The 140,763-nt window shown below is 52.8% G+C and overlaps 1 protein-coding gene and 1 long non-coding RNA gene across 2 annotated transcripts in view; both read left to right on the plus strand.

The window, feature by feature from the left end:
* LOC133275639 (uncharacterized) overlaps positions 1–2,943 on the plus strand; it is a 5,278-nt gene extending 2,335 nt beyond the window's left edge. Inside the window, exon 3 of the long non-coding RNA XR_009745646.1 lies at positions 2,829–2,943. This is a non-coding gene — a long non-coding RNA (uncharacterized LOC133275639). The remainder of the gene's footprint in view (positions 1–2,828) is intronic.
* A 20,969-nt stretch (positions 2,944–23,912) lies between these two features.
* Positions 23,913–83,539, plus strand: RBM19 (RNA binding motif protein 19). Its single transcript, XM_061465793.1, has 24 exons — positions 23,913–24,042; positions 25,023–25,205; positions 25,716–25,847; positions 26,085–26,123; positions 26,699–26,906; positions 27,978–28,249; positions 28,733–28,807; positions 29,077–29,155; positions 29,881–29,949; positions 30,597–30,797; positions 31,790–31,920; positions 32,295–32,416; positions 32,929–33,025; positions 33,401–33,511; positions 34,029–34,229; positions 34,721–34,838; positions 35,965–36,104; positions 37,339–37,399; positions 38,637–38,716; positions 39,777–39,832; positions 41,280–41,396; positions 67,666–67,771; positions 74,618–74,738; positions 83,441–83,539. The coding sequence occupies exons 1-24, from the start codon at positions 24,007–24,009 to the stop codon at positions 83,530–83,532; spliced, it is 2,847 nt and encodes a 948-aa protein (XP_061321777.1). The 5' UTR covers positions 23,913–24,006; the 3' UTR covers positions 83,533–83,539.
* The last annotated feature ends 57,224 nt before the right edge of the window (positions 83,540–140,763 follow it).

The following is a 140,763-nucleotide window of genomic DNA, read 5'->3' on the forward strand; positions in this document are numbered from 1 at the left end:
GCATACTGGCACTTCCAGCATCTCTTCCAGACCTCTATAAGAAGTGCTACCTGCCCAGCTGTGCTGGGTCTGCAGCCCACCATTACCATGTGAAATGGGCCACATTCATCTTCCCTTTGCTGTTTCATTGCCAAAGGCTGTTTGGTCAAAACTTATTTAGCACCAAATTCCACTTAAAAGTGGCTTCAATGTTTTCTTAGCCTCTGAAGACCAAGAAAAGCGTGCCAGGGGCTCTTACACCATCTGGACAAGGCCTTACAGGTGAGCTTAGAGCAGCTGAGAGCTTAAAATTAGCATGTCTCAAAACATCATCTTTCATCATGTGGTTGTGTTGGGCAACCCAAAACAAAGCAGAAAGTATGAGGCAAGGAAGTGAATGGTGGAAGGAGATGGTGGGGTGGATGGGGAAGGAGGGAACCACTGGCGCTGGGTGGCCATGGACCATCTTCGTCTCCAGAAAGATAAGATTCATCCGAGGAAACCCCAGACTGAGGGTTGTTCCCATGGTGTGAGGGTCTGAGAACAGGAGCTCTGTGGTGACTCCAAGCTCTCCAGCTGCTACCGACATGCGATAGCGAACTGGCTGCGCTGACGTGGTCCTCCATGGCTTGGTCCTCCCGCGGACACCCATCTGCTGCTGCCAGAGGTGATGGAGATGGAAGGAGACAGCTTTAAAAGCAGAGTATGAGGCAGGCAGAGCTGGGGATAAGCTCCAGCGGGTCCCCCTTGACCACGCAGACACCCACCGCTATCAGGGGTGCTTTTGAGGGGCACCACCAGCGGTAGCAACAGGCTCAGGCTGGATCTGAGCCTGTGAACTGAGAGATGAAAAGCTGCATTACAGGTCCAGGGAGCCCACCCAGGGCCCTACAGCCGGCCAAGCGCCAGGCGTGAGGATGGATATGCGGGCCATTGAAAGACCTCATCCAGAGTATATTTGGTTTGTCTTGTGTGACACAGAGAACCTGAGTTATTATTTGATCCTGCTCTGAGTAATAACCAGATAAATGGGCCTGCGGATTTCCAAATAAACATTTTAATAAATGATGGGTGAATTAAAGGAGAGCTGCTCCCCCCTTCCCCTGCTCCCAGTATTAATGTTCAAATGAAGGCAGGCAGTGTCTAACAGAGCCCCGTATACTGTAAATACATTTCTTGCACTGTCACATATAAACACTGGAGAGACGGAGATCAAAAGGTCTCGCTGTGCAGAGCAGAGCCGCGTGATGAAGTGAGCATGTTGCTTTGTGGCTGCGGTGGGGGTGATGGGACGCCTGAGAATAACAGACTGGCTGGAGACGTAGGAGCCCAGAAGGCCTGGGGGGCCTCAAAGGGGGGAAAGGAGAGAAAAAAAATCCCCGCTAGCAGCAGGAAAAATAAATAATTCCGTTATCTCTGATGAATTTCTGCCTTTGATCTGGTTTTTCCTCTCCCTCGCGCTGCCTTTTCGGTCCCTCTTCTCCCCCCTCTCGCAGCTCCCCCCTCAAACCATCCCCATCGGACACTTCTCTCCCCCCCCCCCCTTGCCTCCCTTCCCCTCTTGCGGTTTGATTTATCCCACGGCCGGCTCGGGAAGCCTGACGGGTGCTGATGAATGGGCAGAGCTCGTCTGCCCATAGCCCTGCCCCGGCGTCTGCCAGGACATCCCCAGCTTCTTTTCATTCCTGGAAACCCGGCGTCCCGCCGGGCAGCCTGGTGCAATAGATCTGCTTCACGGGTTGTGCTTTCCTCAGCTGCCTCAGGGAAGATGCTTTTTGGCCTCTCCGGCTCATAGACACAAAGCCCAACCTTCCCCATCCCGGGGTTATTTAGCTTAACCTTGACAGCCGCTAAATAATTGGGTGTTTCTTCCCCAGCCGGTACCTCCTTTCCGAGCCAGGGGAGGCCACATGGGTGCCTCTGATATTTCCCTGCAGCGTTGCCATCAGAACATGAAAAAGGTGGGGGTTTGGAAAGAGAGCAGAGCAGAGTGGAAGTGGTCCGAGATGGGACGAGGGATCAGCCTGCTGGGGGGGATGAATAGGATGCTGTGATGGGAGGTGGTGGGGTTCCTCCTCTTTGGGGCTTGCAGAGCCGCTGGGCTGACCCTTGGCAAGGAGAAGAGAGGGGAGGAACACCAAAAGGTTTCTTCCCTGCAGCTTATGCTCAGGTCAGCTCTGAAACGTGGGTCCTAAAAAGGGCCGCAAGTCATGGCAAAGGGCAGCCCTTTGGGGCACTTCTGTTTCAATGCCTGAATAATGTCTTTAGAAAACCTCTTCTTTTTTGCCTCTGCATGCTTAGTAACACTGTGAAAATCCATTCAAACCACACCACAGACCTTTTGTAGACCACTATGAAGTCTACAAAGTGTTGTAGCTCAAGCTGGAAGAAGACACAAGCAAGATGCTGTGTAACACCCTTCCCAGAAACAACCCTTCCAGCTCCACTGCTCCATTCCTGCTTCTCTATGATGTTTAATATTATTGATTTCCATAAAAATCACTGTGAAATTTGTGGCTTTCCTGTTGGATTCATGCCCACAGATCCAACTCAGCTCCTTGGTCAGCTATTTCCCCCGTGTTTCATTGTGCCTGTTCTGGTTGGGCATTCCTGATTTTCCATCTTCTGGAGATGCCTCAGTAATGGCAACTTTTGCCCTTGGGCTTCTTGTCCCTGACTGAACTCATCCTTCTCCCAGAGGTTAGCTTAAAAATTCATGCTCTACCCTTGGTGATATGTGTTTGAAGCTGTTTGTACAGTGATACAAAGGTCTGGTTTCTCCCATAGCTGTTTCTGGATTGAGTTCCTTCTCCAAAGTCCCCTATTGTCATTTCCTATGTTTATTCCAGATGAAAATAAGCTTTTGCATGGAAGAATTTGAAGAGGTTTTGGACGGTCAATACGTTCATGGAGCCTGTTGGCAACGAAATACCTCCAGACCTCTCATCCTCACCAAAAGGTATGTAACCCTTGAAAATTCATATACAAATGATGTCTTAAAGCCCTGAAATCACGCTCACCCACCACACTGAGCATGACAGAGCCCTTCATGGAAGGCATTCCTGCCCTGAAGACACAGGAAGGATGAAAACCTGCCTCTGATAGTTATACATTGGACAATCAGCAGCTTATACACATGCAAGAAGTGGGTTTTTTTGGGAGGGTTGAAAGGTGAACGGTAGCAATCCCAGTGCAGTGAGCACCACATCCAGCCCCTGGGCTGGGTTTCAGGACAGGGCTCCCAGGGAGCATCCAGCTGCTGTTTGAAGACATCCAGAGATGGTGAATCCATCACTTCCCATGGTGGGCTGTGCCAGCTGTTAATCACCCTCACTTAAATATGCGTGCCTCGCTTCCCGCTGGAATTTGCAAGGCTTCAGCTTCTGAGCTGGTTTTTGCTTTGCCTTGCTGAGGCTCAGAGCCTTCCATGGCCAGCGCATGGCTCAGCACCCTGGTGAAGGACTCAGTTTCTCTGCGGTGCTGCATTAATTCCCTTTATTTCTATAGCTCAATACCGAGCTCTGTCCTCCCATCATGATCTCTTTATATTAATAAGGAATAAATGACTTTTTTTTTCCATTATAAATAAATAAACCCTCATCCACAGGTAGAATTTTTTACATAGAAACCAGCGTTCTGACTGAAGATGGATTTTTTTTCCCCCATTATATTTCCCTAAAATTAGCACTTGCAGGAAAAAAAACAGTCAAAAGGCTGTACAATAAGTAAGGTGCCTTGTGTGTTCCTACAGCATCTTTTTGGTTCTTTGTATTTCATTCGCTTATGCTATTTAAATGTGATATGCTATTTAAGTGTGATATGCTATTTAAGTATAAAATGCCATACTATGGATGCTAAATACTATAATATATATAAATATATATATAAATATGATACCATATAAGAAAATACATTATAAGTCATTTTATTTCCAGCCCTGCACTGCAGATCAGTGGCTCCACACAGCAAAGCCACAACTAAGACGACCTCTGCTCTGATTTGAACAGAGAATGGGATGAGCTCTGGCCAGCACAGCTGGTAAAGGAGTGAAGGAAATCAGGTTAATCAGCTGAACAAGCTGCTGCTAGTTACAGGAAGGGCAGGACTTCCCCTCCTTGGGGTGGTAAATCTTATAGAAGCCCTAGTATTGGAGTAGCTGCCGTGATGCTGGTGGTGTTTGGGTAGCACCAAGGTGTGTTTTCAGCAAGGTATGTGGGGTTTCTGAGCTGGGGAGAAGGGGATGTACAGTGGGATGATGTTTTCTTGCCTGTTTGTGCTATTATAGGATTAGATATGTTCTGTCCTGGGTGCTGCTGGGGTTCATGGAGCAGTGTTTGGAGGGGATGTCCCGCTGTGAAGATGCAATGGCTGCAGGTGAATGGTCTGGTGGGAAGCCCTCAGTGACCAAGGGACCGGATTAAGTCATTCCCTGTCTTCTAGAGGTGATTGTATTGGGTATTTTCACCAGAGGGAGTCTCTTCCATGGTCTTGAAAGGGAAGAGCTCCAGTTCCTGCTGGAGCAGTTTTGGAGCTAACAGAGTAAATCAGGTGGATAATGTCTATAAATATGAAGAGCCTCCAGCCTGGGTTTTGACTGGTTGTGTTGAGTTCTGGATTTGTTTTCTTCATATTTTGTTTTTCTCCTAAAATGAGATGGATAGACAGCTTTTAGGTGGCTTTACTGTAGAAGTGAGAGGTGAGGCACCTTCTCTGTTGGAGAGGTGTTAAATAAGGAGAGGTGAGGCTCAAATGAACCTGGTGTGGGTCATGCTCTGGTCACTGGGTGCCTTGTGCCCTGGCTGGGAAGAGGAGGTGAGGGACACCGGAGTAAAGGCTTGTACCTCCCCTCCTGACCTCCAGAGGGGTATTGGTCTGGGGGAAGTCTTTCATATGCTTTAGATGGAGGAGAGCACTTAGAGTGAGGAGCAGGAGTGGAAGCTGCTATAAACGGTAGCTCTGTAAGTCCTTGATTGTAGATTTCTTGGGGAGTGACTCAAAACACATGAAGCTTTAACTGTGTAAAGGTTTTCTCTCTGCTCCAACTCTGTTTTGAATCCAAAGGCTTGTTTCCTCCAATCTTGCCTACTCGGCCTCCATCCTTTGCTGCCCAGCTCTGTGTGTGGGGTGCAGATGGAGGGCGAAAGCTCCTGGAGATGTTGGGGACCATCTGAGCAGGCTGGAGCTCACCTCCCAGCACAGGGTGACTTGCTTGTAGCAGCTCGAAGATGAGGAGGAGGCCATTGATCAAACACTGCTGGGGGACCAGGTCTGTGTGTGCTTTGAGTGACTGGCAGAAATAGCCCAGGCTGCCGCCCCTGCCGTCGCCTTATCTCTCCCCCAAACATCAGAGAACTCATCTTGCTGCGGAGGCTGGGACCTGACAGCCCTGTACATTAGCACTTTCTGCAAGTGATGTCCACTTTTGAAATAGTACCTGTCCCGAGAGTGGTCACTTCATTTGACAAATGCCAGTGATGACAGCGGGATGCTGCTTTACAAACTCCAGCCTTCTGCTCGCCCGCCCCAGGAGAGACAAAGGGAGGAGAGCTGAGTTCCCCTTTGCCTTGTGGTGTTTGTACTTGGTGCTCTCCCTGAGCCCACAGCCACGGGGCAAGGTCTCTTTGGACCTTGGATGTGGGTTGTTCCTCCCCAGGACCCTCCGGCAGCGCTGTGAATGGAGCATCACCAAACAGGCTGATAAGGGTTGTCCCAAAAGGACAGCGAGGTTTTGTCACCCACTGGCAGACCCCAGTGCAAGAAGTGAAGCCAGGCAGAGGAACCAGTCATCTCCTCACTGTGCAGGGAGGTTTGGGGCTGGAAACTTCTGGCTGAGCCTCCTGGACTCTTTGTGCCAGTGCTTGGCTCAAAATCTGTGCCTAGATGTGTGTTTTGCTCTGGAGAGATCTTGTGCTGGTGCCCAAAGGGATTTGTCTGATGTGATGGAGTTGCTCCAGGCTCTGTGCTGAAGAGCTGGGGCAGCCTGGGCAAGAGGAAGAGGCAGGGCTGAGGCTCCTGGTGACCACGCAGCTGGGCAGAGGTAGAAGAGAATTCACCTCCTCCTTTAAGCCCAAGCAGGGTTGCTCTGCAGTGTGCAAGTCACCCCTAAACTGCATTGAAACAACATTATTGAAGGGACAAATGAAGCTGGGAAACACCCTGATTCACTTTCTGCATTTGATTTAAGTAGGAGGCTAAATGCACCCGTTCCTTAGGAATGGGGTGATCAACATGTGGATGTGGGCAGCACAGCGAATCCACTCTGAATGCTTTGCTGCCCATGCCCAAAGTGGTTCAGCTTCACGTGTCTTGCATCAGTGTGTTTGGGTCACTGCTGCCAGCAGTGCCGTGGTTCACAAGCAGTGCCCATGTTACCATTAGAGACACTGGGGCAGCCAGAAATCCCTGAGCTTGGTCAAATTTTCAGGCAGAGGAAATGTGTTTGGAAAACCCTGGCATAGGTGGAATCTTCTGCTGAGGTATAGAGGAAAATGCTTGAAGTGCTCCTCAGGTATCTCCTTGGCCACTCTCATTGCTCTACAGGTTAGTGAATGTTGGGTTTCTTCTCTTGCTTGACTATGCTGCTCTCCATCCTTTGGTCCCACCTCTCTGTGTGCTTCTACACCTCTTCCCCTACAGAAAATCCCTTCTCCCTGCCCTTATGTCCTGGCTAGATCGGGTTTGTGGAGAGCTGGTACCTTGCAGAAGGATGCTTGTCTCTGCTCCTTGATGGCCTTGGGAAGTGCCCCAGGCTCATTCATGCCCCTGGTAAATAGGGATTCTCAGCAACTTGTTCCCAACTCATCAGCTTCCTGGCAGTTGTGGGGTGGGCAATGGAAACGGGATGAATTCCTTTTCTCCCTTGACTGGCTCTTAGATGTTTTCCCCAAACACCAACTGATGGCCATCCCGCTGAGCCATCTCTTGATGCCCACCTCTTGATGGGAGTGACTTTCCCATGCAGCTGCCATCTGTCCCCATGGATATCTCCCTCCACAACTCCACCGAGACCCAAGTTACGATGTGAAACCTGAGCACACGGGGACAACTGGCACGGCCTAAGCTGAGCCTCCAATTTCCTGGCTCATAAAAACCTGAGCTTCCTTCAGGCCCGGGTCTCTGCCAGGTTGCACTGAGTTGGGTCTCACACCTCCTTCCCAAGGCTCCCCCCTTACCCCCAAGATATTCCATGACACCAGCTACGAGCTAGATTGCTTTATGGCTCCATATGTTGGAGCCACATGGAATAATGCAGAGAAATCCCTTTAGCAAGGGAGTGAAAAGCCACCGAGTTTACGGGGTGTTGCAAATAATCTGAGGCAAAACAAATGTTTAAGCTTGACTTGGCTGCCAATTCTGAGCACATTGTTTTTAAGCTGGAAAAAAACCCCAGGCCAAGGGGCAGTTGTTAATGGGCCAGTCATTTTCTTCCTTTCTAGACACCCCAGAGCAACGAATATCAACTGTTCCTTGGGAAAGAACTCGAGTGTGGGGGGCTTTTTATTGTACATATCAAAAGGCATCATTGACTGGCCCTCGTAGAGTGCTGCTCCTTCCAGCAAGGGGCTTTTACAAGTAATAACCTGTTTGTGAAGCAGAGCAGCGAAGCCCCAGAGCTGAGCTTGCGGCTTATTGTTGGGGCTGACTTTTATAAGACACTGCAGGGGCTTACAACAGACTGAGTTTTGTAAAGCAGTCCATTAAACACCACAACCTGAGCTAAAGAGCAGTGGGGGACGGAGCCTCCAGGGATGGAGCCGAGCCCTCTGCTTCTGTAATAAACACAGCAGCATCCCACTTATGGCTCGGGCAGCAAAGAGCCTGGACACAGAGGCTAATGTATTGCTGCAGAGAAGGTCAAGTGTGAAAAGACGCAGGGCTTTTTCCATCGGGTTTGGTTGTTGCTGTAAGATCAGTTGGGCAAAATGCTGCTGGTTCACGTGGTTTTATTGCTGGTGGTGCTTTGAGCCCTGGGTTTGGGATTTTTGGAGCCTTGTTGAGGTTTCTTACACCAAGAGTTGGTTGGGTCTTGTGGGTATCGCGTTGGCGTGCAGTGATACCCACATGATGCTGAGCAACGGTCCCCAGTCTATCAGGGGCTGTGGACCACTTGCTGTAGTTTCATGTTCCCATCTCATAGAGCATGGTGTGATTGTGGCGGCTCTGGGGACTCAAGGGAGCTGCATTGCAACTTATCCAGCTGCCATATAGAGACAGGAGCAATTCCTGGGAGCAGCCTCAGGCAGAGCCAGCGTGATGATCAGTTACTTATCTCTTGGGCTGTGAGGGAAGAAGAGCCTCTTGCCTTCCAGCACCGAGTGCAGCACTCACACTGCTCTGCACTGGCTGCATGCAGTGGTGGCACAGGAGCTCTGGCATCAAGGTGGGGTTAGGAGCAGGGACCATCAGGATCTCTGCTGGCACAGGGGAGGTTTCTGGATGCTGATTCTAAGAGCATGGGTGAGAGTAGGAGTTAGCACAGCGAAGCTGCAAGTCTTGGATGAAAAAATCAGTTCTCTCCAATATCCAAGCCAAAAGTCTCCATGGTCTCCTTTGGGCCAAAGAAACTGAGAAGCCCCAAAGCTTGCTTCTCTTTGGGTGTTGTAGCAGTCAGTGGGTCCTGAGCAGAAGGGGAAAGGGACAGGGAGAATGTTTCATGTGTCACTTGTAATTGGCACTACTGAGCTCACCCCTGAGTGCAGCCCTTCCAGACGTTGTGTGGGTCGTGCTCCCTGGCTCTTCCCTTTGGAAGAGCAGTGGCTGCTGTGGGAAAGCTGCAGCTCCATGGGGCACAGCGGGAGGTGGGTTTTGGAAGGGATCAGGGATGAGGAAGGGAAACCAGTTTCCTTGGGATGGGGGTCATGGAAAGGGATCGGGTTGCTGTCTGAGCAGGGATGGTACCAGCAATATAAGAGGCCTCTGTGTCCAGTCTCTGCAGTCCTGGTAGCACGTGCTCAGGGACATTGGCTGAAGGATGTCCCAAGCTGGAGAGAGCAGCCAGTCCTTTTAACTTCTGGGCATTCCTGAGCTCTCAGTGGGTCCCCATGCCTTGTGGCAGGCTGTTCTCCAACTGGATTACAGGTTTAAAGGGAAGAATCTCTCCTGTTCCAACCCTGCCACCTGATCAGCACCCCTAGGTCCTTTTCTTGTGCTGTGCGAAAGGATGAGCGCTGTGCTCACTGCCCACACCATCACCAGGCACCCTGAAGCCTGGAGACCCAAGGAAGGATTGAGTTACTCATTTGGATGCTGAGCTGCAAAACCAGGCTCGATGGGCTGTGAGGTGGGAAATACCCACCCAGCATCCCTGCCCCATTTGCCTTCCCTTGTCCACCTGGTTCTCCTATGGGCAAAGGGAGAAGATGGGATTAAGCACTTGGTTTTTAGGGCAGCCAGGAGAAGCTGGTGCTGGGAGCACAGCCCCCAGTTGCCCTGCCTGCGAGCTCACTGTCTTATTCCCTTTGAGTCTGCTACTGTGTTCTCAAGGAAAAAGCCATCCCGAGCACTTAAATTCTTCCCTCACTTCCAGCCCTTCCCCTTGGAGAAAGCAGGATGGAAATCCTGCAGTGCTCAGAGATCACCCAAACCTCGCAGGGGGCTTAAAGTGGGGAGTGGAAATAAGAAGCAAACTGGTAATTTTGACATTAAATATGGCCTGATTGAACCCCAGAGGTGTCATTTCTCTGCAATGGATGCCCTTAGTCCTCCACTGTTATCACTTGCTGTGGTTCGAGTACAGCTTTGTGCTGGCCATGGAGGCTGTGAGCATCCTTCCCTGGGTGCCTTTAGCATTTCACTTTGAGGCTGTTACCTGGTGCCAGGTCTTCTGCTCCCAGCCAGGGCTTGGGGAGGAAGTGGGATCATTGAAGAGCACTCGAGGTTAACACTGAAGCTGGCACTGCTTGGGTTCGTTTTCTTGTGCAGATACCTCCTATTGCACCCCTGAGCTGAAAGCTGATGATTCTGAGTTTGAAATTAACTTATTCTGCCCAATTTTAACCTAAAAAGCACGGGTTGCAGGTCGTTGGGTGGTTACAAACCTGAAGGACAAACGATTCCAGCCTACGAGGGGCTTCAGGACTGAGGATGCTGTGTTGAGCACCCCGTGGTCCAGCGCCGGCCACTGCTGCATCCAGGGCGTTTCCATGGAAACGGGAAGATGCTGAGTCCCAGATGCACTTTGGTCCCCCTCGATGTCGCAGCTGGGGATGGGCCGGAGCACCCCGAGAAGCCGGGGGATGGCCGGGAAGGACCCCCCAAGCCCCGCGGGGGCTTTCGGGGGGCTCCGGTCGAAGGGCACGGGTGACATCTTGTGGCGACGGCTCCTCTCTGGGGCTGTGCGGTGTTGGGCTGCAGGGGCAGCTCCTGCCCGGCTCGGAGGAGCATCCCTTATCCCAGGCTCCGGGATCCGAGCAGCGCTCGGATCCCGGAGCCTGGGATAAGGGATGCTCCTCCGAGCCGGGAATTACCGGGATCGGGATTGATGCGCGGACACGGGGTGCTCGGTTTAGCCCGTTCTGATGCTCTGCAGCAAGACGTTGGACATAAAGCCTAGTGGAGGGTGTGTAATCAATGGGAACTCCCTTCTGTGGAAGCCAGAAACGTCAGTAGGTTCCAAAGGGGCTGGAAACCTGCTGGAAGCAGAGGGTGTCTCTCCGGGTATGTTCAACACTGCGGTTTGGAGATCCCTTGGGATGTGCCCAGACCACTGACAGGAGTAACTCCGTGTGTGTGTGTTGCTTCCTTGCCTGAGTGCCCAATGCTGGCTGGTGTGAGGAGGAGGATGCTGAGCCCATCCGGGTGTTTGGACTGGGTCTTTATGGACTCTGTCTTTTGGGAATCTGGTTTGAGGTAGAACATCAGGGCAGAGCTCTGGAAACTCATCGCACCACATTACAGCCAACGCCTGGCTTTGTACTCTGCATGCAGAGGAGGGGCAAGCGCATTCTTATCTTGGGAGATGGAGAGGGTTTACAAGTGTCTGGCTCTTTAGGGCTTTGCTGCTTGTTCTGTGGAGGAAAAGGTTCCCCTGTGGGCATGGGGATGGCTGGGACTGTGTTACTGCAGAGCAGCTCAGGGGTATCTCATTCCCCTCGAGTGTGGTTTGTCCCCTGGTTCCCAGCATCCTCCTGTCACCATCCGCATCCCCATGAGTGGCAGGGACCTGCCTCCTCCTCATCCTTTGCAGCCAGCAATGCCCAGCATCCATGCCTGCAGGCAGCCAGCACTGCAAAGCAGCTCCTGCAGCAAGGAGGGGATGAATGAAGTGACCCTGTGGGTTTTGGTACCTGCTCTTTGGCTTGAACATCCCTCCTCTGACTGCTAGCAGCATGAAGCAGGGTTCATCTGCCCTGTGTGTGTATTTTTGATGGCATAAGGTTCCTGTTACGAGTCCCTATAGCTTTTTGGGGTGGGACCTTCTTGGTTCATACAGCTCTGAATGGAAGCAGGACTGGGAGCACAGCTGGGACTCTGTATGATGGGGGGGGGGGTGTGTGTAGGTACTTCAATGCTGTAGTGAATCACATAGGTTTTGTAATGTTGTAGGGAAGAAGACATGGGATAAGCCCCTATTTTGGGGGTCGCAGCCCTCCTCCACCCCACAGGCGCTTGTGGAGGGCAGGTACCTGCGTAGTGATGTTTGAGAGCATCTCTTTGGGCAGCTGAGTTGGCAGAGGGTTAATGAGTTGAAAAGGCCTCCCAAAGGCCTCCTGCTTGCTGGGTGGATGGAAAGGCTTAACTCTACCCCTCCTCAGCCTCCATTTTTCTGGGTGGGTGGGCAGGAGGCTTAAAATGCCACTTTGGCTGGCAGAGAGATGGGGGCCAGGGCAAAGGTGGGGGGAAAAAGCTTTTACTTCCAAAAATAACTCTGGAACAAAACGAAGGGGTCGGAGGGTGAGCAGAGAAACAGAGAAGCATCTTCCCCAGGGGCCAGCACTGATGCTCACATCCTCTGAGTACAGAGAGAGGGAAAGCTTGGCTGTATTAAAGACCATCCCCAGTGCTGGAGCTAAACCAAGCCATGGCACAGTGCGAGCAGCCGGGTGGTTGTGGCACAGAGCATCCTCCTGCCCTTCCTCCTGTTAGCAGCTGAGCATTCCCCAGCCTTTGCTCTAACCCAGTTTTCTCCTCAGTGTCCAGAGCTGGGACACGGCCAGGCAGGACAGCAGGGACGTTGTGGTCTAACACCTCTGCTGGTGGGAGCTCTCATTGCCTGGGTCTCCGGCTTTTACAGGGTGATGCTGTAGATGCTTCCCAATCCCAGGACTCCTGTGACTGTGCCACGGGGCAGGAGAAGGGAGCTAAGGATGCTGCTGGTCCCATACCCACGTGTGTGATGGTCTGAGCCCAGGCACAGGGATGTCCTCCTTGGGGATGAAGGTGGGACAGGATGGGGTTGCCCAGAGGGTGGAAATGGTGATGTTTAACCACCAAGCTCTGCCTGCACCAGATGGGACATCAACAGAGAGGAAAAACTGGGGTCTGCTGGGCATGAGCCCAAGCAGAGGTGTGAGGACACCCGACATCCCCTTAGCTGGGATGTCCAGCTCCTCCTGTCTTGGTTCAGGCAGTGCGAGGCGCTGGTCCCACATCTCTGCTGGCCTTGAGGGAGCTCTGCCTGGAGATGCGGTGGAAGGAGGAACTTGCTGCCCTGATGGCTTTGCTTTCTCCCCCTATCTTAATCTAAACACCAGCTTCCCACCTTGCACCGAGCTCAGGGCTTCATGGAGAAGCTGCTCCTCCAGGCTGATGCTGAGCCTGTCAGAGGGAGCAGCTCTGCCAGCAATCCCCAAGCTGTGAGAGCCAGGAGCTGGCACAGCCCTAGAGCATAGAGTCATGAAATCCCAGCCTGGTTTGGGTTGGAAGGGACCTTAAAGCTCATCCAGCTCCAACCCCTGCCATGGACAGGGACACCTTCCACTAGAGCAGCTTGCTCCAAGCCCCTGTGTCCAACCTGGCCTTGAACACTGCCAGGGATGGGGCAGCCACAGCTTCTCTGGGCACCCTGTGCCAGCGCCTCAGCACCCTCACAGGGAAGAGCTTCTGCCTAAGAGCTCATCTCAGTCTCCCCTCTGGCAGGTTAAAGCCATTCCCCTTTGTCCTGTCCCTGCAGGCCCTTGTAAGCACAGGGACAGCCCTTGCTCCCAGCCCTGGCTCTATGAGAGGCTCACTGTGGGTACCACTGCCTGATGCTGTTGAAAGCCACCTCCCCTGCATGGGGCCTTCCCCCAAAGAGAGAGTTGTACCAAAGAAGATGCAGAGGGTATTTCCCACATGGAGTGATGTTTGGGCATGTTATCACTGGTGGTGGCCAGCACACCAGGAAACTCTGTTACTCCCTCCCTTCCCAAGGCTGGGAGATGATAAACACCGGGGTCTGCCTCCATTCAGCTGTGATCCATCAAGGCAGGGGAGGGGACTCACACCAGAGAGCGGGCGAAGGGAGGTCAGTGATTGTGTAAACAGGCACTTTAGAGTTCACCCCGAGCTGGTATTACTGTAATTCATTAGAGGTGTCAGCCCGCTTTGTAGTTCCTCCCTCAAAGAGCCCTGTGCCTGGCAGCTTCCAACATCCAGCCTTGGCAGCAGGAAAACAAACTGCACAGGCTGTGTTAGCAGCAGACCAAGCTGCAGTCGCAGCATCACCCTGCAAAATCAAAGTGAGCTTTAGCATCTCTGCGTGTTCCCAGGCTGCTCCAACCAAGGCTCCCCCTCCACTGGTACGGGGGAAGCCCTGTTTGCTCCTGCCAAGCTGATGCTGAGGGAGATGCAGCGTGGTGCCTGACCACACACTGGCTGCTGAAATGACTGAATTTGCTGAAGGAAGAAGCATGAGGGCACTGAATGCGCTGTGATTCAACAGGTCTGCTTTGGGGGACCCTTAACCCCTTCCAGGCAGGATGCTGGGGAGCACAGGGCCTCTCCCTGCACACAGTGCTGAGGTGCTTGTATAGAGCATCCTCTCCAGCTCAGCTCAAACCTCTTCCACCAGGCCCCATTAAATAGATATCCTGGTTGTGCCCACTGTTGTGTGAGGTTTGGAGAGCCTGTGGTTTCCCCTGCATCCCTCTCTGTGCTTGATGTGAAGCTGGGTACCACTTGTCAGCACCTGGGTGCTGGAGGAGGGCTCCAGTGCTCTCCCCCCTGGGAACAGCTTGTTCCCATCCTCTCCCCAGCTTGCTCTGCTGAAACATTTCACCCCACTTAAAAGGGCACTGAAATCCCCCCTCCCACGGGTGGGGAAGCCCAGCACGGTGTATAAACTGCTGGAGGTGTCTGGTGAGGGGTTCACGTGGTGTAAACACCAGGGAGGATGTGCCCTTGGGCTGCAGCAGCTCGGATGGGTGCTCTGGCACAGGGGTGGTGATGCTGAAGACCAAGCAGCAGGGAAAGGAGGGAGCTGAGTGGTTTTGCTGTGCCCAGAGGGTATTTACATCCCCCAGGCAGGATGAAGCTGCTCCTTGCAGCTGAAGTGTGCTCTGTAAAGCGGACAGAAGCATTGGATGAAGCTGCTCCTGCACGTTGCTGCACCCAGGGGATGCAACAGGCTCTCCTAAGAAGAGTTATGGCCTCCGTTGTGTGTGGGTGGGAGATGGGCTGAAGACTGTGAGTCCTCTGCAGGCAGGACCCTGTGGCACTCTCCAGTGTGGAGCTGGGGGTGGCTATCTCTAGGACCACAGCATCCCAGTCAAGTCCAAGGTCACTTCCCAGTGCTGGGAGCACTGTCTCTATTGATGTGAGAGAAACGGGAGAATAGATGCAGTGAACTCAAATCTGCTTCCAGATGAGGGTCTGGTGAAGCCCTCTAAGGAGCTGGACTGGTTCACCATCAGCCTGTGAACCCTGATATGAAAGCTGGAGTTTCTGGTGTTCTTGTCATCCAAGGCTTGGCATGAACTCTCCTGTTTGTAAGGAATGAGGGGATGGATGCCCATGGTGGGAGCATTTGGAGCTATACAAAAGCTGTGTAGAGGAGTGAAATCCCTGGCAAAAAGAGATCTCACATCTCTATGAAGAGATGGCTCAGACCAGCAGGTCTGATGCTGGTGCAGGGATGGGGACACAAGAGAATGGCTTTAAGTGTGCAAAAGCCCCTAAATGGTTTTATACTCAGAGTGAAAACCTCATAGGATTCCCATGTTTAATGCTTCAGATTGGCTTGGTTCAGGTGTGGGCTCCTCCTTCACTGGAGCATCTGCTCTTGAAGTCCTCCTAAACCCATCCTAAGTGAGATGCAGTGCGGGGCCTGACCACACTGGCCTGGTCAAAGAAGGCAGAGCCCACCCATTGCTGATTTGGCTTAGAAAAGAGTGTGAGGGCCCTGAATGCACTTTGGGCTTTGTGAGGGCTTTGCCACGAGCCTATTGAGAAGCCAGGTTGGGAGCATCATGCCAGGATGCTGGAGTGAAGCTGACTCCCTAGGGAGGCATCACTTATGGTCTTTGCATCACGCTCTGATGCTCTGCTGGGTGAGGAGGGTGAGTGGTGGGGCTTGGACCATGGCACTGCATCTTGTTTGGCCTTTCGTGCTCCAAAGAGCTATAAACCCAGGTGACAGCACCGATTTCTCCCTTATTTGCCACAACCTAATCTAATCCCATCTCTCCATGCTCTGAACTCATCCTTGTGCCACGTTCCCAAATAAATCCAACCTCTCCTGCCCTGTTCCAGTGTGCTGCCAGGGAAAACATGTCTGTGATAGACCCACTCCTGATGCCTTCACACTGGAACCAAGTGTCAGCCCCAGCTCCGTGGCTAATAAACCATCTGGTATCGCTTATTCTAATTGCACTGTGCTCTGATGAAGGTTGCTGAGGAGAAGAGGGTGGTTTGCATCCTTACAGGCAGCATTTGGTTGGGAATGATTGTGCAGGATCCCAGTGCTGGGGCCTTTGATTCTCAGCCAAGGGATGCAGGTGCTTTCAATGCTCACCCTGCTAAGCCTCTCTGATAAGGAGATTGCAAGCTGCATGTAGTGGTGAGAGGGGCTGGGGAGGGAGGTCAGCCTGGGTAGGTAGCAGGTCCTTGGCTGGGGATGCCCCATGGCCTCTTGTCACCGCTGTCCCTTGTCGCATCTTGTCCTTCCCGTGCTGCCTGTCCATGTGTTTGCTGCGTGTGGCTCTCCTGAGGTGTCACCCAAACTGCCTCAGAGCAGAGTGAGTGGTGCCTGATGCTTTCCCTTCTCTTGCTGTTGCCTCTCTGCTCTCCTAAATCTTCCCTCCATTCCTGCCCAGGCATTGGCTTTGGTTTGCCCACCAGGGACAGGATGGAGCAGCTGCATCCCTGCATCAAGGGCTGTTTCTGCAGCTCGGGATGCCTCCAGCCACCTCTATAACCCATTAAAAGTGAGCATCTTGGTGTGGCCATTGGGTTGCTCCTAGTGTTGGAGTGAAAATAGGCTAGGTATGGCAAGGGGAGGCTGCGGTTGTGTCTCAGGCTCTCCCTTCCCTGTGCCTCAGTTTCCCTTTCTGCTCTTTGGTTTTCATGCTCAGCTGTAGGCATAGCTGTGGATGGAGGCTGGTTTGGGGGGAAAAGCACTTTGTGGCCTGTGGGATGGGTAAATCCTTGGGCTGGGATTTGTATGGCATGACTATGTCTATGGGGACACGGCAGTGCTGATGAGGACAGTCATCCTGCCTTACTGGGAGCTCATTCTTCTTCCAAGGCTTTCCTATGGGTCAAGTTTCACTCATTCCCCAGGGAGACCTGGCACCTTCCAACCCCATGTTGTGCCTGCACCAACAGGGAGAATAAACACACAGGCACAGGGGATGGCATCACCTTGTCCCACCAGTGCCGAACTGGGGCTTCCCTTTCCCAGGCTGGTCTCAAATGGGACATCTCGGCCATTCCCACTTGGTGCGGCAGCCGCTTCGGGTTGCTATGGAGCACAGAGCATCACCACTCTGGAGTAAGCTGGGAGCCCAACCCTTGAGCTGCTGCTCTGCTCCCACCTCTGTTTGTTCCCAAGTCCCCCCCTACCTTCCATCAGTTCTTAAGCTCTCCACCCACACACAAACAAGGCTCGCCCCTGCCAGGCCCTGGTGTGTGAGCGGACGCTTCCATGTCTTGGTTTTCCCAGGCTTTGCTGATAAATCCTGTCTCCATAACCACGGCACGGATTGACTCGCTATCAGGCGATGTGTGGGGAGGAAGGGACCTGTGACCTGCCTGGGGAGATGGGGTGACCCTGCAGGAGGAGCCCTTACGGGCCCTTCTTCAAAGCTTCCCTTTTTAACATGATAGAGCCAAGCGATACCTAAACAGTGATGGGGCGGAGGAAGGTGTGGGAGGTGAGGACAAGGGGATGCAGAAAGCATTGGGCACATGGGGTGGGATCATTTTTGCTGGCAGAGCACGAGGGTTGAAACTGCTGGGGTGAAACATCAGCGTGGTTCCCAATGGAGCTGAGCATCGTGGTGGGGCAGAGCTGGCTGCACATCAGCGGGGCTGAGCTTGGCTCACATGATGCTTTGCCTCAGTCCACCTGCTCCATATGGATGGGCTTCCCAGCTTCCCACCGGGGTTATCAGGAGAAAGCCAACTGGGAGATAAGAGCACCCATGGAGGGGAGGGTGGCATTGGACAGGCTTGGTGTTGGGACCCATCCCACAACTGGGGCTGCCCATGCTGCCATCCATGCGCTGGGGATGGAGGGGAGGCTGCAAACTGTGTCCTTGCTGTCCCCAAACCCTGGGTGTGTATCAAGAGGGGGAAAATTTGTGGTCCCTTTTCCTCCCAGCTGCTTTTAGAGCAAGGGACCTTTCAAACCTCACCTCGTCTTTATAGTGGGGGCAAAAGCGTTAAGGCATCACTGACTTGCTTCCCTTTGGGCATCCTCTCCAAGGGAACTGCAGGGTTTGGCGTGTGCTGAGCTGTTGGAGATGCTGGCAGGGGCAAGCAGGGTTTCTTGGCGTGTAGGAGCAGGGGTGGAAATCCTGTTGCTTGCCTTATTGCAGAGAGGATAACGCCTGGATCAGGACAGAGCCCTGTGGGACAGATGGGAGCTACCCTCCTGCCCCTCACCCTGCGTCAGGGCTTGAACTGATCCCATCAATGCCAAGGGCCAGCCTGCCTGTGTGGGTCTCTGATCCAGCTCCCCAGCAGGGATTAGCAAGGGCGGGCCTTTGCCAAGTCCTGGCTGTCACTGTGTTCCCACCTTTGATCGGGAGGCGGCATTCCTGAAGTGCTCCATCTCCCCCATGTTGCACTGATCAAAGGCAGCTGTTGCCTGGACCTTCCCCTGAGTCCATTTACACACACCCAAAAGTACAGAGAGGCTGAGGAAACTGAAGCGATGGATGGATGGACGGACGGGTGGATGAGTGGATGAGTGGATGGATGGATGGATGGAGGATGGATGGAGGGGTGAATGGATGAATAGATAGATGGATGGAGGGAGGGAGGGAGGGATGGGTGAGTGGATGGATGGATGGATGGAGGGGTGGAGGGATGGATGGAGGGAGGGAGGGATGAGTGGATGGACGGATGAGTGGGTGGATGGATGGATGAGTGGATGGAGGGAGGGATGGATGGATGGAGGGAGGGAGGGATGAGTGGATGGATGGATGAGTGGATGGATGGATGGAGGGGTGGAGGGATGGATGGATGAATAGATGGAGGGAGGGAGGGATGAGTGGATGGATGGATGGATGGATGGATGGATGGATGGATGGATGGATGAGTGGGTGGATGGATGGGTGGATGAGTGGATGGATGGATGAATAGATGGATGGATGGAGGGATGGATGGAGGGAGTGAGGGAGGGATGGGTGAGTGGATGGATGGGTGGATGAGTGGATGGATGGGTGGATGAGTGGATGGATGGATGGAGGGGTGGAGGGATGGATGGATGAATAGATGGAGGGAGGGAGGGATGAGTGGATGGATGGATGGATGGATGGATGGGTGGATGGAGGGAGGGATGAGTGGATGGATGGGTGGATAGAGGGAGGGATGAGTGGGTGGATGGATGGGTAGATGAGTGGATGGATGGATGGAGGGGTAGAGGGATGGATGGATGAATAGATGGATGGAGGGAGGGAGGGATGGATGGATGAGTGGGTGGATGAGTGGATGGATGGATGGATGGATGGATGGATGGAGGATGGATGGAGGGGTGGAGGGATGGATGGAGGGAGGGAGGGATGAGTGGATGGATGGATGGATGAGTGGGTGGATGGATGAGTGGGTGGACGAGTGGATGGATGGATGAGTGGACGGATGGATGGGTGGATGGATGGATGAGTGGATGGACAGGCAAGGGGCAGCAGTAGGCAGAGCACAACCAACATCTCCCATGGCTTTAGGTGGGCTTTATGTTTCCTTTAAACCCACTCCCACGTCAGCACTTGGTGTGTGCTCAGGACCAAAGGCCATGCAGTCCCCTCTGGAGCCCCATGGATGTGTCTGCTAGGGAGAGATGTTGCTGGAGATGGTGATGTTCCTCATCAGCCCATGGGCAGAGGGGTTGACTCAGGACCATCTCCTCCAGGTCTGCCAGCATCAGCTGCTTCAAAGGGAGAGGAAGGAGGTCTGAGACCTTCTCTGATGGTGGCTCCTGTCCAGTATGACTGGTCCCATCAACTGTGTCTTGGAGGATGCTTTATTGTTTGTGCACATGATTTACCTCTGCTCCTCACCTCCTGTGATGCAAAGGACTTGGGCTATCCAGGTTCCCAAGTCCTTTCTGAATGCTTCTCTGTGGCAAGCCTACCTGGTGCCGGTATATGAGGATATGATGAGGAAAAGCTCTCCTCCCTCTTTCCATCCTCAGACCTACCTCTCATTACTCAGCATTAGTTTAGCTGTAAGGCTTTGAAAGGACATGATCTCCACCCCAGAACTGCAGACACACAGAGAGCAGAGCCACAGACACGCTTGCAGGGCAGTTCCTCAGCTAAGGCAGCAGGTTCAGGGGAGGGTTTAGCTGGTTGAAAGCCCTGTTCTGCTGCCCATAGACACACCACAGCCATTGCATCCCCCAGGCAAGGATGAAAGCAGATCCCAGCTTCCCAGGGATGGAGCCCTTCAGAAGGATGCTTTGTCCTGCTCCTCCCTTGGCCCCATCTTGGGTACCAGGCAGGTGAATCAGGCACTGCATTTCCAAGCATCAACTGTATCATTAAAGGCAGCCTCTTATTTCCTTCCTCCAGGACTGGGCAGGACAATCTGCTCACGGGAGATGGATCCAGGCATCTCTGCTCCCCAAACCTAACATCTCCAGCAGCAAAACCCAGAAGGTTCAGGCAACGTTTCCAATGGTGCTGTTAATATAACACTATCCATGTAAGCAGAGTGACTTGGTGGGATGCCAGCACACCAAAACCTGGCAGTGAGTGGTGCTGGGTCACATTCATCCCTGTCCCTGCTGGTGTCTGTGGGTTAATTTAATCAGCTGAAGAAGGTCCTCAGCTGGGCTACATCCTCTGTGGTAGTCCCTGAGGCTGAATATTGTTCATTATCCACATCTAAAAGGTGATAAGGTCTAGGGAGGGGATTCTCCCCCTCTACTCTGCTCTATGATGGGTATGCTCAGGACCCCCTATAACCTTCAGACCTGCTCAGCACCATCCCGCAAGCACCTGAATGGCTTCCTGACATAGGGGATGCCAGCCAGGGTGACCTTGGTTCAGATGGATCCTACCTTCCCTGTTCACCTTCAGTGTCCATTGGTGACCAAGGCACTCCTGATCAGACAGGCATGAAGGGCTCCTCGGGGCTGTCCTTGCCCTTCTCAGGCAGGGCTGGCAGTGCTTGCCTCCAGCCCAGGGCAGTCACAGCAAGGATCCTCACTTGGAGTCACAGCTCTTCCTTGGGATGGCAGGAATGACAGGCTGTGCACGTGGGGGAATCAGGGAGAAACCTCCGGTGTCCCTTTGGACACTGTAGGGGCTACAGGCCAAGAAGGATCTCTCCGAAGACAGCAGAAGGACTTTGCATCTGGCCTCTCCCTTATCATCCCTAGGGATACAAAGGATCTGTGGCAGCTTCTTTCCTTCTCTCCATCTCCATAGCACTTCACCCCTGGTGCATCCAGCCCCTGGAGCACAATGTCGGGCACCCTTTGCCCCTCACCTCTACCTGCCTCTCCCCATAGAGCGATGCCCCTTACACCGTGGTCCCTTGCCCTAACCCTGCTTTGCAAAGTTCAGCTGCTTGGCTGCAGGCAGCCCATAATACCCTTTTACAGCAAGGTGACCCCTGCTCTTTGATGCTGTGCAAGCCCCTGTCCCGCTGGCTGCTGAGCTGGCCAGCTAATGTGTTGTGACAGGTTGACTGGATGGAGCTTGTGGAGGGACAATGTCTTCCCCCTCCTCTCTGTGCAGGGGATGACAGAGACTTGGGTCCCCCTTCTGCAAGGCAATGGGGGGATTTGGAGGCTGAAGGTGAAGTCACATCACCCTGACCCTGAAGCCATCATCCTGACCCTGCCACCAGACCAATGTGGAGCCAACTGGGGGGGACAGGAGGGCAGATCATGGTGGCTGTGGGTTGGTGCTGTGTCACCTTTGCTGGGCCCATCACCTCCCAGTTACTTTCTGCCCCTTGCTGCTCTCACCCAGTTTAAAACCTGGGAGCAATTGCTTTTCCTTTCCCTTCCTCACCCAGCTCCTGGCACTGCTGCTGCATCCATACCATCCTCGGCTGGGGACACCTCACCAGGAGCAGGTCTGGTATTGCCACAGGGACAGGAGGATTCACACTGGCATCATCAGAGACAACAGTTTCCATGGGGAGAGGGGGGAAACCCAACAAGCCCCATTTATCCAGCCTCTTTGCCAGTCTCTGCACAGTTCCCAGTCTATCCCCTCCCCATGCTGTGTGCCAGCAGCAGAAGGGTTAGGGATGATGTTCAGGGCTGATGTTCAAGCGCTGGGAACTGCTTTCCAAGACCTCCCTTGAGCCTTCTCAAGACAGGGCCCCAGTTTCCCTCTACCCAGGGCTGGGATCTCTGATCAGAAATGCCCTTCCACAGTGCAGCAGAACCACCTGCTGAAGGAGCAACTCTCTTGTCCTCATGATACCCCCAAAATCTCCAGTTTTCCAGAATAAAGGATGCTGATCCAGCTCTTAACCTCTGTAAACTTTGACTCATCCTGGGGAGCAGAAACCACAAAGGAAATCAAATCTAAAGTCAGTATTTGTAAAGCTTGTGCTTCTGTATTGAATCTTTGCATCAGGGGAGGGCTAAAATCTGTTGTTTTCAAAGAAGTGGGGTTAGCAAAGCTGAGCATTGCAAAAGCCACGTCCCCACATGGACACTGGGGCTTCTTTGCTTGGGCACCTGGCTCGGTTAAACTTCTTTCTCCTAAGCTTCGGTGGAGAATTGGCTCTTTCTGGTCCCAGGCACTCTCAGAGGACACATCCTCAGCTGGGGAAGATCAACCCCAGTGGCAGGAGAGGTTGGTAGCAGGGGAATTGCAGTCCCATGTGTGGCTGGAGGTGAGGACCTGTTGAGAGCAGGACGTCTGGCTAAGTCCAGGGCATGTCTGTCCCAGCAGTGCTGGGTTAGGAGGCAGGAGCAGGCAAGGACAGTGCTGTCCTACCAGTGTGGGCAGGAGAGGGAGCTGCTGCTGGCTGTGAGCAGAAGGTGAGGAGGAGATGGGGAAGGAGAGAGGATGGGAGTGACAAGGGCAAGGGCTGGATGTGTTAGTGATGGTGTAAGCACAGCCCTGTCAGTGCTATCCCGAGTAACATCCTGACAGCCTGGACAAGGACAAGGCAGGAGCAGAGGGCAAGGAGGGGAGGGAGATGGGTCCCTGGTACTGTTACACCTCCTGGATACCTCTTTGAAGGGCGGCAGGAGCATCACCTCCTGGGTACCCCAGTTGGGGCTGTGGGGTGACGGCTTTATGCTGGGTGTTTTCCCTTTGAGCAGTCCCAGCAGCATCCCCCCCCCCCCCATCCTGTTTCCTGTGCACTGGGCCTGGCCATTGCCACAGATCTCCTTCCCTGGAAAACTCAAGTGTTTCCATTGCTGCTGACCTGATGGGGGGCAGGAGGATGGGCTCAGGCTGGGCTGTCCAGTTAACAAGCCTCCATCCCCGTCCTGCCAGGACACTGGGATGTAGCAGTGGTGTGGCTGGGTTTCCTGTTCACCCCAAATTACCTGAAAACACTGGGGAAGACTGAGATGGGGCTTGGAGCAACCTGCTCTAGGGGAAGGTGTCCCTGCCCGTAGCAAGGGGCTGTAACTGGGTGAGTTTTAAGGTCCCTTCCAACCCAAGCCAGTCTGGGATGTGCTCCCTGCTGCTTTGACCCTTTAGGAAGAGCACAGCCAGCTGGGCTTGCCTCAAAAGGAGCAACAGGAGATGATGGAAGACCCCTGTGCCGGGGTAGCTTGCTCTGGACAGAGACAGCTTCCATCCTTGTGGTAAATCCGCTGTGGAGCCAAACTGGTGGGTGAAAAACTAGAGAGCGCTGTGCCGAGGTTGAGCTCTGTCAGGAGTCTCTTCCCATAGGAATGGCAGTGTAGCCAGGTTTTGGGCTCAGCTCACTGCCCCTTGCTCAAGACAGACAGAGCTGGACTGAAGGGCTGTAAAGAGGAGATGCTTGAAGGAGAATGGTCCCACTCCCCCAACACTCTCTCACCCTGCAGATGCTCAGGTAGGAGAGGACCCTCAGTGTTTAATAACCCACGGGGGGTGTTTCTTCCACGATTTCAGCCTCTCTTGTCCATGGGAGCTTCTGCAATACAGCCCCCACTGGCTGTGCTGATACTTAGCTGCGTCCCCCCTGCCTCCCCTTCCCCGTTCCCCCATGCCCGGCCGGCCCCTGATCCCTTCTGTGCTCCCGGATGCTCCCCGTTATCCCCCCGGCGCCTCCGTTGCTAGGAGCCCGTTGCCAAGGCTGTTGCTAGGGTCCGTTGCCAAGGACCCGTTGCCAACATCCGGGTCCCGCCCCTGGCGCCCGCGCGCTGCTATCCCCTCTCCCACGTGACTCAGCGGGAAGATGGCGGCGCCCGGAGAGCGGCGTGTGCGGCGCTGAGGGGGTTTTTCCTTGTGGCGACCGGGTCCTGTCGCTGCCATGTCGCGACTTATCGTGAAGAACCTCCCCAGTGGGGTGAGCCTGCTCACGGCTGCGGGGAGGAGGGGCTCTTCCGGGTGTAGAGATGGGTCTGGGGGGACACGGGGAGGGAGAGGGCCTGGGCAAGGGGCTGTAAGGGGATAAGGGGTTGTGCCCATTGGGGTCCCACTGTGCCTGTGGTTGAACTGGGGGATGACTGGGAGGGCAGCGCTGTTGGACCCTGGGCTCGGGGTGCAGCTTTTAGCTGCAGGAGTGCTGCAGGCAGAGATCGGTTCATGGAGTGGATTTAGAGGGGAAGTGAAGGGGTTTAGTGGTTGATGTGGGGTGGTTTAATCAGTATGACACAGTACAGTGTGGTTCTTGCAGTGCATTGGAAGCCCTTGGATAGGAAATGCTTTGGGCTTGTCTGCAAAGTGTTTGTGTGGTTGGAAACATAGAATCAAGCAGGTTAGAAAAGACCTTTGAGGTCATCAAATCCACTCTTTACCCCAGCCCTGCCAAGGCCACCCCTAACCCATGGCACTGAGGCCTGGTCTCCATGGTGTGTGAACACTTGCAGGGACGGTGACTGCAGCCCTGCCCTGGGCAGCCTGTTCCAATGCCTGAGCACCCTCTGGGGCAGGAATTGTTCCTCAGCTCCATCTAAACCTGCCCTGGGGCAGCTTGAGGCCGGTTCCTCTTGTCCCATCCCTTGTTCCTTGGGAGCAGAGCCCAGCCCCTCCTGGCTCCATCCTCCTGTCAGGCAGTTGTAGGGAGCCATCAGGTCCCCCCTGAGCCTTCTCTTCTCCACACTGAACCCCCCAGGTCCCTCAGCCCTTCCCCATCACACTTGTGCTCCAGGCCCTGCACCAGCTCCACTGCCCTTCTCTGACCCTGCTCCAGCACCTCAATGTCTCTCTTGTAGTGAGGGGCCCAGAGCTGAACACAGGATTCGAGGTGCAGCCTCCCCAGTGCCCAGCACAAGTTGATGCAGTGCATTGTTGATTTTCCTTCCTTTGTCCTCCTGCATTTCCCAGATGAAAGAAGATCGCTTTCGGAAGCTGTTTGCTGCCTTTGGCACACTGACTGACTGCTGCCTGAAGTTCACCAAGGAGGGCAAGTTCAGGAAATTTGGCTTCATTGGCTACAAGTCTGAGGAGGAAGCTCAGACAGCACTGAACCACTTCAACAGAAGTTTCATAGACACATCCAGAATCACAGTGAGTGGATCTTTAAGAACACCTTCCTTTATTCTTAAGGAAGTTTGTTATCGGAGATTTTGGTGCCCAGGAACGCTGAAAGATTAAGTCCTCTGTAGCAAGAGAGCAAAGCCTGTTGTTAGACCTCATGGCTGGAGTCTGGAGCAGTTGCTTCATTCAGATGAGCTGTGTCCAAGCAGTAGCAGTGATTTCAGTGCTGGTTGGAACAGCAGTGTCAGATACTGAGCTGGCATAATCTGAGCTTTAGAACCTAACCCCTTTTCTCAGGTCATTCATCTGCTCTTCTGGACAGAGAATGATTCACAATAACCAGGATAGCTTATTTGTGCCTAAATGAGGACCACAGACTGTTCCCCATGCGGAGGGGATGTGTAGCTCTGTTGCCTGTTCTCCTGCACGCACCCCCCTTTTCCATCCTGTCAGGGTTATAAGAAAGGTTCCTGGGTGAGGCTTAGCCAGCAGTTACAGTGTGGTGAGCATGCCTTTAACCAAAGATCTTACTCTTTTCAGGTTGAGTTATGCAAGCCTTTTGGTGACCCTTCAAAACCCAAAGCATGGAGTAAGCACTCTCAGAAGGTCCCTGCCTCTGAGAAACAGACTGAGAAACCTGTGGTAAATGCAGCTCCTGCAGGCACACAGAAAGTGAGTCTTGTTTGTTTCCTTGAGGCTCTGCTGGGTGTCAGTGACTTGGGAAAGAGAAGGGTAGCCTGGTGTGTGGAGAAGGGGATGGAGCAGCTGGAACAGTAGTGTTGGAGTCCTGGTTCTGGTATTTTCTTGCCTTAGGATCTGTGTTCCCTGTACCATTAGGTTACCTGGCATTATCTTGACTGTGTTTCTAATAAGCCTTTCCAAAGGTGGTTTTTGTTTGTCTTTTCCTAGGATAAAAAGAAGAAAGATCCAACAGAAAACTTAAAGGAGGTGAGTTGAGGTTGGACTCAAATCCCTGCCTTCTTGCTAGCTTGTATTAAGAGCAAGAGTTCTTTCTGTACCCTGGTTCCCATGCTGTAAATTCAGGCAAGGTGTGTGATTTAACCAACTCCATGTCAGTCCAGTTCTACTGTAGCAAACCACTGTTGTAACAATCCTGATGCTGGGGACCAGTTTTTAGCTGTTAGCTCCTCCTGTGTGCCCATGCATTGCATCCAGGACAGTCCTGTTTTGGAATTGCTGGGTTTTAACCATATCTGAGTTTTGTCACATTTGACTTGTACGTTTTGTTTTCTCTTTTTAATGTTTTGGCTTCTTCTTTAAAGTACTTTCTAAACATCAAATACGGAAAAGAAAGAGTAGGAAAGAGAGATTCCTTGTTTCCATGATGTTGAGGAGACTTGAGACACTTCAAGTGCTCCCCTTATCAGTGTGAAGTGAAGCTCCCTTAAGGGATTTGTTTTGTTACACTGCTGGAAATGAGATGATATCTTTGAATTCTAACTCACTACAAGCTCTCCCATGTCTGTCTTCACAGCTTGTCTGCTTGGTTTCTCTTTCCACAGCTGGAAGAAGATAAAAGATTCCAAGAGTTCTTGGTGGTTCACCAGAAGCGGTCTCAGGTGGCCACTTGGGCTAATGACACTTTGGCAGAGGAGCCCAAGAAGGGAAAAGCAAAGTCAGCAGCTGATTATCTCAACTTTGATTCAGATGAGTCTGAGGAGCTGAGTGAGGATGGCGACGAGCCCTCTGAAGATGAGGAGGAAACTAAAGGTACTGAAAGGAGCTGTCACCCTTTGTCTTTACTGTGGTGAATGTGAGAGCAGGATGCTGACAAGGACCTGGCTCAGGGTCTTGCCTCCGCATGGCGACAGTGTAATTAGGAGGGTCATTTCCCAAGCATGGGACTTCTGTGTGCTGTGGATGTATGCTTGTTTTCCCAGATTCAGGGAAATGTTGGAAATGCAGTTACTGATGCTGTGGGGATGGCATTTGTGCTTTCCCCTGGGGCCTTAAAACAGTGTCTAGGTGTGAATAACAGTCATACGCATCTTTCCCTTAGCTGCTCTTCTAGCTTGAAGCCACTTTCATCTCCAGGATTTCCAGAGCTGGATGTGGTTTCTGTTTATTTAGTAACCTTTAGCTGATGTCTGTGAACTTGTCTGCTCTGCTTTTGATATGTATTTCTGGAAATGGGCCCTCTCAGAGTTGATTGGGAGGGACAGAATCCAGTATTTTGGATCCTGAAAGGAAAACTGTGTTTAGTGGAGTAATCAGTTAACTTAAAAGACTGAGGAATCTAGGCTGCATTCTGGGGTATGTCTTCTTAGAATGCAGTGTCCCTGCACCGGTGATGAATGTGGTTTTGGAGCCTTTCTCCTTCCCTACGTGGTATTTCCTTACACTGCTCTGTTGGAGTAAATGGCATTTTCCCTGCTGCTCTTTGGGTAACTCAAATGTAAGTGGGATGAGTTGATCTTTGCTGGAGGGGTGTTTTGGAGCAACAGCTTCCTCCATCCTTTTCCCTGCAAAACCTAAACTGAACAATTGAAAAGCTTCTCTGGGATCTGCTTGAAGTATTTAGTTAATACTGAGAAAAAATACTTTGCTGTGGGGTTCCTCCTGCTCCTTTGTGTTGCTTTGAAAAGACAAGTGATACAGATTGTCAGTTGGGAAGTGCTGACATAAGATTGCTCTGCTGTTCCCAAGCCTTTCCTTCCCATGAAACAGGTAGAGCAGAGGAACATGGTTCTCATGGTTCTGTTGCTTCTTGGCTTTTACCTGACTGGGGGGAGAGAGCAGCAGCATCTGTATGCAAAACTTCTCTGGTCTCTCCTCTGACAGCAAAGAAAGGAGGCAAGAAGGCAGCTGCCAGCAAAGGCCTCTCAGATATGGATTACCTGAAATCTAAAGTGGTGAAGGAGTCTTCCTCCTCATCCAGTACAGAGGAAGAAACAGAGAGTGAGGAGGAGGCGGAAGAGGAAAGTGAGAATGAGGAGGATTCGGGCATTGCGGAAACCATCAGCACCCACACAGATAAAAAGGGGAAGCCAAAAGCCCAACAGCCACAGCAAGAGACACCAGTGGGGAAGAAGAAGAAAGGATCCACACTAGAGGTACAGCTGAATTAGACTTTTATCTAAAGCAGGAGCTTTGTGGGATAGTATGTGTCTGGTAGTCATTCCAGGGGTGCACTGAAAGCTTGACCACCATCGGTACCAGATTTTTGCCTCACTGGGTGGGAGCCAGTAAAAGAGTTTGCTGGATCTCCTCTTCAGTGCTGATTGAATTCCTGAAGACAGGGCTTCCAAACACATGCATCTAGTGCCCTTTCCAGATGCTGCTTTGTTTTTCCAGTGTTCTCTCTGTCTGCAGGAAGCGCTGTTCTGCAGAGCTCAGTTTGTAGTGACTGAGTTTGACTGTTTCAGCCAGACTTTGCACCCTCACCTGGCACTTCCTGCCCAGGCTGATGCAATTGCAAGCATCTCTTGATGTTCTCTCCCACTCTTTCCTGTTTGTTGGACAAGCCCAGCTTGTTGTGCTGTGATTTTTGTTGGTATTCACTCAGCTTTTCTTCTCTACCCTGTCCTTCTGTGCAGAACCAAGGCAGCTCAACAGAAGCCAGCACGCCATACACAGTGAAGCTGCGTGGTGCTCCCTTGAACATCAGTGAGGCAAGCTTTGTTCTTAAGCTGGGGATGGAGGCCTGGGGGTGTTCTCAGGGTGTTCCTCAGCACAATCTTTGCAGAGGCTTCTCTGCAGAACAGCTCCAATGTCTTCATTTATGGAGCTGTTTTGAGGGTTGGAAGTGCGGTTGGGGAAGCTTTGTGCAGAGAATTGTGTGTTGCATGTGGTGGTTTTTATGGTATGTATATAAAAACGAAGTCTGAAACCTGCTGCTTCCTGTATCTGAGAACTTAAACAATTCCAATGCTTCTTGCAGCAAAAGATTCGTGACTTCTTCTTGCCTCTGAAGCCAGTGGCAATCCGGATAGGAAAACCCACGCAGGGGAAGAATGCAGGTAGTGTCTATATGTGGAAGGGGAAAATGGATCTGTGAGTTAAAGGACCTCTCAGTCACACCTCTGCTCTTTTCATGTGCAATTCCAAATGACTGACTCCTGCCCTGATTCTTACAGACCTTTCTATGACTTTGCAGCTCTGCTGCCCTAGTTGCTGTCCATAGGATGCCATGGACAGAGTTATGTTGGCTGTGCATCCTTAGGAGTAGCAGCAGGAGCCTTTTCCTTTGATCTGTCTCTGGAACTTTCCTAAACATCCCAAACCATGCCAAGGAAAGGCCTCTTCCTCTGGGATAGCTGCTGTATCAGTTGCAGAGCAGTCTTTAGCCAAGGTGGGTCTCCAGACAGGTTGTGACTACTGGAAGTGCCCACCAGAAAGAGTGTGGAGCCAGTCCTCAGAGCTGCAGGAGACTTTGCTGTATATGCTGCTTTCCTTTCATAGCCTAACAGTGGATGTGCCTTTTAGCTGGTCTTGGAGATACCTGTAAAAGCCTACTTTAGCTGTTAAATCAGGCTTCTTTGGTTTGAATGGAGAGAATAAGCTTTGAAAAGGCAGCATTCCAGTCTGACATGGCCATTTGCAGGCTGGCTGGAAACTTTAATGGAAGCTCACTGCTTTATCTGTAGGAATCTATATTAAAGAAAGCCCAATTCACCCTTAATTAGCCAATTAGTGGTTGTGTGTTCCCCACATGATGCTCAGTTGAACCTTTCCTTCCTCCAAGGTTACATCTTTGTTGACTTGAAGAGTGAAGCAGAAGTGCGAAGAGCCTTGAAGCGAAAAGAATACATAGGTAAGGGCTGTTTGTTCCTTCTTGTTGTGGCTAATGTTGATGGCAGGGTGCTCAGCTGCTCAAGTGTTCACTGCAGAAGCATCTCCTCTTGTTGTATTCCAGGTAGATGATGGGGGTGGTTTCCTCTGCTCAGCTGACATGGGATAAACCAAGTGCTGTGTCAGGAGCAGTGTAGAATTGGCAAGCGACTGAGCTTTGCATGTTGCTCTTTGGCCCTTGGTTTTTGTCATGTGCTTGAAGTGTACCTTGGTACAATAATGACACTGTTTAAATCGGGTTGGGATAGTGCAGAGGATTGGTACAAGCAATTCTGTAAGCCTGTGATTGCAACCTGCCCTTGGCTTAGCTTGTAGTGGAATGAGTTATATAGTGAAGGAGGTAGGCAGGGACACCTCACGCTAGACAAGGTTGCTCCAAGCTCCATCCAGTCTGGCCTTTAACACTCCCAGGGATGGGGCATTTACCACTTCTTTGGGTAACCTCTTCCTGTGTCTCGCCACCCTAAATCAGGCAGCATTCCTCTCAAAGCTTGTGGAATTGGAATTGCTTGTGTCACTGCTATAAGCAGAGGCACTTTGCACATTGATACTGATTGCCCGTGGCCTTGGGAAGCAGCTAATGTGCCTCTGTGTGTGTTTGTGGATCAGGTGGACGATGCATTGAGGTGCTCCGATGCAGGAATACCCCAAAAGAAACTGTTACAACAAAACCTGATAACCAGCCGTGGCAAAGAAGGAAGAGAGACGATGAGGAAGAAGAGGACTTGTCTGAATCAGGGAGACTCTTTGTCAGGAATCTTCCCTTTACTTGCAGCGAGGAGGATTTGGAGAAGATCTTTTCGAAGTATGGTAAGTGTTTGCTGCAGGACTGGGACTTGCAGGGCTACATCTTTCCTTCATGTACATGGAGGTTTTCTTGCTGGGTGTGATGGACAAAGCTGTGTCCAGCACCTCTTGAATATGGACCAATCCCATCATCCTTATTGCCTGGGCTGGTAGCGTGTGGATGCTTGGTTTGGAAACTGATGCTGGCTCCATGCTTCCTCAAAGCATATACTGCTGTGTCTGCCCTCACCCCTCTCATCTCATCACTGGTATAACAATAAAAGCTCTTGCCAGTCAGGGTAAGCTCCAAGTCCTGGTGGGATGGGGAGGAGAAGAAAGGAGAGGATCATCCAGTTCCAACCCCTGCCACAGGCAGGGACCCCTTCCACTAGAGCAGCTTGCTCCAAGCCCCTGTGTCCAACCTGGCCTTGAACACTGCCAGGGATGGGGCAGCCACAGCTTCTCTGGGCACCCTGTGCCAGCGCCTCAGCACCCTCACAGGGAACAGCTTCTGCCTTATAACTTCCCCTGTTTCAGTCTGAACCCATCACCCCTTGTCCTATCACTACGGTCCCTGATGCAGAGTATCTCTCCAGCATCCTTGTAGCCCTCTTCAGACACTGGAAGCTGCTCAGAGGTCTTCATGCAGCTTCTCTTCTCCACGCTGAACAGCCCCAACTTTCTCAGTCTGTCTTCCCATGGTGCACAAACTGGATTTTGGGCTCCTTTTGCTGGACCTGCTGTGTTAGTCTGCAGCCAGCAGCTCCTTATCCAAGCTGGTGGCTTGCTGCACACCTTCCAAAGCTGCTCTGCTCTCCCTGCTCCTCTCCTCCCCAGCTTTGGCCAGGAGGTGCCAGTTCAGAGCATGTAGTGGCTGTGCAAGGACATGTGCCATGGTTTAGTGTGAGGTGTCCCTGCCCATGGCAGGGGGATTGGAACTGGATGATCTTAAGGTCCTTTCCAACCCAAACCATTTGCTGATTCTGTGTGTCACAGTAAAGCCTTTATTTTTGCAGGACCCCTCTCAGAAATCCATTTCCCTATAGACAGACTGACCAAGAAACCCAAAGGCTTTGCTTTCATCACCTATATGATTCCTGAGCACGCAGTGAAAGCCTATGCAGAAATGGATGGGCAGGTGTTCCAGGTACAGTGACTGATGGGTTTGATGGTGGGAATGTGTGTTAGTAACGTGGCCAAGCATTTGCTTCTGTGCTTTGCTGAACAGACCGAGTCTCTTCTGCCTTTCTGTATGGGAACATGGTTGCTTTTGGTGCAGTAACTGGGTTTGAACAGCCTTAAAGGTACCAGAAGCTGAACTAGAGGTGGAGAAGGAGATCTGAATCTCAGTCACTCACATTGTGTGGCTTCTCTGACTTGCAGTAATGTCTCATTTGGGAAGGAAGGTTCCCTCCTTCCACCTAGGCTGCCTGACTAGGAAAGGTGCTAGAAAATTGCCTCCACTCTGTGTAGTTCATGAACTTCTGTGGGTTACTTCAGAGCTTTCTTCCTTTCTTCTAGGGCAGAATGATGCATCTTTTACCATCTACCATCAGAAAGGAAAAACTCGAAGATGAGGATGCAGAAGAGTCTTCCTCCTACAAGAAGCAGAAAGAGGCAAAGAACAAAGCCAACAGTGCCAGGTACAGAAGTGTCTTGTCACGGGCAAGACAACACGGCCTGCCAGATTCCCAAGTGGCAGGAATGCATCTGGGGTCTTTGCAGGAGCTGTGTAGATTACCCAAGTCAATAAAGCATTTTGCTTTATCTCTTACCTACTTGATTCCTCTGTCCAAGTAGCTCTAGTAGCTCAGAAATGGAGAGAAATGTGGTTTTGAATGGCTTTGGGTATGAGGTTATTTCTCTGGTGTCTAATGAAGGTTGGTCTGATGCTGTAATTCTTTAGGGTAGTGGTTTTAAATCAGTTGGGGTTTTCCCATGTATTGAACCACCTCTATTTCTAAAACTATATAGGAGCTTTGTCTTTCTGTACATCAAATGAGAGTGAAAGAAGTGGCTGATACTTTCTAACTACCTTCTTTCCCCCTAACTCTTCCCCCTGGCTGCTAATGGTAGCATTCAACGCTGTTTTATTCCAGGAGCATTGAATAGAGTGGAAGAAGGAGCTGAACCTGGCTCTTCTTTCTCTTTCCAGCTCTCACAACTGGAACACGTTGTTTGTGGGGACAAACGCTGTGGCTGATGCTATTGCTCAGAAGTACAATGCTACCAAAAGCCAAGTGCTGGACCATGTGAGTTGGGGTATTGATGGGAGATCACTTTCCCATCTGTTTCCTCATGCCCAGGGCCTTCCTGGTCTTGTTATGCAGCAAAAGCCTGTGTGCATCAACAAGCACCACATAGGCTGAGAGATCAGTGATGCTGTAGCTTCTCTGTGGGGTCTGAGCCTGAAAATCCCTTTGTCACTGGAAGACAGCGTGACACTCTCAGCCCTCCTTCCCACTCTGCTTTTCTGTGGCTGAGTTTTGCATTTCTGCATAATTAGAAGCTGATGAGAATTCACACCCTAAAGTTCATCCTTCTTGGAAACCTGATTTTACCCTGGGAAGCATTCTGACCCCTACCAGCAAAGCTCCCAGCAGATGATGTGACATTCTTTCATGCAGGAGGGCAAAGACAGCGTGGCAGTGAGGGTTGCTCTGGGAGAAACAGAGCTGGTCCAGGAGATTCGCCGGTTCCTCATTGAAAACGGAGTCAGCCTGGATTCCTTCAGCCAGGTGAGATGCTCAGCTGGAGGCAGCCATGTGGACCTACCTCTTAGACTGTGGTCTGGTCCTCGTGTCCTCAGCTCTCTTTGAAATCGGGCATTAAATCCTCAGTATCTCAGAGGATTGAACTCTTACATGGGTTGGGAAGTGCCAAGGTTGGAAGTGACCTCAAGGTTCATCTGGTCCAACCTTTATTCTCTATCCATTTGAAAGTCCAGCTGCCCTCAGGATGGTTGAAATACGTAGTATGATGGCTTATAGTATGATGGTCAGCTTGTTTAGGCAGGGAAGAAACTCGTGTCCATACCAGGGTTTATCTGGAGCTGAACCCTCCGAACATGAGCATTTGTGGATCAGGGAGGTTGTACCGAGGTGTGAATCTTACAGGAAGTGTTCTAAATGGCTCTTGGGCCCTGGAAAGGGATGGTGTGGAGTGAGCATGATGTGTTGGATGTCGGTTAGTAAGATATTGGGGTTTGCTGCTTTAAATCCCATCTCCCCTCTCTTCCCCCTGTGACTGTGGCAGGCCGCTGGTGAGCGCAGCAAGAGGGTGATCCTGGTGAAGAACCTCCCAGCCGGCACGAGCGTGGTGGAGCTGGAGGATGTCTTTGGCAAACACGGCAGCCTGGGCCGGGTGCTGCTGCCAGAAGGAGGAATCACAGCCATTGTGGAGTTCCTTGAGCCCACTGAGGCCAAGCAAGCATTCACCAAGCTGGCCTACTCCAGGGTGAGTGTGGTGAGGGGCAGGGGACAGCAGCAGGGGTCTTGGCTGGTTGCGAAGCTGCACAATGGAGTGCTTGCAAATGTGAGGGACAGAGGCCTTTCGAGAGGAGTTATCCCAGTGCTGCTGCTGCTGCCATCTATCCCTTGGGTTTAGGGAGATGCCCAGTGCATCCTTACGCAGCAGTGGCTGAGTAGGGCTCTCAGCCTTCAAAAGGTGGTTGGAGGAGCGGGCTGTGACATCTGGAAAAGGCTTGGTGGCCTGACAAGGGTTTAACTTCCCTTTCACAATACAAGAGTGTGGTACATGGTAGGCTGGGGTCCTGTGTGAGGCTGGGTGTAGATTCTCCTTTGATAAAAGACTTCAGCCAGCTGAAGAAGTTGTTGAGCTCTTCCACTGCCAAATTGCATTATAGAGGGAGAGGAAAATGAGAGCAGAGCTTTGTCTTCAGGTCTTGCCCTCCAACTCTTCATTCCTCTCCTGTGTTCTCTTCTCAGTTTCATTCTGTGCCGTTGTACCTGGAATGGGCTCCCATGGGTGTCTTCCTGAGCCCAGCCCCTCCAAAAAAAACCTTTGAGGCTCCAGAAAAGGAGAGCAAAGCAAGGCTGGTGCCTGGTAAGAACTTTGGCTTTGGAACACTTTGGTTTTTGTGTAAAGCAGCAGTGCTGATATTCCTGACCCTTTGGGGATGGAGCCAGCTGCACAGGGCAAGGCTGGAGCCAGGGAGAGGTGTGGGGGGGGTCACTTTATCTCCCTGTGACTGAGACCTTCACCTGGAGATGAAAAGTTTGAAGTGCAGGAGCTCCTGGAAGGCTGTGTGGGGCTGATAATGGCCTTTGCTGCCAGCTTCTGCATCTGGGAAGGGATTGTGGCAGTCACAGACGGAGGCAGATCTTCATCCCGCTCCTGTCTCACTGAATTATTCCCTTTGCTTTCCTCAAACCAGCCTCCTTCAGAGGCAGGGGATTTTTTTCCTGAAGCCTTATTGGCAGATACCCCACCAGCTGGAGCAGGGAGGGTTGGACTGCCCACCAGAAAGGCTTGGGCTGCGTGGTGCTGGGCAACCAGATGGAGCAGCAAGGGAAAGTCAGCTGGGGATGCATTGGGATGGAGCTGGGGGGTTCCTGTGTACCCGGCCCAGGGCAGGGTCTTCTGTGCCCATAGTTTAGCTCTTCTGAGCACAGACAGCATCCATCACCTGTGGTGTAGGTGATGAAGCTGCTCTAAAAGACAAGTGGTGTAGCAAGGAAAGGAGTTGGAGAGTCAGTGGATGAGTGTATACTATGATGTCTAATAAGGGCTTCATCCCTCTGCAGCCTCTGCTTGAGCATGGGGTCCAACAGATCTCTCACCACCCTCACAGGGAAGAGCTTCTGCCTCAGAGCTCATCTCAGTCTCCCCTCTGTCAGGTTAAAGCCATTCCCCTTGGCCTGTCCCTACAGGCGCTTGTCCAAAGCCCCTCTCCAGGTTTCCTGCAGCCCCTTTAGGCACTGGAGCTGCTCTCAGGTCTCCCCTTCAGGAGCCTTCTCTTCTCCAGGCTGAATCAGCCCAGCTCTCTCAGCCTAGCTCCAGAGCAGAGCTGCTCCAGCCCCTCTGTGTGTTGAGCCTGCTTCAGTCTATGTCTACCTGCAAAGAGCCAAAAGAGCAGTGGCCTGTTCCTGCTGCAGTATTAACTATTAGCTGGGGCAGTGGGCAAGATATCTCGCATCTTACAAAGTTGGGTTTATTCTTTGTGTTTCAGACGAAGCTATGAAGGGCACAGAGGAAACAGCAGCACAGGAAGATGAAGAGGAGGAGGAGGAGGAAGAAGAAAGCATTCCTGGATGTACCTTGTTCATCAAAAACCTGAACTTTGCCACCACAGAAGACACACTGAAGGAGGTGAGCCGTAAGCAAGGACAAGGGGCTGGGTTTTGCTTAGCATAGTCCACTTGCTGGAGTGGAAGGGGCTGAGTGTGTGGTTGGGAGCCAGGCTGAGATGCCTGATGGAGTAAAGCCTTTACCCCCAACATGGGCCAGAAGAAAGGGCTCTACTCTGCTGCAGAAGGCAAGGGGCAAGCTGTTCTTCACCTGGTGTGCTGAGGATAATGTGTTTGGAGGAGTTAAATTGCAGCCAGTATGACCTAATGGGAGATGAGGGAGCACTGGATTATACTGGGACTGGGACCCTCTGATTTGGGATTTCAGGTGCCCGTTAAGACTAATGTGTCTGAGCCCCTTTCGCCGGGGTTTAGTTCCACCTCAGGACAGGTGGAGGCAGTAGGAAATCTTTCAAGACTCATTTCCCATGCTTTCTATAATGCTTCTCCTTGGGACAAGCACTTTAGGAGCTGTGGTACTGCTCTGTGTGTGGAGGCAGTAAATAAAGGGCTGATGTTTTCAGTGAGATGTGCTTTTCATCGAAGCTTCTGCCAACACTGAGCTGTCTGTGCTGCTTTACCTCATCGGGGAGAGGTAGCGTTCCAAAAGCCATGTGGGATGGTAATAGGAAAATAGGGAAAAGCAACTGGGAATTCTTGTCTCTGCCACTTCTTGTAGCTATCGAAAATGGCATATTTCATGGCCCAAGAGTGCTGGTGCAATGTCAGCCTGGACCCGTGCTCCTATACCTTGGGGCTGTGGTACTGGCTCTGGTCCAGTTGGATCCAGGGCCAGATGTAAGTGTTCAGAGAAGGACTGGGACTTGTCCCTTTTCTTCTTCTCCCTCTGGCTGTGGTTTTGCAGCCCCTGCTACCCTCCATCCCCTCCTGCACGTCTTTGGAAAGAGCCGAGTTCTAGGGCCATCACAGGAGTCACCCACCCCTAAGGTCCCAACCAGGCTGAGGGCTTCTTATAACCAGTAACATCCCTGCAGCACCATCCCAGGTCTGTGTGCTGGTTCAGAGGAGTGGTGGAAGATTCCTGGGAATGTGCCTATTGATTTCTTTACAAGCCTGTGTGTGGGGATGTATTTGTGCAGAAATAATGGTATAAGAAAGGATGCAGCTGCACTGACTGCTTATCAGGTGTGTGCACAGCGGGGAGGTGGGCCTGGCTCTGGAAGAGGGCCACGTTGTCACTCGAGTCGCCAGCCTGTGACAAAGGGAGCTGAATCACGTGTCCCAATTCCTTGCAGACGTTCTCCAAAGTGGGAGCTGTGAAGAGCTGCACGATATCCAAGAAGAAAGACAAAGCAGGTACTCTAGATGCTGCTGTTCAGTTCCTTCCCTCGGCTGGTTGCTGAGGGCTCAGGTGTGGCGTTGCTTTAGCATTCAGCTGGCTGAGCATTTGTGTTCTCGTTGGTGAAATCCTCGTTTCTAGAAGTGTGGCTGTTGTGGTTGCTGCTTTCAGCCATTTCAAATACCTTGGGGTCTGGCCTAGGAGGTGAAGCTGAATTGTGGGATTCGTGGAGACGTGGCCTTCTCTTGAGATCTTGAGATAGAGAAGCCAGCTCCTTCAGGATCACACAAGAAAGCAGGAGGCAAGTTGAAAGGAACCAGTCCCCCACAACGATGAAACGTGCACAGGATGCTTTAACCTCAAATAACAGTGGGATCTTCAAGGGTGCCTGGCTGAGTACTGTGCTGAGTGGGCTTCCTTTGCCTTCTGCCTGCCAGCAGGCTGTGCTGACGACTGGTTATGCCTGCTGCATTGACTGTGCTTGCTTTCTGGGCTGTTGGACAGGGTAGAGTTTGCTTCAAGCAAGCACTGGCTAGAGGGACTGTGTCTTCCTTCTTTTAAGGCTAGGAAGTTGCATGGCTTTATAGGATTTTTGCCCTAACAGGGCTCTGCTTGCATGGGATACGAAGCAGTTCCCCCTCTTACTGTGGGGCCATCTCTACAGCCTGCTACAACTAAGGTTTTGAAGTTGGAAACTGGGTGTTACGTATTTGCATGGGGATCTTTCCTTTCCTCACCCTCAGCCTTAGTTATGGCTCTTGTACTAGCCCATGTGTTCCTCAGAAGCGTGCTGTGACCATGGGTGCTGCAAACCTTTGCTGTGCAGGGAGGTGGAATAAAGGTCTCCTCCTCTGGCACGAAACTAGCAGCTGCCCACCCAGTTTCTAGAAGTGCTTGGTGCTTTGTGCCTTGGACCTCAAACACACTTTGTCCCTTAAGTGAACTACAGAGCTGGCACTTTGTGATGGTGGGAAGTACAGCACGTCACACCCAGTTCTGGGTAGTTGGCAAGTGTTCCAAGTGAAGGTCTCACTTCAGTCACGAGGAACAAGTCTCAGGACAAGTCAGTAAGGAAGGGATGCTCATAAGGAGCATGGGAGTTAGGGCATGGGCAGGCTGGCCTTTTGCATAGGGTGTTAGTTTCTATCCCCCTCCAGTTTTGGCCATCAGTGCTTGCTCCTGATTTGCTTTGAATCTTCTGCTTAATATCACAGTTTCCTGCTAGCTTCATGAGTCCCTTCTCTCTTCTGGCAGGCACTTTGCTTTCAATGGGCTTTGGATTTGTGGAGTACAAGAAGCCAGAGAGTGCCCAGAAAGCCCTGCGCCGGCTCCAGGTAAGCTTAAGCATTGTCAAGTCTGGATTTCTTTCCAGAGATGGTAGGCAAAGGCTTGGATGAACTGGGAAGTTCAAAATGCAGCTGAGGATGTCTGTGCTAGGGGTTACATCGTGCAGATGGGGAAGTCTCTAACGTGGGCTTGTGAGGGAAGGGAGTATGTAAAGGACAGTTTAGGGTCTTCTAGCCTCCTGCCTTCTCCGTCACACCCATCACAGGGCTTGGCTGCACTCTGAGGAGTAAATCATTGTCTCTGGTGCTAGAGAAACATCCACGGGTTTGGTCCACGCTACCTGGGTGGTGCAGGTGGGACAGCTGGAGTGGTGCCTTTCTAGGTCGATGTGAAGGAATTTCTCTGTGTAAACTATGTATGTTCATTGGGCACAACCCGTGAGGTCCACCTTCAGCAGGTGGTCATTTTGCATTCCACAGCCTAAGTAGTCTTGGGGTAGATGTGTGTTCTCCATCCTTTTAAATGGCAGAATCCTGGAGAAGAGAGAAAGCAAGGAAAATGGGTGCTTTGTGGATGGGGTGGGCAGCAGGGCTCTGTCAGGGGATGATTAGGCAAGAGGCTGCTTGTTCTAGTGCAGGAAGCAAGAGACAAAGGACTTCCTTGCTGTATTGGCTGCTGCTGGCCATCAAGACATCCTTGGCTCTTTCCACAACAAATAATAAGACAGTCCTTGCCTTAAAGAGTTTAGAATCCAGAGGCAGAGGAAACCACAGCCCAGAGCATTGAAGTGACTCAGCTTTGTCAGTTTGGTAGCAGAGCTGATGTTGATGGACAGCTCGATCAGGGATGTTGGCTGCTGCGTCAGTCTCCAACCTGTCCAGTCTTTGAGCTGTTTCCAGCCTCCTATCAAAGCCTTGCCTCACATGAGTGGTGTTCAACAGGGAGCTATTTGGCAGGGAGAAAGGGAGGGATACATAGGGAGGAGCAGGATGTGAAATACTGTGCTGGAAGCTTGGAAGCTGTTGTGGCTTTGATTTTAATTTATTTATTGAGTTTATTTTCTTGAATTCATCTATTCATGTTTCTGTTCTTTGTTTTAACTTCTAGGGCTGCTCAGTAGATGGCCATAAGCTGGAAGTGAAAATCTCAGAGAGAGCTGTCAGGTAAAGCTCATGTCTCACCTCTGTAACATGGTTACACTTCAGCTGCAGTAATGCTTGACAGGCTCTTGCCTTCTTACCTAGCATCTCTGCATCACAAGGGATGGAAGCAGCAGTGCTCTGACTGTTGAACACATCAGCCGTTGTGATTTACTCACTCACTTTAGTCAGTCTTGCTTGAAAAGCAAGAAGAAATGATGAATAGCTGGTACAAAGGTGTTCACTCACTAAATAACGTGTTTCCAGTTAAAGCCATGAGGCGGCATGCAGGGACCCCAAAAATGAGCCCAAAGTGAGAACCAGGCACTGGAGTTTTCTTCCACGCTGAAGGAAAAGAGCCCTCTTAAGCCTCTGCTTTGACAGTTCAGTCAGCATTGCAAAATGAAGTGATAGCCTGAGTTGCAGTGGGTTTAAAGAGCTCTTGAAGACAAATATTCTCCGGGTAATGAGATCTTTTACCCTAGTTCATCAGGGAGAACAGGAGCTTAAGAACAATGTTCCGCTGCTGACTGATCAAATCAAGACAAATAAGGTTGGTTTCTTGCTTGAAAAGAGATCTGGATTCAACTTCTTCTGTTGGGGCAGTTGGGTGCAAAGGAGATGGTTACTTGTGGATGGATTTACTTGGAGACTGAGTCCTGCTTCCAACAGGGGAAGGGTTCCACACTAGAAGGGTTTCCTTTCCTAGCTTGTGTTCAGGATGGCATTTTCAAAATGCAAAGTTGGTATCTAATCCAGATGTTTGAAGGTGAATGTAGGCACCTAAGAGCTGTCCTGTAGGCACTTTGGGAACTGCACTAGAGGAGGTATCTCTTAAATGTCAAAATGTGTCCCTGGGGAGCAGAAGCAGTCTGACAGCTCCCTGTCTGCACTTCCTATTCAAGTCTGTAATAAACTGTTTTCATCCAATTTGATTTCTTCAGTCCCTTCAGTGGGTACCCAGCCTGCAGTATGGAATGCTTTGCTTAATGAAATGAGCTGCTGTGTTTTGTCGTAGGTAAATTCGTGTCCATATGCAATACGATTCTGGAGTTAAAAACTAGTAATTGTTGAATGTTTCATTCGCTGTTTTCTAAGGCAGAAAGAAAAAGAAACTAACTGAGCTTACACTGAGCTATTTAAAAAACGTATATCAGATAGTGCATCCTCCTGAGAATGGAAGGGACAAGATTTGATGTCAGAGCGGGTGGCAGATGGGAGTCCAGGCTAACCTCAACAGCGCTGTCTAATCTCAACCAAGGTCGCAATCAGCAAGCTGGAAGCTTTGGTTTTCAGATGTAGGATTTAACTCAGTTCATTCCTTCTCGGTGTGCTGTGTGGCATTTCTGTTACCACCAGCAAGATGCCAGTGAGGATGTTGATGTGTGCTAGCTCATGTTCTGCATTCCTGCTGTTGGAGGAGCCAGCGTGCAATGCTCGTCCTCACTTGCTCTTTCTGGTGCCTTCCCAGGCCTGCTGTGAAATCCTCCCGAAGGAAGCAAATTGTCAAGAAGCAGAAGACTTCCAAGATCTTGGTCCGAAACATCCCATTCCAGGCCACCATCAGGGAAATCAGGGAACTCTTCAGGTAGGAAAGTGCTTTCTGTTGGGTCTGTGGAGTGCTCCGGGCTGGAGCTGGTGTGGTTTTCATGCAGGATCTTGCTGCTGGATTGTAAAGTTTATGAGGTTTTGTTTTCTTTGTGGAAGTAAAGGAGCCTTTTACTGAATGTAGATGCCAAGGCCTGGCAGGTTATACCATATAGAAACTCTGCTGATGAGACAGAGCTCACATAAGCCAGTGTTTGGGCTGGAGCCACTCACTTTCCTTTCCATGAGGGTTTCACTGCCTATGCCTCACATAGCTGTGGGGTGTTGCCCTGTGGTTGCCAGCCCTGTGTCTGTAAGGGGGTGGGACTGTGCTGCCTTTAATACCCTCACCAGCAAGAAATACCTTGTCAGCTGTGAGACCTGCCTGGGATAATGCTGAGTATTGAATAGGGATTTTGGGATCCCAGCCTGCATCCTTCTGTGTGCTGGCTGATGGCTGTTCTCTTTGCATCCTCAGCCTTGTGTGCAGTGATTCATTAAGGCTTGTAATGTGTCCTGGAAAAGAAGTGCAACTGTGTAATATACAGCATCTTTTCTGCTCTCAGGATGAGAGTCTTCTGCTCATTGACCCAGGCCATGCTCCCTGCTCCACTGTTGGCTTGTGAAAGGGATTTGGGGGAATTGGTGTCCAGCTCCACCTGTCAGTTTTCCCATCTGGAAAACAAGGATGATAGCTCACTGGGTTAGGCTTTCTGTGTGGGTCTGTCTAAGCAGAAGGCAGGGGCTTTGGTTTGGTCAGGACTTTGGTTTGATCAGGGCTGTGGCGTTTCTTTCCAAAGGGGGTGCATTGTGGAATTACCTATGCCTTTGAAACCTCCTCAGACCATGCAGTGGAAACCACTTTGTGAGGACCTGCAGGGCAGTGATTTGTTCATTGTTAGGGGAGCTATGCACTTCCCTGCATACAGTCAGTTCTGCCTACTTTATTAACCTGTGATGTTCTCCTGGCTTGACCACAGGTAAGGACAGTGGTTCCTGTGTGGCTGGTAGGCCGTTTCCAAGGTATAATGCATCAAGGGATGCTGTGTGTTGTGATGCTGGTTTGGGGTAGGTTGGGGGATTTAACTGAATGCTGACTTTGACTTGGCTCTTGGACCTGTGTTGCTGGAAGGGTGATGGTAGGCACAATGTAAAGATCCCTGTAGAAGATGTGTTTGTGCACACAGAAGATACTGCTTGTGCTGTGCAACCCTGTGAGGCCCTACTGAAACAGGGTGAAACCTCTGGACTTCCAAATCACTGTGCTGAGTTTCTTAGCAGCGGGGCACTGCTAATTCAAAACCCAACAGTGTGTGGCTACAGACGTGACCCTCATGAAGCTGGAGCAAGCAAACCCAGGGGGATCTATTTGCCTTCTGGGGCCCTGGGTTAGGTTCAAGGAGCTGAGAGGCTTGTGTATAGCATGAGGACAGACAAGCCCAGCAGACTGGGGGGGGTTGGTATGTTGTTTTCTCTCCTGGCTTGTCTAGCACCTCAGTGCAGTGGAGAGGAGGGGGAGAGGAACAGTCTGATGACTATTGCAAGGAACATGCAGCTTCAAGCCACGGGTGCTGTTGACAGCGCTCTCGGCGTGACGTGTGAGCATCCCTTTCAGTCACCTGGTGTATTCAGAGATGGGAGGTTTTATCCTCAAGACAAAAGCCATCAGCTGGTAGAGACAAACACACACACACACACACAGAGTCCTCCCTCTCCACCCCTGCCATCCCTCTTTCCCTTCGGAGCAGCTAAAACCAGGCATGACGGAGCGCTACGAAACACTTCATCCTCCTGGATTGCTTTTTTGGGGTGGTTTGAAATCAGATGCCCTTGCTCTGGAGCTCTTCCTGCATTTAGGAACCTGTCTTGTTTCTATTTGGTTGTGGAGTTGGAATTGTGAACAAGTTCACAATTGGCAGCAGGGCTGCAGGGGGCACTCTTAGCCTGCCCAGGAAAGGCTGGCTGAGGCCACAGCATTAGGGACAGCAAGGGACAGCCAGCCTGAGGGCCACCAGGCCACACTGCTGGGCATCATCATGCAGGGTAGCAGCCCCGGCCCATGGAGGTGGGAGGCTTTGCAGGGTGAGCATCTCTCCTGTATTGTTTGACACGCTCAAAACCCACATTCCAGCCCTGCACCTGATGTTGTCTCCAAGCCTGCTTCCTTCTGTGCTTGCTTTTGCTTTTCTCAGTTGCCTGGGCAAGAGAAAGATTAATGCATAAATATATGTACACACAGTGTCTCTCTGTGTATAAATTAACCAGACAAATACATCTGTTATGCAAATATATGTTTACATCTGTTTGTGTATATGTATATATCATAGAATGGTTTGGGTTTTAAAGGACCTTAAGATCATCTAGTTTTAACTCCCCTTATATATATCAATATATATTTATCTATAGATAGATATAGATATATATAGATATATTTCCCAAGACAATTATTTCCATGTTTTGAGCTTTGTCAAGGAGCTGTGTCTTCCTTTGGACCCACTATAGGTGTTAATGACACTGGGACAGCAAAACAAGGGAGTTGGGTCTTAGGAACAGTGGATTTTAAAGGTTGTTCAGCCTTCAAAATCAGCACTGGCAGTACAGGAAATCCTGCCCTGGCTTTATGCTTTTTCGTATCATTGTTATTATGTTATTTAATATCACTGTGTGTGGATCCATCCCTCAGTACTCAAACTTGCCCTGCACCATGGTTCATGCTCTTAGCACAGGTGAAGGTAGACCATGGCTGCCTTGTGTGGGTCCTTTTTTGCTCTTCACCTTCCCCAGTCACTTTGGGTAATCCATGCAAACCACGGGAAAGGCTCTGCACCATCCTCTGCATCATGAGCACCAGGAGGTTTGGGGAGCTGCATTCCCCAGCAGTGAGGTGGATTCCTGGGAGGAAGGAGGCCAGGCAATCTCTTGGGAAAGATCTATGGGTAGGTGTAAAACTCAAAGTCATTTCCCCCCAGGTCATAGTTAGCAGGAGGTTCAAAGCAAATGTGTTTCTTCACATTTCTCTTCCCTGTGAGGGTGCTGAGGCACTGGCACAGGGTGCCCAGAGAAGCTGTGGCTGCCCCATCCCTGGCAGTGTTCAAGGCCAGGTTGGACACAGGGGCTTGGAGCAAGCTGCTCTAGTGGAAGGTGTCCCTGCCTGTGCCAGGGGACTGGAACTGGGTGAGCTTTAGGGTCCCTTCAACCCCAACCATTCCATGATCCTTTTTAGTTCTGGAATTGGGCCATATCTAGTTTAATTCTTGGGCTGGACAAATGTGGTGCTTCCCTGTCTCTGTATGGGAGTCATGGATGCTCTGTGTAACAGCTGAAGTCTTCTGCCTGCAAACCAAACATCTTGTTGCAGGGCTCCATGAGCCTTAAGTGCTGCCCACCTTCCACAGCAGACCCAATGGCTTTGCTGGGGTGTGTGGTGCTGGTTCTGAGCGTGTCCTGGCCTCTTCTGCTGGAGGTTTTGGCCTCTCTGGCACCATCAAGGCATTTTTAATTTCATCCTTTTGAGCCCCTGCAAGTGTTATTTTCTTTAGAGGGAGAAATGCTTTTCAATCACAGGGGCTGCCTATAATAGCCAGGTGTGAAGATTTAGCTTTTGTGGGTGTGTTCTCTTTTTCTTCACCCCCCCCCCCCCCCCAATTTTTGTTCTTTATTCCATTCTCCTCTTTTTTACTACCTGGAAATATTACAAAAGATAAATGGTCCTTAGTTCTTTCCCAGAGAGCCATAGGAAGGGGAGGAGAGACAAAGGGACTGATATCCCATGACGGCTGCTAATTCTTGCTCCCAAATTGGGGGGCTTTTATGGCAGGACTTTCTCTCAAAAGGAACTCCAGATGTGGCAAGCTGAATTGGAGCTTTCTGAAAGGCCACATTTTCACAGATTGGAGCTCTGGCAATTGCTGAAAATGAGGCTCCTTTAAAATCTATCCCATTAGATCCATGCAGGAAGTTCCAATTAACTGTTTGTTTCAGAGCATCCTCTTCCATCCTCCTTCCCCCTGTCTACACCATGAATATTACAAATAAGGTTGTTTTCCAGTTGGCATAGAATGTTTGCAGGAGATGTAGGTTTTCTTGTCCCCAAAGGGGGAACGATTAGGTGTAGAAAGAGACTTCATAAAAGGTCCTTTCCAACCCTAACTATTCTATGATCCTTACCCAATCAAATACAACCTAAGGGATAGATACTGGTGAGAGTCTGCCTGGAGTTTGACATGACTGATGCTTGTACCACCTAAGGATGCGGTTGTTAGAGTTGCATCTCAAGTAGCATGTTTTAGGGCTGACATTGTTGCCTCTTTGCTTTGCAAAATGTATTTAAAAACTCTTTCTTGGGGCTGTATCTATAAATTATCCTAATATTGCAATAACCAGCACTTCCAGCCCCTCCCCTGCTGACTTACTGCAGCAGACACTAACCCATCCGTGTGCTGACCTCAGAGCAGCTTCCAGTGTCTGAAGGGTGCTACAAGGGTGCTGGAGAGGGGCTCTTCATCAGGGACTGTAGTGATAGGACAGGGGGTGATGGGTTCAAACTGAAACAGGGGAAGTTCAGGTTAGATATAAGGAAAAAGTTCTTTACTGTGAGGGTGGTGAGGCACTGGCGCAGGGTGCCCAAAGAAGGGGTAAATGCTCCATCCCTGGCAGTGTTCAAGGCCAGGTAGGACAAAGCCTTGGGTGCCATGGTTTAGTGTGAGGTGTCCCTGCCCATAGCAGGGGGTTGGAACTGGATGATCTTAAGGTCCTTTCCAATCCACACCATTCTATGAGTCTATGAAAGTTCAGAGCGACATCAGGAGCCAGCACCATGAGTGTGGAAGATGGTTTACTGGCCATCCCTTGCCTCTCACCTAGAAGAACTGCAACCAAACTGTTAAATCACACAAATTAGTATCACTTGAGAGACTGGACTTAAGTTTGACTACAGAAGCTTGCAGTAAAAGCACCAGAAAGCTATGCCAGAGCACAGAACTGGTTATTGGGTGCATTTGTCTCCGTTTTCTGACTTTCCTATAAAGAAAGTAATGCTGCTTCTTGCAAAGACCTTCAGGGGTGGGTGTCTCTTTTAATTTTAACTCCTTTGCTGACTGTTTTCTTCCTCTTGACAAAGACATGGCATTTATTACAGCTGGCAAAACAAGTGCCAGGCACTGATTAGGAGAAAACAGATCTATTCCCTCTGATAGAGGGTAAAAGTGAAGACAGGCTGTGGGACAAGACTTTGGACTCATGTCTCTTCTGGAAGAAGAAAAGTCTCTGAAGAGACAGACAGTGGATAAACTGGCAGAGCTCTATTTCTTTTAAAGGCAGTCTTTATGAAGTTAATTTTATAAGATGATGCCTTTCACTTCTTCTGACCTATTATAATAAAGTGGAGTTATCAGAATGGGCTTTTCATTTCCCATTATAAAGGACACGGTGGTATAATGAATCCGTCTGCCAGGCTTGCTTGCTGTTCACACCTTTCTCCCAGTAATGGAGTCTACATGACTGAAGACAATTTCTCCTTCCCAGAGTGGTGTTGCCCTGTTGAAGCTGTGGAAATCTTTGCTACTGAAAGGCAAGAGATGGGGGGGGGCGGGAACTCAGTCCCTTCATAAACATGTGAGTTAAGCAAGTGCTGGGCAGTATTAATTAGAATATCCAGTGCAAACAGTCCTAGGATGCCCAGTGCTGTAAGCATTGATCTCTGAGCAGTCTGATGTCATCCAAGTGATGCTTTTGCTTCTAAACCCCTAGATGTTGTGCTAGAAGTGTTTCAGAATCCATTGCTGCTTCCCCTTTAGCTCCTGAAAGTTTTCCTCTCCATACTGTCCCCCTGCAGTGAGGTGGCCTGGGAATGCTGCAGGCATCCCAGTGAGCATCTCCTCCTGGTGTAAGGGTCTGCTGGGGCTGCACAACTGTGGCTGGAGGAGATGGAGTTGCTGGGGAGAAGCCCCAGGAGCTGTTGAGCCCAGCTGGAGATGGTGGGACAGGCTTAGTGATTCCCTATTGCCCCGTCCTGCTGCCATCCTACTGCATCAGCAGCGCTGTCCTGGGTCAGATGTCTCCTCCTGGTTGAATCGCTTGCTTAGCTCCTTGCTGGGAGTGATGTCCCACAGTGTGTCCTGCACCCTGCTGTGAAAAGCCAAAGCACACCTCTTTCTCTTCTGTTCAACAACTGGAAGCTCCCCCAGCACCCAGCACAAGGGCATGTGCATTGCAAACTCGATTCATAGGATCACAGGACTATATTGATTCATAGGACTATAAAACTTCCTATTTATTATGCTCCCAGCCCTTTACAACCAGACCAAAATTTAACTGACAGCCATAAAATATTGAGAATATTGTTTGAGGGGCAGGGTTGTAGATGTGCAGGTATTGGGCACACTGGTCTGTAGTACTGATGGGAAGATGTGGAGCAGATCATCAACCCTTCCTCATGGGAGAAACCACTGTTGGCTTCATCTGGGTTAGCTCCATGAACAGATTAAACTGCATTTTTGAGTCAGTTTATCATGATGGTCCCACTGTGAGTCTGCAGCTAGATCCAGTCTGAAGGACTCGGACCAAGGAGGTGGCTGTTCAAGTGACAAGCAGAGCCCACCAGCTAAATGTCTCTTGTCCTAACTGTGTGTAGTTACTGGTTTAAAGCTAATAGGTTCAGCTCCTTTATCAGTGAATACAGAGATGCTCCCCAGAGCAATGTATCACTGCTTGTCTCCAGGAAGCTGCTTCTCCTGAGGGAAAAGCCTTTTGGTCTTTCACAGTGTGGTACCTGTGGTCCAGCAAACTGAGTTGTTGGTTGATGTGGAGTCAGATGAACCAAATCCTCTAGTGGAGCATCTGCAGCTGAGAGGAGAAAGGCTGATCCAGTCTTGATACCTTGATGGGGTCTTTGCTGTTACCCAGGCAGGTATTGATCACTCATCCCAAAGTAATCTGCTTGCAAGCCTGTGCTTGAAGAGCCCAAAAATGAGTGTTGTACAAGCAGAAGGATCCCAGGGAAGCAGCTAGCATCAGTAGGTGCTCTGCACCCAGCACTGGGTCAGTGTTGGATCCCAGCTTTCTGGCTTCCCTGTGAATTGAGGTGTTGGTGCCAACACATGGAAGGACTGTGGAGTGTGTACCTTGCTGAGGCACGCTTTCAGGTGGAAACCTGTCAAAAACAGTTGTAGGAGCAAGAGCTGGAACACATCTCATTACATGTTTGAGCATGGAAAGCACTAACGATGCCTGTGAGTTTAGTCTGGTGTTGAGTGGGGTCCCACATAGTGTGTTCTCCAGGAAACAGATGGGTGGTTTCAAACAGTGATCAGTCTTTCTTTGAGATCTCTAAAGCCATTCCCAGCTCCTGCTCCAGGCTACTGAGAGCCCTGAGCTCACAGGCACTTAATGGTGATGCTGGTTTGCATTGGAGCACGTAGGTGCACGTATGGGCTCTGGTGTCTTCAGCTTATGGATGGATTCCTATGCCGACAGCACTTTTGCCCTGTTTTGGTTTATCCCTAGGGATAACAATGTCTGCTTCCCATTTTAAAGCTGACTTCATGGTGCAAACCAATGCCCAGAGCCCCACAGGGCTGCATGCACTGGTAGCAGCATCAGTGAGCTGGTTCAAGGCCACATCCTCAGCAGATGTAAATGCGAGCAGGTTCCGCCGATGACAGGAGGTGATGTGGAGCTTTGGGTTGCTGCTGGATTTCAGCATTCCTAATTGGAATGCCAGGGCTGTGCTTTGGGCTGCTGAGTGTCTGAGGAGGAGCGTGTCTGGCATGGGAGGCTGCAGGGTGCTGCTCTGGAGTGAAGCTTTAACCTGGTGCAGCTCTGCCCCTCTCACCCGCCTGCCAACTGGATTTGAAGGTGGAGATTCCTTACTGTCACGGTTCCCCTTCCCTCCAGCACCCCTGGCAGTGTGGCATAGAATCACAGGAGGTTGGAAAGCACCCTAAGATCATCCAGTTCCAACCCTCCTGCCATGGGCAGAGACACCACACGTTAGCCCATGTCACCCAAGGTGTCCTTCCTGCAGCCTTCCAGCAGACTCAGGGCTGGTCTTTGCAGCAAGTCCTGTGTGTTGTGTTGGGCTGCTGTGGTCTCCCCATCACATAACCTGGCTCTCCTCCTGCCCTTGTTCTCTGTTATCACCCCATTTCTGTCTTTTGCTGAGGGCTGTTGGGAGATTTAAGTCTCTCCCCTTGGGCTGGATCCCTGGACCAACAACCCCATGCCTTTGGACTGTGTGTGACCTTGTTCTCCTGCACTCCAGCTGCCTCCTCACAGCCTAGCTTGGTGCAAGGGATTTACTAATCCTTGTGTGCTCCTGTGCCCAGATTGCAGGTGCTCAGGAGCAATGACAAGGAGGAATGGCTTTAACCTGCCAGAGGGGAGACTGAGATGAGCTCTTAGGCAGAAGCTCTTCCCTGTGAGGGTGCTGAAGCGCTGGCACAGGGTGCCCAGAGAAGCTGTGGCTGCCCCATCCCTGGCAGTGTTCAAGGCCAGGTTGGACACAGGGGCTTGGAGCAAGCTGCTCTAGTGGAAGGGGTCCCTGCCTGTGGCAGGGGTTGGAACTGGATGAGCTTTAAGGTCCCTTCAACCCAAACCAGGCTGGGATGCTGTGTAGTGTGGGTGCTTTTGTGAGCAGCAGGTATGCGCACCAGCCTCAGAGCTGAGAGCTGCAGGTGACAATACAGGGATCTGCTGCTTTATTTCTCTTACAATCTCAGAAAGCATGAATTAAACTATTGGGTCTTTTAGTCCTTTTCCTTCTGTACTGGAAACCCAAACACAGCGATTCTGGGTTGATATTCAGAGACCCAAAATGTAAGTGGCCACTTTAATTTGCCTGTCCAAAATGAGCCATGGGCTGGGGGAGAGTGAAATAGGTTTTCTGTGCTGGTTTTCCAGTTTGAATCATAAAGGTGTTTAACATAGATAAGGGAGTGTTTAACTCTGTGTTATCTTGACAGAATTGCTTTAAAAGGTGGATCTTCCCAAGAGCAGGAAGATTTTTTCAGTTCCATCTCTTTCCCTGGCTTGAATATTCATTGAAATACTTGATTTTGTTGTATTTCCCCCTCTTTTCTGCACTCCCCATACTCCATACCCACAGGTCCCCTTTTCTGCTCACCCAGAACCTCTGCTGAGGAGTTTTTGGCTGCCTGCTTTTGCTTAGTCCACTCGTCCAGTGCACAGGAAAGGAGTTTCTAGGCTGAAACTCCTGCTGAAGTATCTCTCACCAGGGCACCAAGCCCGACCTCCTGATGGAACTTCATTAGTTTTACACATAGATGCTGATGCTCCTCAGCATAGAGGGGCTTGGGGAGATGGAAGGAGATGGCGAAGGGGCTGCTCTTGAAATGTCTGGTTCAGCTGTGACTCAGCTTTTGCTTTGGGGTTTTTGCCCCTTCCTGTGCTGATACGTGTGCATACATGCGGGTCTTTGCTCCTCCATAGAAAGCAAAACCCAAAGCCTATAGGAGTTGGTGATAACCCTTGCAGTTAGTAGCTATTACAAGGTCTCCTTTTATCTGAATAGCTAAGAGAAGAATGTGTGCATCTATAGCAGCCTTCCAGCATGTGAAGGGGGCTACAAGGATGCTGGAGAGGGACTCTTCATTAGGGACTGTAGTGATAGGACAAGGGGTAATGGGTTAAAACTTAAACAGGGGGAGTTTAGATTGGATATAAGGAAGAAGTTCTTTACTGTGAGGGTGCTGAGGCACTGGAATGGGTTGCCCAGGGAGGTTGTGAATGCTCCATCCCTGGCAGTGTTCAAGGCCAGGTTGAATGGAGCCTTGGGTGCCATGGTTTAGTGTGAGGTGTCCCTGCCCATGGCAAGGAGGTTGGAACTGGATGATCTTAAGGTCCTTTCCAGCCCAAACCATTCCATGATTCTCAGTATAAGGAAGGGAAAAGGTGGAGGTTTTCTGCCTTATGTTGTAGCCACTTTTTGCTGATTTTCAGAGTTGTCCCTTGGTCACCGAGACTCCTTTGGGGGCTGGCAGAATTCACTAGGTTGAAATGACACTGGGTGAACTTTTGGGCTTGTGTCTTTAAGTCAAGGAGGAACCAAGATTGTTCTTTCCTTCTCTCTGTTGCATTCCTTAACTTTAGCTCTTGCAGTGACATTGTTCTCTTCCGCTACCATATACATGTGGGTATTTCTCAGCCTCACTTGATGAGAAGGTCCTGAGCAAGCCTCTAATGAATCACAGTTTTCTCCTCGGGATGACATTGTGTCCTTATTTGCATCTCTGTTTGCATTCTTATTTTGTTTTAACCTCAAGCCTTTCTACGTCTTCTCATCCAATGGATTTTAAGCCTTGGGATATGGATGCAATTAAGGACCTTTCATTGCGCAGTCTCTTACCTCCCCCGGGGGCAGACCTCCTGCCAAAGGCATTTGAACCGTGCTGGCTTCTGCAGCTGGTGATACCATGAGCATTTCTGTCTGTGCTTCTGCCCATGTGTTGCTTTTCCTGACGAAAACAAGCTAAGGAAAGGATCAGGCTGACCATCTGTCTGTTCACCTCCCTTTCCTTATCCCCAGTAGTATCCTGACCACTTCCAGGCCTCTGGCAAAGGAGATCTTCAGTTGAGAGCTTGGTGCAGCTAAGTATATGAAGAAGCTCCTAAGGCTTGCCTTATGAAGGTGGTGTTATGGGATTGACCATTATGAGACATCCAGGAGTTCACAGAAGCCACCCTTGAAGATGGGATGTGTTTTCTGACCAAGTTCTCGTTAGATGACATTGGATACCAGGGAAGCTGACCCTGGGAAAACCACCTCCTTTGTTCTGCTTCTTACAGACCTGCTTGGCAACAGAGGGGCTGCCCATCTGTGTGCACCAAGCTGGCCCCTTGTGGGTCATCCTTCCCCAAGGATGTTTGCAGGATAGAAGGCTTGGTCCTACTTTATCCTCCTATTAGTCTTTAGGGAGGCATCTCCCTGTTGAGCTTCATGTGACAAAGCAGCAGTGATGACTTTTCCAAGCTTGGCACCTTGGGCATGATGGCAATGGATTTGTGCCCTGCCAATTGAGTTGTCCCATGGGCTGCATCACCCCTCTTTAGTTCTCTTTCACACTCCTCCCACCTTTTGATCCCTACTAGAAGCCAAAGGGTTAAAAGAGCTCGGGGGGGGGGGGGGGGGGGGGGTGAGGAGGTGGAGATGAGGTATTTCAGATGCTCATTACTCACTGCCAGCTTCCCCCCACATCATATTAATTTCACGCTGTCACGCAGGACTGCGCTGTCTCTCTCGTCAGCATCCGAGAGGGTGACGGGGATGGGGGGGGGGGAAAGCAGGTTCCCCCCTCTCTTCACCACGGCTGTGATTTGGAAAGCTCATTGGTAGCCTCATTCCTTGCTGTGGTCCCAAGCCGGGGCTGCTCACCTTGCAGGGGGGACCTGGGGAATGGGGGGCCCTTCGCCACGCGCTGCCTCCCGATGATCATTTTCCACCCCGCTGCTTCTGCAAAAACCCCATGAAATGAGGTCTGCAGCAGCAGGGAGGGAGGGAAGGAGGGGGGGGGAGCTGCCAACCTGCCCTGCCCTACCTGTGGGCAGCGAGGATGCTGCTTAAAGTTGGGCTTTAACCAGTTGCCTCCCTTTCTAGTTTCAATGCAAGGAGCGCTGCCTGCGATGATCTCTGCCTTTGCCTCCTCTCTCATTTCTCCCCCTTTTCAGCTGTTTGCTCGCTGCAGCTGCCAGAGCTGTCACCTCTGCAGGGACTTCTTGCCATCACACGAGGTAGGGCTGGGGCTCTGACAGCTCCCACACAGGCTCAGCGCTCCCCAGCCCACCCCGGCTGCAGCTCGCTCCTGCTGTGAGGCTCACCAGCAGCACGGATTCTGCTCTGGCCCCAGCAGGTTTTGTTATCCTTATCCCTGGAAGGTGTCTCAGGTTTTTGTTCCACGTGTGCTCCTGTGTTTTGGTGGGGGTTGGGGATGAAGGGATCCTCTCCTCCCCTTTTCTCTCATCGTGTGCCCTATGGCCACGCTTCTTGCAGTGCTTGGCAAAATGCAGCAGCAGCAGCTCGGGTCTCCCTGTGTTTGCAGAGCTGAGGAGGGAGCACATTAAGAGGCACAGCTCTCCCCTCTGACAGCAGGGAGCTGGTGGCCCACGCTGTTTGAAACTGGAAAGCTTTGCAGTCAGCCTTGGGAGGGGAGTGCCAAGGGACCTGTGGCTCTCATGCTCACAGAGCTCTGGACCCAAATCCTTTGCCGTCAGCAGCACCAGCCTCTGGTACCCCAGGAGCTTTCTAATGCTGATGAACCATTAGAGAATCTGTGAATCCAGGCATTAATCCATCTCTTTAATCAACTTTGCTCATGCTTCTGTGGCTCTGATTCCTTTTTGAGGTCCCCTCTTCCTCAGAAAGGCCATCCTCTGATGTGGGAACTCGCATAGACACATCTCTTGGGAACATCAGCATCTCCCTGGTGCTGTTCCCCCACCTTTGCCCTGACCTTACAAGCAGGAAGTGCTGGCAGGAAAGGTCTTTGAACCTCCTTTTGCAGGGCTAGCGTGCTGGCTGTCATCGGGCACACTGTATGGGACCAGTCCAGCTTCTTCCCATCAGTTTTTACTCTTCCCATATGGAGATCTTCCAGTTGAAGCAGAGATGTTGCTTCTGGGGGGTATGTGGCAGGTTGTGGCTGTTCAGAGGCAGACAGGGGATGGTGAGACATGGTTTCCTGAGCCCTGTTCCTTGACATTGGTGCATGAATCAGAGGAAAGTTTGTACCTTGGCAAATGCCTCTATTCAAGCAAAGCATCTCTTCTTGAGGAGTCACTCCCTGCTCCCATCTCATTTAATCCCTCAATATGAGCATGGCAGCTTGTGTACCAGCCTGGAGAGCTGGACCTAGTTGCTTTGCCTCTAAAAATGAGGATGTGTTGAAAGCCTCTGGCCTTGCAGCAAGGAGACATGAGGTCCTTGCTCTTCCTCCTGCTCCCTGGATATCCCTGATGGGCAGCCAGTTACCCAAAAGGGGCAGACTCTGTCCCTTTTGGCCCTCTGTTGGTGTTAGCAGGTTGTTTTTCAGGTAGGTCATTGCCTTTCTTCTTTCCTGCTGGCATCCATGCATGCATTCCAGCTTGTTCGGGTCAGCTGGTGCAGGCACTGCTGGCAGCTGCAGCAGAACATGGTTTCTCTTCCTCTCCTGTAGCCCCGTTTCTCCCTTATATTCACCCCATGCTATGAACACCCAGAACATTGTGAGGAGCCTTCCTGAAGGTCTGAGGGGAACAGCAGAAGGGGGTGGTGATGAGGAGAGCTTGCACCCCATTGCACAGATGCCCTGCTCAGTGTTGGGTGCTGCTTTAGAACTGTTCTGCCCTCTTTTGAACTCTCTATTGCACTATTCTAACACTGGAGAGCAGGGCTGTGGAATGCTCTGGCTGTGGGGTGGTGTTGGGGGAGCTAATTTAGATTATTGGAGAGGCTTTAAGTTGGGAAGGCTGGGGCAGGGGATGGGGAGCACTGAAGCAGACACTTGGCCTAATCTAGGTCCATTTATTGAGTTAGGAAGGCTGCATCAGCAGGGTTCATGGCTGCACACTGATGCGGCGAGATGCTGGGCAGGGACAGTGCAGGGATGCATGTCCCCACCTCTGGGACATCACCCTCCATGGAGGAGGTGCTGTGTGCCTGGTGGTGGCTCATTCTGTGTCCGTGGGGAGGATCTGTCTTGGCTGCAGTGATGAGAAGCTTGCACTGTGGAGAGCAACAAGCTTCCTGCTATGAGGAATTTGCTCAATCCCATGATGGCTCAGGTAATAATTGCACCATGCATTTGCTCCCTGTCCCTTTGCAGTGACATGTGAAGATGTGTCCTGCTGCATAAAATAGCCTGTGAGCTTCAGCAAGTGGTAGTGGTGCGGATTGGAAAAGGGTGTCCCAAGAACGGTACACCAGGAGCAAGAAGAGATGTTACCCCCCATCATAGCTTGGGTAACGCACACAGCTCCAGTTTTGGGGATGGGCGAATTGGAGCATTATTGGAGTAAATTAATGGCTTTAAGATGAAAGAAGGGAGATCGGGATGAGCTCTTAGGCAGAAGCTGTTCCCTGTGAGGGTGCTGAGGCGCTGGCACAGGGTGCCCAGAGAAGCTGTGGCTGCCCCATCCCTGGCAGTGTTCAAGGCCAGGTTGGACACAGGGGCTTGGAGCAAGCTGCTCCGGTGGAAGGTGGGGACTGGAACTGGATGAGCTTTAAGGCTCCTTTGAACCCAACCCAGGCTGGGAGTCTATGACAAATAAGTACCTCTAGGAATACTGCTCTGCTCTCCTTGCTCTCCGAGTACAATGGGGCAGTCTGACGTGTCACTGCCGGTTGTATCTCTGGAGAAGACTGCTGGATGACGTGGTGGCTCCCAGCGAGCTGATGCGCTCTTGTTATTGCTGCTCTCTCTTATTGTGCTCCCTGACAGACTTCATCTGTGGTTGGGCTGGGCTCTTTGGAGACAAACCTGAGGTCGGGAGATCTCGCCATCCTCATTGCATTTGAGTCACCAGAGCAGAAGCACTTCATACAAGCTCCTCCATGCTTTTGCATGCATTTGATCTTCCCTACGTGTTTCTCTGTTCTCCTGATGAAAATAATTAAGCTGGTTATTTCTCTAAGTCATCCTGCAGCTTTACAGGGACAAGACTTAAATAAGGCTTCTCTTTAAAGCAGAGCTGTGTTAAAATAGCTGGCTGCCTATAAATATCTCATTGCTTCTATATTTACTCTCAGTGCAGGAGGCTCTACAGTTGAGTCTGAGATTCAATAGTCTGATGCGGCCAGTATCTTAACTGCAAGGCTGCTTTCTCCAAAGGATGTCCTAGGATGCCTTTGAGGGCCTGTGAGGTACGGCTAAATCTCCCTTCCATGTTTACTGCTTTGCTAGTTGTACAGATTTCCTCTTGTCTTTGAAACGAGCCGACTCATAGGGATCCTGGAGGAGCAGAGATTGGTACCGGGCCCTCTTGTGAGCACTATTTTTAGCATAACTTCTTTTTGACCAGAGCTGCGCTCTGATCAGGGTTTTCAAAAGAGCCCAGAGGAGATAAATCCCTAAATCTCAGCTCTGTTGGAGCTCTGGGTTCCTTTGAAATCCTGACCTGCTGGTGATTACTGCAGTGACTCGGTGGCTTCTAAGCCCTGGTCCTGCAAGGTGCTGCGCACAGGGAGAATTGTGGCTTATGAGCACGAGCTCTGTGAAGGGCTTTGGGAGCATTGGAAGCTCTCATTGAAGTCTGTGCAAGGATTGAGATTTTGTGAGGCTTGGGATATAAGGGTCATGACTGTCATGACTTTGTACATCTTGCTGAGAGCCACCATAGGAGGGTGGTTTGGTCCTGGTGTCGTCCTCGGGGGTGGGTGTGATGGGGAAGAGCTGGACCTTTCTCCTCTATGTTTGAATGTCTTTTGTCCCCCAGAAAATGGTCAGTAATTACAGCAGCATCAAGAAGAAAAGCCATTGGTTAGGTGAAATCACACTGCTCCATCAGCAAGGAGCAGGAAACAAGGGCAGGACAGGCATGACTCTGCTTGTGCAATGCCCTATGGGCTGGCACAGTAGGAAGGGACCTACGGAAGGGCTGAGACCTGGCTTTGCAGTCAGAGAAGGAGAAAGTTGGCTTTGTGACTGGCACTGATTTTCAGATTCAAGGGGGTTGGAACTAGATGATGTTAAGGTCCTTTCCAACCCAAACCATGCTATGATTTTGGGAATTCTGTGGTCTCTGGTGATGTGCATCACTTTCCAGCTCCATTAAAAATGCAAGATGGGAAAAACAATAGATGAAAAAGCTTTGTGGATGTAGAAGCTTCCTTGAACTTAAAGGTATTTTCCAACGTCAGTGATTAGATCAGGGGATGACCCAAGTCCATCCTACTTGGCTGAAAGGCACCTGGAGGCTGCTGGGTGCTTTTTGGTGTGTTGGCATCTCATCATCCCCCCCTTTTCATTTCACCCCATTCAGTTTGGTGTGGAGCCAGCTCTGTCAGGCTAAATTCCTGTGATGCTCACACTGTTCCTGTCTGCCTCTGCCAGTGGGAAGCTGTTGAACAATAGTCATCATTTGGGAGGAGGAGCAAAGGGAGGCTGTAAGACAATGTGATGCTGGTTCCACTGCACAGCGAATCAGTGCCGACCGGGGAAGAGAAAAGCCCCTTGTAACATCACTTGTTAAAACCAAATCTCAGTAAGGAACTGCATCTCTCCCACAACATTAAAACCTTGCGGAGCAGCATTAAATGCAGCAAAATAAAGCAGGCAAACCTGGCTGCAGCACCGGTTTAGAAGGGACTGAAGTGGAGGGATATTAAGATGTGAAGACCTGCCGCTGTGCTGGTGATGGAGGATTTAAAACCTAATAATGACTGTTGTGGGTTTTCCCCTCCTTTCTGCTTGGTTCTCAGAATCGCTTTCGTTCTGTTTAGCATGCAGCCTAATTGTGTAATTAGACCATAGACTGGAGTAGAATGTAGTCTGTGTAATACCAGTTATAAAGAAGAGGCCTAATTATGTATATCTGCTCAGGTAAATAATACATCAGGGGCATGGAGTGGCCTAATTACTGTTCTGAAAACCTGCCTAATGACTAATTTACTTGGAATTCCAGGAAGCTTTTGATAAGGTCCCTCAGAAGCAACTCTTAAGGAAAAGAAATGGAGAAAGGGGTAAAACGCTTTGCTATGTTTTTAAAGCAGCAGTTTCAGCGATGGGAAGCAGCCCCTGGCTTCTGGATGGTGAGGAGAGGGAAGGTCTTGTGGCTGCCTGTAGGTCTAGGGCCAGAGCTGTCGGGTGGCTGATCCTGCTTCACCATGAGCTCCAAGAGAAGCTCTTGCTGGCTGAGGTATCCACAAGGAATAGGGGTTAATGTTGGCAGGAGCCTTGTAGGTGAATTCACAGCTCCTTAGGAGAAGCACGTGGATGTCCAGAGTCACTGGCACTGTTTGTGCATATATGAAGCATTAAATAACTTAGGAAGGTCTGTGCCAAAACCTTATAAATCCAGAAAGAGCTGAGCTTTGTTTAGGTGTCTGCAGGCAGAAGACAGAGGGAGCAGGGACAATCCAAAAAGCTGGACCAGCTTCCCCAGGGTTGGGTTCTAGGTGGATCTCATGGGCTTCCTCCGTGTGCAAGGGGGAATGGGGTTAAACTTAAACAGGGAAGTTCAGGTTGGGTATAAGGAAGAAGCTTTTTACTGTAAGGGTGCTGAGGCACCAGAACAGGTTGCCCAGGGAGGTTGTGAATGCTCCATCCCTGGCAGTGTTCAAAGGCAGGTTGGACAGAGCCTTGGGCAGCAAGGTCTATCTAGTGTGAGGTGTCCCTGGCCATGGCAGGGGGCCTGGAACTGGATGATCTTAAGGTCCTTTCCAACCCAAACCATTCTATGTGTTGGAGCTGGGATCGGCACTGTTATTCTGGAGAGCTTGTGGGGTACATCATGGAGATACCACAGTGAGATTTAAACCTACAGCATGGATACAGGAGTCAGTCCCTGGTGAGAGCTGGGCACTGAGCTGACACGGAGGGGTAGGAGATGTTAAGACTTGCAGGGAGGAGAGTCCCAGTGAAGCCTTTAGCTGGGACAAGGGTACCCTGAACCAGGGGATGAAGGAGGAGAGCTTGATGAGGGCTGCCTGGTGCCAAGGCTGGGCAGGGATGCAGGAAGGGGTTGGGGCAGATGTGCCAGGCCAGTGTGGCCACTGGGGAGGGGAATCTGGTAAGGTGACTTAGGGACAGGGACGTGGGAGCTTTGCAGGCTCCCCTCTGCTCCCAAACCACCTTGCCCTGTGCACTGTGTCTACCAGGATGATTTTCTTTTCTTGGCATGTATCTGTGACAAAGCATGACTTTGTTCTGCCACGGGCACAGTGCCTCTTCCCCACATTGACAGCTTTAAGGGAAAGAGCTAAAACATGCACTTTGTAAGGTCCTCCACCATGTGAATCGCAATGGTCCCCCTCGCCCTGGACTCTCCTCCTTCAAGCACTGCTCTGTCCTGCTGCCTTGATGTAGAATTGTAGAGTCAGCTAAGTTGGAAAAGAACCTTAAGCTCATCAAATCCACTCTTTACCCCAGCACTGCCAAGGCCACCCCTAACCCATGGCACTGAGGCCTTGTCTCCATGGTGTGTGAACACTTGCAGGGACGGTGACTGCAGCCCTGCCCTGGGCAGCCTGTTCCAATGCCTGAGCACCCTCTGGGGCAGGAATTGTTCCTCAGCTCCATCTAAACCTGCCCTGGGGCAGCCTGAGGCCGGTTCCTCTTGTCCCATCCCTTGTTCCTTGGGAGCAGAGCCCAGCCCCTCCTGGCTCCATCCTCCTGTCAGGCAGTTGTAGGGAGCCATCAGGTCCCCCCTGAGCCTTCTCCACACTGAACCCCCCAGGTCCCTCAGCCCTTCCCCATCACCCTTGTGCTGCAGGCCCTGCACCAGCTCCATTGCCCTTCTCTGACCCCGATCCAGCCCCTCAATGTCTCTCTGGTAGTAAGAACTGATGCATCTCTTGGTGCAGGCAGGTTTGGCCACCACTGCTCCCTGCCTTCACAACCACCTTGCTAGGATTTTGGGTCTTTTCTGGGTGCAAACACCATTGTGTGTTTCCAACTAGAGGAGCTGATGTGCAGGGAGCAGTGGGAGGGAATTGGCACCGAAGGATCCTCTGCCAAGCAGCCAGGATGGAGATAAAGCAGGAGGATCTTTGTGCCTAGCCAGGGAATGCTAATTGCCTTCCCTTCCTTGCAAACTTTGCAGATGATGCTCTTGAAGTCCTCAGGAAGATAAGCAGTTGCTGTGGCAGGTGTGCCGAAAGCGCCGTCTGGATGCAATTAGATGTGTTTGTGAGAGAGCATTCCAGAGACAGGGAATGGGGCCGTTCCTGCCGGGCACATCCTAGGGGGCTTGTCCCACTCCTGTGCTGGGCTGCTTGTGGAAAGCTTTGGTTGCTTCCAGCCTCATTTAGGGGATACAGAGTGGGAATCAGGCTGGCAGAAATAAAGCCTGAGGATAGGGAGAGGTGTTCCTTGTGCTGCAGGGACAGAAAGGTGGAAAAGTGCTCTCGGTGACACATCAGAGACCCTCCGCATGGGATGAGCACCCAGGCTGGACACCACGTGTCCCATCACCACAGCCAACGTGCTGCCCGTGTGCCTTTCTCTGGCCCCAGTTCTCCCATTAAAGAGAATTCCCTGGGTGATTTCTCTGGGTTTTCCAGGCTTCCTTCCCAGTCTTTTTATGACTTCCAGCTTTTCTGCTGCTTTTGCTGTGGGGTTTTTCCTTTCTCTCTCGTACCAAGGATGCTCACATTCACATTGCACGGGTTAAATCACGAGTCCCTCTTCTACCTTCGCGGATGGATCAAAGCATTGTACGTCTGTGTGAGGCTGGTAGACAGCAGTGGGCAGTGAGCTGGGGTAACGGGAGAGGTGTGGAATCCTGAGGTCACCTTTATGGGGAAGCAGAGCTGAAGAGGAGCCTGGGGTCCCTGCTTCATTCCCCAGCTCTTTAGCAGCAGCTCAAGGGCTGCAACATCTCTTAGTGCTGGCTCCTCCTGCATCAGGATCTGATGGTCATGCCTGGTCCTGGAGAACCTCCTGGTTTGAAAATGCTGTTCCCAGTTTTCATGGGCCCTTTGTGTAGAACTGTGTTAAATGGCACTTTTCATTCCAGAAGCCTTTGTTTCAGAGAGATCCCTGTCCCCTGGGGTGACCTGGAAGTTCTGTTGGGAGTCTCTCCACTTCACTGTCCTGCCATCACCCAGCAGCGCAGGAGAAGGACAAGTGGGAATCACCTGTGTCCAGCTGAATACACAGGAGGCTTTTGGACACAGCTAAGGACACAGGCTTGAACAGCTCTGAAATGTGACTGTGGTGAGGCTCCCCAAGCAGACAGGGCTGCACTTCCTTTAGGTGTGGAGGAGGTTCCCCACCGCATCCACAAGCTCAGCAGGACTGGCAGCTCCTGCCTGGAAATGCTCGGTGCCAAAAGCAATGATTCCACGATGGAATTGCTCAGCTTCCCTCGGTAAGGGTGGCCAAGAGGGGAGCCTGGCTTTGGATGGGAAGCTCTGAGCAGGGTGGCCAGGTCTGTCCCCCAAAACTGGCCTCAGGAAGGGGTCCATTGGGAGGACTGGGAGAATACAGCAGCACTTCTCCCAGCAGCACAAGGCTGGCACTGAGGAATCGCATCAAGTGAAACCCAGTTTTGCTGCGGCAGCAGATCAAGAGGCCTCCAAACAAAGATGATGCTCCTGGGCAGAGAGGAGGGGAAGCTGGAAAAACTGATGATCCATGTAGGAAGGAGCAAGGTGCAGACGTGGCTGTCCCCCCCCCCGGGTACCGCTGCCTTTTCATGGGGGTTTGAAGGGGATTTGATTATCCAGCAGCAGGTAGGGAGCCACTGCAGGAATGAGGGGTCAGCTTTGAGGTGGGGACCTGCTGCCCAGCATCGCTTCATCCGTGCAGCCGTGGGCTGGGGGCCCACCAGGACACCTTGTGTGTTGTAAAGTCCTCCCAGCCATCATCTTCTGCCCCACTCCACCAGAGATGGAGGCAGCAGCAGTTTGCGCTTTGGTGAGGGTGTCCGGAGCCTTCGCTTTGCCCTCCTATGTGTTCAGAGGTTACCAGGATGTTCCTGATGATGATGATGATGATAGCAGTAATAGGGGAGATAGGTGGCAGATTAATTCCTCCAACTCTAACAGGATTTAAGCTAACAAGAGAGGAGGGCTTTCTTTTTTCCTCCCCCTCCCTCTTTCCTTTCCCTTCCTCTTTTCAGGTATTTCCTGTGCTGGGGATAACACCACCAAGGGGTGTTAAATTGGCTCTGAATGTCCACCCCTGGCTGTCCACATTCTTGTAACGATTTCATTAGCTTGAATTATCCACGTTATTTTCTTGTAATGGGATTAGCTGTACTGGAGTCAGTGAAGTCCTGGAGCGGGAGGCGGGAGGGCCCTTCCGCTGCCTATTTCATTAACTCTCTCATGCAGGGGGTGGAACTGGCCATGGCTCAGCCCAGGGGCAAAACTATTTGCCAGGGTCCTTCCTAAAGGAAGAAGAAAGAAAAAGGACCATTATTTCCCTCCCCATTCCCTTATAATCAGCAAATCAGTGCAGAAGCAGAGGCTGGTAGGGATGCAATTTGCTGGGGGGAAGGAAGGTCCTTTCTGGGGGCAAAGACAGGGTGGAAATCATACAGCTGAGATGACCATTGCAAAGTGATGGGGTGAATTCTGCTGGCTTGATGAGTGGCTGCAGCCTGCTGCTGGGGAAGAAAGAGGTGGTGAAGCAAGGGAAGGGAAGGGCTTGTGTCTCTTGGCTTGTGCTCCCTGCCCAGAGCCATGTTTGGGGAGCGGTTACGCTGCCTGGCTCATTCACTTGAGCTCTGGCCTAGGGCTGCCAGCAGTCATCAGGGAGGATGGAGTCAGCAGCACATGGTGTGCGAGGCATCCCTGCCCATGGCAGAGGATTGGAACTGGATGATCTTAAGGTCCTTTCCAACACAAACCGTTCTATGAGAAGGCAGCGAGAGCAGAGAAAGGAGGTGGTGGCAGTAGGTGGCAACCCATAGGAAGGTTGGCAACCTTGCTAGAGGTTTTCACGAGCACCTTTTCACTCATATCTAATCTAAATCTCCCCTTTTTCATCTTGAAGCCATTCCCCCTTCTCAATGCTCCCGAGCACTTCCAATCTGGGCATAGGAGCACACAAGGGGAGGTAAATCCCTTGCACTAAGCCAGGCTGTGAGGAGGCACCTGGGGTGCAGGAGAACACGGTGGCACACAATCCAAAAGTGAATGGCATGGGGTGGTCCCATGGTATCTATTCTAAATCTACCCTCTTCCAGCTTGAAGCCATTCCCCTTTGTCACTGTTTATTGGTTAGTTATGTTAATTGTGCTGATTGCCATGACCACTATTAATAGAGGCAGTTTTGGTGGGGGACAAAACCCCCCAGCAACCCACCATGCGTACACTACTTCATCACCTCCTGCCTTCCTTCCCCATGTAGTAACACGGATCAGTGTCCTCTGAAATCCCAAGTGGGACCAGGGCTTGGGCGGGTGTGGGATGGATTTGGAGGACCTTTCCCTCGACGAGTCACGCATCCCAAGCACCACAGAAACATGCAGTGTTCCCAGAGATGCCGGTAGGGCCATCCCCTCCCTGCCACCCACAAGGGATCCAGCACTTCTGCATGGCATTGCCAGCTATCAGGTGCTCTTGTGCTGCTCTTCCAGGGGTGCTGCAGCCATCCCTTCGCTTCCGTGGCTGAACAGAGGGAAGAGAAGTAGATTTCTCCTCCACACTACAAGCTGGCTGCAGGTCAGAGGAACATCACTCCTTGGGATTGTAATTACATCCTTCTGGCACAGGCCAGCTGGGAGGCAAGTCCTTTGCCTGCTAATTATAGGGCATTATATTGCTCTTAACCAGAGCATACCCTAGGTTGGTGGACAGCACACGGTTCACTTGGAAGGTGCTTGCCCATCCTTCATCAGCGTGGCCAAGCAGCCAGGCGAGGACAGGGGTACAGGTGGTCTCCAGAAGCTTTCTTCCTTCCTCTGCCAGCATCACCCACAAGTCTCACCTGCATCTCCCTCCCTTTCCATCACTGCTCTCCTGCTACCAAACCCATTGTGCTTCCACCCCAGTACCACCTGAGTGCCAGCACCATCTTCTCCTGCTGACTCCACCACCTCTTTTCAGTGCTCCTCTTCTCCCACCAGGTTCTGTTTGCATTTCTGCCCCCTGCTTCCCAAGTCTGACTCAGTGTCCAAGCGTGGCCCCATCACTGCCCCAGGCAGCCGTGGCAGTGGATTGCATGTGCTCATTCATGAGACAGGGACCTCCAGACCAGGGTAAGCTGCAAGCTCCTTGGGACCAACCTGTCCAGCCCTGGTTGTTGTTTTGAAGTCCCAAACATAAAGACGTGTTCATCTTGGTGTGCCCTCAGCTATGAGCTGATCGAGCGCTCTTGGGTTGCCAAGTTCTGTAAAGGAAATCTCTTTCTCTCATTTACATCCCTTCAGGAATAGACTGAGCTGAGCTCTTAGGCAGAAGCTCTTCCCTGTGAGGGTGCTGAGGCGCTGGCACAGGGTGCCCAGAGAAGCTGTGGCTGCCCCATCCCTGGCAGTGTTCAAGGCCAGGTTGGACACAGGGGCTTGGAGCAAGCTGCTCTAGTGGAAGGTGGCAGGGGTTGGAGCTGGAGGAGCTTTAAGGTCCCTTCCAACCCAACCCAGGCTGGGATTCTCTGATCATTGTGAGCATCTCCATGGGGAGGTTGTACAGGACATTTCGCTTTGCCAAACTTGTTACAGGTGACGTCTCAGCCTGATGCAGTGCCACCAAGAGCTGCAGGGGCCCAGGCTGAGCTTGTGGGTCTGGTGGGTGCAGGACTCACCAGAAAGGAGCTTAGAGTCTTCCACAAACAAGTCACAGTCTCAAGAAGGAAAGGGCTTTGCTCCTGCAACCGCCAGGTCCTTCAATGCTTGTGCTGGAGCTGAGCCCTGGTGCTGGTGCAGGAGCTCAGGAGCGCTTGGGGAAGACCTGGATGCTGGTGGGTACAATGCAGAAACCACTTGGGTTTCACACTCCTGCTAAATCCAGGGTCCTCCCTGTGAACCACTGTGCTTGGGGCCAGGAGCCTGGCATGGGGCTGGCAAAGGAATTTGGTGCCAGCGCTTTCTGATCTCTGCCCAGTTTGACAAGGAGAGAGATGCTGGCTCCAGGAACCCCCATCCCTGGTCAGCTTTGAGAATCCCCATCCCTGCTGCGTTCTCATGCTGGTTATGCCCATTGGGACCATGTTGTGGAAAAGAGGAAAGAGGTGGCAGTGACCCCAGGCCCAAGTTGCTGTGAGTCCCTCTGCCATCCCCACCCCAGGAAGAGCACGGTTTCAAGCAGCTCAGTGGGATCTTACACTCGAGCTGCGGTTCAGCAGCCTGTATTGAAGCTGCTTTCTTCCCTCCCCTGTCATTTTGCTCGGGTTTTGCCTGTGTCCCTTTTCCTCCTGCCATCCTTCTTCCTGTGGCTTTGCCCTGGCACTATCCATGCACAGCCATCCCGGAGCTGGAAGGCTGCAGCATCCATGCGATGCGGGAGCAGACATGCAGCATCTGCCTTCCTTGGGTACCAGGAGCCTGGCGCTGCGGGGGGTAATTGGGTTCCCTCCTCCTCTGCCTTTCTCCCCCCTTCCCCCCCAAAACCCAGAGGAAATAATTGGAAAAGAGAGGTGTGAGCCTCTGCCTGGCACTGCAGAGGGGAACATTAAAGGCCCGAGCTCTCCACTTCATTCGCAGCTCCTGGGCTGGTAATTGCTGTGTTGTGGTTTCTAATTAGCACCACAGTTGGGGGTAGGTGTTTTACTGGCAGCCCTGGTGGGGTCAGCCCTGCCTCTGCAGTGCCCCTCGGCTTCCCTCGCCCCCCCTGCTTTGCCTGCTTCCTGATGGATCCATCCCTCTGGGAGCAGCTGCTGGGTACCACCGTCCTTCCGCCCAGGGTGATGCCCGTGGCCAGACCTGCTCTGGATCAGGTCCCCACTGCCTCCAAACGTCTCCCAGCATGGGTGTCTCTGAGCTGGGAATGAAGGAAGGAAAGAAGAGGCATCTCCTGTCTCTGCCCAGGGTTAAGGTGGGTCACCGTGGCCCCTGGGACCCCATGAGCACTTTCTTACTCGTCCTCACCCATCTGCCTGTCGGTTCTCGGTGTCAAAGGGAGACGCATGGTGTTGCAGTGCGCAGAGCAGGTGTTGTCTGAGCTCTCCTCCCTTTTAGCAGACATTCTGCTCCCCATAGGCAATGCCTGTGGTGTTTTCCATAGTCTGAAGCAAGCACCCCCCTGCCCATGCCACCACGGGCTGTCTCTCTAGGTGCTCATCTCCTTGGGCCAGGAGCTGTCTCATTACCTCTCCCTTAACCCAGCCATGGTAGGGATGCTGCAAGCTATAGGAGCCACCCGCAGAGCTCCTGGGGCCCCCCTTGCCTGCACCCCCATGCAGGAGGCCCCTTCTGCTGCTCCCCGGGGGCTGAGCATCCCCACAGGGGAGGCTGCTCCCTCCCCTCCACTCGGGTTTGTTTGTTTGTGTAACACCAGCACGAAGGGGGCAGGAGGGAGGGAAAGCACTGAGGAGGAGACGTGCAGATTCATTTTGCAGCTTCATAATGGTACATTTACACACCACGTTGCCTAAGGAAATTGGGGAGATGAATGCCTGGTCATGCTGCCAGTGCACCAGGTTAACTCCTAGGATTTAGCTTATATCATTTCACGAGAGCATTTATGGCCTTTACTGTGTTTATTCCCAGGTGCTCTTTGGCACTGCTGCATCCCGGGTTCCTTTTGTGTATGCACGTGTGTGTGTGTGTGTGTGTGTGTGTGTGTGGAGATTTTCAAATGAAATAACACATCTAGTCAGACCTGGTCCACATTAAATATTTATTGCCTGCAGTTTGTGCATATGTGTTTGATAAATGGCTGGAAGGGGAGGGGAGGAAAAGGGGAAGCGGGAGCTCGGATGCGGAGAAAGCATCGGCTTTGTCCTGGAATTCCTCCAGGGGATGGCACTGGAGAGGGCTCTTTTGGGTCTGTTTTCAGGCTTTTTGGACAAGGTCCCGGCTAGCGGGATGGTTGGGTGCTTTGGTGCTTAAGTGACGAGCTCCTTCTCTAGGGACAGGCGTACCATGACAAGGTGTCCTCTTGGGTCGTGGCTGAGCCCTACCCCACACCCTCCAGCTAAACAGAAACCCCTTTATTTCCCCATTCCTTGCCTTTCCACCCTATTGGCACTCAAAAACCTGGCTGAAATGCTGCTGGATCTGGGGGTTGTTGTGCAGGACTCAGGTCTGCTGAGTTCACCTCTTTCTACATTCAGCAGGCTTAAGTAAAAGCAGTTTATTCCAGCCCATGAAAGAGGCTGGGTGGTTGGAAATGCAGGTATCCGAGTGTTAAAGTGAGGAAATGCAGTCTTAAAAGCCATGCCCAGCTTCTGTGGAGCAGAGGGATGGGGCTACAACAGGCTCTGGGGATGGAGGAGGTACTCTGGAAAGAGAACAGGCCCCCCTGGGGCCATGCTCTGGCTTCTGCCTGTATCCTGTGCACTCTTCAGAGGTGCAGATCCATGTGGTTTGGTGGTGGCTTGGAGCAGCAGTAACCTGAAGATGCTCTTTGGCTGCTCTGAACGAGGCCTGCAACCAGTAGCACCGTGGCTTGTGATAAACTGATGGCTCTTCCCCTGATCTCACCGTGTCTTTGCTTTTCCTTCTCTAATTCCCAGCACCTTTGGAGAGCTGAAGACTGTCCGGCTGCCCAAGAAAATGGCAGGAACAGGATCCCACCGGGGCTTTGGCTTCGTGGATTTCCTCACCAAGCAGGATGCCAAGGTGAGACGTAATCTTCCTCTTTGGTGCTCTCCCAGCCTGGTCTCGGAGCAGAAGGTGATGGAGGGAGCCTGGAGGCTCTGTCCCACTGAGGCTTAGCCCAGAGGTGGGGCAGGCTGTTACCATTCAGCAGTAAAGCTGGTAGCTTCCAGGTTACATGGCAGAAACCAAACCTGAGCCATAATGGGCACGGGTTTGGTGTAACTGATAAAATGGCCAAACCTTCTTGTACCGTAGAAGGGCAGGGGCTTGTGTTTGAGGTTTATCAGAAGCCAGGTGAAAAGGGATGGGTTTGACCAACATTAACACCTTAGGAAACCTGAGTGCGTGTCCCACCTCCCCTACTGCCTTGAGTTGGATGTTGTGGCTGTTTACTGTTGTGAGCTGTGCAAGGCTGATGTTCATGAGTTCCCCTGTGTGTTTTGAGAGCCCCTGTGAGCAGCCTTCCCCTGGTGCTTTTCAGATAGTGCAGTAAAGCAGTGGCTGTGAATTGGCCAAAAGGATGGGCAAGAAGAGAGAGCACAAACCCAAAGATCAAGTTCTGTACTACAGCCATTTGTCTTGGTCTGAAGAGGGGACTTTGGCTGTTACAGGCTGGCCAAGGATGCTTTCTCTACAGCAAGAACTGAGCTCCTGAAGGTTGAAAGCACGTTTTAACCAAACCCCACAGATTGTTCCAGTATCTTGGTGTCTTCACAACCTATGTGCACTTTCTGCTGCTAAATATTCCATAGCATTTTTCATCTGGGATAGATTCCTGTTCAAAGTGCTCTTGTCTATTCTTATTTTGAAGCTTTCCTATATGGTTAAATTCCATATTTGCAGAGGAAACAAGAGGGTTGTAGCCTGTCTGATAGTGATGTTCTCACTTTGCCAGTGGTTCGGGACCAGGCATGGTCTCTCATGCGCTGGACAGGAGAAGGGTCCTCAGCCCTGCTGGAAGCTGCTGTGTGGGTACTCCCAGCACCAGAGCAGGGCAGGTTTCATCCCCATTGCTGGCTCCTGGCAGTTTGCACAGTATCTTGAAGGGGAATGGTTGTGGGCACAAGGCAGGGGATGTTACTGCTGAAGGGAAGGGGCCACATGGCTCCACTGACTCCCTAAGACTCTGAATTTACGAGACCAGAGCTGAAGGACAGAGGAGGGGGAGCAAGCAGAGCCTGTGTTTATGTTTTTAGACAGGATTCATTGATCCAGGATCACCAGGGACTATTAGATCATCCCTTCCAGTCTGACCTCCCGTATAACACAGTACATAGAGTTTCTTTGTTAGTCCTGTATTGATCCTGATTCAAACTTCCTTCTGCTCAGCATTTATCCTCTCCTTGCTCACTGGGCAGCGTGGGGTGCAGTGAGTCCCCTGGGAACTGGTTCCTCTCCCTGTGCCTGTGGCTTTACTCAAACTCCAGCTGGGGTCTGCTTTGCTTTAACCTCTGCTTCACTCCAGAGTCACTCAGGATTTCTTCCTGGTGTTTGAATTAGGCTTTTCCTAAAGGAAATGGAAAGATGCATACAGGGAACTGGCTGGTTATCATCAAACCATAGAATCCCAGCCTGGTTTGGGTTGGAAGGGACCTTAAAGCTCCTCCAGCTCCAACCCGTGCCACAGGCAGGGACCCCTTCCACTAGAGCAGCTTGCTCCAAGCCCCTGTGTCCAACCTGGCCTTGAACACTGCCAGGGATGGGGCAGCCACAGCTTCTCTGGGCACCCTGTGCCAGTGCCTCAGCACCCTCACAGGGAAGAGCTTCTGCCTAAGAGCTCATCTCAGTCTCCCCTCTGGCAGGTTAAAGCCATTCCCCTTGGCCTGTCCCTACATCCCTTGTCCCAAGCCCCTCTCCAGCTTTCCTGCAGCCCCTTTAGGCACTGGAGCTGCTCTAAGGTCTCCCCCTCTCTCAGCCTGGCTCCAGAGCAGAGCTGCTCCAGCCCTCACAGCATCTCCGTGGCCTCTCCTGGACTCACTCCAACAGCTTCACGTCCCTCTTGTGTGTCCTTGTTGCTGCTCAGTTTGGGGGTGCATGGGGCAGCACCCGCTTTTCTGCTTGCTTTCAGGAGGAAACAGGGCAGAGGCTCAGTGTCTCCCTCCCATCCCTCTTCAGCCCCTTGGGGACCCAGTGGCTGATTCCAGCCGTGCTGGATAAACAGAGATCTCAGTGGTAGGAAGCTGGGAGAGCACTGGCAGCATTCCCAAAGCTCGTGGAAGCCACAGGAGGTGAGCGTGCAGGGAGCAAGCTGCCCTTTGGAAGAGCATCTGTGGGGGATGTTGTTCTTCTCCAGTGAACCACCTCTTCTTCCTTTTCTTTTTATCTCACTCATCTCTTTGAGGGATTTAATTGTCTCACAAGTGTCACATCAAGTACACTCCATTGGCCGTCTGCGAGAGGATGCACTGGGTATTGATGAATAGGATCCTGAATATTGTAAACAGGGCCATAACTGGCTCCGAGTTTATTGCTTAGTGAAAAGAGAGGAGGGGAGTGGGCCTGGAGACCTGGGAGCTGAATAGCTTGTGGTTGTCAGTGATGTTGTTGCTCAGAGCAGTAATGTGGAAGTCGCTTCTGAGTGTCTTATAAAACATGATGGGTTTGTAATTGAACAGTTAAGGGGGGGTTTGTTGGGCATTTAAAGCCTGTGACCTCTCGTGTTTGTCTTTTTCTCTGAGCAATCTCAACCAGGACAGGGATGTGGGGCTCCTGCTCCCAGCTGTCCTGTCGGGTTCCTTCAGCCTCCCCATATGCTCTGCCCAAGGAGAGCAGTGTGGTCGCCTTGCTTATAGGGAAGGTGATGTTCAGGCAGGGCACAGGACACTGCTGGTGGGAGCAGCTTCTCCCCATCCCATCATCTGCTCATCCTTCAGGGCCCCATTCTCAAGCCTGGCTTTCCCAAGCCTGATGTCTGCAGCCAGGGCTGTCTCTTGGGTCATTTGACAGCTCCCAGGGTGATGAATGGACTCCACTGGGAGCCCTACACCACCATCAGGTGAAATCAGCAGCCCTCTGCCTTCTGTGTTGTGAGCATTTAACAGATCACAGCGCACACACATGCACAGCCAGGCAATGGCAAAGAGCTCATGTCAAAGACAGCAGTGGGAGGGACAAAGTAATACTCCCAAAGAGGGTTTGTGTGCCTGCTGATCATAGAATGGCTGGGTTGGAAGGGACCTTAAAGCTCATCCATTTCCAACCCCCTGCCATGGGCAGGGGCACCTTCCACTAGAGCAGCTTGCTCCAAGCCCCATCCAACCTGGTCTTTGGTTTTAAATCCCCACTGCCAGCTGACCACTAGCTGGGAGTACATGGAAGTTAGGGGATGAGAGAGGGAACTTTGATCTGCTGGCAATAGCAAATGAATCCCGTTAGGGCAGCGTTACCCATTTGCCATGTTCCCTGGGCAGAATTGCTGGGGGATTGTTTTTGTTTGTGAACCATTAACTGGAAGCCAAGTTTCCCCTTTTCTCCCCTGTTGATATAAAAATGCATCTGGTCTCCAAACAGAAATTGCCCATTCGGGAAAGACAGTCAAGCCTTTAAAAATGCATGCACACGGAAGGCAAAAATCCTTGTGTGCAGCTGGCATCGCAGAGAGCATCCTCAGTTGGGACCGGCTTTTGTGAGGAAGGGAAATTTATCAAGCTCCTAATGTTGTTGACCCTTTGTCCCTCTAATGGCTCCAGCCCGGAGGCCCTTCAGCTTGAGTATTTAATAGGGCAAGGGGGAATCTCTAGGCAGAGCAGCACTGTCCTCCAAATTAACATGGCATTTAGGGATGGAGCTGTAGCACTCAGGGGTGACAGGCGCAATGGTCCGGTCTCTTGATCTCTGCCTCTCCGCTGCCCTGGCGCAGCACGCTCTGCTCCAGAGCAGCATCTGTCGTGTCCCAGTGCCTTCATGTGAGTTTTATCAGCCACCCCATCACTTTGAAAGCCCCTTTCTGAATCCCACAAGCATTTTTAAGCTGCTGTTCCAGCCTCTCTCCTCTTTGCTCTGCTCTTTTCCCTGGCTGGGCTCTATCGCTGCCCAAGCTGTACTCAGAGCTAGCGACAAAACCCCACTGCACTGAGATACAACACTCAGCTTGAACCAACCAACGTGTTTTAAGCATCCTGTTTCCTAAGGCTGGAAGGCTGTAGGGTTTTCATGCAACCCCTGAAGCATTTGGAAAGCAGAAGAGACCTGTGAGGAGGTTTGCCAGGGTTCTTATTCAGGTACAGCTAAACAAACCTGGCCACCCAGTGCTGTCTTTGGAAGCCAACCTGTTTGTCCTCATGTCGTATTGCTCGTGTGATTAAAATGTGCTTTTTCCCTACCTATCCTTTCATTTGGAATAGCAGCAGTGGCAAATTTCCTCCTATTTCCAGCAGTGTGGATGTATGGGGGTGGCGTTTGTCCCCTTCATCCTTTTGTATTTTAAATTGTGGGTGGTTTCTCTGTTTTTGAGTCCTGAAGAAGTCTTTATTCCTCTCAGAGCAATGCAGAGCTGAATTTTATGGTACAGCTTGCTTCTAAAGGAAGTGACATTCACATGGTTAATTGTAGAATCGCAGACTGGTTTGGGTTGAAAAGGACCTTAAACCCTTTACCGCCCTCACAGGGAAGAGCTTCTGCCTAAGAGCTCATCTCAGTCTCCCCTCTGGCAGGTTAAAGCCATTCCCCTTGGCCTGTCCCTACATCCCTTGTCCCAAGCCCCTCTCCAGTTTCCTGCAGCCCCTTTAGGCACTGGAGCTGCTCTCAGGTCTCCCCTTCAGGAGCCTTCTCTTGTCCAGGCTGCCCCAGCCCAGCTCTCTCAGCCTGGCTCCAGAGCAGAGCTGCTCCAGCCCTCACAGCATCCTCGTGGCCTCTTCTGGACTCACTCCAGCAGCTCCATGTCCCTCTTGTGCTGCTGCCCCAGAGCTGGATGCAGGACTCTGCAGGTGTTTCACCTGAAAGACGTGGCTTCTCCTCCTTTCCTGCATGGGCTGGAGCAGCAGTGGGCTGAAAGGCTCTCCTGTGATCTCACCCTGGCATCCTGAGCTTTGCTTTCTCCTGGGTACACACCAGCTCACTTTGGGAGTGCATTTGGCTGGGAAGTGCCCATGTCCCCAGGCTGCTGGCAGATGCATCTCTCCCAGCGGGTTTATTCTATGCAGTACAACTTAATGGCAACATCTGGCTTCCTTCTTGCTCCGTGACCTTTCCCATTGCTGCCAACAAAACCAGAGGATGCCTCATCCCAAACTGAGCTGGGCAGATGAGGACATGGCAGAGCAAGCGGCTTGGAGGACGAGAGCCCAGCACGCACCACACGTTACACTGTGACTATGGACACGTTCAGCATGGATTGCCCTCCTCCATGACCTGCTGTGGAGTGCAGCGGGGATGCTGGGGCTCTCTGCTTGTCTTCCAACCTTCCTCTTCCTTTGTGCTATGGGAGGTGAGCACTTAAGGAGTATAAATTAACAAATGAGATCCAGTGATTGGAGCTGCAGTTGTTTGCCAGGCTTTGGCAATAACTTGGTGCCAGCACAGCTGCCCACTGCCACCTCCCCTTGAGTGCTTAGTTAAGCCAACACATTGCTGTGCTAATTGGAAGATGGGCTTTTAAAACACCAGCAGTGGCAAATAAACCCAGCTGTAGGTGCAAAAGCACCAGCCAAGCTTGCAGCCTGTAGGACAGGAATGGGGTCGGCCCCAAGGAGCTGGTGCTCCATGTTTCTCTTCCTTATAGTCAACTGGAATTATATGAGTGAAAGGGAGTCAGAAGCAGGGGGAAATGGAGGTTATTGAGTGCTGGCACTGGAAATGGGGGATGTTTGGTTGAGGTTTGTAACCAGGGAGCTCAGGCAGGGTCCTGCCTGCAGAGGAGTGGTTTGGGCAACCAAAGCCTCTTGCAGGAGAGGCCCCTCTGCCCAGAGATGTGTTATTTGGGGATGCAGAAGTGGTTCAGAATTGCTGTTTATCAAATGGGCTTTTCTAAGACAGCTTTGGAGCTCTGGATGGGAGGGCACATCCCTGATGGACAGCGGGATGTGTTCGTGTGGTGCTCAGGATGGGAGGACACGTCCCTGATGGACAGCAGGTTATGTTCCTGTGGTCTGGGCTTCTCCAGGACAGCTTTGGAGCTCAGGATGGGAGGACCCATGCCTGATGGACATTGGGATATGTTCCTGTGGTGGTCAGGATGGGAGGACACATCCCTGATGGACATTGGGATATGTTCCTGTGGTGCTCAGGATGGGAGGACACATCCCTGAGGGACATTGGGATATGTTCCTGTGGTGCTCAGGATGGGAGGACACATCCCTGATGGACATTGGGATATGTTCCTGTGGTGCTCAGGATGGGAGGACACATCCCTGATGGACATTGGGATATGTTCCTGTGGTGCTCAGGATGGGAGGACACATCCCTCATGGCAGTCAGGATGTGTTTGTGGTCCTACAGCTGCCATATTTGTTCCAAAGATGCGAGTTTGCAGGGCTCACGACCTGACTTAATCCCAGCCCTGGTTTGCAGTTGACCCACTTATGCTGCCCCAAGCATCCTCAGCCCAGCTCAGGTGTGGTCCCAGGGTGATGCAGGGCTGCAGCCAGCCTTGAGCTGCTTGCTAGGCTGGATTTGAGCCTGCTCCCTGGTGAGCAGCAGCAGCCTGCAGGAATGGTGGTGGGTGTTTGCTCTGCTGCAAGTATGGAGAAGATAAATGACTGAGTCAAAGCCACTGATGGAGATGAATCCTTGCCCCATCAGAGCAAAGCAGGATGTTCTCTGGAGGCCTTTCAGATTCAGGGCAGGGGGAGGGACATCCTCGCTTTGTCTCATATGAGCTTGCTTTTATTTTCTCCCTTCTGATCTTCTTTTTCCCTATTAACTCTGCAGAAAGCATTCAACGCCCTGTGCCACAGCACACACTTGTATGGCCGGAGGCTGGTCCTGGAGTGGGCAGACAAAGAGGAGACAGTGGAAGCCCTGAGACGGAAAACATCAGACTATTTCCATGGTAAGGCAGCAGCATCCTTCTGGGCTGTCACTACATCCCTGCCTGGCACAATCCCATCTGGCACATGCTGCTGGTCCACGCAAGCCCTTTCCCTGCCACTACCAGCTTGCCAGAGCTGGCAGGGAGATGCTGGAGCCTGAGGATGCAGGGGGAAGCAGGAGGCATCCAGGCCATGGCTTTGTCTGACAGCTCTCTGTGTGGATGTGAGCCCATTAACTCTTTGTGTGCTGGTAGTGCAGAGGCACCTCGATGCCTCCTGCCAGCCACGATGCTTTCACTCCATCCGCATGCACCCTGGGGTGCTCTGTAGTTGGGGACCACGCTCTGACCCATGCAAAGGGATGAATAACTTGGCCATCAGTTGAGACACGGACAGGGCCGTTTGGATCAGGTTCCTGAGAATGACAGCTCGGCAGATAACAGCACTGCAGGCTCCTATTGACAGCCATTGACAGGCACAAATGCATTGCTTGGCAAATATTTATGTAGGAAGGGCTCCCCTGGGCTGGAGGGCTAAGCTGGGGATCAATGCTCTTCCTCCTCCATCCCCTCCTAGCCTCCCTTCTCCAGCACACACATACCCATCATCCTGGGGGTTGGCATAAGCAGATGTGGGGCTGTGGATGGAAGTGCAGCAAGTCTTGCTTATTTACTGAGCCTGACTCCAGAGGGACCCAGCCTCCTGGTTGTGAAATGGTGTGCTCAGTGCTGGTTGTTACAGGCTGGGAAGCTTGCCCTTTGGTGGTGGAAGGGTGGAGAGTGGGTATAACTGGAGAGGTGTGGGGCAAAGTGGGATGTGCTGGAATCTATGGACTGATCTCCAGTGTGGTGCCAAAAAGGAGCACAGCAGTGCCCAGGCATGGGCAGTAGCTTGGGTGCAGAGCTGTGCTGCTGGGGGCATGTGTGAAGCAGCAGGGGATGGATGTGCCCACCCAGAGCCCAGTGCTTGATCACAGTGATGCAAATCTCCACCTGGGTGCAGAAGGTAGCAAATATGATGTCTCATGTACCCCACTTTATACTCAGGATCTCCTTTCCCCCTTTCTACTCTGCTTAATCCAGGAGGAACAAAACCAGGCTTTCTGGTAGTTGCAGACTCACAGCAGATGCTGTCTGTGAGCTCTGTCACCTCCCACCTTCCCCAGGCTCAGCTTGCTCCTGGTTGCAGTCTGCATTTGCTCCAGCCCCCTTGTGTGGGGTCTTCTTCACCAAGGTGGAGCACGTGGGAGAGCATTTGCACATCCCAGGAGGAATGCAGCCTTGGAGCTGCAGGGACTCCAGGAGCAAGGTTATCACTCCCCATCTTTAGGGACTGAGAATGTGCTTGCAGGCAGCAGTCATCACTGCGCTCCAGCCCATCTCAAGGGGAGAGAAATAACATCCAATGAGTTGAGCCCTGCGTGGTGCACACACACATCCTCTGCTGCAGAACTGCTGGTAGCTAATCCTGCAGCAGAAGGAGATCTGCCAGGAGCACATCTCCATAACAAAGCCTGTCTGGGGCACACTGGTGGGCACGGGGATGAGGTCTTGGCAGCGCCACCCTGCACTGGCAGGCTGGAGTTCCATGGTGGGGTTTTCTTTCTTTGGGAAGTGCCCTCTCCTGATTTCAAGGGGTTTTTGGCAGGGATGCACAGCAGCCTGAGGAGGGAAGGGAGCTGCACCCTATCCCTTTTGCTGTGGGTGTGTGAAAAGCAATTGTGATAGTGATAGAGAGGGGAAAGCTTCAGCTACCGCTCTGCCTTCAGCCCCCGTGGGGATGCTCCTTTGTGTTTCCTCCCCAGTGTAGCCAGAGGTTGATTTTTCCCACCTGGAGCTGGGTTGGAGAGGATGGAGCATGCACCATTGTCACCCTGCCTTGAGTCCTCCCTGCCCCTGCAGCCTACTGAGGAGCTGGGCTGAGACCTCACATCTCATTTCACTGGTGATGCAGAATGGCCTCTGTCGAGCAGGAACCAAGCTCGCTTTTTCCTGATACCCATTTCCACCCCACACTATCCTCCTCTGCCCATAAGGCACAGGAGCAGCTCAGACATCCCCATACTGTTCATGGATGTCCCAATAAGTTTCCTCTCCCACCTCAGTGGGAGACTTGTCAGGGTCTTCCCACCACTTTGCAGGTTGCAAAGGTCCCTTATCTCAGGTCAGAAGGACCAAGATGGGAATGGGAGAGAAAAGATAATTTGGGATCTTGAAGGCTTAGTGAACAGAGTCAAGAGCAAGGTCCCTGGTGTCTTCAACTGTTCTTTGCCACCAAAACCTGCTGCTGCTGTCCTCTTGTCGCTCCCCAAGCCAAGCCCAGCATCTGAGAAGCAGGATGTGGAGGCAGATACCTGTGGACGGGGTGGGTCTTATCCCACCATCCAGATCAGCCTATTCCTTGTTTCCTGCCCTAACTTTCTTCCCAGCATTGAGCATTGCCATCCTATGGGAGGCTTTTTCTGTGTTTGCTTTCTCTCAAAAGTCTTCTGTGATCCTTTAGGACCTGGGGACCAGCACCACAAGCTCCTGTTTGGAGAGGCTGGTTTTGCTGTAGCAGCAGTGTCATCTGTATCAAGCCGTGTGGGCAGCACTGTGCTATTCGGTACAGGGTAACTAATGCTTGGCTTCTGCTGCTCCTGGCCCTTTTCCTGGTTATTCCACAGGAATGAAAGCAACCAGAGAGCATACCAAGGACTTTACACATAGCAGAGGGGTGAGGAAAGAGTTACAGCAGGATAAAGGACTGAGCCTGCCCATCTCGCGGGGCTTTCAGACACAATCCCCCCAAGCTCTATGCAGTTGGATTTGGGGTGTGTTGAAAAGTTCCTTCTTTTTCTGCTTCCATTTCCTCTTTTCCCTGAAGTTTTTGGCTAGCTGCAGGCACAGCAGCGATGCACAGATGTTTCCATGGTTAGCACATGGTGGCTCTATGTGTAGGAGAGGCTGCAGAGCGATACCAGAGGTGAGAAGATGGCTGTAAGGCCTGGGGGTTGTTATCACTGGGGTCCAGTGGGGACAGTGCAGTGACCTGGGTTTGATGGCAAGGTTCACTTGAGCCATGAGCTCATCCTGCTCCATCTCAGTGCATCACAGCAGCTTTGAAAGAGTCACCTTGGTCTTTCAGGCTGGTGTCTTGAGGAGCAGCACCCGGAACCCCTCACCCAGCGGCTCAGTGTCACCCCCATCGTTTTTGGCTTAGATGTGTCCTACCACTGACTACTCCCAACTACAATCATGCTCCTTATTTCTCAGCATCATTTATAGAGATTTGGCTTCCAGCTCCCAGGTCTCACCCTGCTTTATTTGTTAGGTTAAAGAGAGGTCTGGGCTCCGAAATCTTTGCTCTGTGCAGGTGTTCATCATGGCAATCAAGCCACTTCTGAGCTATCTTTTCAGTAGATCTAATAGATGCAATAAACCAGAATGGGCATCCTTCCCATTTTGTGTTGTTTGCAGGTCATTCTTTATGGCTTGTTCTGAGTCTTTGTAATGTTCCGGGAGACGGTGAGGACCCCAGAACCGGCCACTGCCTGCCAGATAATGCTTTCAGTGATGCTGTCAGGAGGGAGGCACAGCCCAGCACTGATGCTGGGGCTGCAGCCCTACACCTCCTGCCTCCAAGCACAGTCTGTAAGAGATTTAAGGCTTTTTGCTCTTTTCTGAGTGGACCTTTTGTTCATCCAGAGGCAGGAGGGTCTTATTGAACCAAGAAACAACTCTTTGTGGAGTTCTAATTGCACCCCACCAGGGGTTGTTAGTTGTGGGACCTGCTTTAGGCCAGGTTGGACAGGGCTTGGAGCAGCTTGGTGTACTAGAAGGTGTCCCTGCCTGGATTGGGGGTTGGAACTGGGTGATCTTAAGGTCCTTTCCAACCCAAACCACTCTGTGATGCTAAGGTGGATGAAGAGCCTGAGACGGGGGACATTTGGAGGCTGCTGTGGATAAAGAGACTTATCTACTCTTGGGCTAGATAAGAGAAGCCATGGAGAGGTTGACCAGTGATTGGCCTTAAATCCAGCCTGTCATGTGGAGCGGGGTGATGGCAAACACTACATCAGAGCAGTGAGAGATGCACAAACCCTGCCACCAGTAGCATCTTGGTCCTCATTTGGGGAGGAGGATCCTCCCTTTGGAAAACAGGGATCACTGACATCTTTGAAACCAGCAGTGATGAAGGGATCCCAGTCCTGCAGCTGAACGTGCCAGCCCTGGGCTGAGTGGCCCATGAAAGGCGTATGAACAGCTCCATCCCCCTTTTCTTCCCTCTCTTTCCCAGCACAGGGTGATGGTTTGCAGGTGCAGCTCCATCCTGGCAAGCCTTGCTGCGGGATGAAAGGCTGCGTGGAGACCTCAGAGCAGCTTCCAGTGTCTGAAGGCCACATTTTCACAGATTAGAGCTCTGGCAATTGCTGAAAATGAGGCTCCTTTAAAATCTATCCCATTAGATCCATGCAGGAAGTTCCAATTAACTGTTTGTTTCAGAGCATCCTCTTCCATCCTCCTTCCCCCTGTCTACACCATGAATATTACAAATAAGGTTGTTTTCCAGTTGGCATAGAATGTTTGCAGGAGATGTAGGTTTTCTTGTCCCCCAAAGGGGGAACGATTAGGTGTAGAAAGAGACTTCATAAAAGGTCCTTTCCAACCCTAACTATTCTATGATCCTTACCCAATCAAATACAACCTAAGGGATAGATACTGGTGAGAGTCTGCCTGGAGTTTGACATGACTGATGCTTGTACCACCTAAGGATGCGGTTATTAGAGTTGCATCTCAAGTAGCATGTTTTAGGGCTGACATTGTTGCCTGTTTGCTTTGCAAAATGTATTTAAAAACTCTTTCTTGGGGCTGTATCTATAAATTATCTTAATATTGCAATAACCAGCACTTCCAGCCCTCCCCTGCTGACTTACTGCAGCAGACACTAACCCATCCGTGTGCTGACCTCAGAGCAGCTTCCAGTGTCTGAAGGGTGCTACAAGGGTGCTGGAGAGGGGCTCTTCAGGGACTGTAGTGATAGGACAAGGGGTGATGGGTTCAGACTGAAACAGGGGAGATTTAGGTTGGATTTAAGGCAGAAGCTCTTCCCTGTGAGGGTGGTGAGGCGCTGGCACAGGGTGCCCAAAGAAGGGGTAAATGCTCCATCCCTGGCAGTGTTCAAGGCCAGGTTGGACACAGGGGCTTGGAGCAAGCTGCTCCAGTGGAAGGTGTCCCTGCCTGTGGCAGGGGTTGGAGCTGGAGGAGCTTTAAGGTCCCTTCCAACCCAAACCCAGGCTGGGATTCTATGATTGTCTAAGACACGCGAGCAGAGCAGCCATCCCCTCGGCGTGCGCGCGCTCCCTGTCTCCCGGGAGCCCGCAGTCCGTGCAGGGAAGGCACTTGCTCCCAATCCAGCTAAATTACTATTGACTTGTGTTCTCTGTGCTTCACAAACATTGCACCCGGGCGTCAGCAGCGGGGCTGGCGGGATCCTGCCAGGCCTAACTTGGGAAACCAGCTGTGCCGGGCCTGCTCCTTCCCATCGATCAAAGCATTACATTGACAGATGGGGAATTCGGCTCAGGCAGGGGAAGGCAGGACTTGTGGGGTTGGTTTGGTTTTCCTGATAGGAAGGATGGGGTGGAAAGAGGGGATGCGGAGGCTGCGGGGTGGGTGGATGAGAGGGGTGGGTGAGGAGGGGGCACTGTATTTCAGTGGTGAGAGCGTTTCCGAGAGCCCCACTGCAGCTTGGCCCTGGTTATTCCGTTGTTGGCTGGAAGCAAAGGGTTTGCAGGGGAGGGCAGGCTCCAACCGTGCACTCCCTGGTGGGGCGCGAAGAGTCTTCCTCATCCCCATCCCCTTATCCAGGTTGTTCCTCCTTTGAGCCGCAGACCCCCAACTGCTCCTTTTGCCTCTGGGCTGCATTACAGCCTCACCTCCCAGCATTTTGGGCTTCCTTTTCTCTCCTTTCTTCTTTTATTACAGCTTTCTTTTTCTCTCAGAGAGCATCTGTAACTAATGCAAACACATGCTGTAGCCGGAGAGTCAAACCCCGCAGGATTAGCGTGGCATCCACAACCCTGCCATGTTCTAATCCCGTGGTAATCCCCCTCCCGGCCCACCCCTGCCGGCTTTGCCTTTTGTTTAAAGGAAGCAAATGGGATCCTTAGCGGGCAAACCTTAACCAGCTTGGAGCAGCACAACGGAAGTCGAAGCAATTCTCTTCCCCACCCTCCTGCGTTGGGGTTTTTCCCCCTTTTCCTCTTTATTAGGAAGATGGGGGGGGATGCTCCCAGTGCTCCCCAGCAGTGCTGCAGCTGAGCTGGTCGATCTGGAGTGTGTGGTGGGGGCCTTTTGCCCTGCCAGCCTCTTGCCAGGGTCCCATGGGTGCACCACACTGCTTAAGGATGCACCCTTAGCACCCAGCATCCCTCATCCACCCTGTGCAACCCCCTCATCACCTCCATGCGGGACCTGTCCCATGGATGCACTGCACTGTTTAGGGATGCTCGCTTAGCATCCATCCAGCATCCGTCATCCAGCACCCCCTCCCCTGTGCAACCCCATCATCATCTCCATGCGGGACCAGTCCCATGGATGCACTGCACTGTTTAGGGATGCTCGCTTAGCATCCATCCAGCATCCGTCATCCAGCACCCCCTCCCCTGTGCAACCCCCTCATCATCTCCACGCGGGACCAGTCCCATGGATGCACTGCACTGTTTAGGGATGCTCGCTTAGCATCCATCCAGCATCCGTCATCCAGCACCCCCTCCCCTGTGCAACCCCCTCCTCATCTCCACGCGGGACCAGTCCCATGGATGCACTGCACTGTTTAGGGATGCTCGCTTAGCATCCATCCAGCATCCGTCATCCAGCACCCCCTCCCCTGTGCAACCCCATCGTCATCTCCGTGCAGGCTCTCAGGACCTGAAGGAGTGTCAAGTGGGAGGCACTCTCTTCCCTGCTATGGATTTGGGAGCTGGGACCACATCTGATGCCATTTCCAAGCCCTGACCATGAGGCTTGACACGGAGCTGGGAGGGCAGAGGGAAGGGGAGGGAGAATTGCTGTGCTGGCAGTGGGTTGTCCCTTGTGCCTATGGGTGATTGAACTGGGAAGAGCCACCGGAGGTACTTGGGGTAGCACCTTGTGGTCTGCCTCATCTCCCCTGAGCTCAGCACCCGCATCCCTGCAGCCCCCAGGGGATGGAGGCAGGTTCTGGCTCTCTGACAAGGAATTAATTGGAAACTAAAATCATTAGATGGGAACTCTAGAAATGCAAAATTGTTGGGAATTGTTGGGGGGGGGGGGGTGGGATGTGAGCTTTTGTCAGGTTAATTTCTTCTGTATTGATGTTTTGTGACATTTGCTTGTTGTTTATCTCCCGCAGCAGCTGTAATACTAAAAGAAAATGCACAGCTTGTTCCATTTATTTATTTTACACCTTTTCTTTAGTCCTATGGTATGTTTGTTTGTTTGAGAAACCCAGCGAGGCTTTTGATGTCTGAAAGCAGGATTTAAACAGCTGTTCTCCATGTGCTGCTTGCAAGCCAGAGCTGCTGGCTTAGGGGGAAGAAGGGGGAGAGCACTGCTTCCCTGTGGAGAGGAAGAGGAGGCAGAGCCGACTTCAGCCTCAGGACAGGGACCAAATGGTGGTGTCGCCCCTGATGCTGTTGCGATGCTCCCTTGGGTGCAGGCAGAGCATCAATAGGGAGGGATGTGCACGCAGTGGTATCAGGGGTGTGACCATAGAATCATGGAATCATTTAGGTTGGAAGAGACCTTTAACTCATCCAGTCCACTCTTTACCCCAGCACTGCCAAGGCCACCCCTAACCCATGGCACTGAGGCCTCGTCTCCACGGGGTGTGAACACTTGCAGGGACGGTGACTGCAGCCCTGCCCTGGGCAGCCTGTTCCAATGCCTGAGCACCCTCTGGGGCAGGAATTGTTCCTCAGCTCCATCTAAACCTGCCCTGGTGCAGCTTGAGGCCATTTCCTCTTGTCCCATCCCTTGTTCCTTGGGAGCAGAGCCCAGCCCCTCCTGGCTCCATCCTCCTGTCAGGCACTTGTAGGGAGCCATCAGGTCCCCCCTGAGCCTTCTCTTCTCCACACTGAACCCCCCAGGTCCCTCAGCCCTTCCCCATCACCCTTGTGCTGCAGGCCCTGCACCAGCTGCATTGCCCTTCTCTGACCCCTCTCCAATGTCTCTCTTGTAGTGAGGGGCCCGGATGATGCTGGGAGGGTCACAGGACAGTGCTGTTGGTGTGGGGCAGGAGAAGCAAAGGAAGGGCATTGCTGTCGTTGGGCATGAGCTGGCCTCTCACCTTCATGCACTGCCAGCCGAGGTGGGCTGCAGGGCCAGGCAGCAATCAGATGTCTCAGCAAGGATGTTGGTAGGTCTGTGTGCTGCTAAGAGCATTGTTGAACCAAGGCTGGTGTCTAGGTTTGGTGTTGACCACCAAGAGACGTTGCTTTTGGACAGGGAATGGGTGAATCGGGGTCAACGAGAAGGGTTGGCATCACCAAGGAGCCTGTTTGGGTGCTTCCTGCAAAGCATGGGTGGTAGGTATGGAGTCACACCTCCAGCCATGGTGTCCTGAATGGTGAGGAGAAGTAGATGACAGTGGAGTGGCTTTACCAGAGAGGGGGATGAAGGGGCCTTGAGGTAGCCCAGGTTTTAATCTTTGCTTTTCTTCTTCTCCTCTATCCCCTTCGCTACCCCCTGGGCCTGGACAGAATCCCCAAAGAAGAGAAAGAAGTCGGAGGTTTTGAAGGAAATCCTGGAGCATCTGGAAGAGGAGGAGAGCAACAAGGACGAGGCCATGTAGCATCTGGTGAGGTGGGTACCAGGGCAGGGGCGGGCAACGCTGGCCCTAAAGGTCAGAATGGGCTGCTGCAGGGTCAGCAGTGCCAGGAGGAGAAGGCAGCACTGCAAAGGGTCAGGGTTTCCATCCTGCCCCTGCTCCCACTCACCCTGCAGGCTCCTAGTCATGGCCTCAGGGGGTACAGCCTGGATGTGGGCTCAGTTTGGGCTCTGTGTGGAAGTGAGTGCCCGCACTGCCTGTGTGTGTGTGTGCTGCCCAGGGTTTGCTGTGCTGCAGGGGAAGCCAGCAGAAACTGCTGCTGCAGCAGAAATTGCTGTCAGGTCACAAACCGGCCCTCGCTGTGCTTGGGAAGTCAAAAACATCAAGCTCCTGTTTGGAGCCCAACGTGCGGCTGCCACCATGAAGGACATGGTTTGGCCAAAGGCCTTTCCCCTGCTCGCCCAGCTTCACTTCCCCTCTCCACGGCTTCACTCCATGCACAGCACCCCAGGGTCTGTTTGTGCCATCTCGAGTCCTGGCTGGCATTGCTCCTCCTTGGCGTGTGTCCTCATGGAGCAGCATCTTCAGGGCTGGAGAGCGTGGCATGGCAGAGGATAGCAGGAGGGGAGCCAGCTGCCTGTGGTCAAACACCGTGCAGCTCAGCCAGCTTGCTTTTGAGCCCCCCTGGGTGGTTCAGGAGCAGTGAGAGACTCACAGATCTCCTTTGTGTGTTTGTGGCTATGTTGCTGGTATTAAACATGTTCACCAGCCCCAGCAGCTGGAAGAGTGCAGTAAAAACACCAGGGATGCTCCTGGATCCCTTTGAACCACACTCTGCCCCCCTTTTCCTCTCCACTGGAGGACTCGCCACCCACCTCCACAGTGATGAAACACCATCCTGTGCTGAGAAACGCATGCAGAGCTGAGAGAGATAAGTGCATCGCGCTGGCGTGCTGCCCCACGGAGGTGACTGGGGGTGCTGGGTGACAATTCCTGTGGTGCTTCCTCCAGCAGCGTGTGTTTGCTCGGTACAACCTCTTCATCAGGGCCTGCAGCAACAGGACATGGGGCCATGGGTTCAGACTGAGACAGGGGAAGTTCAGGTTGGAGATAAGGAAGCTCATCCCTGTGAGGGTGCTGAGGCGCTGGCACAGAGAAGTGGTGAATGCCAGAGCCGTGGGTGCCATGGTTTAGTGTGAGGTGTTCCCTGCCCATGGCAGGGGGTTGGAACTGGGTGATCTTAAGGTCCTTTCCAACCCAAACTGTGATTCTAAGGGAATGATTCGCCACGTCCTGGCTCATGATAGCCCCAGAAATGACGCCGGTGACATCTCACCCAAGTGCCAGGACCTGGTTTTCGGGGTGCTGCCCCTGAGCCCGTGGTGTTGGGGGTGTTCTCCCTCCCAGCCCTGGGAGGCTGCCCCGCGCTCGCTGGCGTGTGTTTGTGTGTGTGATGCACATTACTGCTGGCGAGGCTGTTTTCCTCTCGGCAATATCTGCCTATTGCTGCGAGGCGGTTCTCAATACACCTACCAGTGGGATGCTCATAACCTTACTTATTACCAGACTCCTGTTCAACCCACAACACTGCTGGCTGCCTCAATAGCGAGCGCATCTGGGCCCAGAGCCCACCAATAACCCTGCTAATACATCTGCCTTCCTGGGCTGCCACAAGCACCAGGCACGAGCACAGCACCAGGGCCCTCCTGATGAAAGGGAAGGTGCTTACGTGACCACAGGAATAATCCAAGTTGGATTAAATAACTGCCTGCTTCATGCAGTGTGTCTGCAGTAAGTGCCGGGGCTTCCAGATAACATTTGTTCCCTTGGAGCAGCTCTGATTTAAGGATGCCTCGAGGTGGATGTGCTGTTAACACCTTCTCCAGCAGGCAGCCTGAGGATGAAGCTGGGGAGGGATAGAGATGGGGAGGGATAGAGATGGGGCTGGGGAGAGATGGAGATGCAGCAAAGGAGGGATGGAGCTGGGGAGGGGTGGAGCTGAGGAGGGATGGAGATGGAGCTGAGGGAGGGATAGAGGTGGAGCTGGGGAGGGATGGGGATGGAGATGGAGCTGAGGAGGGATAGAGATGGAGCTGAGGAGGGATAGAGATGGAGCTGAGGAGGGATGGAGATGGAGCTGAGGAGGGATGGAGATGGAGCTGAGGAGGGATAGAGATGGAGCCGAGGAGGGATGGAGATGGAGCTGAGGAGGGATAGAGATGGAGCTGAGGAGGGATAGAGGTGGAGCTGGGGAGGGATGGGGATGGGTAGTGATAGAGATGGAGTTGGGGAGGGCTGGAGCTGGAGCTCATGAGGGATGGAGCAGTGCGGCAGGGGCAGGACACACAGTGTTGCTCAGAGCCCAGGCAATCCCTGTCCTTACAGATGTGCCCTGCCCGAGCTCTTCTGCAAGCCTCCCGTAGCCAGTCCTCCCATAGGGCCTGGGCCTCAGCACTGGTGGGCTTGAGGCCCCCCAGCTCTTTGTGCTCAGCACCCAGAGCTCTAACACCCCGTGCCGGCTCCCCAAACCATAGTGCAGCCTCTGAGCAGCTCCCCAGTCCCCACCACCAGACATTCCTGCGGCTGGGACCAGGGGCCAGACCCCCACAGCTGAGGGGTGCCCCCTCTGTGGTGTTCAACACTTATCCCTTATGGCAGGTCCAGCGCATCGCCCTGCCCTGGGTGATGGTGGGTAAACTGAGGCAGGGGTATCGCTGTCAAAGGGGGTGTCTGAGCCAGCTGGAACAGTGACAGGTTTGGGTTTCTCTATGCTCCATGTTGGTGAGTGGCATTCCCATCCCCTCTGCAGCTCCCCACTCCCTTTGCCATGTGTACCAGTGCAGGGCAGCAGTGCCATGGTCCTCTTGGGGGATCACCGCTGGGAAACAGGGCTTGAGTATCCCAGGGGTAAAGGACCAAGGATCGATGCAGCCGATGGCCCTCACAGAGAGGATGGAGGAGCCGGGCAGGACCCTTCAGACCCATCCATCACGCGGTCAAAGCAAAGCTTTGCATCGTTGCAGGTTGGGCTTGGGTTTTCCTGGGGTGTTTTTCCTGTGGTGGGCTTCCCCCCCCCTTCCCTCTCCATTGTCTTTTGTGGAGGGGCAGGTTTCTTGCTGAGTGTCTCTGAGGTCTGCAGCGGCGCCGAAAAGGATTAGCGCAAGCAGAGCATGTAGGCTTTAGAGAACAGAGCAGAGTTTGGTTTCAACAGCTAATTCAATTTGTTCTGCCGAGATTGAAATATGAAATGGTTGCCAGTCAAACGTTCAAAGGGGGAGGAGGGAGCAAAGAAGAGAGGGAGCCTTCTCAAATCTAAATTTTAATGAAAATTAATTTAACCCTTTGATACGTCTTCAAGCAGTTTATTTCCCAGGCTGGAACGCATCCGTGAGGGGGTCTTTTCCTCCCCCTTTTCCCTTCCAACGTAATGAAGGTTTTCCTTTTCCCTTAATGATACTTATCTTGTGGAGCAGTTTGACACTGGTGAAGATCTCAGGCAATGTGGTATCAAGGAAGTCTGTTTGATGTGTGTGTGTGGGGGGAGCTATGTATACAGATACATAGAGAGGGATGCCCATACATTAAGTATGGAAGTGCTGATTGCAGCTCTGGAGAACAGTTGGAGTTAATTCCTTGCTCCACAAGCAAAGACTCCGTTTCTTTGTTATGGATTGAGAATCCCACACATGCACCCCTAAAATTACAGTGGGTTTAAGGGGAATCTTCTGCAAATGAGCATAATGCCTGCTAATTACCCTGCATTCAAATGGAGGCCTAAGTAGGCCTGCAGGAAATCCATCACTCCCCACTGCCTTTCCTTTCTTTTTTCTTTCTTTCCCCCCTCCCTTGTCTCAAGCAATCCTAATGATAAAGTAATGCAAACTCTGAACCGTCCACGTAGTAAAACCTGGGAAATAGCCTCCCACTGCTCCTTAACCTTGGCGGTGCTTCTGCAGCTGAACACCATTGCAGTGCTCTCAGTTGTGTTCAGGGGTGGGAATAGTTCCTTTTAAATCAGGCTGTGTCTGTAACAAATGATTGCACACTTAATGATTGTGATCGGGCAATGATGAGCTGTAAGCCCGGCTCCCCTTTTAGCTGGCTCTCACACCACAGGGCTGGTGTCACCCCTGGTGTGCCCTAGGCACTTGTAGGGTGCGATGCTCATCCGCTCTGGTGTCCTTTTTGGGGGGGGTGCTTTGTATCCAGGCTGTGCTGATGGCAGAGGGGGTGAGCAGCCTGCTCCAAGCCTCTGGCCATCCTGGGGGCTGGATGGATGTGTTATTTCAGGCTCCACTGGATGGGCTCAGGGGTGTCTCTCTGCACATGCTGTCCCCATCGGAAAGCCGAAACCAATGGCTCACACTTGGTCCTGTCCCTACAAGCCCTGGGATCTGGTCCAGGTCCCCACGGGGTCTGCAGCCCCCAGCCCCAGAGGGTTGTGATGGCTTCATTCACTGAGCTGGATGGTGATGGGAGCTGCAGCGGCTGTGACCGTTCCCCAGGCACCCACCGCATCCCCCCTCCCCGGGGCCAGCTCTGCAATTGGATTAGGATATTATTCAAATGCAGCCTTTTTACTGAATTAGAGGGTTAACGGGTTTTAATGTAAAACTAGCTTTACTTCATTGCTGCCTGTTGCCAGAGGCCTGTGTGGGCTGTTATCTACTTAAGGGGACAGCCAGCAAGCCCATGCGGAGAGGATATCCCATGGATGAGTGATGCTTCCTGCTGCTCCCAGAGCCAGGCTGTGCTACGGTGCCCTCTTTGCTTGTTCAAAGTGACTCATGGCCTTTGGAAACCCCTTGGCCAGGAGCTGTGCTGGTTTTCTCTCACTGTCCCATGGGACTCAGGCTGGGGCTCCGTGCAGGGGCTTGAATTGCTGTTGGCTTACAGCATCCCTCTGCGCTGCTGTGGGTGGTTTCTTTTCATCCCATTGCACTGCGCCCTGCTGCCCATGCCTGCACGGAGCAGCTGGATCGTGGACAGTGAGAGAAAACCAGCACAGCTCCTGGTTCCCAGGCCATGAGTCTTAACAAGAGAGGGCCCGTAGCACAGCCTGGTTGGGAAGCCCTGAAGGGCATCACCTCCATGGGATATCTCTCGCATGGGCTTGCTGCTGTCCCCTTAAGTAGATACAGCACACCAGGCCCTTGGCAAGGGCTGCAGGAAGAGCTCACATCCCCCTGCATGATGCCTGCAGCTTTCCAGCCCAGCTCCATGCAGGAGCTCTGCGATATGAAGCCTTTCTGTCTGCCTTTGGTGTTGGCAGCCATCCCTTTCTCCGCAGCATCTCTACCAGCTTTGCTTGTCATCTCACAGAGGTGGGAATTGCAGTGTCCGTGTATCCTGGAAGTTGTCTTCCTGAGCAAGGTGTGGCAGGAAACCCACAGGAAGGGTTTCAGCTTGAAACAATGCCCCAGGGCCTTGGTGGCTGCTGTCTGGAGATGGAAGAAGCAGTGTAAAGGCAAAGACCTTCCCTTGCTGCCTCAGTTTCCCCATCAGCACAGCACAGGGGAAGCAGCCGTGCTCCATGCCCATTCCCACATCCCTTCCAGGATCCCTACTGAGCCAACTCCTGTTTTAGCACTCAGGGCTTTGATTTCCTTCAGCTCCCAATTGTCCCCATGCCTCCTTCCACCAGCCCTTTGCTGTTGCAAACCCCACCTGCTTCTCCCTTGCTGGAGGATTAGCCAAGGGATGCTGCTGCTCCCTGTGTCACACAGAAACCTCCTTTCCCCTCCCTGCAGCCAGCATTAAAATAGCCTCACTGTGTGAAGGGGTCGGATGAGTTGCCATCCAATGGCCACGGATGAGCCAGGCTCCATCACAGCCGAGGTGCCTCTTGAGCTGGATAATCCCACCATGGACGGGGGGACAGCAGCAAACTGGCATCATCCCAGCCTGCAGCCACCCCCAGGGATGCTTGGCTGGGATGCTGGATGGAGATTTGGGAGGCACAAGCTTCTCCTTAATAGCACAATGTGTCTGATACCGTACCCCAAGTCGCACCATGAATGGTGTTCAGCACCATCACTGCATTCCAGCTTCCACCACCACCTTCCTCCCTGGGAAATAAACCAGGAGAGCGAGGAGGCAGCTTCCTCTGGAGCGTGGCTGCGTGTGACTGAGATGCTGCCTCCTGCTTTCCCTAAATATATGCATTGGAAAGGGAGAAGAAATCGCATGGCAGGGCTTGAGATTTCAGACTTAGCCATTCATGAATAATAATCAGGCTGAGTAATTCACAGTAAATAGGTATCCAAATTGGCTAATAAGGGAGGCTTTCACCCCAAACTGGAGCTGGGAAGAGAGGCAGGGAGAATATGAACAGGCTTTGGCTGTGTGCATGGTGTGACCTGAATCAGTGGGATACAGAAAGTGATGCCAGGAGAGAACAGCAATGGGGGGATCCAGGGAAGGGACAGCATCCCACTGTGGGGCAGCAGTCACAGGCTTGGACCTGCAGGAGCATGGATCCTATGTTCCACAGCCTGTAATTAGAATCATAGAATCCCAGCCTGGTTTGTGTTGGAAGGGACCTTCAGGCTCCTCCAGCTCCAACCCGTGCCATGGGCAGGGACACCTTCCAGTAGAGCAGCTTGCTCCAAGCCCTGTCCAGCATTGAACACTAAGCTCTATTCCAGCCCTGGGACCATGCTGATGGGCATGAGCATGCCCAGCCAGTGAGTGTGAGGTGAGCTGTTGGTCTTCATCCACCAGCAGCAGGCCTCTGACTGGGATGAGGTGCATAGGGAACAGCTCCCAGGTGCCAGACACCAGACACGTGTTCCTCTAACAGCATTTTAAGGTCATGTTAGATAAAGTTAAGATTAAGAAAACAATGCCAAAGCACCCCTGCAGGTCTTGGCCTATTTAACTACATAGAATAGAAGCTCAGAGTGCAGGTGACGAGGAGCTGAAGGAAGGATGCTCCTGCGAGGTTGCCAGGCAGTGTTCTGCAGCTGCTAAATGACTTTTAAATTGAGGAGAAACCTACAGCCACTTCTACAGTCCCCTCAGCTCCTTTATATAGGGCAGCACAGTGACTGGAGAGCATCGTGCTGCTGCTTGGCTGAGGTACTTGTCCTATAGCAAAGGATTGCAGTGGATTCGACATCAACCACAGCAACGCTGGCCAAAGGCGATTTTCCTTCTGCTTCCCTTCCCCACCTCTCCCCTGGGCTGAGGATTGAGGATGCTCACAAAATGTAGCACACTGGGTAGCATGGAGCAAACAAATGGGGCTTTTTTTTCCCCTCCTCTGTGACTTGGCTTATTTGAGTGTATTGGGAAGTGGGTTTGGGGCTTGCAGAGTGTTTTATCTTGGGGTATGAGGGATGCTGTTGATGCCCCAGCAGCTGCAGCACTGCAGAGCTGGTGGCTGGAGCACCCCTATGTCACTCCATCCCTTCCCTACAGCTTAAAGCATTCCTCACTGGAGGAATGGGATCCTCACTGGGGGTGGGATTTAGCAGATGTAATGAGGACAGCTTTATAAGACACGAAGGATGGAGAGGAAATTGTGCTCCTGCCTCTCCCACGTTTTGGTGGCGTAAAATCTCTCCAGACTTAGGTGTAGCCAATGCTAGCGGTTCTCCTGCTGATGGGGCTGGAGAAGTGCTTGGCTGCTGCCTCCTGATCAGTCCAAAGGTTTTCTACTCCATCAGCGTATAAATCAGACCACGAAATGCAAAATAAGCTTCACCCAAAGCACCACGAGAGACCTTGGTCCCAGCCATACACTGGGTCTCCGGGCTGCCATCCCCATGGAGCCATACCCTGCCTCTGCGTGGTCCCTTGGCAGCAAAGCCCAGGATTAACCTCAGCCTTATCCCTGCAGCCAAAGTAAGCCCCGTGCTGGAGACTTGGTGACGGGCACAAGCAACCCATGTGGTGATGCTGCCGGCCCCAAAGGCTCCCTAACAGCTGGTGGAGAGGCAGAAAGAGGCCGATTGCAGGCAGGAGCTGGTTTAGTTTCATTTCCAGACAAACCCAGCTCCGTGTGTCAGCCTGGGCTAAGCAAGCCCTGAGAAACAGAGGGATGGATTGTCCAAGGAGCAGTTTTAACCAGGAGTCAGAGGAAGTGATGCAGGGCTGGCAGCTCACTATCCTGCACCCCCAGCAAGGAACATAGACCCCATCCCTGGCAGTGTTCAAGGCCAGGTTGGATGGGGCTTGGAGCTGCCTGCTCTAGTGAAAGGTGTCCCTGCCCATGGCAGAGGGTTGGAACTGGATGAGCTTTAAGGTCTCTTCCATCCCAGTCTGTTCCATGATAAATGAGACAAGAACATCATCCCCAGGCAGCTGCAAACCAGAGCAGGCACCCCTCCCACAGGAAACTGAAGCTGAAAAATGGAAACTGGGGGGGGAGTGTGGTGTGTGTATTATTATTATTAATATATTTATATTACTATATATTAATATTATTATTATTAAGATTAAAACAACCAACAACCCCCCGACCCCACTCTTTGGCTGAGCTGAGCATGGCCACAGGGAGGGTGACGGGCAGCGCAGGCAGGAGCCTCGGACTTCGTTAGGATTCAGCCCTTAGATCTCTCCTTTCTCTCTGATGGCTGAGTGTGATTGACACTTACAAATTACCCAGCCAAAAGTGTCGAGTCTTTGACCCCTGAGTAACATCTTTGGCAAGCCTGAGATTTGCCAGCATTTTGTCATCTAATTACTACAAATCCCTTGGAAATTCACTGGCTGGTGAATTTTTAATGCAGGACAATTTCAATGTGATGCATCGCCCAGATGGGCACACGCGCTCCTGCTCCTTCCCTCTCCCCCCCCCCCCCACTGCCTCTCCTCCTTCCCTTTTTTCTCCTTTCCTTTCTCCCATTCCTGCCCCCATCCTGTTTCTTACCTCCCTCCTACCCCTGTGTGTCCGTATTCATGGCATCTCATCCCTTCCCTGTGCTCTCCATCCCACCGGCTGTGCACAGGATGGAGCCAGGCACTTTGTGTCCCCCCCCCAGCCTGGCAGCAGCAGCTCAGGTCCCACTCTGTGTCTCATCGATGGGGACAGGAGCTGCTAACATGACACTCATTTTATGCTTCCTTCTTCCTAGGCCTCTTGCTGATGGATGGATGGAGAAGCCTCCACTGCAGACCCAGCAGCCAGCACACTTGTTGCCAGCAGCGTCCACTCCAGTGAACCCAAGGGATGATTTATGCCGTGCATCCAGGTCTTGGTATTCCCAGCCTTTTAAACAGACCTTGAATTCAGAGCAGGAGGAAGAGCCCTTGCTGCTGGCAGCTCCTGCCTCAGGACCACTGCTTAACTCAAGGCAGGGATGTGACTCCCTTCATCTCAGAAACCACCCTACATGGGGCAGTGGATGCTTCCCCTGCTGACCCCAGGGGCTCTGGCACAACCTGCTCTTAACGTGATATTTCTGTACATTAAAAACCTCGGGTGTATTTGAAGTTTCCCAACCGGAGCCACATCCCAGGTTTGTTTGGATTCATTTGTTTAACACCCCGTCCCCACGGCGAGGCAGTTTCTTTGCTCTGATGGGGAGATAAGCCTGCTTTAGGAGGGAGGCCTGGGCTTTGCCGCATTCCGCTTTGTGCCTCTGTCATTCCTGTCCCCACTCGCAGGCAGTCGCCTCCCGGCTCTCCCTTCCCAGCTTTTCAAAGGGAAAGAGGCTTTGCTTTGCAACCAGGGTACCGCTTTACATATGTACGCAGCTGATAAAGTATTTTCACTTCGCCCCTTTCCCCTCTGGGAATCGCTGTCTTACGGCAAAACTGTTTTGTCTGACAAGGGCTGCAACAGATTACACGTGTTGGCTGCAAACACTGGCCCTTTTTTCTCCCCCCCCCCCCCACCCCTTTTTTTTTCCCCTTTTGGGGAATCACATCCCTTTTAAAAGAAAAGGAATCTCTACCTCTGCGCTGCCATGGCCAGCGCTGCCTTCTGCCTCCTGGCCCCAAGAGCAGCCCCGTTGTGGTGTCAGACCTCCTGAGGTGATGCATCGCCCGCTTCTGTGCCACTTGTTTTGCTCATGGGAGCTGGATTTGAGCCTGGATGCACAAAAATCCTGCTGAGGCTGGTGGGGGTGAGCACTGTGCTTGGGCTGGGGTTTGGGGGGGGATTTCTTGGGACTCCTCGGCATCAGCATCCGCAGCATCCACAGGGACGAGCGGGACTCGGAGGAGCGATGTCCTTTGGGGCTTGGAGCAACCTGGTCTAGTGAAGGACCCACCAGCAGCACAGTCTGACTGCACACTGAGGACGCCATCCTTCTGGGCACTTTGATGCCTGAGGACACAGAGGTGTGATGCAGAGCCCAACCTGCTCTTTTCCAAGTCAGTGTTCCCTTTTTTCCCCTGCCATCTCTGTATCTTCACTCATGAAATCCCATCAAAGCAACAAGTCCAGGTCTAGGGAATGCTTTGCTGCTTCTCCTGAGTTGGTTGTGATAATGACCCGTGTGCTCTCAGCTGAAACCTGCCATGGCTGCCCTGAGCAAAGGGAGCCCGAGGCCTGTAGCATCAGCAGGGGATGGATGGGTGGGAAATACAGAGAAGGAAGCAGCTGAGAGCAGCCCTTGCTGCAGTGTTCCCCAGGTTGGGACCAGCCTCCAGCCCTTCTGGGCTGCCTCTTCTGGTTTGTAGCTCTCCCTCAGCCCAAAGCCATTCACTCTGGGGACGTCTCTTCTTGCTCTCAGTACCTTTACCAGCTTCTCTGCACCCTGTCCAAGCAGGGAATGGATGCTCCATACTGTCCTGCAGATGTGGGCACAGTCCTGGTGTACCTGGTGATGTAGCAATGATCCCTGCTTGGTCCTTCTCCCAGTCTTCCATCTTTTCCCAATAATTTCTGACCATTACTTCACCCCACTCCTGCTCCTCATAGAGTCTGATGGCCTGGAGATGCTCTGTGGGGGGACATGATGGGTCCAGGCAGTGCCACCTGCATCCCAACACATCCCCAGGGTTTTCCCAGGCCTGGAAAGGTCCTGGTGCCACCGGCAGCCCATGGCATTCCATAAACCCCTTGCTCCCATCGCACTGCAACGCATGGCTAAGTGAGAAGCAATTAGTGCTGCTCGCTACAGGTGTAACACCCAAATGCCAAAGAACAGCAAAGCCATTAAGATGTGGCATAGTGCATGTTTGCAGCCTCTGTGCTGAAATGTGGGATGCATCACTGAAGCACTGGGTGAAGCCTTTCCACTGCTCCCTGCCTCAGTTTCCCCTCCATCACCTCTATAAGGGATGCTACATAGGGAAAAACACATGGTTGTGTGGATGGGAGAGGCCACATCCTGCTGGGATGGGTAAAGGCAGCCAGGGGAAACCCACTCAGATTTAGAGCTTCAAATCAGATGAGTTGCAATGAGCTGAAGGGCTGACCCTGCCCTGGGTGTCCCCCCAAGCACTCCAGCACTCCCAAGCCTGTGTCCTGGAGGCTACAGCCAGAGTATGGGGCAGTGGGTCCCACAGCAGGACCACGCTGCACCAACCTGCTTCCCATCCCTGCACTGAACAGGAGAGGGAGAGCACGAGGGAAAGCGGGAGGGAAAGGACATGTCAAATCAATCATATTTAAACAAAAGTCTCCTTGGCCCAAGGGCCCTTTTAAAAGCTGCTTATTTAATTAAAAGTCCCATTTTCCGTATTTATGGCCCTTATTCAGTTCAATATTAACCGCCTGGGCCAGGGCTGGTTTGTTCTTTGGGAAGAGGCGGTGTTGGGAGGTTCATTAGGGGTTTATCAGCCAGCCGAGGAGCCCTCCAGATGGATGGAGGGAGGGATGGAGGAAGGGATGTGGGACAGCACAGAGGGCACCGGCTCTTGGGGGCCACCTCCATCACCTTCGGGTGGGATGCAGGAAAAGGGGGTTAGGAGGGAACTGGGGGTGTTGGGATGGTGTGAGACAGGCAGGCACTGTGTGTGCCCTCACATCAGGAAACAGCCTGAAATCCAACCCTGGGCACAGCTTATTCCCCCCCCAGTGTCCCCTGAATCACAGCAAGGTAATCATAAAGCATCCCAGTTATGGCCCAGGGTCATGGACCATCACTGGCTCCTGTTTCCCAGCCCTGGAAACAGGACTGGTCTCCCCCTAGGACATTATTCCCAGCAGCTCCATGGGCAATCCCTGCTGGCTTATGGCAGCTATAGCTGTGCAGGATCCGTGGAAGGTGCATCAGCCAGCCGTGGTGTCAATGCACCATCCTTTGGGAGCTGGAGGGAAGGACCTCAGGGCAGGTGGAGGTGGACCTTAAGAGCAGACACAACTTGGAGGAGGACCAAAGCAGCACAGCTGGCTGCAGTGAGTTGGAGATGCCTTCAGGAGATGAGGAAATGAGAGGAACCTGGGGCTTATATAGGCTCCTGCGGTTAAATTGAGTTGTTGATCCAAGGAGAAGCAGTATGTGCTGGTTGTTATGGCAGCAACGAGGAGTGGGGATGGGGATGGGGATGGGGATGGGGATGGGGATGGGGATGGGGATGGACCACCATGTCAAGGAGGAGGTACTGAGTTGGGGAGGAATGGCTCATGCTGGATGGAGTGTCAGTGCTTCTCCTTGCCTGTTGGTGGTTGCTTTACCTGTCATACAGGCACTTGGCTCAATGGTTGTGACCTTAGATGATTTGATGATGTTTAACTGCTTCAACCTGCTCCCACATGGTGCTATGTAAGGGGCAGGGGTGCTCTGCCCTGGGTGGTTTGTAGGTCATGGCCAAGTGGTTGCTGTATGCTATTTTACAAGGCAGTAATGAAGCAAGTGTTGACCTGGTCTCCGTCGCTCTTGCTAGAAGCAAGGCTGGTTGGAAGAACTTGCCCAGGATCATCATGCAGCTGTGGATCTGAGGAAACTGGAAGCTACCTTAGACCAGCAGTTCCCCTGTGCTAAAGTGCTCTTATTCCATGTGCTGCTTGTTTTCCACCTGACCCAAGGGCAGCTCTCGCAGCACAGGACGATGGCTTTGAGTTGCCACCATCAAGGTGATGATCTCCAAGGGGAACACTGCAGCACAGCTCCGGAAGGTGTCCCTGGGCTGCAGTGCTCACCCTTGCCATGGTGAGTGGGGCTCACCTGGGTAGACAGCCAAGCTTGCTCTGAACTCTGTCCACCCTTGCCCCTGAACTCACCCACCCTTGGGTGACAGCACTATACATCCTAAAGGCGATGCTGGGTACCACCGGAGGATGCAGAAGGGGAGGTGATGGCAGCATCTCCCCTTCCACCCCACCACAGTCAACACAAACCAAACCCTCCTTTTCCTCTCCATCCCAAATAACCCAACACAGACCAGGCAGCGGAACCCAGCGGGAAGGATGGGGATGAACCGGAGCCAGCGATTTCCTCCCGGGAGCGGGATGGTGAGCCGGGAAGGGAGGGGGATGCCTGGGGAAGGGGGGGGTTGGTGGTGGTGGTGGTGGTGGTGGTGGTGGCAGGAGAGACACCAGGTTATCAGAGAAGTGTGAAGACAATAATGCAATCTGACATTTCTGAAATGAGACCCCCCGGTTGCCCTGGCAACGGCTCACGTGGGACCAGCTCCCGGGAGACGGCTCCGAGATGTGCTATAAATGATGTTTGATTAGAATTTAAATCATTTAGGCGGAGAGCAGAGAGGCCTTTTGTCAGCACGGGGACCCGCGGGGGTCACCCCCCGCCAGCTGCCTGGGCCCACATCAGCCCTGAGCAGCGCGGGCATGGGATGAGGGGGTCACCCCTCGGGGTAATGCTCCTGCCCTCCCCACCGCCAAGGGCTCTGACCTGCCCAGCCAGGAGAAGAGGGAACTTGAGGCCAAACACAGCCAGGGAGAGGAAGATGCCTCGTGCGAGCCCTAGGGAGGGGAGCTGGTATCTCAACAGCATCACCTGAATGGGTTTTCTTTGCCCCTGAGCTGGTGTGGGGATGCTGAGGTCTTCCCATGGCTTCCACCAGTTGAGAATGTGGCCCTAGGCTTTTTCGGTGCTCTAATTGAGATAATAGCACTTGAGAATCAATTGTGCCTCCCTGAGAAGTTTCCTTACAGAGCAGGGAATGGAGCGTGTTATTAGCTCCGAGCGGAGCGTCATCCCCGGACTGCCTTCAGGGATGGGTCCAGGTTCTCCCCACCATGGCCCAGGGAAGCTCTCCACCATCCACCCCCATTTAGAGGAGCTGTTTGGGGCAAGGATCTCACTGGGTGTTTCTTGCTGTTCCCAGCTCCTTGGTGCATGCAGCGAAGTCGTCTTTGCTGCACAAAGGCTTCCCTGTGATGGAGTGTGTTTTCCTGGTTCCAGGGGCATGGAGGACTTCACGCATGGAGCAACGGAGATTGCGATGGGGTCAGCCACATGGTTCATGGTCTGTCATGCCAAAACTGCAGTTCCTGGGCTCATTGGATGAGTGGTGGTAACGAAATGCAAGGGAGTCTCAAGGTCTTGGCTTTGCTGCAGCCTTCTGGTGCAAAGGGGTTGAGGTTCTGTCTTGTTCTCAGATGGGCCCAGTCTTGCTGATCCAATTCAATCAGGTGATGATGTAAAAGCATCTGGACCTTCCTCTGAGGCCTTCTGAGTGATGCTCAGGGAGGCCACCATCAAAACTGGGAGGCAGACCTGTTCAGGGAGGCTGACTCCTTGGAGAAGGCAGTTGTGCTGCCTTGCTGTTGCTGTCTACCCACAGGACATGGCTTGCTTGCACTGGTGGGGACTTCTTGACTTGCTTGCACTGGTGGGGACTTCTTGACTGCCGTCTGCTAGTTCAGGTGCTGCAGAGTGGCCGAAGCTGGGGGACAGCTCCATCAGCTGAGCATGGAGGTGCTTTGCCATGTGCTTGGGGAGGGATCCAGTACTCCTTGATCCACTGAGCATCCCACCATTGGGTCGGCTGAAGGAGCCGCTTCTTTGCTTTAATATCACCAAGCCTGAGCCCTGAGTGAGGAAGGAAAGGGGCTGATGTCCCTTTGGTGTTAAGAGCAGCAGCTAGCACGGGCTTTGTGCTTGGCAAGGATTTCAGTTGCTCTTCAATGCCATGCTTTAGGCTCAATGAATCTTTAGAGCTTGCTTCTCAGCTTCCAGAACGTGCCATTTGATCCTGAAATTAGAGCTAAACTAATAAGTCTCAACAAATATTAATCTAATGAATTTATCTTCTGTTTGTGGATGAGCAAAGAGGGAATTGCAATGTTCTCCTATGTATTAATTCTTTGAATGTATTCAACAAACCTTTCCTGACCACTCACTGTGTGTGGCTTGGTCATGAATATTCTAACTCCAGGTTTTGTTTCGTGGTTGTCATCACCCTTGTAAATCAAACCACGGTTGCCCATTGGTTTGGGTGAAGAATTCAACCAGAGGGGTCATGGGTCTTGCATGTAAGGAGCAAGCTTTAGTGTAGGTTTTCCATCTCCTCAGGGTGGGCTCTGGATGCCTGCAGGATGAGCTGGGTAGGATGAGAAGTGTTGCAGAGCGAATCCGGTTTGGGATCTGCAGCTCCCTTGGTGGTGTTAGCTGGGGTGAGGGATGCTCAGGGCTGGATGCTCGGTGGCTGGAAGATGCTCCTTGGTAGGTCTCTCACTGATGGTACCATCAGTGCTGAACATCTGCTGTGTCTGTGTCGCTGCTCATTGCTGGGTTCCCTGGTTTTTTTGGTGACTGTGACAGAGTGATGTTGAGGTGTTCCTTAAACAAGCAGCAAAATCACTGGTCCTGTGCTTGTGTACAGCTGCAGAGCCTGGGGTGGATCAGGACCACAGGAACTCTGCTCACCTGGAGCGTCCCCCCCACCTTCCATAGCTCTACATCTGCACACGGAATGGGGTTTGGAAGCTGGAGCCAGATCCCTGTTTGCTTCCCTGAGTACCCAAGGGCAGAGCGATGCTGTTCCTCACTGGCTCTGCGCCCCAGCTGGGTGCTGGCAGCGACACCCCTTTAATTGGCACATGCTGGAAGTGCAAACACGTTGCAGGAATGGGCTTGTCAGGGGCAGGTCTGGGGAAGGTGTCACCCTGTGCATGCTGCTTAGAGCTGCTGCACGGCTCCAGACCCAGCCTGGAGGCGGTTGGGCAGCAGCAAAGTGGGTTTGGGGAGCCCAGTACTCACCTTTTGCTTGCTGGGGGCTTTGCTGGCTTCAATGGGCTGACGTGAGGATGCTGAGGATGGAGACCAACGTGGTGCTTTTAAATCAGTGCTGGGACTGACTGGGATTAATCCAAGTGATGGGGTAGCTCTGACTGGCAGTGGCCACCCAGGAGGCTGGTCATCCTATTGCATTGCCCCAGTGGAGATGTGCAGGGCTCTGGGATGGGTTTTGCTGATGTCCAGCCCTGGGAGGCTTGTGGGGCTTGGGGATGTGCTCTGTGTGTGTTAGAATAGGGGCTGGTTGCAAAGTGGAGGTCCTGGGGCTCACTTGGCTGTCAGTGCCTCCATCCAGAGGGACAGGCAGGGAAACCTCTGCCTCCACTCTGAGTGTTTGGGTCCAAGGGTTTGGGTCCATGATGGTGGTGGTGAGGGATGCTCAGGCCCTGCCTCTCCTGTTGGGGACTATCCTGGTGCAGGCATCCTTGTGAAGGCATCCCTGTTCCCCCGCTGTAGTTGGCCGTGTGCTGCCTGATGGGCAACCTGGGTATCCCCTCACCAGGAGCAGGACCAGGCACAAGGGACCCAGGAGAGGAGCTGTTCCCTCCTCCATGCAAGGTCAAGAGTCGCCCATCAATCCCTGCAGGGAAACAACCTGACACTTGGATCTTGAGATTCCCCCTCGATGGTGTTTGGAAACACCTCTCCCCTCTTCCCTCCCTCCAAATCAAGCCACAGTGAATAAGGGTTAATCACAGGCACTTTGCCCTGCAGCTGGATGGGACTGGGTTAATGGGAGGATTTCAGTCATGCCGCAGGAGCTCCTCATGATGATGATTTCTCTTGCCCCTTCTGTCAGTGCTGATGCAGTTGCTTTGGCCCCAGCCATTCCCAGACATTGCAGGAGGCTTTTGCTTTGCCTTTGCTTTGCTTTGCTTTGCCTTGCCCCCAAAGCCAGGCAGGGCCAGGAGGACAGGACCAGGATCTCCTGCCCTGGTGCTGGATGCGGTGGCCAGCACAGCCACAGGGGTGCTCTTCTGTGCCCTCCGGCTCCTGAAGCTGCAGTTTGCTAGAGCAGGGCTGTGCCCCCAGCCAATGGTGTCTCCCTGTTTTCATGCACATCCCCTGCTCTCCATCCCATCCTGCGTTGGGAGGGACAAGAGAGTCACTGACGTGCATGTGGTCATGAACCCTGGTGCAGCACCTCCAGGCTGCTTTAGTTGGTTCCTCCTGCGCCATCAGCCTCCTTCATGAGCACACTTGAAGTGCAGGATTTCCAGCCTCCAGTTCCATTGGAGCTGCAGTGGCACATCACAAAGAGCATGGCCAGAGCTCCCCTGTCCCTCGCGGTGAGGATGTGATGGGCAGGAGCCCATGGACCTGGGGATACCCTTCCTGTCCTCCCCACAGGCCGTGATACCTCTCAATGGGGAGAGGAAGGCTGATTGTCAGTGCCCCCTGTGCTGGTGAAGCCCAGGTCCGTGCCCTGATGGGGAAGACTTCAACCCATGTCCCAAGGGATAGCATGGCAAGTGTCTGAAGTGGCTTTGGTAGCTGAAGGGTGAAGCTCTTGGTTGTGCATTGCCCAAAATGCAGCTATGTGCCTATATATAACCATGACAGAATCCCTCAGGAAGGTGTTCTCCCTGGTCCCTGACGCTCACCATGCAAGCCCTTGACAGAAATGGATTCACCATTTAGATGGGGCCAGGAGGAAGATGGGGCCAGGTTTGGTTTGGATCAGAAGGGAATTAAACGTCTCCAGTGGACCCACCACCAAGCTTTGAGCCACTTAAACACAGCTCTGTGATGCTGTTCTCATGCACCGCTTTGGTTTCAGGGCCCACCCTGTCCCTGCACCAGCCCCTGATCCCTCTGGATCCCCCTGGCTGAGGAGCAGGCTCCTGAGCTGAAGTGGCCCAGGGTAATAAAGATAGGTACAGAAGGGACATAAAACTGAATACATTGCTGTGCCTGATGAAAGGCAAAGTATTCCTGGCAAACCTTCCTGTTCCAGCAGCGGTGTCACAGGAGCCTCTTCAGCATTCCCGGGAGCGTTGGTTTCCTTTCCTTTTAGGTCTTCAGTTTGGTGTTTCAGATGCCCACCCGTGTCTGGTGCATCCCTCCATGGGAAAGGCCACCTCAGGCTGGGGAGAGGCAGCCCCATCACCTCCCTCTGCCCCCTTCTTCCTTCAGCACGGGCATGGTGAGGGGAAAAGCTGCCTTTGCAGCTCAGCTGATGTTTGGGGTGCTCGCTAAGGCTGTCACGGAGGGCTGAGGGATGATGCTGGTGTCACTTCTCCTGGCATCACGGCTTTCGGGAAGCTTGTTTCTGGTTCAACACTGCAGAGCCAAATCCAGCCCAAGTGCTGGGACAGGACCCAAGAGCTGGTGGTGGTGGTGGAAACACCACTGGAGGCCAATGGGGATGTTCCAGGAGAGGGTTTGCTAGAGATGAAGGGTCCCAAAGGGGCTGCGATCAAGGTGCAGGGAGCCAGGAGCTGGTGCTGCTGCTGGAGCCGGTGGCTGGCAGAGGCTGGACCATCTCTGCCTGGGTTTGCATCCCCAGGCCCTGTGACCTGGGTTGGAACTAGATGATCTTAAGGTCCTTTCCAACCCTAACTGTTCTATGATTCTGTTCTATTCTATTCTATGACCTCCTGCCCCAGCTTTGCTCCTTCTCACCCCCTCTGGGAGGAGGAACAACCCTGTTCCCCCTTTGTTCCCTCGTCACAGCCATGGCTCTGGTGCACGGCAGCGCAGAGATGAGTGCTGGCGATGTGGGGACCAAGCGGAGTGGCTTCACATCCAGCTGATCCACTTCTGCTGCCGTGTGGACGCCCGTTTCCCAAAGCAAACCTCTGCTTAACCCTTTCCACACCCCCAGCAGCAAAGCGACAGTGCCCGAATCAATCTCCTGCACCCTCTCTTTTTCAGGTCTCCAGACATTTGCTGCTTTCCCTTGTATTAACAGAGGCATCTTCCATCACCAAAAAGCCTCCAGGGCAGAAGCAAATGGCATCAATAGCGCTGCAGCCTGTCAGGAGCACATGGCGGCCAGAGAGCACCGGGAGGAGGGACAGTGTGACACGGGGACCAGATGGGACCAGTCCTCTTCCATCACCCTTCGCCAGCAGCATCAGTGCTTCTCCATTCAGATGGGGCTTTCTCCACCCTCACCTTGTGCTGCTTGCTCTGGTGCTGCATCCCCCCTGCAATTCCTCTCCATCCCTTCCTTCTCTCCTCTCTCCCCTTCTCACACAGCTGCTGGTCCAGCCTTTTGCTCCATCTCCCCCTCACTCATGAATATTCAGTGTGGGAGCCCAGGTTTGGGCTAGTTGGTGCTTGAAGAGCATTGAGCAGCATCAGAGCGTAATGGGGATTGACCCAGGGCGGCTGTCGGTGGGTGGGAGGGTGAAACAGGGTGGGGAGAAGGAAGAAAGTGGGTGTCTTGCAAAGAAGAAACCCATTTGTGCTGTCGTCTCGCAGCTTGAGACAAGAAATACCTTCATTTCTCCATAGGAAACCAGGAGATGGCTCCATGCTGCTGCTGCCTCCGCAGCAGAGCTGCTGGGTCCTGCTGTGTGCGTGAGGAAGGTGTAAGACTGGGGGAGTGTGAAGCCCCATCCCTGGTAATTGGCATCAAGAGCTGGGACCAGTGGTTTCGTAAGCAGGAGGATCCCCAGGCACTGATGCTGCTGCAGGCCATGGGGATGCTGAGGGGTGGCACAGGGGGGTTTGGCTGCTGGGTTGTGCCAAGGGGAATGGGAAACCCCCAAACCTCACCCCATCCATGCAAGGTGTGTTGGGATAACTGCGCTTTGCTACTGCTTTACAATCCCCGGGTGAGGAATACCCCTTAGCATCTCCCTCCTGGTTTTGCCTATGCACAGAGGCTGAGGTCATGGCACAGCGCAGGGCTCAGGGAAGCCTGGGCATCGTAAAGCAGAGCTTAGTGAAGCTGTTGAGGCAAATTTACACCGATGCCCAGCACAGGGAGGGGGTGCAGGAGCCACAGCCCCCCCCCCTTTGATAGCAGCATCTATCACAGTGTATAAATGGCTGCGCTCTGGGAGGTATCGAGCGGTGTTTGCAAGGATGGTGCCGGCCGTGTCAACCCCTCTCATCCATCAGTGGCACCAGCATCAAGTGCCAGGAGCTCAGGGATGCTTTGATGGCAGCAGGATCCAGCCCTGATCCCTCCCTCTCTGCCTGAAGGTGACAGGGGTGACATGGCCACACAGTGGATGGAGGTTGGGCTTCATCCCACCCAGCGTTTTAAAGGGGGTTTTATGGGAGCATGGGGCTGGCAAGGAGCTGAGGCAGCAGCAGCAGCATCACCCTGGCTCTTTGCTTTCCTTCCAAGCCATAGTGCCTCCTTCTGTCTTCCAGCACTTGCTTTGTCTCTGTTCCCATCTCCTCTTTGCACGTACCATTCGAGTGGCTCTTGTCTGTTTATTTTCTCTAATGGCATCAGGCTACAAGTGGCTGAGCAGTTAAAATGAACACCATCAAGCTGCTTTCTTCTTTCCTGGTCTTTTTTTTTTCCCCCCTTACATTCACTCTGGAAATGAGGATCTTTGCTCTTCTCTAGCTGGCTTCCCAAGGGATGGGTCTGTCCCCTTCCCAACATCCTCTTCTGAGCCCACTGACCAACCATCAGCCAAATCTGGTGGATGTGGAAAGGCCTTAAAAGGTGCTTCTGCAGCTTTGAGGGTGGCAAGGAGCTGTGTGGGAGGAGAAGATCCTTTGATGGCTTCACCAGATACAAGTGTAGGCAGGTACAGGCTCAGTTCTGGTGCGGATGGGTGGGCACCGCTCCGGGTGATGGGGACCTGGCTCTTGTGCTCGTGCTAAAAGGGGAATTAAACTGAATGTGGTCCAGAGGAGGCCACGGAGCTGCTGCGAGGGCTGGAGCAGCTCTGCTCTGGAGCCAGGCTGAGAGAGCTGGGCTGGGTCAGCCTGGAGAAGAGAAGGCTCCTGAAGGGGAGACCTGAGAGCAGCTCCAGTGCCTGAAGGGGCTGCAGGAAACTGGAGAGGGGCTTGGGACAAGGGATGTAGGGACAGGCCAAGGGGAATGGCTTTAACCTGCAGAGGGGAGACTGAGATGAGCTCTTAGGCAGAAGCTCTTCCCTGTGAGGGTGCTGAGGCGCTGGCACAGGGTGCCCAGAGAAGCTGTGGCTGCCCCATCCCTGGCAGTGTTCAAGGCCAGGTTGGACACAGGGGCTTGGAGCAAGCTGCTCCAGTGGAAGGGGTCCCTGCCCATGGCAGGGGTTGGAACTGGGTGAGCTTTAAGGTCCCTTCCAACCCAAACCAGGCTGGGATTGAGCCCCAGGAACAGATTTGTGCAGATGCCCCCTATTGCGTTGTGCTCCTGGTGCCCTCCTCGCTTTGGCTTTCAATCGCCCACATCCCATCCTGCTGGAATGGAGGCGGCTGAGCCGTGCTCCTGCCTTCTGCAGGAAGCTGTGGTCCCCCGGTCCTGCGCAGGGTGGGAGCCCACATATTGCAGCTGGCTTAGGAAGAGCGGTGAATGCAGCCAGGCTCCTCCAAGTGCATTGCTCAGAAGTTAAATTGACCAACTTCAGGCAGAACCAAAGGTTATTTCCACCTCTCTGAACTGGGGGTTGGCAGCACTGACGTTGGGAGCATCCCAATAGCTGAGTGTCACGGAGCCAACCCACGTGGGGACGGTGTCAGATCTTCCTCCTCTGGCCAGGCTGAGCATCGAGGACATAGCATCAACTCGGTTGGGGAGCAAATGTGGGAGAAACCGTGTGAGATTGAGATCACTCCTCTTCTGCTTTGTGGGGTCAACAGCAACACCACAGCTGGGTTTTAAAGGAATACCTAGGCAAAGTCTTATGGATGAAGTTCTCTGTCTCCTGTTTCTCCCGTCTCCCCCTTACCCCAAAACCCAAACCATGCTCGACTCCCCAGCCACCAGACTTCGATACACTCAAAATGAAGTGATTCCTGAATACGGAGTGTGTTTAGGAGAGAGCAGGAGCCAGCTGTTGAAGTGAATTCCAGCGCTGCCTCACTGCAGCTCAGGACTGATGATCCTTTCATACAGTGGATCCTGGTGCAGGCATGAGCCCCTCACCGTGGCCTTGAGGTGAGTTTGGGAATCACTGCGGGGTGATGCTCCAGCCCCATTGCACAACAGCCACCAGTGCACTCCCACTCCATCACTGGGGTAAATGGGGTTCTGGGGCTGAGGGGTACCCGAGGGTCCAGCGGCATCACACCGCCCCAGCACAGTCCTCACCATACTCTCAGCTCTCTCCCTCCCTGCACCCCAAATGCTGGTCTCCCCAGCTCCAGAGGGGTTTCCAGGCAGGTCCATGGGCTGGGATGAGGGATGCTCCGAGCTGCTTCCGTCTTCCTGCCGCCTCTCCTGCCCCGCACCAGCAGCGGAGCGTGCTCCATCCCCATCCTTCCCCCGTGGTTTCCTTTCCTCCTTCCCTCACAGCTGCTTTCTCCTTCTGCTCCTGCTTCCCCTCTTGCTCCCTCCACTCTGCCTCAGAGACATACATAACTCTCCCGTGAAATATATACAGTGTAAATATATAAAAAGCCGGCGTTTGCCTGCTGCTTATGTATTCATGGAATAGTAAATAAATTTTATGGGATAATGTGAAGGCTGCCAGGGAGCAGGAGGATGAAAACTAACCCCTAATGAGCCTCCGTGTCAGTTTGGCACACTCGGGATCGATCTGCCGCTTCCATTTAGCACCCGAGCATGCGGGGGGGGGAGAGGAGGCGCTTCCTCGGCGCGGCCCCGAGCGTCGCCGGCCGCGACGCCGCGGTGATGGTCGCGGGGTCACAGGAGCAGCCAAGCGGGACGGGAGTTGGGCATAGGGGCAGTGGGGCTGTGAGGGGATTGGGCTGGGTTGGGGAGGATGCCTGGGGAGGGGATGCAGGGGTGCAGGGAGGGATGTGGTGGAGGGTTGAGGATGGGATGCAAGGAGGAATGCGGGGCAGGATGCAATAAGGAATGCAGGATTTCATGGGTGGAATGCAAGGAAGGATGCAGGGTTACATAGGAGGGTTGCAAGGTAAGATGCAGCCTTGCATGGGAGGGATGCAAGAAGGGATGCAGGGTAGGATGCAGGCTTGCATGGGAGTGATATAGGATGGGATGCAGAGTAGGATGCAGGCTTCCATGTGAGGGATGCAGGGTGGGATGCAGACTTGCATGGGAGGGTTGCAAGGAGGATGAAGGCTTGCATGGGAGGGATGCAGACTTGCGTGGGAGGGTTGCAAGGAGGATGAAGGCTTGCATGGGAGGGATGCAGGCTTGCATGGGAGGGATGCAGGACAGGATGCAGGCTCACATGTGAGGGATGCAGGGCAGGATGCAGGCTTATGCAAGCTGCTGGGCTGCAGCAAGGATACTGCCTTCAGCAGGCAGGTGAGGAGGGCTGGTGGTGACAAGGCCATTGAGGGGCCACAGAGACAGGGGACAGCCAAGTGAGAGCCAAGCATCATCTCAAGGCTCTGACCCTGCTGCTGATGTGTGGGCTTCACCCAATGACTGGAGCTTTGGGAGGACCCACAAAAGGCAGCAAGACCCAGAGCACCCCACAGCCTCCCCACAGGGTCTGTTTCGGGATGTGAAAGGGGGAGATGTGTTTGGGATCTCCTTTGATGGGACTTCCACCCCCATCTCCAGCAGCAGGTGAGGTTTTGGCTTTATCTGGGGTATGAAAGGGCATTTCCTTTGGTTCATGATGTGAGGAGTAGGGTCCTGTGTAATGTGGAAAAGGAATTGAGTGGGTACTTCCAAACACTTGGAGATGTGATGATTGCTGGATGCAGCCAAGCCAATAGTTCTATGGGGAAATCCACCTGCACCCAGGGAGGGGTTTTAGGGGTTTTGGAGCTAAAACCAAGGCTGGGTTGGAAAGAAATGAGGGATGTTGGTTTGGTTAATGGGCAAGGGCAGCTGCAGATCAGCAAACATGGCAGCAGCCTCTTGGGCTTTCCAGGCACCACAGCAAAGTTTAAGGCTTCATTTAGACCACAGCCAGACCGGTTGTTTGGGGAATACTGATGGGGGCTAAGGAATATTTCCATGCTTAAATACATCAGGGCTTTATCCTCTTTGGTGCATCCACTTTTGAGGGCACCTTTGGGTGCAGCACATGCGGGCGCCGCGGGATGCAGGATGCTGAAGCTGGTGGGAATTTAGGGTTTCCATCAAGAGCTGTTGATTGGAGGGGAAAGAAACCTTTCCCAGCAGAGCTTTTGGCACTGCATTGAGGGGATGCTGCAGCCTTTCCCCTCCATCACCACTTGCATCTGCCAAACCGGGCCACGTGGGATGCAGCAGCCTTGCTACAGCCACCACATTTGGAGTATGTAATGGGCTGTTTCATTCCCGATGGCCACCCTCACCCAGGGGAGAGCTGGAACCTGCATCTCTGATGGTGTTTGCACCTCCTGGTGCGATGCCTCCTGCTCAGCACCAGGGCTCAGCCCTGCGCCGCATCGGCTCCATCCATGGGTGCTGACCGGCTCCCCTGGCTGCGGCTCCCCAATCCCAGCGCTTCCCTCCTGCGCCGCCTCTTCCCTCTCTCCTCTCCTTGTGTGTGTTTTTTTATGGAGGGAATGAGATGGAGAAGTAAAAATTATTAACCCCGGGGTCAGCACTGGCTGCCTCGTTCCTCTCTAGCTTCAAGCGCTTTCTCCCTCATCTGTTTCACAGACAGCGATGTTCAGCTCCGCACATTTGCATACACTTATTGCATTTCTTCACTCTTTATCTATTTATTTATATTTAAAGGGACAGGGATGCTCCTGCCTCTCTTTGCCTTCCCCCTCCTATGAGCTCTCGCCGGCCGCTGTTTGGGATGCGATGGAGGATGTGTTGGGATGTGGTGCCTCCTCACTGATGGAGTGCAGGACCGGTGCGGTGCTGGGGGGGACGCTTGGGCTTCCCTCTCTTCCTCCCACCTCAGTTTTGCTGCTGCTTTCTCCATGTTTTCCCTATAAAATGGCTGAGTTTCCCCCTTTGGCACGGTGGAGAACGGCCAGCAGGGATGAATCCATCTTGCACTTCATTATGCTTCCCCCCCAAAGCATTGGTGGGGAAGGGCAGCAGCAAGCTCCCAGCGATCCCACACTCATCCAGAGCAGGGTGGAGATGAAAAACCCTCATTCCTGAGGCCTTCCCCAGGCTTTCCACAGCCGCTGGAGCTGAGCACGGCTGGATGCAAAGGCTCCTCCAAAGCCATCAGAACGTGGTAAAATCCACACCCTCATTTCAGCCCTTAGCAGCACCCCAGGCTCAGCATCCACCTTGTTTTCAGCGCAGAGAAGCCTTTTTCCTCCCCAGGAACCACATATGGTGAGGGAAATAAAGAATTAAGCATGTTATATCTTAAGCATCTCCCAAAAAATCACTTGCAGATAGTCATAATGGTCCGGCAGCTATTAGAGGCTCAAGAAGGAGGGAAGGGAAGGAAATGAATGCCGGGTGAGAAGGGAAAATTCATAGCCCCGCTGATACGCCATGATAAATAATTATGAGTTATTAATTTTAAATTACATCTTTAATGCGTTGCATGATTTTAATTCCCACCGCAGTATTAATAGAGGGGCTCTGGGTTTGATTAATTTAAAGCGGAACAGAAAGGTGTCAATTCCCGGGGCTGCCGGGGACCTCATGGGGCTGCAGGGAGGGGGTTCACCCTGGGATGCTGCTCCTGCAGCCAAGGATGGGGTGCTCTTTGCAATGGAAGGGCTAGTGGGGCGTTTCGGAGCTCACTGCTGCGGGTGCTGCTTTGGGGGGGGAGGAAGAGCATCACAGATGGGTCCAGAGAGCCGGGAGCATCCCACCCTGGTGAAGGCGATAGCATCGCTCACCCGCTTCACCCCAAGGCTAAACCAGCCACCAGCATCACCCAAAGCCACTCGGTGTGTCCCCCCATGCCCTCCCAGCACAGGGACCCCCCCCGGGGGCTGGGGCCAGGAAGCCGTTCTAAGTTTGCTTTCCGAGTAAACTTCCCCTAAAGTGTGACAATCGCTTTAGCTTCCCAGCGAGGATTTGCCGGGCTTCTGTTATCTCTTTGAAAGTCGGAGTTCTCCAAATGGGCATGAGAGAGCAGCCGGAGAGGTCAGAGCCAGTTAGGCTGCACAGCCGTTCAAAGCCCCCTTCCAAGCGGCATTAAAGACGGGATTAAGTCTAAGAGGGTTATGGAGGGAGGAGTAAACCAGCCTTGTCCTGCACACAGCGCTGAGATAAGGCTCTGTTCTCTAGGTGTGAACTCCCGCGTGTGCAAGCCCAGGCACTCCGGGGCTGGCGCTGGAAATTGGATGGATAATACCAGAGGCGGGGGGATCAAGTGGGAGCGGAGCGGCCCCTCGCAGCCACCCCGCTATTTATAGGCTGCTTTAATCCAGGGAGCGATGGCACCAGCAGCCCCAGTACGGGCCGTGGGAAGGCTCAGGAGTGCTGGGTGAGGTGCACCCGGAGACCCCTGGTTGTGTTCTGCTTCCCAAAGGGAAGGCTGGGGATGGGTCCGGGTCGGATGTTGTCCTGCAGCATCACGTTGTCCTGCTGCAGCCTGCTCTAGTGGCAGGTGTCCCTGCTCGTTGGAAGTGATTGGAACTGATTGATCCGTGAGGTCCCCTCCAACCCAAACCGTTCTATGACCGACCCTATGCATCCCAACTCATTAGTAGCATAACGGAGGGTGCTGCCCTAACCACAGGCACAAGTGCAAGGGTTTTCCTTCCCTCTTTCAGGGCTGAGACCAGGGTTTAAAAGGCTTCCCACATTCCCCTGCATCTTTCCAGCCACGGGAGCCACGGCAGCTCTTTGTGCCTGCATCCAACAAGCATCCTCATGCAAGGCAGGGGAATACTCAACTGAGGAGCTGCTTCGCTCTCCCCTCCATCCCCTCCAGGTTCATCCTCTGCTTGTTCTAGTTCATTCTCCTGCCTAATGGTGAAGCAGCTGCTGGGTGATGCTGAGACCTGCCCAACTCATGACAGCTCTGCCATCCGCAGCCCCAAAAGCCAGCAAGTGGAGGGGCACAGGGACAGACAGCAGCTTGGACACCCCCCCTCCCCAGCAATGCCCCCCCCCAGCCAATAAATCAGTGCTGGAGCATTCACCGAGGTTGCTGCCGTTTGTCCTTGAGGACACAGCCCCATGTGCTGTGGGACAGCCCCTGCGCGGCTGTGCCAACTCCAGGGGGAGTATTTCAGTGCTGGCACTAAAACCAGGGGTTTTCCTTTCCAGATTCCTGGGTTTGGGGGTTTTGTTTTACCAACAGGGAATGTTGGCAGGAAATTTCCAGACTTTGGGGATTTTTCTGGGCAACAATAATTTGGAAAATGGTCCTTTTCTTCCCCAGTGGTGATGGAGGCAGTGGGTGAAGTGGGGTGTCCAAGAAGCAGTTACAAAGTGGGAGGGAGGGATCGGGGGGTGATAATTGCCTATTAACCCCTAAAGCAGCAGCAACACATGGAGCCTGTAACATCCAGACTATCCCTGTACCCCGTACCCTTCATCCAGGAGAGACTGGATGGAGGGACATAGCCAAGGCCACATGGGCAGGCGGTGGCAGAGGAAAGAATAAGGCTCCTTATTCTGGGCTCTCCAGCTCCTCTTCCTCAGCACATCACACCCTCTGCCCCAATGGGTTTGCTTGCCACCACTGACACTGCAGAGAGCCCAGGAGGCTGTAATTAGCCGCCATTAATTACCACTGTGCCCCCACCTTGGGCAGTCTCTGGGCAGTGACGTTATCCCTATGGAAAAAGCCACCCATACCCTGCAAGGACAGGCTTTTCCTTGGTGCTCAGCTCTGAATATTGAGTTTCATCCATCTGAGAAGTAATGCTATAGTGCCATGGCAACGGGGAAACTGAGGCACGGAGACACCCCCGCAAAGCTGCTGATGGTGGTCTCAGAGCATCGAATCCAATGCCATTCTATAGTCCTTATGGGTCCAACTGGAGACACTCTGATTCCATGATTTCAGAAGGGATGCAGGCAAGGGATGCGGATGAAGCACCGCCTGCCTTCACCCTCCAACCCCTATAAAGAGCCAACAGAAGGCCCATCTGAAAGGGATGCTCCTCACCAAGCACCCTCCAAGGCTCCCTTCATCTCGCTTCACCACCCCGGGTTGGGTGTTTACAGCCCCAGGAGCAGCTGCCAATGGATGGAGCAGGACCGGAGCGGGATTTGAGCCTCTCCCAAGTACTGTATTTGCACTTTCCCTTTATTGGCTGGGTCCCGAGGCCACTCTCGGAAGAGCCAAGTGCCAGTGTTATGTCTGCACGCTCAGAGGCTGTTAAATTAAACAGTTCGGGGAATTAACTGCATGCCGCGAGCTGCAGCAAACCCGCTCGCAGCCAGGGACGCCCGGATTTGCTCCTCGCCAAAGAAACCTGAGGAAAACAAGGCTAATAAAGCAGGATAACAGAGCCCCTGCCCGCCGCTCGGAGGCTTTTATCCCTTCTCTTGCCTTTCTGCCTTATTTTCCCAGGTTTGAGGGCTCAGTGGTCATCTCATCCCTATGGGGGTGGGATGGGACCGCCCAGAGACAGAGGCTTTTGGGTGCACAGAGCATCCCCATCCTGCCTCCGCCCAGGGCAGGGAAGGGAAGGGGCTGATTTTGGTTTGCAAAGCAGCTCAGAGGCACTTTTATACTTGCATATTCTTCCCTGTGAGGGTGCTGAGGCGCTGGCACAGGGTGCCCAGAGAAGCTGTGGCTGCCCCATCCCTGGCAGTGTTCAAGGCCAGGTTGGACACAGGGGCTTGGAGCAAGCTGCTCCAGTGGAAGGGGTCCCTGCCCCTGGCAGGGGTTGGAACTGGATGAGCTTTAAGGTCCCTTCCAACCCAAACCAGGCTGGGATTCTATGGTACTTGCAAAGACAAAACACAAGTGAATAAAGCAGAAGAGCCCTTTCCCCCCCATGAAGCTCACCACGGGGCAGGTTGCTTGGGTGCTGCCATGGGATGGAAGGACCAAGAGCGGTTGCCTCACCAACACCGCCCTTGCCACCCTTTTCATGCACCCATGGGTGCGTAACCCCTCTCTCATGCGTGGCTAAGGATCAAGTGTTCAGGGTGATGGGTCCAGTTGAGCTCCCTAATGCTCTCTGGGCACTGAGCCGCAGGCTTGGGCTCCCTCCCCGCACCGCTGTCAGCAGGAAGATGTAGAGCAATCACAGCTCTGTGCTGCAAATATTAATTATCCACTAACTGCTCTCCAGGCAGCCATTAGCTCTCAGCTCTCCAACAGCTGTTCCCAACCGAGGGATGCTCCATAGGGAGAGCAGCCAGGGGGCGGCAGGGGGGCGAGGGAAGGGGTCCCCATGCCACTGCTTTCCCCGAGGGTGATGAACCAGGGAGGGAGGGAGGATTTTGGCACCCAAAATATTCCCATTCCAGCGTTTTGGGGGGTCCATCCTTCCTGCCAGCCCTGCAGGAGGATGGGGACCCCTTTGCTGTCCAGAGGGGTTTCACCTCTTCTCGTTCCTTTGCCTCTGAACCTTCCCAGGATCCCAACATCTTCCTGCAAACCCCTCATCCTCTGGTTCATCTTCCAGACAAGCAAAATTGTTCTGGTTTGGTCCCATCTGCCTCCTCCCAGCAAGCAGCCCCACTCCCACCCTCCCTCTGGTGCATCACAAACCTTCCCCATTTTCCGACATCTTGGATAAATCCAGGCGGTTTTAACTTGACCCCCCCATGCCCAGGATGGGAAGCTGTTGGCTGCAGATAACAGCAGGGCAGCCCATCTCACCAGCACATCCACACGGAAGGGCAGCTGCCCACAAACCTTCGTTGTGCCAGGGGCCCCCGGACCCAAACCCCATCACCACTCCAGTATTTCTGTCTGCATCAATGAGCTGCAGGTGCATTGAGGTGGGGCAAATTGCTCAGCATCCCCCTTCCTCGGTTTCCCCGTGTAGAAAGCATCACCAAGCCTTAGTGGGGTGCGCTGAGATTGCGGGCTCAGAAGGATGCTCACACAGGGATGCTTCCCCCCCAGAAGGAAGCCCCCTCCTTGCACCAGCATCCCTCCTTATGCCCATCTTCCCACCAGCATCCCTCTTCCCAGCAGGCAGAGACACCAATAAGGAGCTAGTTAAGGAAATAAATGAGCAAGGTAGGTCCTTGCTCATATAAATCTCTCTGAGAGAACATTTAGACGTTCCATATTTGAGCTGGCTATCATTTAAATTACTGCTCTGCCTCCCCTCAACGTAGCCCCTTATTACCATGTTTTTAATGCTCAGGGCTTAATTGCAATCACTTGTGGGCTTCCCCTTCCAAGCTCTCGGTGGAAATTAGCCGCCTCTCCTGCCCATTCATTATCCACCCAACCCAGGAGGCTCCAAAGTGGTCCAGGGAGAAGGTCCGGGTGGCTCCCAGGAGTTTTCCCCATCTCCCTTATGATGAGAGCTGCCTGGAGCATTAAAAGCTATCAATTTATGGGGGTTTTAATGTTCTCCTCCAGCTGCCCAGGAAGTGTTCCCAGGGAATGTCTGGAGAAGCTGTTGCAAGGAGAAGAGGTCTCCTTCAAGAAGTTGACCCACGGCAGTGGTTTCCACCCTCCTTTCCCTACCATTTGTCTTCCCATCCATCCCCACACCCCATCCTGGGGGTGTCCATTGCCCTCTCCCTCTGTTGCCTACAGAAGAGAGAAGTAGTTGTCCAAGCATCCCATTGTTTTCCCTCAAAAAGAGGCAGGGAAACAGTGGATCAACAGGGTTATGGTGGGAGTGGGGCCCCTTGCTGGGAGGAGGGAGATGGGACTAAACCAGAACAATTCTGCTTCCCTGGAAGATGAGGGGTTTGCAGCAGGATGTTGGGCTCCTGGGAAGGTTTGGAGGCAAAGGAATGAGAAGAGGTGAAACCCCTTTGGACAGCAAACCCTTCTCATCCTCCTGCAGCAGGGATGGAAGGCTGTGGGAAGGTTTACCCCTGGGTAAAGGGATGGGGAAAGGTGAAATATACCCTGAGAACAATATGTGTGTTGAAAGATGCCAGGTATGCTCATCTCTGGAGGGGGAGGATCCAGAAAGAGCCCAAAATTCAGTCAGCTTTGCCAAAGGGTCCAGTGCAGAGGGAAAAAGCAGTATTTTCCCCCAGAAAAGTGACAGTGTTTGGGTTTGGACCTTTCCCAAGGGAAATATTTGCCTTTTTTGTTGCAAACCAAGAAGTTTCCTTTCCCAGCCTGGCTTCAAACCCAACCCGCCCCAAACCCAACGCCATTCACACCTGGCCCCATCCAGCCCCAAACCCTATTGGAGATGCCACCAGGTCCTGCAGAAGTGACAAGACCAAGAGCAGGCAGCCGGCAGGTGGCAGAGGACATCAGGGGAGGGAGAGGTGGTCCGGGGGGGGGGGGGGTCCCAGGGATGCGGAGCTGGGCTCAGCATCAATCACTGCCCCCCTGGGCTGGGCTTGCCCTTCCTGCAGCATGGTGTTTAATTGCACTGGCTAACGGTTCAGGGGAAGAGCAGCTCGGGGGCCTTATCTCTGCTTTCACCATTTTTCTTCCTGGGAAATGAAGTTAAAAATCCCTTCACAGCAGCTCCAGTGGAAAAAAAATTAGTCCCCTATCACTATTTAACATGCACTGCTAAAAACTAGATAAACACAGGCCGTCACTTGGAGATTAGCTCCTCACATGACTCAATGATTTATTTAGAAGATTCCTTCTTTTCTCTCCCCTTTTCCTTGGCTAAGAACATATTAATCAGAAATTAGAGGGATGGAGAACAGGCTGACAAAGAGGAAACGGAGAGGGAAAAGGGGGAAAGCGGAGCAGGGGCTTGGAGGGAGGAGCGATGCGAACAGGGTAGGGAGAAGATGGGATGGGGGAAGGACGGGGGGAAAAGGGATGAGAAATGGATAAAGATGGAAGGGGGTTGGAAAGAAATAGATGGGGATGGAGGTGGGGATTGGGGACCAAGCAGGGGAGAGGGGGCTAATGCAAAAGTGAAAGGGTGGAGGGCAGGAATGAAAGCAAGGGGGAAAATGTGAGGAGGGAGGGGGAAAGAGCCCTAATTGTGTGCGGCAGGAATGCACAGGGCTTAGCCTGCGCCCCGGGGGACTCCTGGCCCTGAATGATTAAGGTACTTATGAGGCAGGGAGCTCCGGAGGGGCAGCGGAGCAGCCCCCAGCCCCTCTAAGCCTCCCTCCCGGCCAGGGCCGGGGGGATTTGTGCCCCCCATCCCTGCTTTCCCACTCCAGGTGTTGATGATAAGAGCATCCCGGCGATGCTCAGCCCTCCCGCATCCTTTCTGCCTCCCTGCTCAGGCGTGAAGGGAGGGGAGCAAGGCATGGGGGGGACCGGGGCTTCTCACTGGGGATTTGCAATAGGGGGATAAAGGGAGAAACAACCCTGGCAGGATTAAAGGGGAGGGGTCTCTGCTGGGATAGGTGCTGTGCAGTGTCCCTTTTCTTTTATCCATATAGATAACCAGGCCCTGAGGCTGAGGCCTACAACGATAAGGAGATTAGGCGGATTGGCTCATTTGTAGTGAGATCCTCCAGCAGGGATATTCGGCTCTCTATAGACCCACCAGAAGGTTATCTAAATAGGCTAGACTTGAACTAACCCAGAGCTGGGCCCTGGGGGAGGCTCCCGGGACAAAGCGAGGAGGACGAGGCAGGAGGGAGGGAGGGAGGAAGATGGGTGAGAGTGGTGCTACCATTAGCTGGGCGCTTGGAGATGATGGGCATCGTGACTTTCACATCACCCAGTCCATGCCCGGTGCCAGCATCCCCAGCAGCAGAGACATGGGAACAAGGAGGCTCCATCCAAAACGGCAGCTCAGGATGCTCTGGGGACGATGTCTAAGTCATGGAGGCAGCCTTCATCACCATGCTGGGAAAGCCACAAGCGGGATGGGGAAATCCAGCACTGGGATAGATCAGTGTGGTTGTTGTACCCATACGCAGCCCCACATCACCCCCCTGGGGTCCCACGGGGCGCTGGGTGTGGGAGACTGGAGGAACCCCAGGATTTGCTCCCCAAACACGGAAGCAGAAGGGATCACACGGGTGATTATTAATTCTCCATCACCGGTTAGATGGGCAATGGAATTCAATTCACATGTGCAAAACCAGGACACCACAAATCATTTCTATATGCATTAACAAAACCTTCAATAAGCTGAATAAGTACCAAAAAGGGTCTTGACTGCCCAAACATTGGGTTTCCCTTTTAAACAGCCTCTTGCAGGTGTTGTCTGCAGCCAGGCCTGAACTGATTCCCCCTCAGCAAACTTCACGTCTCCCATGGGTTTATCCATCAGAAGTGGGAAGACAAAACCACATTTTCCTGCCTTCAACCTTCTCATCACCCTCCTGCCTTGGACAAACCCTTCTCTGAGCTTGTGCCACTTGAGGACTCCAACATGCAATGAGAACCAGCTTTGCGCAGAGGATGCTATTAGCAAGAGCCACTCTGGCAATTCAGGGTTTAAAGTACTTAGCAGCTGCCTTTCAATGGCTCAGGGATGTAACTTCCCTTAAAACTTCAGCAGCACTTATCTTTTCACGTATGTCTATCACATTTCATATATATATTTCATTCGAATGTGGATGGATTATACCAAATTGAGGTTTACCATAATGTTAAATGTAATTTTAATTTGATTAAATTTTTAAGGCCAAGTGGAATTCACTGAAATTAAAAAATCCAACTTCAGTGAAAAAATTGCAATTGAATTTTAACATCCACCTTTTCTAATGGCTTTTTTTCCCCTGTAATTGATTTGGATCCACCCTTTGCTCTGAATGATAAGCAACAGGCCTTGAGCATCGCGGGGGTGGCTGTGGTCACTGGGGTCAGCCTCAAGCCACCCTCCATCACCTCCACTGGCTGCTGTGGTCCCCTTAGTCCCTAAATTGGAGAGGGAAAACAGCAGTTGCCGGGTCCTGGAGGAGCTCAGAGCCTTTCCCATGGCTGTCAGGAGCTCAAGTGTCTCAGCAAAGTTGGGTGGGCAGATGCCCGTGTGTAAACTCTGCATGCATGCAAATCCCTGCATGTCATTCCTGCGCGCAAATCCCATGCAATGCCTGCGTGCAAACCTTTCCCGGCTGCAATTCCTGCATGCACAGCCCTGTGTGCAAACCCTTAGGAGCCAGGGAAGGAGCCATATGAGTCTCAGCCCAATCCCTGTTTTCACTGGCTTTACCCTCCTGCGTCCCATCCTGCAGGAGATGGTGCCCCTGCTGCCAAGCTAAGCCCCTTCTCTCCCTACCCAAAAGGGTCCAAGCGCTGCTGGGGCTGCCCCACCGCCCTATCCACGCACTGGGAAGGAAAAGCAGCCCTGGAATGCTCCAGAACACAGTTCCTGCTGCCTGGGCATTGTCCAGCTCCTCATAGGGGCACACACCCCCCCCTCCATCCCCAAGATACAGCCAGAGACATCACCCCCCAGCCCTGCCTCCTGACAGCCTCTGTGTCAGTGCTTATCTGCTCCTCTGACACCAGGAGCCTGGAAGCGATTTTGCTCCCCTACACACCAGCTTTTCCATTGCTCCCGTGCTGTTTTCCCATCCTCCCCTCCCAGACCCCAGCACGGCGATGCTCCCACAGCCTCCCAGCATCCTTCCTCCTCCCTCTCCGGCCCCCGCCGCTTTCTCCCCTTCCCTCCTTTCCCCCTTTCTCTCCGCGTTTTATCCCCGCTTCCAACTCCTTTCTCCTTCGTCTTTATTTTATCTCGATTTGCCACAGATCCGCTCCTCTCCAAAGCAGCTGCCATCTTTGTTCTTGGCCATTATCAGCTGCGGCACACGGGCCGGGCCAGCCTGCTGCCAGACAATTGCTGACTAATAGACTGTCTGAGAGCTATTGTAAAGTGCGGCCGAGGCAGATCTATCACCGGGTCCTATCACCCGTGTGCCTCCTCGACACCAGGGGAGGGCAGCGTGGAAGGGGGAGTGGGGAAAGGGAGAGAAAGGGGGAAAGAAGGGGAGAGAAGGGAAAGAAAAGGAGAAAAAGAAGGAAAAGGAAGGAGAGGAAAGGGGGAAAATGAAGGGGAAAGGGGGGGGGGGGGAAAGAAGGGAAAAAAGCAGGGGAAAAGAATGAAAAAAGGGTAGAAAGAATAAAAAAAAAAAAAAGAAGGGAAAAGGAGTATAAAGAAAAAGGAAGAAAGAAGAAGGAAAGAAAAAGAAGAAAAAAGAAGGGGGGAAAAGAAGGAAGAAGGGAAAAATAAGAGAAAAATGAAGGGGAGAAAAAGAAAGGGAACAAATGAAGGAGATAAAAGAAGAAAGGAAAAGGAAAAAAAGAAGAAGGAAAAAGAAGAAAGAAGGGGGGGAAAGAAGGGGGAAAAAGGAGGAAAGTGATAAAAACAATTAAAAAGGGGGGGGGGGGGGGAAGGAAAGGGATAAAAACCAAGAAGGATGCCATGATGCTGGGGCGGCTGCTGTCTGTGGGATCCAGGCCAAGATGCTGGTGGGGGGGATCCCAACTTTTGTGAGGACCAGGCTGCTGGCTCTCTCTTTGGCTTCTCTGGTGGCTAGTACAGTGTTGTACCACACTTCTTCCCACTCTCTGCCTTGCTCCCAGCGGCCACCAGCCCCACCATCTTCCCTTCGAGCCCATCACCTCCTTGGCAGATGGAGCTGGAAGGGGCCCTTCTGCCAGCTTCACCCCTTCCAGAACCAGGCCCAGCAATCAGCCTGGAACGTGCTCAGGCTCCAGTCTGGGGTGAATCTGGGATAATCCAAGGAGTGGAGGAGAGTTTTGAGGCTGGCAAGGGGAGAGCAGCGTGGTCCTGGGGCTGGCCCTGTGCTGCTGCAGGGGATGCACCTGCCCTCAGGAACACACACACACACAGTTATCCCACAGCTCTGAATGAGGCCTTAGGACCTGATATTACATGCTGTGGCAGAGGAATGTCACAGAGAGGGAGAGGATCCTCATCCCTCCAGCAAACACCCTTCCCGGTGTCCATAGGGGTGGCCTGGGGGCTGGAATCCCAACTCCTTCTGTGGCCAAGGTGCTCCAGGGGTTCATGCTGGGGACCAGAGGTGACATCCTGAGCCAGGCTGAGGTCTGCCATGGAGATGGGGGGGCTCAGCCTCCCAACAGAACCCTACCTGTGCCCTCAGCATCCCCTCAAAGCCCAAAGCCCTGGCTGGTCCTTACTGCCTGGGCTCGCCCCTTTCCCACAGAGAAGACATTAAGGAGTAGCATTTTGGGTTGAATTCTTTGGGATTTGGCTCTTTTGATTGCTTCTTCACACGGTGGGCCCAAGAAAGTAACATCTCTGTGCCGGGTGCGCCCAGGCTCCATGGGGACACAGCAGGGATGGAGAGGACACGGTGGGGATGGAGGGGACGCAGCATCCTGCGGGATGAATCCTGCGGGATGCGGCTGCAGCGAGGCGGGAGCAGCGAACGGCAGAGGGGGCTGCAGGTCAGGAGGAGCGGGGACATGGCGGGGACATAGCAGGGGACACCGGTGGGGACAGGCACGGAACAGCTCAGGGCTGCCAGGCCATGGAGAAGGGGGGACAGGGGGGGCTGGATCTGCCCCGGGATGCAGCCAAGGGGCACGGAGGGCAGCAGCATCCTGGGATGCGGCAGCAGTGATGCCACCCCTCGATGGGAAACGCTGTCCCCAGCCCTGTCACCTTTCCCACCTCCCCCAGGAGCCAAGTGGAATTCAACCCCAAACAGCACCAAGGGATGCAGGGTGGTCAGAGCCAGCGCAGGGATGCAGCTCCTGCCTTTCCCCATCCGTGCTTGTGCACACAAGGTGAGAGGAGCTGAATCCGTGATTTCCCCAGCGGGTTTTGCTCCCGCTTGCCGTAAAGTTGTGAACAAAATGACCGGCCATGCATTGAAGGGGCTTACATCGCTCTCCATATGGAAATGAAGATAATCCAAGTCTCAGCTTTGTGTCCTCCAGGAGAGAGCGGGGAGGGAGCGGGGAGCCGGGGGGGATGGGGCAGCCTCGGAGCCGGGGCATGGATCCGTGTGTCCTTCATCCCGAGCCAATCCCTCCTCACCCCGTTGCAGGATGAAGGCTTTAGGGACACGTCGGCACCAAGCTCCCACTGCTATCCCACTGCTGGACAGCCCTGCTTAAAGCTGAGCCTGACTTCATGAGCGTAAATCAAAGCCTTGTGCCCTGATGGTCCCCTTGATATCTTTCGTTGCATAATTCAGCTGGAGGCTTGGTGTCTCCCCTTCACACAAACACATCAGCCTCTGCTCGTTCCAAATCATAACAGGGCAGGATTATTCTTCCCAAACAAATTAAAGGGACTTTGTATTTGGCACTCACGGTAAAACCCTTGAAGCGCTGTTGACAACGGCTGGTTGAAGAATGACCAAAAAAAACCCCATCCCGACCCAACAAGCAAATAATTACATGATTGGAAATGGTCTCCAAAATGGAATCATTCTTCACCAGGCACTTCTCAAGGCTTTGGCTCGTGTGTTTGCTCTGGTTGCTGTTCTGCTTTCGGGCAGGGCAGCATCCTGCGGGAGCTGTGTTGGCCCTAAGGACTTTGTCATTTGCACAGCTCAGTCGTCTCTTTTGGGGTCTCTTTTTGCTGCACCAGTACAGACAGGACCTGCTGGATCGGGCAGGAGGAGGAGGAAAGGGTCAGGATCCTGCCCTGCATTTTGGGACCCCTCATTATCACCAGCAATCCTGGTCCTGTGCTGAATACCCACACACAGCAAGAGCTGGGGACAGGGACGTCCTCCTGCCACGGTGGGGAAGCCCTCGTTTGAGGACATGGGGGCAAAAGATGGGATGGGTGAGTGCTAGGTTCCCTGCTCCAATGGGGACATCCCCTGGGTGCTGAGATGCTGCACTCCCGGTTCCCCCCCCCCCCAAAAAAAACCAGAAATCCTCTGGATTTGGCAGCTTTGCCCCAGCTGTCCCCAAACCCGTCAGCAGGTCCCTGTGGAAGCACATCATCACCATCTGCTTTGCCTACCTTCATCCATGGATAACACGCTCATCCTGGCTTAGCTCGATGCCTTGGCTCCCCCTGTAGCCAGTGGAGAGAGAGGCACCCCAGAACCCCCCGCCAGCAAAGGGGTGCCCTGCTGCCAGCCAGGAGAGCCAGGACTTCCTTGTCCTTTTCCAGTCCTTTCCCCCTGCTTCTGAGACGCCACCAATTCAGTTTGCTCCCCAAAATCCTCCTTCAGGAGCCCCATCAACGCAGAGCATCCTCCATGGTGCGGGTACCCAGCAGAGGGTGTGGGGTGCAAATGGGGGGACCCACTAACACATGGGCTGGGGCAATACCCCTGCCCAACAGCTCTGCTTGAACACCGAGCTGGGTTAGAAGTGCCCCTCACAGGGGCAATCCCGGTGCTGCAGGGGCCAGGAGGATGCTCAGGGAGCCGTGGCACGGCAGGGATGCGCGCAGCTGGCTGGGGAATGGGGACAGCCCCTTGATCACAGCACCACGGGCTGGCAGATTGCCGCGACTTAACAAAAACCCAGTGCCGAGCTGAGCTGCGGAAATCGCTCCGGTGCACGATCCCAGCCCCTGCGCAGGGCTCGGCTTAAGCCACGTTCTCCTCCGCCGCTCGCAATGCGCCCAAAGGGTCCCCTGGATGCAGCAAACGGCACGGAGGCAATCCGCCAGCAAACAGCATCTCCCCTGGGAGCATGGTCCTGCACATGAGCTGCATCCCATGGGAGCCCACCACCAGCATCTCCTCAACCTCTTGCTGGGAGCTGGGTCCTGCTTGTGCCTCGTGAGGCCAACCCCATGCAACCCCAGTCATCTGGGATCGATTAATGCCTCAAGTGACTTAATAAATACATCAAGGCTTAGTGGAGCACAGTGATTTTGGAGCAGAAGCCATCTCCTCATGCTGATTTTTGTTTGCTTTAGGTGAGGTATTTCAGGGGGGGAGGCATTGCTGACACGTAGCCCAATGGGGCAAGGTCTGCCCTGCTCCTGGATGCCTCCCAAAAGAAAATGGGGCAAAAATCAGGCATTTTTAACTGAGGATTAGAGAAAATTTTTGTCTCCCAAGACAAGGATTCCACATGCTATCCCCCTGCACACCCAAGGACTGGGAGGGGAGCACGAGGGTGGCAAAGTGCCTGGGATGGATGGCATCAGAGCTGGTTGCACACGTTCCTGCCAGGGCTGCCGAGCACATGGAGATGGGGAGATCACACTCGGCTCAGCCAGGAAACATTCCCACTGAGCTTGGGATAGGAGGAGAAAGGGGCAGAGATCCAACAAGCCCAGTGCTAACGGGATGAGTTTCTAGAAACAAACCCAAACCCTCATCCCCCATGAGCCCCAGGAGCAGTGAGTACCAAGGCTGAACCCCTCCTCCTGCCCTGGATTTGGGGGTGCAAATAGCATGAGCAAGCAGGTTTAGCAGTGGAGGGGCAGAGCTGATGTCTCGAAGGTCCAGGCCACATCCTCAGTGTGTTCAGCCCTGCCTGGAAAACCAAGCCTGGCTGGTTAATTAAAGACTTGGGCCCTGGGATCTGCTTATTCAGTTCTGTGGTAGCAATAGTATGAAGCTGCTCTGCACCGTTTCACACGCAGAGGCTGAGGCAGAGGCTGGAGGAAGCAGTAGCTTTGGGTAGAAGAGGGTCCTCTTGTTCCCCACACCACGTGCAGCAGCATCAGAGCCAGGTTTTGTCCTGGGCAATCTCAGCAACAGCTTTCACCCTCTGCAAAGTGGATCCCCAAGCTTTGATTTGGACTGCATCCTTCCATCCTTCCATCCCTCCACTCATCCATCCCTCCATCCTTCCATCCATCCCTCTCTCCCTTCATCCATCCCTCCATCCTTCCATCCCTCTATCCTTCCATCCATCCCTCCCTCCCTTCATCCATCCCTCCATCCTTCCATCCCTCGATCCTTCCATCCCTCCATCCATCCATCCATCCATCCATCCATCCATCCATCCATCCCTCCATCCTTCCATCCATCCACCCTTCCATCCCTCCACTCATCCATTCCTCCATCCATCCATCCATCCATCCATCCATCCATCCATCCATCCCACCCATGCTCTGCCCTGAGACCTGCTCTGCCATTTAAGTCTGATGACACTCAGGTCCTGCGTACTGTGACAGCGCACACGGGCACCTCACTGCTCTCTGCTTTCAGACCATCACCAGCAGCAAGCAGCACATTGGAAAACCTTGGCCCTGTCCATAGCCTCCTCTCTGCACATCAAAAACCCACACACAAACACACAAGCAATGTACCTGCAATGCCCCTGTACCCACAGCTGGGTTGCTCTGATTTCTCACCCACCCCAAACCATGCCTTTTTCCACCCAAACCGGGCTCATTCCTCTAAAGACAAGCTGCATGCACCTCTGTTGGGATCCCAGACCCTCGCACCTCGGCTTTGGCATCCCTGCTCTGCTCCATAGGGCCATGGGAGGGGTGATTTGGGGTGGGGGTACCGGGGAGGGCACGCGTTTGTGGGTGTCTGTGTTTTATTTCAGTAATTCTTTTATCTTGTTCTCACACCCTGAACAGTGGAAGCGTTCATCAAAGTAATTGACGTGGATGAAATTAGCGCTTCCTGCTATGTCGGACAGATAAACTTTGCTGCATATTGATTTTGCACAAAGAAAATGACATGTGCTTGGTCCTCACCCTTTATCTGGACGGAGCAGGGAGATGCTGGGGGAGGCGAGGGGGGAAGGAGGCAAGCTTTCGCTGGAGAAGCATCCATAAGAATTACTTTTATCTCTTCTTCCACGAGAAGACAACAGCAGATAAGGCTGGGAGACAGTGGTAGGGAGGCAGGAAGGGGGGGGATAAGGAAGAGGAGCCCAGCAGAGACCTCCGCTGCAGCACTGGAAGGGGTTGGGGGCTCTTTGTGCGTCGCTGCCCTGACAGGCGCAGGATTTGGGGGAGATAAACGGGCTTTTCAGGGATGAGCATCACCAAGAAAGAGCAGAAAGAAACACGGGCTCCTCTTTCCCCTCCCTGAGCCCCACAGCTATGGGTGGAGAAGGCTGGTACCATTGTGGAGGGCAGGGGCTGTCCACATCAGAGCTCCCCATGGTGATGGACACACTAAAGGGGGGCATGGAGAGGGATGTGTGGGACCCCTCCTGCCCCTCTGCTGGATCTGCAATGCTCAGGTGTGCTGGGAGCGGTGTGAACACCACCAGCCCCATAGGAGCAGTGCTTCCATAAGAAGGAAAAGGGTGGGTTTGGAGAAACCAGGGAGCATTGCCATGTTAGGATTTTACTTTAGAGTGTCATTTTCCCTGGCTTCAGCCACTTAAAAGCAAGGTAACACCACTTAGCATGTCATGCTGCATCCCTCCGGCATCACCAGAGGCAGAGCTGGAGGATCACCCAGCTGAGCATCCCACCATCCCCATCTCCTCTGCTGCCTGAGGGACCAGTCCTCCAGCTTCAGCTGTGCTGCAAGTGCACTGCAGCCTTGTATCCAGCCCATAGGTTTTATGTCAACACCACACTCAGCAGAAAGGTGCTACAAGGAGCAAAGCTTCCACCCCCAAAGCAAGAGCCAAAGGTGGCCTTGGAGATGCACGCCTTGTGCATGGAATATCTCATGGGCCATCCACCAAGAGAGCCTTTTCAAAGGCAACAGAGCAATCCATTAATACATGTTCTTTTATCCTGGCACAGCCTACTTCAAGGCTGAGCCCCCTTCAGATGAGCAAAGCAGGGTCACCCCATGGCTCAGGTTTGTTGGTCCCATCGTAGCCCTGCCAGGTCCTTCATGTTTTGCCTGCAGAAGTGGGCATCACCTACCAGTGTCACCGTAGAGCTATATTTGCAAAGCTCTTGTCAACACAGTAAGTGCTTGGGGAACTTGGAGAGCTGTTGACAATGGCCCTATGTGAACCTCAGAGAGCCATGAGGCTAGACCTGGGGGAAGAAGACTTGGGCAAGGAGCATCTCGTGCTCACCAGCATGGCAGCAGTGGTGGTAGAGACTGAGTTGATATATAAAGATCAAGAAAGGAGGATGTACAAGATCCTGAGCCTGAACTTCCCACACAAATTAAGCAGGGCTGGGCATGAAGGCAAGGGGGGAGAGGTCAGGAGATGGGGTCTGGGGGGAAATCACCCCTTTCCTGAGCACGACCACATGTGGGGCCATCAACAGGGCTGAACGTTTCAGTTCACCTCCTGGTCAGGTTCAAAGGCTTCAATATATTCATGGATGCTCAGTTGCAGCTAAAGGGAAAGTAATGGTTCAAATGAGCTTGTCTTGGTGATGGTGGTGGTGGTGGAGCTGTTTGATTTTACTGACACACATTGATGTGAGGCTCTACCAAATGCCTTTCAGCAAGCTTTGCAGAAGGTCTTCCTGAACAAGATCTTCTTGGCCTTTTATTACTGTCTACAGGCTTAAACTACAGGTTGGAATGTGATGGAATCTTGTCCATACACTTCTCCAAGGACCTGGGCTCAGCACCCATCACGCTATGCAATATGTGGGATAATTTGCATCCTCGTTTAATGGACCAGGTAACATGGGGCTTCCAGGGATGGAGATGAGCGCCCCAAAGACAAGTCCAACCCATTGGGATTTCCTATTTCCCTGGGTAAAAGGAAGCCAGGTCTCATCTCAGCTGGGTCATTACAATCTCCAATTCCCCTTCATTGATTCACACACCCCTCCTTTAGATATACCAGCACTTGGGAGGAAGAAAAAACCTCAGATCCTTTGCTTTGCTGCCTGTATTTTGTAGACACAGCACCCTGACATTGAGAGCAAACAGTTATTAAATAAGCACATTGTTAGGCATGCTTTTAGTCCTGACACCTCTGGTAAATCTGCGTTTATTATTTAGTGAATTAAGTGGGTTTAAATCAAGTTATAATCGGTGGGTGCCCTTGTACTCAGTACTCTATATCCTCCTGTGCATGCTTTGTTTGCAGTTTCTGTACAATTTCTTTAGGTGCATTATATATCTCCCTTGAAATAGCATCACGCTGTGCTCGGGTACCCAGCTTCCCAGGAAGGCTACTGCCATTAATGGTTTGATGCCTAGCCCTGGTCTTTTGCCCCCTATCCCTGCCCTATCCCTACCTGACCTGGAAGGCAGAGTCCACACACGTCACCCAGCACAGCACTGAACTCTGTGCTAAGGACCAGGAGGAACAATCATCTCACCTCAGCTGTTTGGTATCTTAAGTGAGCTATCAGAGGCTGAACTAGCTGTGACCTGCTGCATAAACCCAACCATGAGGTCGTTGGCTTGGCTTCTATGATCACAAACATGCAAATTCATAGAATCCCACCTGGTTTGGGTCGGAAGGGACCTTAAAGCCCATTCAGTTCCAGCTGCTGCCATGGGCAGGGACCCCTTCCACTAGAGCAGCTTGCTCCAAGCCCCTGTGTCCAACCTGGCCTTGAACACTGCCAGGGATGGGGCAGCCACAGCTTCTCTGGGCACCTTGTGCCAGTGCCTCAGCACCCTCACAGGGAAGAGCTTCTGCCTCAGAGCTCATCTCAGTCTCCCCTCTGGCAGGTTAAATCCATTCCCCTTGGCCTGTCCCTACAGGCCCTCGTCCCAAGCCCCTCTCCAGGTTTCTTGTGGCCCTTTGTGTGATGGAAGCTGCTCTAAGGTCTCTTCTCCAGGCTGAACAAGCCCAGATGATAGAACATGACCAAAACCCCAAGACTTCCAGAGTGGTTTTCCACCAGCCTTGCAGTAAAATCCTGCCCACCTTCCCTTTGCAGGCACAAGAAATGGCCTTGTCCATTCCCCAGGGGCTGTTCTTCCTCCTCCTGGCTGTTGCCCTCCATCGCACCCATGACACCCTTCTCAACCTCACCTTAGCCACAGCCCCAGTGCCCATTCCCACTTGCTGCCCCTCCTCATCCTACCCTGTGGTCAATGCATCCCATCCTCCCCCCTCCTCCTGTCTCCCCTCCCCTCTGTGCCTGCTTCCCCATTTATCTCTTTTGCCTGGTGAATATACATAAATATGTGTCTGTGTGCGACCTTACCTGCCCTGACTAAATTCATGTAGTGTCTGTGAAGATAATTCTAAAGCCATAAGAAGATAATAAAAAAGGAAAGATAAAAAAAAAAGGGCAAGCATTGTGGTTTGTATTCTCTTATCTAACCTTCTGCAGGCCCTGGGTGGGAGCACAGTCCCTTGCTATTAAAGGGATGCTGCAGTTGGGAACTGCACAAGGCAGCTGCAGAGCCCTGGGTACCACCAGGGACAAGGCTGGCCGGGTTCTTGTCCTGTCTGCAATGCACATGGTGACCTTCTGGTTAGGAAAGGGAAATCCCACTGCTAGCAAACCCCCCCACATGCCTGGCTTGATCCTTCTCAAATGCAAGCCCTTGATGCTGGGGAAGAGGCAGCAAATCAATGCAGGACCCCATGACAAGCAGTTGGACCACAGCGCATCCTGGCCCTGTTGTAAAGACTGAGCTCAGTAAGAGAAAAAACACATCTCCAGGTGTGATTTCTTGGGGTTTATCATCTAAAAATACCACTGCAGCTTGAAGGCAGCCTTTGCAGAGAGGGCATTGATTGCAGGGACAGAGGAAATTATCACAGGCTTCATCGCAGCGGTGTCATCGCTGAACAGAACGGCTTGTCAGATAGATGTGAGCACGGGAGTCAGGGTGATTGAGCAACACAAACTACAATCCTCCCCAAAATAAGACCTTGACGAGATAAACCAGCACAATCCTGAGGTTGCCCCTGGCTCCAAGGAATGCTGAAACCTCCAAAATCACTTCCCCATGGACTTAAAGCTCTGCTGTCCAGGCTGTGCTGCAGCGGAACTTGGTCCTGTGCTCTTCTTGAGGGCACAAGGCTCAGTTCAAAACTGGCCTGAGCAAACCCCAAATGCTTCTGAGCTTTGCTCAAAAGCACCCTGCTCTTTTTCCCCCCCTTAGCTTTGCGTTTTTGCACAGCTGGGATCCAAGTGTGAGAAGCCAAACCATCATAGAGCTGGTAATAAAAACCTATGGAAGAAACAAAACAAGCCCCAGTGAACCCTTAACGGGCAAAAGGAGGATGTGGTTAACGGCATCACCAGAGCTCTGGGTCTTGGTCTAGCAGGTCTCAGCCATGGGGCAGCAGAGGAGGAGCACAGGGCGATGGGGTAACCCAAAGGGGACCTGGGTGCAGTGCAACCAGGGTTTGATGGTGCTGAAGGCATCGTGCTCCTCCAGGTGAAGCTGCTCTCTGGGTCCAATCCTGCTGCTGCAAAGCCCTGGTGAAAGAGGAGATGCAGGGGAAAGATGTGCCCCCTTCCTCACCCTTTGCCACCCGGGATGCAGGTAGGACCCGATGGGACGGGGACAGGGGCAGCATCACCGACCCTGCGGAGCGAGATGAGGGACACCAACATGCCTCAAGCCCGCTGCTCCCCTACCACCGCCTTCTTCCCCCCCCCGGTACACGGCGAGGGCTTTCTGCCGCCTTTGTGCGGCAGCTCCGAAGTGGTGCCTCCACAAAGGCGGAGGTGAAAGGGGTTAATTCGGGGGACAGAGGTAGGATGTGAAGATGCAGAGCAGGACAATGGGCCGCCTTCCTCTTTTGTCAGCGCGGCCATTGTGCCGCGTGTGAAAAATGAAATCTGTTTCATTTTCCTCCCAGATGCGAGCGGGCGCCTCTATTTAGAAGCCATCAAAAAAAGCAATCAAAGTGCTTGGAGGGGAGGGGGGGGAAACACACGGGGAATGGGGGGGGGGGGGGGAAGCACAGGCCTGCCAGACATGGGCATACACCACCCCAGAACTGCCTCGAGTGAGGTAGTTGGCATTTAACACGTATTTAGGTTTAGATTTAACCCACTCCCCGCCTCCAGTGTTCCAGTGGCTCAAAGTCAGTTTTGGGCAGCTCAAGCCCTGGGTGCTGGGTGGCAGGAGCATCCCTCAGAGAGGTCAGGATGAGCTCAGCCCTCAAGGCTCTCCATCACTCCGCATGTCCCACCTTGTTCCCACCGCATCCCCTCCGGTTGTGCAGGAAGGATGGGGCAGCCCCAAGGCAACTGTTACTCCCTATTTTTCCCCTTCATCCTTGCAGAAGCAGATGAAAGCGGGAGAAATCCCAGCCCCGCCGCTCTCCCCAAAGCAATCCGTGGGCTTGCTACCGAGGTGAGAAATTTTCGCCTCCATGGAAGGTGTGAAACTTGGCAGTTTTGTTCCCTCCGAGGGGAATTACAGCCTCTGCAGAATGCAAACAAACAAACAAATGCAAATTGATCTGGGGGGGGAGTGGGAAAAAAGCCTGTTTTTTCGAGACACGTTTTAACCTTTGCCTCAAATTAACAAATCCAGCTGGAAACTCTGGAGTTTTATTTCTTCCCATCCTAACACACAGCTGGCTGTCCCTCGGGGTACCGGTGTGGGTGAGAGGCACCAGGCAGAGGGGGATGAATCCGGGTGGTGGGCAGAGCGAGCCCTGGACCCCAACCTGCTACAAGAACCCCCAGCTCCACAGAAGAACAGAGGGGAAGGTGGGCAGAGCACAGCCAAGGTAAGGGATGCTTGAGAGGGGGAGTTCAGGTCACTGTCCCCTAGCTCAGCGCAGCTGTTCCTGTCTGAGACCAAACAAACTCATTCCAGCTGTGGCATGGGGTATCCTGGGCCAGGCAGCTTTCTCCTCGACAGCCTGTATCCCTCATGCTCCTCATCCCCATAAGGATGGGCACTGCCACAGGTGGATGGAGCCATGCTGGTCCCCAGTTCTGCATGGCCATCCTGGCCAACCCCATCCTTGGTGCAGTCTGGGGCCTTCCCCAGACACAGAGTGATGAGGATGAGTCCCCAAAGGGATAATGGGTTGGGACCAGAATTGATGCCAGCGCTGTGGGGAGCAGGATTGGTACCCAGGACACTTCCCACGGTACTTCCAGGTCTGCAAAAGCCAAGCCAAAGGACCACAGCTTGGTGATGGGCAAGGGAAGGGATGCATTGAAGGGCTGTGCATGGAGCCTGTGGCAGAGGAGAGGACTAATCCACTGACTGGGACCACTTGGCACCTTCATCCATAGTCAGGGGTCACATACCCCACATCCCATCCCCAGCCATGCACTAATGGACCACTGCAACCACCACAGGCAGTTTGGAGATGGAGGCAGCTCAGATCCAACTCCGCACAGCCTCCTTCCCCCAGCAACAGAGGGGGATGCAGGGCAGGACCATCCTCCTCCTCCTTTGTGCCAGAGCCAGGCAGATGGGTGGCCCTGCCAGCTCGGTGGCCACAGCCCCCTCCAGCTTCATCTGCCAGCGAATAACCCCATGGTGCTCCCATCCACCTCCACATTGTCTCCTCACACACAGGCACATGTGCCCAGCCTTCTGGCCGCCCCAGGGAAGGGACCATCCCCACAGCATCCCCAGAGAGGCGGGGAGCAGGGACCCCACGGCCAGGGGGAAGGCAGGATGGCAAGTTGGCAAAGAGAGAGCACGGGTGTCAGATCACATAAATCAAGCTCGGAAGCTTCCCTATTTAACACACTCTTCCCCTTCGAGTTGTCAGTGAAACCGTTAATTAATTAGCTAATCCCACAATGAAGTGGATTCTAAATGGATCTCCCCTCCCTTCCCCCCATTTAGGTAATTACTGCTGAGGGAGCTTTTGTGAGAGTAATTTTCCAGCAGGGACAGCACCGGATGGCAAAGGGAGATGAATTTAAAGAGTGGGGGAAATCATAACGCGAAGGAGGGGTGAGGAGTCCTTCTGCAGGAGTGCACTTCAGTGCACAGCCAGGGCTAGAACACCTTTCTCCTGGTCTCTTCCAGCCAATGTTCAGCAGCCACATTGGGAAAGCCAGTGGGAAAAGGCCATCTCAGCCTGCTCCAGGATGCTCCTGACAGTGGGTACCACCATAGAGTCACAGAATGGTTTGGGTTGGAGAGGACCTTAATTCAGTACCAATCCCCTGCCATAGGCAGGGACACCTCACACTAGACCACGTCACCCAAGGCTCTGTCCAACCTGGCCTTGAGCACTGACAGGGATGGAGCATTCACCATTGCACCAGCCCATCTCCCCTCTGCTCACACACAGGCTCCATCCTCACCTCAGGAGATGCCCTGACTCCGAATAGCTTCATCAATGCATCTCCAGCACCAGCCAGCAAGAGCAGAGTGTTCCATGCCTGCAACAACAGTGGTGAACCCATGGCCACAACCACACCAGGTTTTACCTCTCCATCCCACCACTCCAACCAGCATCTCCCATCTACAGCTTAAGCAGGTCTGGTTCTGAAGAGCTTTCCATGACAAGCAATTGGGCCAGTAGGAATGAAGACAAAACCCCAAAGCCTTGAAGGGGGCTTCTTTTCCAAGCCAAGCAAAGCAAAAGGTGATGGGGTTGCATGGCTGAGCAGAGAAATAAACCAGCAGGCCTCATCCCAGCACCTACTGGGGCATTCATTTCAGAGTCAAGGCACCAAGACAGCACTGGCAGCAGCAGGAGCCACATTTCCCCTTCATATCTTGCTCCTTCCGTGCCCCTGCACAGCTCCAAATCCTCTTTTATTCCTCACTATGGCAAGCGAAGTCTCCAAGTGAAGGTTTTTCAAAGGCACACCGAGTTTCAGATCCTCAGTTTCACGTCCCCAAGTTCTGCTGTGTCCAACAGAGATACTGTAGGAGTGGTGCAAGCCTGCCTGCTGCAGCCGAGCTGCCTTTGAAGTGCCTCATGTCACTCAGAAAAGCATTCGGAATCAAAGGGTATGTCTGGAAAATCACAGCTTGGCTCTCTTCTGGGCGCAAAGACATCCCAGACGGCAAATACACCACCCTGCATCCATCCCTGACCCCCAAGTACGAGGTGTGATGGGTGACAGAAACCAGAGTCTTGGGACCTGCCTCCTTGGGCATCATCATAAAGAGCTCCCTGGGGCGTTTTTAGATGCTGGGTTGAGTAAAAAGGTGCCAGCTCATTACAGGGGATACCCAAGCTTCAGATGAGGGTTGCTCACCAGAACAGGGTAGGAAAATAGGTTCACTGCGGGGGAGATTGCTCTAATTTAGCAGGTACCTACAGCTTGTCTGTGGGGAAACCATTCCCAGCTCTTGGAGAGGTTCCCTGAGCAGCCAACCTGCAGTTAGCAGAAAGATTCATGTTTTCCAGGCTTTCCCACATACATATATACTGATTTCCCCTGGGACACAGAGCAGCAATGCCTCCTCCTTTTGGTAGCTCACTGTATGGTGCCAGGCTCCCAGGAAAACCTCATTACTACCATATATGACCTGAAAGAAGCATGGCTGGTGATGGCAGAACTTGTATTTCTGCCTTGGGGTGTCATGAATGGTATGGTAGACCTAGAAATGCTTTAACACCCATTTTCACTAAGGCTCTCCTCAGATACAGCTAGAACAAAACTGGGCTGCATCTCACTATTGCCTTGTTCTGCTGGTGATGTGGCTGAAGCACCTTACAGGGCTTTCCACTCTTCACTTCCAGCTGCCTACAAAGAGCCTGACAGAGGCAGCTCTTCATTGCTTCCCATCCCATTCCCAAACCCTAACGTTTCACACTGCAAACTCAAACAGAACATCCCAGGACAGCCCTGAGGAATGCTGAAGGTAGGCCTGGGACCTGCTCTGGGGCTTTCTGGTCCAGTAGTGGAGAGGACCCCAGAGATAGGGCAGGATGGGCTTGGGAGTCATCAAGCTTTGCTAAGACCACGGAAGATCTTTCATAGGTTGCCATGGAAAATGTCTTTTTAGAGATGAGGCCAGGTAATCCGAAATGCAGAGCAGGGTACGGTGGGGTGATGGCTCAGATTCAGGGTGCAAAACCAAATGCTACAGTGACAACGGCTTAGTGCCCTGCCCAAAGGATGCTGCCCTGGACAGCAGCCTGATTGGGATGGTCAGAGGGGCTCTGCTCTGCTCCCTGATGCAAAACCAGCCCAGCTGTGTCCACGCATCACCCCTCCACAAGCAGAAGTGCCTCTGTAGTAGTAGGGTTGGTCCCACCAGGGCAACATAGACAGGGGAAAAACCAGCCCTCCCCGGTCGTTCTCCATCCCCAATGCCAGAGGCTGAGACTGTTTTAATCTGCATCTCCCCTCCCGCTAGGAATGAGTGTAGTCAGCTGGAAAATTGAGGCACAGGGTGGAACCCGGAGGGGCATTAGAGGGGCAGCTTGGCCAGCAGATACACAGAGCAGCCTGCTGCTGCCCCGTGGCATCGCCACGCCATCCCGGCTGCATCCCTCCCTCCCTGCCCGTGGAAGCGGTGCCGGCTCCGGCACGGCAGCGTGGTAAATCACCGGCGACAGCTCCGGCGTGGAAGCATGCTCATGGGCAGCTGTCACGGGCAGAGGTCCAAGGTCAGCTAAGTGTTTAATGGGCCTCCTGCGAGGACCTGTGATGAAAGGCGGGCAGGAGAGGAGGCGAGAAGGGAGCATATGTCACAGACTGAGCTCAGGGTTGGTTTGAAGTGACAGGGGGATGCTTCCCATGCAGATAGGATTGCTTTCCCAAGGCCAGCTCCTTTCCCTGCTGTGGTCTTTAGTACCCACACGCTTGCAACTCAAGCGTGGGTGATGGACACCCATAGCATAAGGCCTTGCCAGGATGAAGGCCAGCAGAGCGTGGCCAAGAACCATGGCTTTCCTAACAGCTACAACAAAAGCCACGATGGAAAACAGACCCAAACCAAGCTTTCCCAGGTTTGGTCCTGGCTCTGAATCAGTGTTTCCCTGTACTAAGTTAAACCAGAGGATGAGCAGAAGGGAAATGTCTGTGCACCATTTACAGCGCTGGCTCTAAGTGTGATCAGGAGGAACACTGAAGACACAGCACCTCAGTGTGAGCTACCTGGCAACACCACCACGGTTCAAGTCTCTTGGCCAGGCAGACGTGGAGCCAGGCAGCCCCAATACCTCAGTCCTGGGGGTCAGCATGGCTGATAAAACACATTCCCAGAAGTAAAGTCCTTTCAAACTCCTGGCCAAGCCACAAGCACAGATTAAGGACAATTTCACAGCAGAATATTCTCAGCGTTACCCCAAAATGAAAAGGATGATATATTCTTGCTCAAACTCAACATTTCTGAGTTATCAAAGCATTTTAGCACCTGATTGTTCCCTGTTAGAAATATTGATCTCTTCACAACCATAGTATTATATCCTGTAGTACCTCCATAGTAGCCAATGACTCTCCTATATAAGATGGATTCAGGTTGGCACTAGATGGTCCTTTCCAACCCTAACTATTCTATGATAATTCCTTTACCGGGCATCTTCAAGTCAAGGAAGAAAACCATTTCCCACTACTGTGGCTAGTGAACATGCAGGTCTAAGCCCTGTCTTTGGGAGGGCTACAGGTCACAAATAACCACTCAAAAGCAAGAGAGGTGCTGGCCCCCTTGTGCAATCAGTGCTGCAGTTCCTCCAGCCCCACTGTCAATCCTCTTGCCTCCCTCCAAAGGGAAGAACAACCACCCCAGCCCCTGCCCCACACTGGCTTGCCCTCTTCCACTTCCACCTAACCTGGCTCGTGACCCTTCTCATGACCAAACCCCAATGTGAGGGTTGTGCTTACCCCTTATCAGCTGCCTCGAGCCTGGTGCTGGGCATGGGTGGCATCCCAGGAAAACACAGTTGAGGGCTGTGTTTTCCCATGTTTTCAAGGGCTGGCAGCACAGCAGGAGAGCTTTGCTGCATAGGAGGCTGCTGCATCCCCTGCCCACCTTAGCCTGAATTGGACATTCTGGGAGATGGAAGGGAAGAACAGAGGGCTGGTGCTGAGCAGTACATCTATGGGGGGGAAGGGACGGGAGAGGGGCCACTGGGGACGTGGGATACGAGGTTTGCTTTTGCAGGCTGAATCAAACGGTGGGAAGCTGGTGAATTAGCGGTGTTTGCTGAGCAAACGCTGCTGGGTAGGGATAGGCAGAGGAAGAGTGTTTAAGCACACAGTCCTTTATTTGCTTGCAAACATCTCCATCTCCTCCTCTGCCTCCCCTGTTCCTCCCTGCTCCCTCCCCAGTCTGGGCTCCAAAGAGGCTGGATGATGCCTCCCAAGAGGAAGAGGGGTGAAATTTGCACGAGAGAAGCATTTCCTGTCACCAACACGCCTTTCCCAGAGCAAACGGGAGCACAGTGATGGCTTGTGTCAGAAAACCTACACCCATCATCAGCATCACTTCTTTGGGCTCTGCCATCTCGCACAAGGGCACAAGATGAGGACACCAAGGGCACTGCAGAACACAAGACCTGGGTATCACAACAGAGAAGCTTGTGCTCCGACAGACTTGGGATTCAGCTGCTGCAGAGAATGGCTTCTTGCAAGCCAAGGTAGTTTTTGGTTTTGGCCTCACTTGACTCTTTGGGTTCTGATGCTGACCTCAGACCTGTCTCCTGGCTGCAATCCAGTATGGAAGTTACCAAGCCTCACCTGAAGGTGCTGCGGGGACACACATGGAAGGGACCTTAAAGCTCATCCAGCTCAAACCCCTGCCACGGGCAGGGACCCCTTCCACTAGAGCAGCTTGCTCCAAACCCCTGTGTCCAACCTGGCCTTGAACACTGCCAGGGATGGGGCAGCCACAGCTTCTCTGGGCACCCTGTGCCAGCGCCTCAGCACCCTCACAGGGAAGAGCTTCTGCCTAAGAGCTCAGCTCAGTCTCCCCTCTGGCAGGTTAAAGCCATTCCCCTCGGCCTGTCCCTACAGGCCCTTGTCAAAAGCCCCTTTCCAGGTGTCTTGTAGCCCCTTTGAGCAGTGGGAGCTGCTCTAAGGTCTCCCCTTCAGGAGCCTTCTCTTCTCCAGGCTGAACATCCATCAGGACGCTCATCTCCAGGATAAATATCCATCATCTCACCTAATCTTGAGTGCCAAGCATGATCTTTAACCACTCCTGTTTGGCAGTCGCCATCTCCTTGCTTATGTGCATGTAACCAAACACGATGGGTTCTGCTTAAAGGAGAGAGGGTGGGACCAGTGGTGCCCATCTCTTTCTGACTTTTAAGCAAGTCCAGATACATCTCTTCTAGAAATGGGCTGAGGAAGTGGGCTGTCTTCCCACCCTGAAATGTCTCCCAGTTACTGTTGATGCTCCTTATCCCTCTGCTCCTGGGCATTCCTAAACCTCCTCTCATATTCCTCACCAAGCACACTTCTGTCTGCTCCAGCCTTCAGCCAACACCTCAGTGAACTGTACCACAAATCATCTCCCACCATTGGCCAACTACTGCAAAAATGCTAGCTCCAGGTTGCCACCTCCATCCATAAAACATCCCGTCCTGCAAGAGCAGGACTTGATTTTATGGAATAACCTTAATACTCATTCACCCTTTGAAGGCCAGGTGCTACACACACTGCTGCCTGAACCGCTCACTGCTGGCAATACAGGCATCATCCATTATTAAAAACTGCTTGTGTGCTTGGTCTGCAGCTCCACCCAGCTGGATCCCATCCCTGCATCCCATCACTGCTCATGGGCTGGGAAGAGGCTCATCAGACAGCAGCAAGGGGAACCCAGGGTGACCCCAGTGCAGGGTGCTCATGACACCACCCAACAACACTCCCAGACAAGACAAAGGCATGAACCAGGTCCAGGGGGTACAGTCAGGGGCAAGAGACAGTGTAGGTCCATCAGCACCAAGATCCATCCAGGAGGCATGGCCAGAGACAGGCACACCTACAACATAGCCCATGGAAAAGGTGAAAAGCCCAGGGCCACCCATAAATAGAGCTCTTGGGCCTTAGGCAGGGGGGGTGTAGCCTTGTAGAGGCTGATCAGGGCAATCAAGAGCAACCAAGACCCTGACAAAGCTCATCTGTGTATCCCCATTCCCTCCCCTTGAGCTGGCTTTGGTTTTCTTCTGGCCCTCATACATTTGGGTTTACCACCTGTGGTAATTAACTGGGATGACCCAATCACTTTCAATGCTGGAGCCTCTCCAAGAGCTCTTCAGCTGAGCTGTGGCAACAGGCAGATGTGTGCTTTTAGCTCACACACTCGTTAGGTACAGCCTGTTCAGCTCAAAGTATGCTGATGGTGGTAAGTGCTAAAACAGCACCGAGGATCTTCTCGCTGTGAAGGTGGCTTTGATTCAGTGCAGTGTATTTAGCATGAGACCAAGGCTTTGATTTACACTGAAGTCAAAAGGTGGGATAGGAGGAGAGGAAGGAATTTACCACCTCCTGCAGCAGAACCAGCACTGGGAAACACTCCCTACACTTCATCAGCTCCAGCTCATAATGGGATGTAAAGGCACATCTTCCTTTTTGGTGCCAGAGAGACAAGGCCAGAGGAGAAACGCATTATGGAAGCCTACCTAACATCTTTACAGGTCAATCTGCTATTCTTCCTCTCCCTGGGTCTTCTCCAGGCTTTCCCAATCCCATCTGTTGTCTCCATCACACAGTCCCAGCTCCCCAGTACAGAGCTGGAAGCAGGGAGCAGTGACTGAGAGGGGGACAAGGGACATCCCAGCACAGGCTGTGCTGGAGCTCAGAGAACCACTTCACAAACACCAGGGCTGGTCCCAATGTTTCTTGTTGACTGGCCTGTTTGCAGACCTAGTGCCAGTTTACGGTGTTGGTTTTCATCACACACAAATACATCCCAGAGAGAAACCAACAGGGAGCCTGGCAGTGGGTTCACGTGCCACTGGAAACCAGCACAGAACCTCTTTCTCCCTGTGGTGAGACAGGCAGCAGCTCCCCCTCAACAGTGGATGCTGCCAATGCCTTCCCCTTTACCAGGCTTCTTATCTTCATGAGTGCCAGCTGGGTATGGAATATAACTGGCAGCAGGAGCATCCACAAACCCTTACCAGAGCTGTAGGCCAGCTTGCCTTGGCCAAGATGGGAGATCACTCTTTCTGTGGAGAGCTCAGCATGGTGACTCCTTTTATCAGTTAACAAAAGCTGATAATGAGTTACTGTGATCAGTTGTGAGTCACTTAAAGACAAACCCCTCTAGGGGGGAACCACCAAACACCAACAGATTCATTCTGGTTCCCCATGGCTGAACTTTGATTCCAGTGGCTGGGTTTTGATCCCCCATGGTTGAAACTTTGGCTAGAGCAGGGGCAGCCTCCAAAATCCCCATTGCCTTTTGAAATCCTGCATGTTCACTCCCGATGTTTGCTTCCTGTAATACAGTGAGGCTGTCCTCACAATGCCTCAAGCATCGGCATCGCCACTTGGAGCCGAGCATCTCCTGGTCAGGCTCCCTGTGGTCCTGCACAAGGCCTGCCTGAGCATCAGGATTAAAATGATGGGCAAAGGAGCTATTTTCATCCCAGAATGCTGGTGACAGAGCATGGACAGGTATTCCCACCACTAAACTGCCAGCATCTCCCTTGAGTGTCTGCAGAGAGCAATTCATAGCCTGGTGCTCTGAGGTGGTCCCTCTATGGGCAAATCTCCTTCCGAAATGTGGGAGAAAGCTAACCTCTCCCTCTGTGTCCATAGGCTTCTGGGGGTGCTGCTTTGCTGACCTTACTGGTCCAGTTACCCCCACCTCAGGTCTGTGGCGGGGTCTGCAGCCCATGCTGCTCTTCTGGTGACACTTGCTAGGACCAGCTCCAGCAGCCCTTAGCCAGGGTGCGATGACGTCCTTTTGCATCCTCCAACGCTGGCTGACTCCTCAGCCCTTCTCTCCTGAAGGGCTTTGCCATATGTGTTACATCTGGAGCTGAATAGACCATGAATAAAGCTTCCCGGGATCAAAAACCACGTCAGAAAAGTCAGGAGGGGACGAAAACACCTCCAGCACGGGGCAGGTGGGACGCACATAGAGATGTACGTGTGTGAACACACACACGCACTCGCTGCTCCCCATCTCCTCTGGCTCCTCCTGCTCCTTCTCCCTCTTTTCATTCTACTCAAAGAAAACTTGATGATTTCTGGGCTTTGTTGGTGGTTAGGAGGACACTGGATAAAGAGTCTGAGAAAGTGAAAGAGGGTGCGCAGGGCTGCGGGAGGAGAAGGAGGGGAGAGCAGGAGAAGGAGGGATTCTCGGTATCTACAAGGGAATTAAAGCGCTTTTACAAGAGTGAAGAAATCAGCTAAAGAATGGCAGGCGAACAAAAGCAGCAAGGCTATGGACAAGTCGCTCTGAATAGATCCAGATCCCCTTAAGTTTGTAACACCCCCTACACACTTCTTTTTTTCCCCCCTTCCCCCCCTTAAGCCTTTGCTCCTCACTCCTTCCAAGAACAAATGCAGAGCAAAGGGAGAAGGGGGGATACAAAAAAAAAACAACCCAGAAGGGAGGGGAGGAGTGGAGGAAAGCTAAAAAAATCAAATCAAATAAAAGGTAATCCTCAGCCACTTTGCCCCTCTGGGGGCTGCTCTGGGCCAGATTAAAGGTCCGGTGTGAAACCATTCTGCTATTCAGATGCGATAAGCAGGATTTACAAGCAAAGAGAAAGAGAGAAAAGAATGGGCCAGAGGAGAAAAGGAGAATTATTTGTGTCTCTTAATACTTGTTAAGCACTTCTCTTTTGCTAGACCAGACAAGACACAGCTCTGCTCAAAGTCCACGCACAATCCTACCCGGCTTGTCCAACACCCCGCTGCCCTCCCTCCCTGCCTCCTCCCTTTGGTTTGCTTTCCCCCTGCCCCCATCCAACGCAAGCAAGGCAACACTTTGTTGCTACTGAGCTGAAATTGGTCTCCTCTCCGAGTGGCACACAAAGAGAATGGCAATTAACCTTCCTGTTCCCTGGTGATAGCGATCTAATCAGAGCTGCGCCCAGGCGATGCCAGCAGCTCGAAGCCAACAGCCTTTGTGGTGGTGCAGGGACAGGGGGCTTTCATCCATGCCCTGTATCAGGGATGGGGTGGGTGCTCCATGCACAACCTTAATTTCAGGCCAACCATCTTAAGGTTCTTAAGGTGAGGAAGGTTCTTCAGCTGGCATGGTGAGGAGACCTTGGTGGCTGTTGCTGGTATGAACTGGGACCACCACTGCCCATAAGATATGGAGCTGCTGGAGCTAGTCCAGAGGAGGCCGTGGAGATGCTGTGAGGGCTGGAGCAGCTCTGCTCTGGAGACAGGCTGAGAGAGCCGGGCTGGGTCAGCCTGGAGAAGAGAAAGCTCTGGGGAGACCTTATTGCAGCCTTTCAGTACTTAAAGGTAAGAAAGATGGGGACAGACTTATAGCAGGGCTTGTAGGGACAGAGCAAGGTGTTCTGGTTTTGAACTAAAGGGGGGTAGATTCAAACTAGGTATAAAGAAGAAAATGCTTACAATGAGGGTGGTGAGGCACTGACATAGGTTGCCCATAGAGCTGGTCAATCCCCCATCCGTGGAAACA

Source organism: Pezoporus flaviventris, unplaced genomic scaffold (assembly GCF_033815535.1).
Source record: "Pezoporus flaviventris isolate CSIRO_AGI_PZ_B2104156 unplaced genomic scaffold, CSIRO_AGI_Pfla_v1 ptg000041l, whole genome shotgun sequence".
Classification (NCBI taxonomy): Eukaryota; Metazoa; Chordata; class Aves; order Psittaciformes; family Psittacidae; genus Pezoporus; species Pezoporus flaviventris.

Excerpts from the sequence above, each read along its gene's own strand:
- RBM19 (XM_061465793.1), top strand. The coding sequence starts at position 24,007 with ATGTCGCGACTTATCGTGAAGAACCTCCCCAGTGGG. Across the intron at positions 33,512-34,028 it reads GCCTGGATTCCTTCAGCCAG|GCCGCTGGTGAGCGCAGCAA; the intron begins GTGAGATGCTCA and ends TGACTGTGGCAG. Across the intron at positions 74,739-83,440 it reads AACATCAGACTATTTCCATG|AATCCCCAAAGAAGAGAAAG; the intron begins GTAAGGCAGCAG and ends GGGCCTGGACAG.